This window comes from Myotis nattereri (genome assembly GCF_964212035.1).
Source record: "Myotis nattereri genome assembly, chromosome: 9".
NCBI lineage: Eukaryota > Metazoa > Chordata > Mammalia > Chiroptera > Vespertilionidae > Myotis > Myotis nattereri.
The window spans coordinates 68681823-68801145 of record NC_138084.1 but is presented as its reverse complement, the minus strand read 5'-3'; the positions used below and the strand labels follow the sequence as shown (position 1 = coordinate 68801145).

Sequence of the window (119323 nt, the reverse complement as noted above, 5' to 3'; positions counted from 1 at the left end):
AACAAGAGGATAACACTTGTAAACATCTAAGCCCCTAATGTAGGGACATCTAATACATAAAGCAAATATTAACTGACGTAAAGGGAGGAATAATATTACAACAATAGTAAGAAACTTTAACACCCCACTTACAACTATGGATAGATCATCCAGATGAAATTTCAACAAGGAAACAGTAACCTTAACACATTAGATAAGATGAACTTAATAGATATTTACAGAACATTCCACCCCAAAATAGCAGAATATACTTTCTTTTCAAGTGCACATGGAACATTTTCCAGGATAGACCACACGTTAGGACACAAAACAAGTCTCTAAATTTAAGAACACTGAAACAATATAAAATATTTTCTGTGATCACAATTGTATAGAACTAGATATCAATTACAAGAAAACTTGGGGGAAAAAAACACATAGTGACTAAACACATGCTACTAAATAATCAGTGGGTTAATGAAGAAATCAAGGAGGAAATTTAGAAATATCTTGAGACAAATGAAAATGGAAACTCAATACCAAATCACTGAAACACAGCAAAAGCAGTTCTAAGAGAGAAATTTATAGTGATAAATGCCTACATCAAGAAATAAGAAAAATCTCAAACAAATAATTAACTTTACGCCTAAAGGAACTAGAAAAAAGAAACAGGCCAAAGCAAGTAGAAGGAAGGAAATAATAAAGGTCAGAGCAGAAACAATTGAAATACAAATGAAAAAAAAAAACATAGAAAAGATGAACAAAACTAAGAGCTGTTTTTTTGAAAAGAAAAGCAAAATAGATAAACCTATAGCTAGATTCATCAAGAAAAAAAGAGCGAAGATCCTAGATGGCAGCAGAGTAGGTGGATGTTATACTCACCTCCTCCCAGGACCAAAACGGAATCACAACTAAAATATAAAATATAAAACAATCACCCTGAATAACCACCTGAAGATTGGCTGAAGAGAAGTCTTATAACTAAGGATTTATAGGAAAACACACACACACACACACTGAGACCAGTAGGAAGAGCAGAGATGTGAAAAGGGCTGACCCAATGCCACAGTCAGTGGTTGAGATTCCAGAGGGATATCTTAGCTTCAAAGGTTCCTCCTGAGAAGCATGAGGTCTCAACCCCAAACCAGTCTCCCCAGCCAAAATACCAGAGCTGAGAAGAGGCACCCACATAACACTGGGCTGTGAAAATAAGAAGAGACCCTGTCTGCCAGGGAGAGACTTGATCAGTGATGGCGAACCTATGACACGCGTGTCAGAGGTGACACATGAACTTATTTTTTTGGTTGATTTTTCTTTGTTAAATGGCATTTAAATATATAAAATAAATATCAAAAATATAAGTCTTTGTTTTACTATGGTTGCAAATATCAAAAAATTTCTATATGTGACACGGCACCAGAGTTAAGTTAGGGTTTTTCAAAATGCTGACACGCCGAGCTCAAAAGGTTCGCCATCACTGGACTAGAGTCTACTTGAGATGCAAGTGCCCTCTTAAACGACCAACACAAAATCCCATTCACAGCCGCTCACCCTGGGCTCCAGCAAAGGGAGGGTAAAGTGGACTAGAATCCCATGAAGAGACTGGGGTTTGTGGCTCAGCTGAAGGGACAGCCACCATGATACCTGTGCTAAGTCACTTTCCCACATGGCAGATGCCAACTCTCTTGGGTGGAACACTCCCCTCCCCTCCATGCAGCATCAGCCTGGGGGAATGCAATAGCCCCACCCTGCAAAGCTTGTGCCCTGCTGAGGAGTCAGCAGCCTGGCCTGTCATGTAAAGGTCTGGGCAGACTCAGGGGGTATCAGTGAGTAAATTGTGTGGCTTTGGGGTGGGGGCCATTCTTCTCACTTTGCATGAAACTGACTAGTGCCTCCCCATCAGGAGAGATCTGCTAGCCTTACTTTTCAGACTCCCAGCAGCCCCACCTTCCCAACTCCTGGTGGCTCCACATTACCAAGGCCTGGGCAGAATCTGGGATAGACTGAGTGGTGTGACGATAGGGCAGTGGCTATTTTTCCCACGCACACCTGAGCAGTTTAGAGCCCTCCCTTCACAGCCAAATCTTGGCCTTTGCACTGATAAACTCTTTAGGCCTCACCCTGATGACTCCCTGAGACTCCCCCACCCCACCACATAGGTGTACAAGAACCCAGAGGGTGGCAGCTAGACTTGATATACCCTGGGACATTTGCTCAGTGGCTTCAGCAACTAGCCCCAAGTTTGAACCTGTATCAATCTGGTGAACAACATTTGCCCCTACCTGGTGACTCTCTGAGAACCTACCACATGCAACTCAAATACTGCCAGAGGCTCTTTCAGTGACTGAGCCTAACAGGCAACTGGCAAGCACAGGCAGGCAGAGTTGGATCTCGGAGTGCCTTGGAACTATTACTGATCTGCCCCCAGGCCCAGTGCTGGTAAAGCAAGCCTTGGTGAGCAGCTTAATCCTTTCTCCACACATCCAGGTCCAGCAGAGGAAGCCAGAAGCTGTTGATCTTTTTTTAGCTCCAAACAGGTTGCCACAGACAACTCCAACATTGGCCTACAGCAGAGTCCTGCCCAAACCAACATAACCAGTGGCCAGCTTCAGACATCAGAGCAGGATCCAATCAGTGTCACAAGTGGCATATCCAAAGGGACATCTTGGCAGCCACCAGACTGTGCTTAGGCAAATTTGAGCCTCACAGTAAATCAGCCTAAAGATTGACTCCACACACAAATGGGCAATAGCAGTGAAGACGCAATTACAAAAGGAGAATCCACATAACCTACACAAAGGACATTCCTGGAGCACCCAGCTCAAGTGATCAAGAAGACTGTGCCACTTGGTCCCACACAACACCTACTACGTAAGGCCACCCTACCAATACCGGGAGTCATAGCAGTCTTGATACATAGACACAAACACAAAGGGGCAGCCCAAATGGGAAGACGAAGCCACATGCCTCAAATGAAAGAACAAGAGAAATCTCCAAAAAAGAACTAAAGAAATAGAGGCAAGCAATTTATCAAATACAGAGTTAAAAAAATCATTATCAGGATGCTCAAGGAACTTAGTGAGAACTACAAAAGCATTAAAAAAAAAAAGACGTAGAAATCATTAAAAAAAAAAACAGCCAGAAATGAAAATCTGAAATGAAGAATACATTGGAAGGAATAAACAGTAGGTGGCATGAAGAATCAAATCAGTGATTTGGAAGACAAGGTAACAGAAAACACCCAAGAAGAGCAGAAAAAGGAATATTTAAAAATAAGGATAGTTTAAGGGCATTGGAACAACATGAAGCATAACAACATCTATATCATCAGGATACTTGAAGAAGAAAACAGAAGAAAGAGAGCAAGGAATAAAAAAACTTAGTTGAAGAAACAATGACTGAAAACTTCCCTAACCAGGTTAAAAAAAAAAAAAAAAAAAGATACATAAGTCTAGGAAGTGCAAAGAGTTCCAAACAAGATGAAGCCAAAGAGGCCTATACCAAGACTCATCATAATTAAATTGCCAAAGGTTAATATTAGTTACCAACAAGGGAGCTCTTATAAGACTGTCAGCTGATTTCTCAACAAAAACATTTTCAGCCAAAATGAATTGGCATGAAATATTAAAAATGATGAAAACCAAGGATCTACAACCAAGACTATTTTACCCAGAAAGGCTACCATTTAAAATTAAGGAGAGATAAAGAGCTTCCCAGACAAAAAAAAAAGTGAAAGGAGTTTGTTATCATCAAACCAGTATTACAATAAATGTTAAAGGGTCATCTTGAAGACAAAGACGAAGAAGAAAGAAGAGGAGGAGGAGGAGGAGGAGGAGGAGGAGGAGGAGGAGGAGGAGGAGGAGGAGGAGGAGGGAGGAGGAGAAAAAAAATCAGAGAAACATAGCTAAAAGATTAAAATAGCGAGAGTGAATAATGGGGAGAACCAAGATGGCAGCATAGGTTAACGACGGAGTTTGCTGCCTTGAACAACTACTTCAAAAGTGAAACTAAAAAACGGAAGGGACATCACCCAGAACCACAGGAACACTGGCTGAGTGGAAGTCCTACAACTAGGAGGAAAGAGAAACGCATACGGACACTCAGAGGAGGCGCAGTGCTGAAGTCAAATTCTGAGGTGCGGAGTGCGCGGAACGGGCTGGCGGCGGAGGGCGCAGTTGGCGTTTTCAATCGGGAGGGAGTCGCAGACTCTGAGCTCCAGATACAGGCGAGTCTTTAGGGACCCAGACTCAAACGGGAGAAGCGGGACTGTCTGGCTTCCGTCAGAGCGAGTGCAGCTTTCCAAGGTTTGCAGCGGGTGCTGGGACTCAGAGAGGCAGAGCCCCTGGGGACAGGACTGAGAGCCGCCATGACTGCTCTCTCCGGCCCACCCTGTTGATCCTGTGCGACCCGCCCCGCCCAAGCCCTGCACAGGGGCATTTGCCGGATAGCCTCAGGCAAACGCCAGATTAGCACCTCCCTAGAGGACAGAAGTTCTCTCACTGCTGACACAGCTGATTCTCATAGCCACTTGGCCTGGAGGTCAAACCCTCCCTGGTATTAGCTACAACAATCAAGGTTTAACTATAAGACTGCACACAAAGACCACTAGGGGGTGCACCAAGGAAGCATAACAAAAAGCGGAGACAAAGAAACAGGACAAAATTGTCAATGGAAGATATAGAGTTCAGAACCACACTTTTAAGGTCTCTCAAGAACTGTTTAGAAGCCGCCGATAAACTTAATGAGATCTACAAGAAAACTAATGAGACCCTCGGTGTTATATTGGGGAACCAACTAGAAATTAAGCATACACGGACTGAAATAACGAATATTATACAGACTCCCGACAGCAGACCAGAGGAGCGCAAGAATCAAGTCAATGATTTGAAATGCGAGGAAGCAAATAACACCCAACCGGAAAAGCAAAATGAAAAAAGAATCCAAAAATGCGAGCATAGTGTAAGGAGCCTCTGGGACAGCTTCAAGCGTACCAACATCAGAATTATAGGGGTGCCAGAAGATGAGAGAGAGCAAGATATTGAAAACCTATTTGAAGAAATAATGATAGAAAACTTCCCCCACCTGGTGAAAGAAATGGACTTACAGGTCCAAGAAGCGCGGAGAACCCCAAACAAAAGGAATCCAAAGAGGACCACACCAAGACACATCATCATTAAAATGCCAAGAGCAAAAGATAAAGAGAGAATCTTAAAAACAGCAAGAGAAAGAAACTCAGTTACCTACAAGGGACTACCCATACGACTGTCAGCTGATTTCTCAACAGAAACTTTGCAGGCCAGAAGGGAGTGGCAAGAAATATTCAAAGTGATGAATACCAAGAACCTACAACCAAGTTTACTTTATCCAGCAAAACTATCATTCAGAATTGAAGGTCAGATAAAGAGCTTCACAGATAAGGAAAAGCTAAAGGAGTTCATCACCACCAAACCAGGATTATATGAAATGCTGAAAGGTATCCTTTAAGAAGAGGAAGAGGAAGAAAAAGGTAAAGATACAAATTATGAATAACAAATATGCATCTATCAACAAGTGAATCTAAGAATCAAGTGAATAAATAATCTGATGAACAGAAAAAAAAGATTAAAATAGCAATAAATATGTATTACCTATCAATAATTACTTTAAATGTAAATGACTTAAATGCCCAATCAAAAGTTACAGGATAAGTGAATGGATAAGAAAACAAGACCCATACATATGCTGACTATAAGAGACCCACCTCAAAACAAAAGACACATACAGACTAAAAGTAAAGGGCTGGAAAAATATATTTCATGCCAATGGAAAGGGGAAAAAATTGAGGTAGCAATGCTAATATCAGATGAAATAGACCTTTAAAACAAAGGCTATAAAAAAAGACAATGAAGGACACTACATAATGATAAAGGGAGCAACCCAACAAGAGGGTATAACCCTTCTAAACATTTTTGCACCCAACATAGGAGTATCTAACTATGTAAAGCAAATCTTGATGAACATAAAGGTAGAGATTGACAGTAACACATTCATAGTAGGTGATTTTTAATGCCCCGTTGACATCAACGGTAGATTTTCCAGACAGGACACCAACAAGGAAACAGCAGCCTAAATGTCACACTAGAACAGATGGATTTAATTGATATCTTCAGAGCATTTTACACCAAAGCAGCAGAATATACATTCTCTCAAGTGCCCATGGGACATTTCTAGGATAGACTACATGTTAGGACATAAAACACATCTTAGTAAACTTAAGAAGGAAATCATATCATGCATCTTCTTTGACCACAAAGATATGAAACTATAAATGAATCATAAGGAAAAAACTGAACAACACACAAAGACACAGAGGCTAAATAACATGTCACTAAACAATGAATGTGTTAACAATGAGATCAAGGAAGAAATCACAAGATACATTGAAACAAATAAAAATGAGAACATAGCAACCCCCAAATCAATGGGACACAGTGAAAGCAGACCTAAGAGAAATTCATAGCATTACAGGACTACTTCAAGAAACAAAAGAAAAACTCAAGTAAATAATCTAACTTTATAATAAATGAACTAGAAAAAGAACAACAAAGAAAGCCCAAAATTGGCCCTTCCTGGTTTGGCTCAGTGGATAGAGTGTCTGCCTGTGGACTGAAGGTCCTGAGTTGAATTCCAATCAAGGGCACATGCCCAGGTTGTGGGCTTGATCCCCAGTGTGGGGCATGCAGAAGGCATGTGCCATTGATTGGAATTGAACCCAGGACCCTATATACCATAGTAAGATTAAAAACACTTTCAGAGTGCTTGACTAATTTCCCTTGTGATGAAGTATTTACAACTTTAATGTCACACGCTCTTCAAACTGAGAGAAAGCAACATATAACTGACCATGTCCGAAAATAGGTTCAGGTCAGAATATTCCTACTCTGTCTAGAGCAGTGGTTCTCAACCTTCTGACCCTTTAAATACAGTTCCTCATGTTGTAACCCAACCATAAAATTATTTTCGTTGCTACTTCATAACTGTAATGTTGCTACTGTTATGAATCATAAGGTAAATATCTGATATGCAGGATGGTCTTAGGCGACCCCTGTGAAAGGGTCGTTCTACCGCCAAAGGGGTCGCGACCCACAGGTTGAGAACCGCTGGTCTAGAGTTTGTCCTTGTGATTTATTAATAGTCATCGCAAATGCTGGCATCACAGGAAACTTTCTTTGAATTAATTTAAATGAGAGGCCAGTGCCAGATGGGGACAGGTGTGCCAATTGTTGGTCTTCAGATATATTCTGTCAAGAACACCGCTTTCTTTCAGCTTCAGAATGTCAACAAAAACAACCAAATTCACAATCAACAATGACAGATCAAAACATGCATGTGATTGGCGCCAGTGAGAGCTTTATATGTATTGTGCATGAGCGAGTCAACATTTATTTTTAAATTGCCAGTGCGCGTCATATGTACTGGCCAGTCGATTGGTCAGTTGAATGGTTGGGATAGTCAGACGGACGGGCAGTTGGTCACTTAGCCTTTTATATAGAGAGACAGAAACGGAAACCCTAGCCACAGCAATGAGACAAGGAGAATAAATAAAAGGCATCCAAATTGGAAATAAGTAAAACTGTCATTATTTGAATATGACATGATATTGTATATAGAGAACCCTAAAGACTCCACCAAAAAAATTACTAAGACTGATAAGTGAATTCAGTAAAGTAGCAGGATACAAAATAAATGTCCATAAATCAATTGCATTTTTATACACCAATAATGAACTATCAGAAATGGAAACCAATGGACGCAGACACTAGGGGGCTGAGGGCATGTGCTGGGGGATGGGAATGGCTGGGGAGAGTCTAATGGGGGAAAAAGGAAACATATGTAATACTTTAAACAATAAAGAATTTTTAAAAAAAGAAAATGGAAACTAAGAAAACAATCCAATTTACAAGTGAATATATATATATATATATATATATATATATATATATATATAACACTTAGAAATAAATATAATCAAAAATGTAAAAAATCGACCCAAGTCATTATGCTCAATTAATATTTGACAAAGGAGGCAAAAGCATACAATGGCGTCAAGACACTCTCTTCAATAAGTGGTGTTGGGAAAATTGGTCAGATACATGCCAAAAAATTAAACTAGACCACCAACTTACACCATTCACAAAAATAAACTTAAAATGGATAAAGGACTTAAACATAAGATGGGAAACCATAAAAATCTTGGAAGAATCCACAGGCAGCAAAATATCAGACATATGTTATAGCAATATCTTTACCGATACAGCTCTTAGGAGATTGGAAACCAAGGCGAAAATAAACAAATGGGACTACATCAAAATAAAAAGCTTCTGCACAGCAAAAGAAACCATCAACAAAAGAAGAAAGCCCACTGCATAAGAGAACATATTTGCCAATGTTATCTCCGGTAAGGATTTAATCTCCAAAATTTATAGGGAACTCATACAACTTAACAAAAGGAAGTTAAATAATCCAATCAAAAAATGGGCAAAGGACTAAAAAGACACTTTTCGAAAGAGGACATACAGAAAGCTGAGAGACATAAGAAAACATGCTCAAAGTCACTAATCATCCGAGAGATGCAAATCAAAACAGCAATGAGGTACCATCTCACACCTGTCAGAATGGCTATCATCAACAAAGGACAAGTGCTGGTGAGGATGCGGAGAAAAAGGAACCCTCATGCATTGCTGCTGGGTGCAGACTGGTGCAGCCACTGTTGAGAACAGTATGGAGTTTCCTCAAAAAGTTAAAAATGGAACTCCCATTCAATCCAGTAATCCCACTTCTAGGAATATATCCCAAGAAACCAGAAACACCAATCAGAAAGGACATGTGCACCCCTACGTTCATAGCAGCACAATTCACCATAGCTAAGATTTGGAAACAGCCTAAGTGCCCAGCAGCAGATGAGTGGATTAAAAAACCATGGTACATCTATGGAATACTACCTATAATAATAAAAGCATAATATGCTAATTAGACCAGACGTTTTTCCTGACGACCTTCTGGACTAAGCCAGAGCTGCGAGGGCCGAGGCGGCAGCAGGGGTTCGAGCCCCTTGCACGAATTTCATGCATTGGGCCTCTAGTGCTGCTATAAAAAAAGAAGGAACTTTTACCATTTGCAACAGCATGAATGGACCTGGGGAGCATTATGTTAAGCGAAATAAGCCAGTAGGAGAAAGATAAATATCACATGATCTCACTCATTTGTGGAATGTAATGAACAACATAAACTGATGAACAAAAATAGATCCAGAGACAGAGAAACACCAAATGGACCATCAAACCTCAGAGGGAAGGCAGGGCGGGGGGGGGGGGGGGGAGTGGAAGAGGGGGGTGAGGGGGCAGGGGGGGCATAAGAGGTCAACCAAAGGGCTTATATTCATGCATATAAGCATAACCAATGGACACAGACACTGGGGCAGTGGGGGCTTGATCTGGGGGATGGGAGTGGCCAGGGAGGGTTCGATGGGGGGGAAAGGAGACATACGTAATACTTTAAACAATAAAAGAAAGAATTTGTTTAAAAAAAAGCTAAATACAAAAAAAGAAATATTTCTAATTAAAAGAGAGAAAAAAAAGTAAAGACCTGTACTTGGCTCTAACCGGTTTGGCTCAGTGGATAGTGTGTCAGCCTGAGGACCAAAGGGTCCCAGGTTCAGGGTTCAATTCCGGTCAAGGGTACTTGTCTTAAGCCCAGCTGGCATGGCTCAGTGGTTGAGCACTGACCTATGAACTAGGCAGTCAAGGTTCAATTCCCGGTCAGGGCACATGCCTGGGTTGCAGGCTCAATCCCCAGTGCAGGAGGCAGCCGATCAATGATTCCCTCTCATCACTGATATTTCTCTCTCTCTTTCTCTCTCCTTCTCCTTTCAATAAAATATATTTAAGAAAAAAATACCTGTACTTGGAAAATTATAAGATACTGAAGAAAGAAATTAAAGAAGATACAAATAAGTCGAAGCATATCCTGTGTGTTCATGGATAGGAATAATTAACATCATTAAAATGTCCATACTACCCAAAGCAATCTATAGATTGAATGCAATTCCTATCAAGATAACAATGGTGTATTTCACAAAACTAGAACAAATACTCCAAAAATTTATGTGAAACCACAAAAGACCCTGAATAGCCACAGCAATCTTGAGAAAGAAGAACAAAGTTAGAGGAATCAACTACCTGATATCAAACTATCCTACAAGGCCACTGTAATCAAAACAGCAGGGTACTGCATAAAAACAGGCATATGAATCAACGGAACAGAATAGAGAGCCCAGAAATAAACCTATGCCTCTATGGTCAATTAATATTTGACAAAGTAGGCAAAAATATGTAATGAGGCAAATATAGTTTATTCAACAAATGGTGTTGGGAAAATTGGACAGATAGGTACAAAAATGAAATTAAACCACCTTCTTATACCATACACAAGAATAAACTCAAAATAAATTAAAGACTTAAATGTCAGACTCTAAACCATAAGAATTCTAGAAGAAAACATAGGCAGTAAGATCTCAAACATTTCTCATAGCAATACTTTTTCTGGTATATATTCTCAGGCAAGGGAAACAAAAGAAAAAATTAACAAATGGGACTACATCAATCTAAAACCTTTTGCACAGCAAAGGAAGCCATCAACAAAATGAAAAGACAACTCACTGAATGGGAAAACATATTCACCAATGATGTATCTAATAAGAGGTCAAAATCCAGAATTTATAAAGAACTTGTGCAACACAACATAAAAACAAACAATCCAATTGAAAACGGCAAAGGATCTGAACAAACACTTCTCCGAAGATAATGCCACCTCTGCCTCAGCAGCAGAAATGCCACCTGGGCCTCCCGCCTTCCCCAGGCCTCTGACAGGAGTTGGACCCCCTCTCCTTCTGCAGGCCTCTGCTGGGTCCTGATGCTGTATTTAGGTTAGTTGCTTGCTTACCCGCCGTCTTTCTCCCTTTGCCCACATCAGCGATGTCTGACACGAGAGTAGTGGCTGTGTTGGGTTCCATTTTTTCTGTGATTGATTTATTCATTCATTCATTCACGTAGCAACTGCTGAATGAGCAGCTGCAAAACCAGGTGCTGGAGGAAAAGAAAATGGGGAAAGTACTAGCACCACCTACTTCATGCTCAGGGCTATACTTTAGCTGTCATTCTCTTGGCTTCTGCCCTTGAGGAGATCACAGTCCAAGGGCAGCAAGGGAAGCGGTCCAGCATACCTGCCACCAAGAATAATGCTGTGACCTTGGACCTGGGCCCCGGAGGTTGGTTGCTGTTGGGGAGCAGAACATATAAAAGTTCTAAGAAACCGTGCACGAGGCAAGGAGGCGGGACGGAGCGCCTCCTAAGGACAGAGAGGTGTCGACAGTGACTGGTTCCTGGGGAGGAAGCTGGGAGGCACGCTGAGGCCAGATTGTGGACACTCAGGATTGGGTCTTACACCAAGGGAGCCTGACAGGATGACGGAGACAGCCACTTGGCCAGCACGACTTCCTCCTTTCACTCTCCACAGGGGTGCACTCTCCACTGGGGCCCCCACCCCGGCCCCTGGTTTCATCATGCCTGATTCCTGAAGACCTTTGGGTTTGGAGTCCCTGAAAACAGGCAATACTAGGGCCACTAGAAATGCTGAAGGTTTTTAAACAGGAAGTAAATAACGGATCACAGTTTTGAAAAGGACAATAACAACAATATTTATTTTTTTAAAATACCCCCCAAAAAGAAAGAAAAGGACAATAAAACTAGAGGAGGGTCAGCAGTGAGGGGGTCCCCTGGAGAGGGAACAAAACCAACACAGCGGGCAAGTGAGCAAACGGAAAAGAAGCGGGGAGGGGAGGGGGTGGGAGGGGGTGGGGGGAGGGGAGGGGGTGGGGGGCCAGACCTCTAAGCCCAATCACAACGCATTGTTACTGGGTGAATATTGGACCAGGGTTTTGCCACATAGCCACAGTGCCATTTAGTAAAATCAACACTAATACAGTGGGGCCTTGACTTACGGATGTCCCGACTAACGAGTTTTTTGAGATACCAGCTGTCTCTCAGCCAATTTTTTGCATTGAGTTGATAGAGTAATTTGAGTTAACAAGCTCCTTAATGAACTCCTTAACGAGCTCGGTCTCCGAACGAATTAAACTCGTAAGTCAAGGCCCCACTGTACCTCACTCTAATCACTGCACTGGCCCAGAGCAGCTGCCCAGCAAATGGCCTTTCCCGCCGCCGCCCTGGCCTATGCATTCTCTCTAGAACACTGAGAACTCATCTTTCCAATTCCACTCCCCCCCCCCCCCCCCCCCCCGCCCACATAGCAACCAGCATATTGTAAAGAAGGCCAGTCAGTCACCTCCTGCAAACCCTCCGGGGGTTGCAGACTCGCGGGAGATGCGTCCTCCTTTAGGCCGCTCTGCCTGCCCTGCATGAAAGCTGCCCGTTGCCAAGTCTGTGGCCAAGTGTGCAGGTTCACCCTGTCCTTCAGCTCATCATGCCATGAGCCCGCCAGCGGGGCCCACATCCTCTTCCCTCAACACCCCAGGCTTTCCCTGTTAGCGGGCGCTGGGCCTGGCCTTGCTCCTCCTTGGCCCCACCTTTCAGAGCTTCCCCACCTCTCCGGTCAGACCTGAAGGAAGCATCCCCTGCCAACGTGCTCTCCTGCCCCCTCCCTCACAGCAGGTGTCACCTACCTGTCACCCTGGCCTCTGCAGCTCTGCACTCCCAGGCTCTGTCTGTGAGCCTTCCCAGCACCAGTTATCAGCTCGCCCCCAGCATCGCCCTGCCAGGCGCCACTTCCTGTCTGCTCACCGCCAACACACCTGTGGCTCCTCCGTCGCTCATCTCCTTCAGCTGGAAGGGTGAAGGCCACGAAGGCAGGGACTTGAATTATTTGTCTGCTCTGAACACATATGAAGAGCAAATCAACAAAGCTCCATTGGAATGTGTCTGGGTCTGCCTGACCGAGCACCGCTGGGGTGGCTGGGACCCAGGCCTCCTGGGTCCTGAGCCACCTGAGGCTGGCCCCTCCCTAGAATCTCCCAGGACCTCTGTCTTGGATGGGCAGGTACTGAGGCTGGCCCCTCCCTAGAATCTCCCAGGACCTCTGTCTTGGATGGGCAGGTACTGAGGCTGGCCCCTCCCCAGAATCTCCCAGGACCTCTGTCTTGGATGGGCAGGTACTGAGGCTGGCCCCTCCCTAGAATCTCCCATGACCCCTGTCTTGGATGGGCAGGTACTGAGGCTGGCCCCTCCCTAGAATCTCCCACGGCCCATCTTGGGTGGGCAGGAGGGGGAGGTGAGCCTCAGGGCTTGGCCAGAAATGGGGCCTTGGCCCTGGGCCCTGTGACGTGGGTTTGAAGGCTATTCCTGGGGAGGGGAATGGATAGTCAGGCCCTCGGTTGTACCGTCCAGAGCTGAGCCAGCACCTCCCAGCAGAGCAAGGAAAGGGAGCAGCTGCACCAGTTACCGCCACACAGGTGAGAGGTGCTAGGGCAGAGTCGCTTCTAATCAGCTCCCCACGCCCCGCAACCTCCACCCAGCGGCCTGGAGAAAGGGCTGCGTTTACTCCCCAACGTTGTTATCACCTTCCACTTGGGCCCAGGAAACACCCAGGAGTCAACGCTTGATGATTTGGACATAAGCCTCGGTCACAGGGCCCCACAGAGGGGTCACTGTTGACCCCTCCAGTCCCTCTCACAGCCGCCTGGCCCTCCCCGGCTGGTCTCAGGACCAGGGCCAAGCTCAGAGAAGGTGGACACAGCAGCTGGGCTCAGCGCCCGAGCAGCACTCTCAGAGCAAAGTGCTGCCACGTCTAAGACTACATGGACTGCCAGCTCACACTCTGCCTGGAGCCGCCAGCGAGTGAGGACGAAGGAACACCACCAGTCTGCCCAGCGCCACCGGAAGAGAGAGGCAGGAACTCCAGGACAGGGGTCCTTTCCCACTACTGACCGGACAGCCTCGCCCAGGGACACAGGGGCACAGCCGAGGGTCCTAAGCCGTCCTCAGATGAATGGATCCATGCATGGCATTCTCCGGTGACCCTGTGCTTCCGAACCTGTACCAAAGTCCCTGCGCTTGTCCGAGGGCCCTCCTGGCACGGGTCCCGCAGGGCCAACCCCACACCTGAGCCGCAGTGCTGCGTCAAATGAACACGAAGGGAACCCAAAGTAGGTTCTGAGCACCTACAGCCTTTCTCAAGTCGAAGAGAAAAATGCATGTTATAGAAATCTATGATTTTACCGGCAGAAATAACCTCCAGAGAGGTTAACAACTTGCTGAAAGTCACAGCAGAAAGTGACAACTTGGCATTAGAATGGCGTCTCCTCTTCCGGCCACAGCGGCCTGTTCGCCCGTTGGCTGTGAGGACAGGGAAGAGGATGACTCACTGGCTCTAACTTGAGTTGCCTTCGCCTTCGTTCAAACATCAACAAACCAGAAAAGGGGGAGTGGGGGTGGGGAAGAGTGCCGTGGAGAGGTTAGGTTCAGGGTGCGAGAGGCCTGGGGCACAGGCTTCCGCTGCGGTGCCTCCCGGGTGCCCGGGGCCTGCCGGCCTGTGCGCAGCGAGGGGGCGGCCGGAGCGGGCCCTGGGCATGCTGCCCGCTGAACTGTTGAGGCTGGAGGAGGCGGGCTTCCTTCCCAAAGGGCGAAGGGAATCATGCTCCGGTTTTAGGAAAGTGGGTGGCAGAGACCGGGAAGCTCAGCAGCACCCCCTGCCGGCCGGGCCCCCGCGCCCAGCGTGGCCGCACTGCTTCTGGGAATAGCTGGGAAGAGGCGGGAGCTCCGGGCCGGCGGCGGGAAGGCCCCCCTGTGGGCAGCGCCCGCTCTGCGCCCCACGCGGGGCCAGAAACGCGGTCCCCAGGCCTGGGAGAAGCAAGGCCTCCCCAGCGCCCGGATCCCGGGCTGAGCCTCCGAGCCGCGGGCGCCGTGCGGACCGTGGCCTTGACCTTTGTGAGGAGTGGAACCTGACGCAGGGGAAGCTTGGCGAAAGGCCGGGGTGGGAGGCCCAGTGTTGACAGTCAAGGGGCAGCCGGGCTCTGGAACAGCCGCTCTGCGGAGGGAAGCGGAGGAGGGAGCAGCAGGCGGCGCAGCCCCCGCACCCCACCCCACCCCACCCCACCCGGGGCGGGGCCTGCGAGCAGCTCTGCGCGGTGCGCGGTGGGCGGTGGGCGGCAGTGAGTGTGGGGAGCTCGGGCGCGGCTGAGTGAAGGGAACCAGGCCCCGAGAGCAGGCGCCGAGCGGGGCATTGGCAGGAGGTGCCCATGGGGGCGGGGAGCGGGGCATTGGCAGGAGGTGCCCATGGGGGCGGGGAGCGGGGCATTGGCAGGAGTGCCCATGGGGGCGGGGAGCGGGGCATTGGCAGGAGTGCCCATGGGGGCGGGGAGCGGGGCATTGGCAGGAGGTGCCCATGGGGGCGGGGAGCGGGGCATTGGCAGGAGGTGCCCATGGGGGCGGGGAGCGGGGCATTGGCAGGAGGTGCCCATGGGGGCGGGGAGCGGGGCATTGGCAGGAGGTGCCCATGGGGGCGGGGAGCGGGGCGCGCGGCTGCGGGGACAAGGCTCTCCGTCCCGTCCGGCGCTGATCCCGCGCGGGCTCAGTCCGGGGAGACCTGTCCACTCACCCGCACGTGTTTGTGTTTTGTGTTTCAATTAAAGGCGTTTTCGGGGCACGAGCGCCATCGCGGTGGCACAGCCCCGCCCGGGCCTCCGTCTGCGCGCGAGGTTTTCCGGCAGGAGAGCGGCCCGCGCCCGAGGGAGTCTTTCTATCTGGCCTTTCGGGCGGAAGGCTGGCTGGCCTTGGCTCCGCCGCTGTTCTCCTTAGAACAGAAGTGCGTTTGCTCCATAACCATTCGTCTCTCCCCAAGGCCGCGGGCGCGGGGAGGATATTGATTTGCAGGTTACTCATGCGGCCCGAGAACGCTGCCCGCCTTCCCACGGACGCCGCTGACTCAGCCGCGGACAGGACACTCCGTTCCGCCCGGCGCCCCCTCCCCCCCCCCTCACCCCCCGACTGTGAGTGTGGTCCGGTCCAGCAGCCGGGCCCAGGGTGCTTAACACAAGTGAGAACCATGTGCTCATGAATGGGGAATTACAGCAAAATAAAAGCAGGTGGAGGCCATGGGCCTTGGTGGCTGATGGAGCTAGGACTGGAGAGCGCGGGCTCCCCCCTGGCAACTAGCTTCCTGATGCTGAACCCCAAGGAGGACAGCGTCCCCTGTGTGGAGGGCCCGGGCCTGCCTCTGTGAAACTACGCCCTGGGGGAGCTGCCTGCAGACCTCGGCTCCACCAGGAGAGAGGAGGGAGGGCTGGCCCACGCCTCCCCACACTCGCCTGTCAAGCACCGCACCCCACCTGCTGGGAGGGGGCTGAGGGCGGCTGGAGGGCGGCATCGCGGTGCTGACCCGCCTCGTGTCCACCCTGAAGGAGGGAAACGTCCCACCCCTGTGCTCCCTCGGGTGGGTGCGGTTGTCCCTGATGGGGAGGGTGCGTTTCCCCCTCTCGGTGGCCACCCTCCCTCAGCTCTGCCTGTTGACCTGCACTGAAGTCCACTCTTTCCAAGGGCCTGTGGGGGCGCTGGGCGGCTCAGGAAGAGAAGTGGACTCTTATTTTGAGGTTTCAGTGTCCACCGGTTTGTCCTGGCGACAAGTGCGCACGGCAGTCCTGCTGCCTGCCCTCGGCGGAAGGCACCCCAAGAAGAAATCCAGGGGATGGATGTGCACAGGGAAAGCCCAATAGATTGTCTCCCAGAGGGGGCTGGCCTGGTGCTGCTCTGACGTGTCCTCCTCTTCATGCATCTTGGTACCTGAAGATCAGTGGCCTTCACACCGGTGTCCTGCCTCTCCGTTGCCCATGTTGGCCATCCCGTGACCTTCCTTTTTAGCGTTAAAAAGTATGCCTCTCCCTCCCCTTTCCCACAGGAGGACTTAAGGAACAAGAACCTTAGAAATCATTGAGTCCAAACACTTCGTGTTCCAGCCAACGAATCAGAGGCCCAGAGAGCGGGAGTGACGTGTCCCGGTTTAACCTCTAATTAGTGGCAGAACCACAGCCCACATCCAGGTTTAACGCCACAGGCTGCACACCCTCAGCTCCGCAGACAAGCTCATGAACCGTTGCTGATACAGTGGGGCCTTGACTTAAGAGTGTCCTGAGATACCAGCTGTCTCTGGCCGATTTTTTGCTTTGAGTTGACAGAGTAATTTGAGTTAACGAGCTCCTTAACGAGCTCGGTCTCTGAACAAATTAAACTCGTAAGTCAAGGCCCCACTGTACAGCACTACCCACAGTGGGCTCATCTCGTATCACACTATCACCAGAAGCAACTGGTTCTTTGTCATGTATCTTCTTTTATTTTTTATTTTTTATTTTAAATATATTTTTATTGATTTCAGAGAGGAAGGGAGAGGGAGAGAGAGAAACATCAATGATGAGAGAGAATCATTGATCCACTGCCTTCTGCACACCCCCCACCGGGGATCGAGCCCGCAACCCAGGCATGTGCCCTTGACTGGAATCGAACCTGGGACCCTTTGGTCCTCAGGCCGAGGCTCTATCCACTGAGCCAAACCAGCCAGGGCTGTCATGTATCTTTAAAATGATTTCTCCCTGTGGCACCAGTCCTGCCAGAAATGTTCGTGTGGAGGAGGGTGTGTCCAATGGTGTCCCACGGGCATTTGCTGTGGAAGGCAGCAGCCCACACTGTGCCACTTTATCTTTGGACCCTGAGCCTCGGGTCTATTAAAAGGTGAAAGTGAGACTAGACCTGGCATGATGCATCCTGCAGATAGTTATCTGATCAGTGGCTCGAAGGGCTCAACCAGGTGACTTCGTCCAGTGCTTCCGGTCTGTATGTTTTAATACATAAAAGGTAGTGTTGCAAGTGCTGCCTCCGAGCCCTGCCCGAGCACACGCCTCTGGCTCCAGGGTGCTCCCAGGCCTTTGGCAGGAGGAGGAGGGACCTGAGAGACAGCACTTTGGTAAGAGACCACAACAAAGGGTTTTTAAAGTGATAGCAGTGCCTGCTAACCAAAGACTTCAAATAAATTATGAGACTACGTTGGGAACCAACAGTCTTTAATATTAGACAGACAACATTAGTTCTGCCAAACGAAAGGTTATTGGCGTATGCGTCCCCTGTAGGAGGACACTGTTTCTAAAACAGCCAGACAAAGTATTCTTGGAAAACATCAGGTCCAGATGGAAAATTCAGTATCGCATTGTGGCATGAGTCAGCTATTTTTGTAATCACTCTTACATCCTCCAAGAACGCATTGCGTGGCCATTATGTGGCCAGTGCTTACCTGCTGGGCACAAGGATACCCCTTAAAGACTTTCAGAGAAACTACAGAGATGGAAAATTCAACATCACATTGGCAGATTTTGTGTAGTTTCTCTGAAAGGCTCTAATGGGTATCTTTGTGCCCAGCAGGTAAGCACCTGCCACATAATGGCCCCACAATGCGTTCTTGAAGGATGTAAGAGTGATTACAAAAATAGCTGACTCATGTCTCAAACGGTCACCCAATCCTCTGAGCTTCAGTCCCGGACATTCAAGCCACCTCGGAGTGCCAGGAATAGTGCCACCTAGTGAATTAATCATGCTGCTTCGTGTCCCAGTTCTGCCACCAGACTCCCCAACCCTCTTTCTCCACACCCGGGCCAACTCAAACTAACACTTTGTGAAATCAGAGAAGGTGAGAACCTGAGATGGGGCAATAGGGCAGTCCCTTGAGAACGCGATATGCACGCATGCCATCACCATGCAGAATCGAGTGGAAAGTAGTGCCCGGCTGATGTTAGAATAGATTTATTGCTACATTTATATACAATTATACAAACAGCCCAGACAGGAAGAAGAATGTTGCATCAGTGTCTCCAGATTTCACAGATGGGAGCAAGTAATCAGAGCTGTTGAAAAAGTGGAAAATTCTTGGAAATTCTCTCTCTCTCTCTCTCTCTCTCTCTCTCTCTCTCTCTCTCTCTCTCTCTCTTTCCTTACAAGCTAGTCATGCAGAGAAAAAGTGGGCTCTCAGAAGCTGGTGCCTTCCGGCGCGCCTGGGGCACGGTGCTTTGGAGATGGGATGCAGTAGACGCTGGCTCAGGGCTGCTGGGAGGAATGCAGAGTCCTCCAGTCCCAGCCCATCTTTCCAAGATTGTCCCTAGGAAAGGCAGCTGAGAGGGGTGTGGAGAGAGAGAGGATAACAAGAAAGGGAAACCAACAGTAAACAGATGTGGAGAGAACCCTCTGTAAGAGCCCTGGTTTCAGGACACGTGCCCATCCAGCTGAGATTCTGGCTTTGGGTGGGGGGTATTCACATTCAGAACATCAGGCATGTCTTGGTAAGTCTGTATCCCAAAGCTCGCCATATGTCAGCTGCCAGGGACCTGCAGGAAGACATAGAAAGGGAACAGGAAAGTTAAGTAAGAAAGAAGACAATGAGACAAATATTACCATAATAGGGCTGAAATGGGCACGAGACCCTGAAAACCTCTCCACAGGTCATAAGTAGCTGTTAGTGTTCACTGTTGAATTACGAAGGTGAACGGATGCAACACCATGACTTACAGATTGCTCCCAAACCAGGGTGGGCCACAGGCTCTGCCCTCTGAGCTCAGCCAGGCTAGAATGATGTTTGGGAACCTAACATACATCTTGCAACATGCAGGTCCAGAATCTGGATGTGGATATGAGATCCCGGTATAAACACCCTTCCTTTCACGTCAGTCATATAAACCTTTATGACGTAAATCACAAGAGACGTCACAGAGCAGCCCTCACAGAGCAGCCCGGGGGGTATGTGTGCCCAGGGGGTGAGCTCACTGAATTTACACCAGCTCCGTCTTACCCTCATCAGGCCACTCCCCAACCCCGGGGTCCAGGATAGAGTGTCTTCAGATCTAACAGCCTCCTGAGCTGAAATCAGCCTCACGCTCAGAGAAAGGGCAAGGCCTGCAGGTTGCGAGCAAGAAGCCTGTGCGTCTGAATACACCAGGCTGCAGAGCCTGGTACCCGAGGCTACAGGGCATCCTAACGCTGGAGAGACCACCAGCTCTAGCTTGTCTGTGCCTTTAGATGGCCCCCTGATTTCTCACCACCACAATCCCACAGGCCACAAAAAGGCAGGATGAGTTTGATGGAGAAAGCCCAAAATCTGGAGAAGGACCAGAAAATCACTGAGAAGTCCCTGTCCTTTTCTTGGGTCAGTAACATTATGATCACTTTGGAGGGAGGGGCCCAGCACTTCTGAGGCTGCCCACTCTGTGCCAATTCTGTGATCCTTTGATAAATTCATCTCTGGATAACTCCAAATCTCTGTCATTTGACCTTGACTTTTCCGGTGAGTCATTCAGAAAATTTATTTTCCTACTTCTGACAGCAACAGGATGGGGTCAAACTCACTTGAAGTCTTTGCTCTAGAAAGCAAAACCATTATCGGATAAAAGTCAGTGAGGAAAAACTGCAAGACATCAGGCAAATTTTAATTTGGGGGATTTTACCAATCACAGACCATGGGGAGGCTGAATCAGCAAGCTGAAGGAACTCAAAAGAACCATTCAAGATCTACAAGATAAACTGCATCGCTGTGGTTTTATTTAGACACTGTGAGCCAACACAGTATCTGCCAAAGAAATGAGTGAATTGTAAAACAAGCTGCTGTCATGGTAATCACGTTGATCAATGATCTTTAAACATTTCCAAATTGAGATCAATGCGTAATAGTAACCTGGCTTATGAACCAGTTCTGGAATTCGTCTACTCAATATGTATGTGTGGCCCTTCATTTTTAAGTATATCTAAATATTTTCTTAAAATAAGAGAAAAACCAACAGCAGCACACAAGTGGCCTATGTGTGAGCTCGCACCATAATACTTCCCATCAAGGGTGTTCCTTCACACCGGTTAGAGAACAGTCTAAAGCCGCCGGTGCAATCAGGCAGCACTTCACCAGGATTATAAGTAAAATCTCAGTTGAATAAACTATCTGGCCCTAGCCTGTGTTCTCAGTGGTTAGAGCACTGGCCTGCACACAGAAGGGTCATACGTAGGTTTGATTCCTGGCCCTGGTTGGGGCATGTGTGGGAGGCAACCAATCGATATGTCTCTAACATTGAAGTTTCTCTCTCCTCTCTCTCTCTCTCCTCTCTCTCTCTCTCTCTCTCTCTCTCTCTCTCTCTCTCTCTCTCTTCTCTCTCTCTCTCTCTCTCTCTCTCTCTCTCTCTCTCTCTCTCTCTCTCTCTCTCTCTCCTCTTCCTCCCTCCTTCCCTTACATTCTCTAAAAATCACTGGGAAAAATATCCTCAGGTGAGGATTAACAACAACAAAAATATAATAAACTATCTGACCTCAAAATTATTAAATTGGAAGAAGATGTTTTTGACTGGAAAAGAGCCCAAGAGATGGAAATAGCTGAGAAAGATCTGGAAGGGGTGGAAGTAGATGCTATAATGGTAGCGTTGCTCTGAGTCAGGTCCTTTGACTGAGAATTCCGATACTGTGGAGTCCTAGCTTCTTGGCAGTAAACAGATGTAGCAGGTCTAATGGGAAGGTGGGCTGGCCCTGGCCGCAGCTGCTACTCGCACTTACCTAGTGAAGGAGGGAGCCTTCTTCCTGTTACATTTGCTTTATGCTGTTTTGGCAAGAACGGATCTGGAAGAATGCATACAGTTTGGGTCCCCACCTTTCAAAAGAGACATCAAGAGGTTAGAAAGCATTTAGCAAAAGAACACAGAAGGAAGCCAAGTAGTACAGAATGCCAGGAGGACTGGTCACCCTGGATTGGGGAGGGCCTCTGGGTAACCAAATTGCCCGTGTAATCTCCTTCTTAATCTTTTTTCCAATCCACTTTTGAATCTCCCATTATTACAATATAAAAATAAAAGTAACATTAAACCTTCCTTTTAAATAGACGTTAAAATTCTAACAGTTGTAGCAACTCTACACAAACTATTCCATTTCACAAGAATAATGGATCTCAAAGCCATACACATCAAAGCTTTGTAAGTATTAGAATACTGCTCGAGAGTGAGTGTATATGTTATCTGCAGTTCTCTTGGTTAGCGGGCACTTTTAAAATGTCTTTTAAGCACCAATCAGACTTACGGACCCAAGATACTCTGTGGGGCCTACTTTGAGGTCAACCGTTGCTATCCTGGAATAAGCAAATGCTCACTATCCTCTACCTGCCAACTAAAAGCCTGGTGTGGCGGAAGACAAACAAACAATAAAAGCAACCTCTCCTGCGGCCATGTCGGCTCAGGAGACCAGGGTCAGCCCTCCTTTCTCTGGTCTGTCTTCTCCAGCTGACTCACCAGCCATTCTCAGATACAGCCCCGAGACACCAGGACAGTCACAGTTAACTCCACAAAGCAACTGCTACCCCAGCCACGGGGAGCCAAGGCCAGCCCTCTGAGAGGGAAGAGCATTGCTCACAGTATTTTTAAGCTTAGGGTTCAACAAGTAGAAAGTCAGCGACTGGCGATTTCTATCTTATAAATCAGTTATGTGCCACAAGAGCACCTGCGGTGGGCTGTTGCCCATGGAAACCATGCTATAGAGGGCAGTTTGGTTTCCAGGCAGTGTAACGGTAACCCATAATGAAAAACTGAGTCTTTGCAGTAAAATGCAAATTTGTCCGGGCCAGTAATAAAGGAAGATAGAAACAATGAAACATATTAACACTATTATCATTTTTCTTTGATACTTTGGCATAATGTTAAACTGGGCAAAATTAATTAGATGACTAAGTAGTGCTGGAAATTTAAGAACATTTTAAAGGGATTTTGAAGTATTTTGAGGACTTGGAAGGTTAGCAGAGCTGGCACTTTATCTTATCAAATGTCATTGTATTACTGTATTTTTCCTTAGTCACCATGATTAACCGTAACTGAGGTTGATTTATGCTCGTAACTGAGGAATGAAGGGAGAAAGAGCAAAGGAAGGACATGTGAATGATTTACATGGACATCAAGAGAAAGGAGAGTGAAGTGGATAAACGTAAGGTACCAGAAAGAAAATAGAATACAGTGATAACCCAGGAAACTCCATTTCCTTGAGAAGAAAGGAGGTGACTATCAAGTCAGAAATTTCCAAAGTTTGCCACCAGATGGCGCCATGAGACTAAAACTACTTGGTTGAAGACAGCCCTTGAAGGGGAGGGGGAGATACACACAAATCAGAGGAGCAGAATATTCTCAGCACAGGGGCTCAGGATTGGAGGAGCGCCAAGCCTTAGGTTAGATCCTATATCAGGTTAGCCCAGGCCCGCAAACTTGGTTTAATAGTAGAAAATCTACTTATCTGATCCAATAAGTTACAAACAAAAGGCGCATACACATTATCTCACTATACACAAGACGTTACATTTGACAAAGTTTAAACCTTTTTATTTAAAAAAAAAAAAAAAACACAACTCACAAACGAAACAAAACAAAAAGCCTCTAGCAGAACAGGCAAATGTATATAACATGACGTTTCTTTAACCCGATAAAGGGCATGTACCGACACCCACAGCAAACGTAGTGGCTAATGTTGGAAATGTTAGAAGCATTCCTCTTAAATCAGAAATGAGAGGCCACTATGTCGAACATGGTACTGAATGTTTCCGTCAATTTGAAAAGATAAGGAAAAGAAGTCAATGTTCTATGAATTGCAAAAGACTGACAACTGCCATTATTTGCAGGAGATGACTATTCTTGTAGAAAGCCCAAAAGACTTCACAAATGCTTAGAAACAATAAGAGTTTAGCAAGGTTCCTGAATATAAGCAAACAAAAATCTATTTCATTTTTACACACCAGCCACCAGGAGTTTTAAAATGTAACTCTTAAAAGATAGTAAAGAATGAGATGCTTAATAATAAACCTAACAAAAAATATATTATCTTAATGGAAAATGTTAAACTTTAGTGAAAGGCATTAAGGAAGACATCAATAAGTAGAGAAAATTAACATATTCGTGACCAGGAATATTTAATATTAAACAGATGTAACTTCCTCCCAAATTAGTCTATTAACACATCTCAAACCAAAAGTCTTTTTTTCTCATACAATTTAGGAATTCTAAAATTTATGTAGAAGAAGAAAGAGCCCAAACTAACGAGGAGTTATCAAAACAAGCTGGAGAGACTTTTAAAGAAAGCTCTATCGGTCCTTAGGGCTCATAGAAAGCTAAGGATACAGGAACTAAGACAGAAGGGTATGGACACAGAGGTAGACAAGTTGGCCATGGAACATGTGCTCCCTTGACACAGGTAAGAAATGGCAATGCCATCGGTGGGGGAGGGATGGACTGCCAAAGTATTAAGACACTAGTCATCCAGATAGAAAACCATGGATTCACACTTCACACCATAAACAAAAGTTATTTCTAGCTGAACTAAAGACTCAAGAGTAAGAACAATGAAACTTTTAGAAGATATTTTTTTAAACTCTATACTTTTAGAAGAAAATATAGGAGACATCTTCATAACCTCAAAGAAGAGAATTTTCTAAACAAGATACCCATCAAAAAAATCTCCCAAATCACAAGGGCAACATTTTCTAAATTAAGCTACAATAAAATTTAAAACTTTTATCCATAATAAAAATGTGAAGAGAAGGCACAGCAAGAAAGAAAATAGCTGTAAAAATTCAAATGTCAAAATATTAAATCAGCCAGGCCAGTGTGGCTCAGTGATTCAGTGTAGAGTCATGAACAAGAAGTCATAGGTTCAAGGTTCGATTTCTGGTTAGGGCATGTGCCCAGGTTTCAGGGTCCATTCCCAGAAGGGAGTGTGCAGGAGGCAGCCGATCAATGATTCTCTCATAATTGATGTTTCTAACCCTCTCTCCCTCTCCCTCTCTCTGAAACCAATAAAAACATATTAAAAAATAAAAACTGATACAAGGTATCTATTACATATATAATTACATGTTTTCATAATATATACTATACATAATAATATATATCCCTTTATTTATAATTCTCCTAGGTACATATCTTTCCCCAATACTGTTGTAAAACAATCTCTAGTTCTTAGGTGTTTAAAACAGAAATTGATGGCAGAAAAATATTACAATAGATGGGGAAGTTATACATTTGGTTCAAATTACCTTTGGCCGCGAACTATTAGAATTTTGGATTCTCACAGAAATCATCGAGGCAGCAAAGCCAATAGTTACTGTAGGGCCACTGAGTAAAGGTCACCTGTTGTTCCCACAGTGCTGGGCACCCTCAGCTCTAAACCAGCAGTTCGCAAAGTGCTGGCCCAGAACAGCAGCTGCCTCACCTGCTTAAAATGCAAGTGCTTGGGCCCCATGTGGATGTACTGAACCAGAAACTCGGGGTGCGGGCCCTCAGCCTGCATTTTAGCAAACTCTCAGGTGATCCTGATGCAAGCCAGTTTGAGAATCACTCCTGGAAGTTTTTTGTGTGTTTTATAAAATATATATTTTTTTTACTTCTGAGAGGGAGAGATAGAGACATCAATAATGAGAGAGAAACATTGATCAGCTGCCTCTTGCACGCCCCCTACTGGGGATCGAACCTGCAACCTGGGGATGTGCCCTGACTGGGAATCGAACTGTGATTTCCTCAACCACTGAGCCACTGAGGCTGGGCTGCTTTGTTTTTTATTTCTTTCTCCATCACCATTCATTCATCCCCTCTATGCCCTCTTCCACCTCCACCCGGGAAGTTTTTCTAATGTGTAAGGGAACCTCTTCATTCCAACAAAACAAGACACCCCTCCCCTCCCCCCTGATCAGAACTATGGACAGCTGAGAAAAGCAGACCATGGCCTTGGGAAAAACATGACTGTTTTATAACACCTCCAATGCAGGGTCAGCAACTGTAGCCCATGGACCAAATTTGCTCCCCACCTGTTTTTGTAGAGACTGTATTTTTTTTTTTTCTGATTTCAGAGAGGAAGGGAGAGATAGAAATATCAATGATGAGAGAGAATCATTGATCAGCTGCCTCCTGCACACCTCACACTGGGGATCAAGCCCGCAACCCAGGCATGTGCCCTGACCAGGAATTGAAACGTGACCTCCTGGTTCATAGGTTGATGCTCAATCACTGAGCCACGCTGGCTGGGTGAGACCATAATTTTTTAAATTTAATCCAAAGATAAATATTTTATAACCGGTGAAAATTAATTACAATGCAGATTTCAGTGTCTGTAAATAGTCTCATTGGCAGGCAGCCTGCGGCATTCATTACATATGCCCATAGCTGCTTTTGTACTAAAACAGACAATTTCGCCTACAATGTTGAAAACATTTAATATCTGCACCTTTACCGAAAAGGTTTGCCAACTTCTGCTTTAATTTGATTATGACTCTTATCAATCTAAAAGCAAAATGTAGGCATATTGATTTTTATTTTTAAAATGCAATTTTCATTTTAATTCTACAGATAAAAATATCTATCCGCTTAAAAATAATAAAAATAATTAAATCAGATCCATTTTTATCTACAAAGTAAATTAAATAACCCTACATAGAGCATCGGGGAAATGTCATTAATTATGCTTTCTCTCTTCAAATATTCTAATACTTGAACTGGCGGTGGGTCTTCATGAAGAGCTCTACACATTTAGTGCTGAAAGCTAACTCAGCCTCCTCCCACCCCCACCCTCGGGTGCTTCATTTAAACTGCAAGCTCTCTCCGTGCTGCACGCGGACTTCTTTCCCGGGCCTCACACTGCGGCCACCGCCCTCCTTCCCCTGATGCCCCAAAGCAGTGATGGCGAACCTTTTGAGCTCGGCGTGTCAGCATTTTGAAAAACCCTAACTTAACTCTGGTGCCGTGTCACATATAGAAATTTTTTGATATTTGCAACCATAGTAAAACAAAGACTTATATTTTTGATATTTATTTTATATATTTAAATGCTATTTAACAAAGAAAAATCAACCAAAAAAATGAGTTCTCATGTCACCTCTGAAACGCGTGTCGTAGGTTCGCCATCACTGCCCTAAAGCCTTGCTCTCTCTGATCCTCGGCCTCTTGAACATTTCCAGGCCAAGTTCATATCACATCACTGAAGACTTGCTCACTGAATTCCTGAAATGTTTTATTCAACACCTATTGGGCGGCCAAAAAATCCCATTTTTATCCATATCCACCTTTACTTCTTGAATTTCATCTTCCTCTAGGTTTCTAAGATCCCTGAGCAGAGACCCTTTTGATTTTGAGGGCTTTCGCACCCATAAGAAGGAAAGGATGCTGTCTCACAGGAGTAATTCATATATTTCAACTGTACATCTTTAAGCTACACTCACCTTTCCTTGAAAATGAGGCACTAACCCTTAACAGGTTGGTGTCACTAGCCCCACTCAACGTAGTTGAAGGAGCCTGGGCTTCAGTGTGCTGGGGTTGAGTCTCCAGCTGTTACTCTATGTGCAACTTAATATTTAAAGTCCTTTTTTGGGCTCTAAATTAATGGATGCAATCCCTTTGAGTGACGCAGATGAGCACCCTCCAAAGGGCACTGTCATGGACTCAGATTTTAATTGGAAAGGTAGTTAGTGTTTCGTGGTCAAAGGATATGGGCCTCCAATTCCAAGAAAACCAAAGCCAGATGCAGGCCCGGCCACTACGGTTGCCTTTGGGGCGCTTACTGAACTGTAAAATGGGAAAATGCAGGGAGAACTGCAGCATTCATGGCATCTTTGCGTGGCTTAGGAAAAGGTACCCCTTCCTCCAGGCAGACGCAGCTCTGTCGTCCTGGGTACACGCTGGTCGAGTGGAGCACCCACTACACTTGTACTTCTATCCTGCACTTCTGCCCCTGTACTGCGGTGAGCTCCTGGGGTCTGGCTCCTTTCCAACCTCACCCACACACCCTCTCCTATGGGTTCACTCAGCTCTGGACATACTGCCCTCTTTTCTGTACCCTGAACAAGTCAAGCCCTCTCTTGCCTACAGTCTTTGCACATGCTGTTCCCTCTACCTGGAATGCTTTCAAGTGAAAATTGCAAATTGATGTCGAGTGGGCCGTTCCTGGCAAGCAGCTACATTGTTTGGCTAGCAAAACATTTTTTAAATAAATGAATCTTATATAATAAAAGGGTAATATGCAAATTGACCCTAACGGCAGAATGACCAGGAACAACTGGTCGCTATGATGCACACTGACCACCAGGGGGCAGATGCTCAACATAGGAGCTGTCCCTTGGCGGGAGCTCCGCTCAGCCACAAGCCGGGCTGACAGCTGTGAGTGCAGCCGCAGTGGCGGGAGCCTCTCCCGCCTCCTCGATAGCGCTAAGGATATCCAACTGCAGCTTAGGCCCACTTCCTGTGGGGAGTGGGCCTAAGCCATCAGTCACACATCCCCCAAGGGATCCCAGGCTGCCAGAGGGATGTCTGACTGCCAGCTTAGGCCCGATCCCCAGGGGAGCGGGCCTAAGCCAGCAGGTGGACAACCTCTGAGGGGTCTCGGACTGTGAGAGGGTGCAAGCCAGGCTGAGGGACCCCCTCCTCCGAGTGCACAAATTTTCGTACCCTGAGCCTCTAGTAAATAAATAAAAGCTAACATAAAATTTGGGAGATTTCAGATAAAACTACATTTCAACTTAAATATCTAAAGCATTATTCTTTAAATGCTTTTTTTAAAACCCATGTTTGACTTATCTTGGGAAATCAAAAGGTGCAGCCACTGCGCCTGAGGAGCTGGGCCGTCCAGACAGGCGTGAGGCCCAGCTGCAGGCCCACAGGCCCAGGGCAGCCGTGGCCCCTGGCACTGCATCACCATTGTGATTTAAATAAAAGAGGAGGCCCTAGCTGGTTTTCTCAGTGGATAGAGCATCGGCCTGTGGACTTCAGGGTCTCAGGTTCAATTCTGGTCAAGAGCACATGCCCAGATTGTGGACTCGATCCCCAGTGTGGGGCGTGGAGGAGGCAGCCGATCAATCATTCTCTCATCATTGATGTTTCTATTTCTCTCTCCCTCTCCCTTCCTCTCTGAATTCCATAAAAATATATATATATATTTTTTTTAATATATATTTTATTGATTTTTTACAGAGAGGAAGGGAGAGAGATAGAGAGTTAGAAACATCGATGAGAGAGAATCACCGATCAGCTGCCTCCTGCACATCTCCTACTGGGGATATGCCCGCAACCCAGGTACATGCCCTTGACCGGAATCGAACCTGGGACCTCTCAGTCCGCAGGCCGACGCTCTATCCACTGAGCCAAACCGGTTTCGGCAAAAATATATTTTAAAAATAAAGAGGAAGACCTAGCCTTCTCTTCTTCCACTTATATGCCACCTTCTCACAGACTTTTTGTGATCTTCCCACCCCAAACTACCATTCCTGTATTTTCCCCAACTCAGTCCCTTGTTTCTTTCATATCAACTCGATGTGAATTTGCTGTTTTACAGGTCAAAGATGGTTCAATATTGGCAATTTCACGATTTGATCTAATACAATTTTAAACTTTTATTTTGCTTTCCTATAGGTAACTAAGCCCATTGGGATAAGGATGAAATCTTAGTTGCTGTTATATTCTCAATGACTAGGACTTACTGAGCACCTGGCAGATCTGAGGCACTGAAATATTTGGATGAATAAGTGAAAGGACTCCCTCCCACCAGAAGCTTTTCAGCAGCCCCAGAACATTCATGACATGCATTTTCCTGGCTTGAGATCTCTAGAATTAGCCCACGTTAACTGTGGGCTTTCCCGACCACAGCCCAGGGCAGTCCTACCACTCCTCGCCTGCCCACTCGGCGCTGGAGCTGACTCTAGTCCGACTCCGTCAGCCTCGGCTCACAGAGCTGATGCCCTGGGCCCTGGTGTTGGAAATTACTCCCGAAGTGTGATGTTTCCTGGAGCGCCTGTGCAAACCAGCAGAGGTCAGTGCTGCACAGACACGTACATGGCCCTCAGCCCTGCAACAAGCTGGGGAAATGACACTTGTTCCTGAGGTGAATGCTGACAGTTACAATAGCCTCAGAGATGTCAGCAAGAGGTCGGTGGCTCCCCTGACCTTCATGTGCAGGCTCTTGTTTGCTTGCCTGGTCACACTTAACTCTCCTGTTTCCTCCTCTACACTATGACTGCTTTCAAAAATTACCTATGAATCCTCAGGACCTAACTTTAGACACCTGTTTAATGAATGGGTAAAACTATTTGAATGAATTAAATCATGCAAGTGCCACACAGCGCATCCCTAGAAGGCAAATACGGGGGCATTTTTATTTAGTAGGTATAATCCCAGGGACTTGAGCAGGGGTGAGGGGTGGGGTTCATGCCGGAGTGCCAGCTTCAGACAGAGGACACCCCTAGAAAGAGCATTTTCCTGTTCTTTGCATAGGTTTGTGGGAAACACTTGCAGAAAACACTGCAGTTAAGCTAAGTAAAAACTATTCTAATACCAAGAAAGTGCTCTTTTCAATGTTGCTAAAACCTGGGCACATTTTAAATACTGTATTAGACCCCTGTTTCCTGGCACGGGGGAGGGGGTGTCACACAGGCTAGCCACCTCTGTCCGGTAATTCTGTGCAGTCCTCCCCCCTGTGGTCCTCGCCATCCTCTCCTGGCGGGACACACATGGTGGTGCGCACCAAGGTTCTGTATCCAGCCATTTCCTCACATGGTCCCGGGGCGGGGATTTCATCGGACACCATCAGCATTCCAAACTGAAAGTGTCCAAGGAAAGGTCAGCCCATCCACACCTGCTTCCCCGCATGATTTCCTGGCGTTTCACTGTACCCTCTCTGAATCTCAAACTTTATTTCTTCAGTATAGACTGGCAGGTCCACTGCGCTAGGTCTTTGCGTGCCTTGATGTGTTTACATATATAGTTCCTTCCGTCTGGAGAGTCTTCCTATCTTTGCCCCCTGACAAGAACAACTCGTCCTGAAAGAGTTGGTCTAGGGATCACCTCCTCCAGGAAGTCTCCCTGGAGCCCTCCAGCAAGACTAGGTGCCTTCCTTCTGAGATCCCGGAACCCACCCATCCCATTCATTTAACAATACTATCTACCATGTGCCAGGCATTGGTGGCTCTAGCACTGAGCATACTGCACAAGACAGCAAAATTCCTACCCTCATGGAGCTTGCCTTCGAGTGTGAGGAGACAGGTAATAAACCACATAAATAGGTAAAATATGTTAATGATCAGCTATAGAGAAAAATAATGAAAGCAACTGGGCAGAGGATACTGGGCAAGGTGCACTTTTAAATACGGGAAGTAAGGGAAGGCCACATGGAAGCAGAATCCTGCAGTTGGCATGAAAGTATCTGGGGGAAAAGGCATCCCAGCTGAGGGAACAGGAGCCCTGGCTAACGGACGAACCAGGAAGCCGCCGGCTTCAAGGAGAGAAGGGGAAACGGCAGATGAGGCCCCAGCGACAGGCCAGACTGTTCGGCTCTGCATGGCCATCGAGAAGGATGAGGCTATTGCTCTTGCAGGGAAACCTGGAGGGATTTGTGAAGTGATAGAATCAGGTGGATCTTCTTAAGGCACTTAGACTGTAGAAAGCAAATCAGAAATCAAGAAAACCCAGCAGAAGGCTCTTATGGGAGGGTGATCGCTATGGAGGAGGTTGAAATAAGTGGCCATATTCTGGATATACTGTATATTTTGAATGTTGGGCCAACAGTTTAGGGTTGGGTTGGATGTGGGTTAGAAGAGGAAAATGAGAGTAAACAGTCAAATTTTAGGCCTGATTCACTGAAAAAAATGGACTTGCCATTCATTGGCTGGTGGATGAGCAAGCTGTGAGGGGTAGAATTCTTGAGTTTGGATTGACATAGTAAGTATGAGAAGCTTATTAGGTATCAAAGTGGAAATTTCAGGTAGATACAAGCCCAAAGTTCAGGGGCCAAGTCTGACCGGAGACTCACGGGTGGAAGAAACACCGAACAGGTCACTAAGAGAGCCAAGTGTAGGCCTGGGCCTTGGAGCACCCCCAGAGTAACAGGTTGAGAAGGGAACCCCATTTACCCATAAAATGCAAACACAAATTATGTCTACAGGGCATAAACTGTGAACTGTTTACTGCTCTGGACAGACCCCACACTTAACACAAGGCCTGGCACACATTCTAATAACATATGCAGAGCAAGACCTTCCACGAGTCACAAGTAAAATCTCTAAAAGGCAAACAGAAGACATTAAAAATGGAATCCAAAGGACTTGGGTACAAACATGAGTGTCCATTATACTGACAGACGTACAAAAATACTATGAAAAACAAATGACAGAAGTTACTATTTATTAAAACCTTTAATATGCCAAAAGTATTTCATGTATTTTATTACAATCAGTGCTCACAAGATCACAATTGTTACTCTCATTTAAGAGACAAGGAAATTTAGGTTCCAAATGGCTGAGTGGCTTCCCCAGGTCACACGGAGAGTGAGTGGCTGGGCCTTTTGAACCCAAATGTGGGACTCCAAACCCACGCGATTACCTGTACATTATGCTACCTCACTTCTACCCCAAACGCTCTCTGAATGCCAATCAGACAGGCTATGCATCGAATGTGCTCTGAACTGATAAAACCTAGAGCTCAGGATCTTTGATAAAACAACAAGAACTTGTGCTGCAGCAGCAGGAGAATGTGGGCAAGATCCTTGTGCCCTCGCTGGGGAGAGCCAGGGTACATAGCTTGACTACTGACAGTATCTGAGCTTTTCCAGAAAAACTGCAGAAACAGAGGGGCACTGGGCGGCTGAAAGGGCACCAGAGGATGGTGAGTTCTGAGCCTCTCATGTATCAGCTTCGGGTTCAGTGTGAATCTTGAGAGAGGGAGAGGGAAACTGTACACCACTGAAATGGATGTTTCTTCCGATTAACATGAGATAGCATTAGAACTTTTGAAACAAATCTAGGCTATTTGTGGCCCAAGAAAATCATTTGAGAACTTAGTCAAAGTTAAATACGAGAGCTAGTTTACAGACACAACAGAAAGCCCTGAAATCAAAGGACACTTTAACTTCAGGAAGAAGAATTACAGTACTACATTGAATTAAAAGATGATGCATATATTCAGCCCGTGTGGCTCAGTGGTGGAGCATCAACCCATAAACCAGGAGGTCACAGTTCGATTCCCGGTCAGGGTACATGCCTGGATTGCAGGATTGATCCCCAGTAGGGAGAGTGCAGGAGGCAGCCGATCTATGATTCTCATCATTGATGTTTCTCTCCCTCTCCCTTCCTGTCTGAAATCAATAAAAACATATTTTAAAAAGGGATGATGTATATTCATTGTAACTTAAAAGATGTTATGTTAAAAAAAACTAAAATTGATCTACTTCCTTAAAAATCATCAAAAACAGGCAGAATCATTTTTTTTCTAAATATTTCTGCTGTTGTTTGGTGGCATGGTGGTGTCTTACATTATGTATTAGCATGTTGAGTAATGGTCTGAGTTTGTCTTTTGCCATTTTAACAAAAACAGGCAAACGAAAACTCTAATCACTGAGGAAATGGTGGTAAAGTAAATTGAAAACTAAAAAGCTACCAAAGTTAGAGAGGATAAATGGTGATGGAAGGAAATTTGACTTGGGGTGGTGAGCACACAATATAGTGTACAGATGACGTGTCATAGAATTGTGTACCTGAAACCTGTATGATTTTGTTAACCAGTGTCACCTTAATAAATTCAAGAAAAAGAAAAAAAAGAATGTAAGCAATAGTGCTTAATAAATTTAAGCCAAAATAAATAGGTATCCGATCCCAAACATAAAAAATAAAGCTACCACAGTACACTTAGAAAATCCTACCATATTGATTTGCTTCTTTTTAAAAATAATGTTTTCTGTTATAAAATTTGCAGAAATCAGAATATTAGTTACTGGCAGAACTTTTTCACTTGGGCTCTCAAAAATGAAACATTATGAACGCTATAGCTGTGTCAGCTTTTAAGCAAGCTTGACGTACACAGAAATCCAACTTATGACAAGAATTGTACAATAAGCATACTACTATGAAACTTTTAAATGAAAAAGTACACCTACATCATTTATGTAAAAAAGTCCTACATTTTAGAAATGTGTAAGATGTAGAAAATCTTACATAAATGTAACCTATTCACTGACTATAAAGCAATTTCTTAAGAGGATAAAACGCAAGCAGTGTTTGTATAAGAATATATCACAGTCTTCCTTGTAACAGAAAAGGCTTGGTCAAAACATAAATGTTCAGGGGGAAAAAGGAGACATATGTAACACTTTACACATAAATGCTCATCAGAAGTTAAGGTGCACATATTTTTGTACTGATATGTAATGATTGCTAAAATACACAGTATTCCCTGAAAGAAGTGTGAAATCGTGTTTATAGAATGCCATAACTTATATATGAATAACAAAAACTACATAGTACATGGATGCTTGTGCGTGTCTAGGTGATCTCCAGAAAGAGGCACAAGCTGAAAACAGCAGCCTCTGGGGGGAACCGGAGGCTTAGAGGACAGAGAAAGGCTTGTTTTTAAATGTTGTCCTCTTGCACCTACTGGATTTTGTTTATGTATCACTTTTTTTGTAGGCACACTTTTATTAATTGTATTTTTAAAGAATTTTAATGATTTCACCAAGCTCTTTGAACTGAGGCTTTAGCCATAAAATATATGACTTAAAGCACCTTCACTATTGGGCAGCTTTGTAATATAATACCAGAAGCCAATGAAAAATATATGCTCCTAAAAATATCTGTCATTTAATACTTTTCTAAGTAAAAAACAACAACACAATTTTCTTTAGGTGGAGCTGGAAAATAATTTTAATGAGAAAGGAGAAAATTTGGTAATAACTTAATGATTTAAGCTTTAAAAAATCTCCAATTAAACATAGACTAAAAAAAAAAATCCTTAGCTCCTGGGAGCAGTCCTGTCTTTCCCTTCTCCCTCCCTCCACCCCAGAAAAAAAAAAAAAACTTAAATATCCCAGTTTTCTGATACTTTGCTATGATACAAGCTATTACTACATAAACTTGCAAAAATCCACACAATTAACAATTGCTAGAAGGAAATTCTACCTGTACTGCTTGAGATAATGGATATCCTGCTATGTAAAGTAGAAAAATAATTTGTAGTAAAAAACTGTAAACTTATTGGCAAGTTAAATGCAGTAAACAAGAAAGGCCACTGAGAAAACTTTATGTTTCAATGTTAGCTATCCTATATAAAAAAGAGCTAATATGCTAATTAGACCGAACAGCCGGACGACCTTCCAGATGAAGCCGGGGCTGCGAGGGCTGGCTGAGGCAGCCGAAGCTGAGGGCCGAGCCCCTTGCACAAATTTTGTGCATCGGGCCTCTAGTTCTAATATAAACCATTATCAATGAAGTTGCTCATATTCAAAAGACTTCATTATAAGAAAACCACATTTATATTTGATATGAAAGGATATGCAATTTCTTAGTGGCAGACAACTAAGTCAACAAATCTAAAATATTAGCTGGCCTACGTAGTGATGGATTTATACCTTGTGATGCTCCCCAGCAGCTGTAATTTACAAATGAACAAAACTTTTTCCAGCCTTATTCGTTAATATCATGCTTATTTGCTAATTATAGCACCTACCAAGTGACTTCTCATTTCTCTAATTCCTGAACATTTTATCTCATTTTTTCTTCCAGTGTTTTACTATTTTATTTTCTGTATCTTAACTTGAGTCCGTGTCTCAACTCCCTGACTTAACAACTATTTCCACACTATAGCCACAGGGTCTCATCTATCTCCCATAACTCTAACAGTGCTTTGCATAAATAGCCACCACCTGTGTCTGGAAGAATGAATGACTGCATGGACTTACGTATTACTCTTGTTACTTTATGAGCGGAAATGCCATGCCTCCTTGTGGTCTCCCATTCGGCATTCCTTTCAGAACACTATTAAACTGAAAACTTTTTAAATTTCTAATATCTAAGAACTAAAGCATAATGGTTCAAAAATAAGAGGTGGGAGAGAACATGTTCTTACCTGTAGACATACCAGTAATCTGGATGACATACTTGCTTCCAGTCTTCCTAACGCTAGGGAACATCCCAAAAACATTAATGCCAATAGTCTCCTCCGAAGATGCAAACCTCCTCTTCTAACGGATACAGTGTCTACACTTGATGCAAAGCCTTTGACACAGCTTCTATCCCCCAAGCTCATCATAAATATCATTAAAACATCAGCTTGCCTTAGAATGTGATGTGTCCTAGTACATGAAACTATATTATAAACTTTCAGATGATTAGGTTTGGGTTCTAATTCTAGGTTTTATACTGCTTGGCACTCTATTTTTACAAAATGGAGGTATTTTCTAGGATATTTTAAGAATATATCCTAGAATATATAGGATAGAATATATAAACTACCAAATAATGATTTTAGTTTGTACCTACCAACAAAAACATTTTCCATATTTATGATCAACTACTTTGAAAAGATATTAATATTTCGGGGCGGGGGAGGGGGAGGGGGGATGATAGTTTAATCAACTTAAAAGTTCTGGAAAACTAAAATGAGCTACTGTCAAGTACTACCTATATACCTGCAGTAAGTTATCATATTTTTTAAATCTAGTGGAGGAAAACCATCCATTTGTAACTTAGATTACCAAAATATTCTATTTACCTATATTCAAACACTTTTATAGCCTAAAAATTGAGAAATATATTGTATTAGGAATTATAGGGGGGAAATAACAAGAGGAAAAACCATGTCATTTGAGCATAAGCAGATGCATCGGATCATACCTCTAGAAAAGCTAAGTTGATGAAGCATGATCAAATATGATCCCCAACTTGAAAACCCCTAGAGAAATATCCTGTTGCTCAAAGCTGTCAAAGCAAGTGAATAATTGATCATACATTCTGAGATAATCTTCACTAAGCTGTTTTGGTGAATGTAACTTCTTCATAATGATCTTTTAAGAACCATTTTTCTAACTCCTTAAAAACCTGTTTTTAAAAACCCTTCAAGTGTCTTCCAGTCACAACACTATTAGGACCACCTGGGAGCAGAAAGAACACTGACAGAACTGTTGTAAGCATGCTCTGTGTCAACTATAAGCCAGCACTAAAACTTTAAGTACACGGACACTGACCTTTGGGGTCAGGCATTACATTTTGGGGAAGACAATGCATCTGGAATAGAGGTGTCTGAATCTGACTCCAGAGAAATGTTCTGAAATAATCTAATTCAGAATTATGACCCTGCTTATAAAAGTCAGACAAGAGGGAATAACATCTGGAATTAGAACTCAGAATCCAATCTATTTTTTCTCGGGTGTCTCTCCAGTTCTTTTGTGCCACTGAAGAACCCATCCCCAAAAGGCTGGATGAAGAATAAAAATGGAGGTCTTAACTGTCCCAAATGAGGTCACTTGAAAAATAAGCAAAAGAAAAAACATTACTACACATTGCAAACATGAAAGCAAGTTACATCCAGATATTTCCTTTAGGTTCTCAGAAGGTAGTGCTTTAATTGTTGTGACCACAGGCTTTCTTCCGGCTAATCACGGTGCACGCAGTTCTACTAGGCTTTCTTTATTCCCTGAACTTCTTAGTAGACCTTACACAGCAGCATGCATGTTCCTTTGGACCTAAGTTTGGAAATTGTTCCCTTCTGTCAGTCCCAAAGTCACCAGATGTTTGTAAATCAGACCCAAACCACCTCAGCACAGGATTCATAAATCTGACCCAACCCACACCAGCTACACCAGCCATGGGAGTGCACAGTGACGCCCTGTCCACTCCAGTCAAGACGGTCTTCTCTTCATCCCTCGACTCTAACCAGTGTACACCATATCCACCCCGGTCTGCCTCTCTTTAGTAATACATATGCTTCATCAAAATTATTCTTCCTCCTTTAAAACACATGAAGACTAAAAGCGCAGGCAACAGAAGAAAAAATAAATTTGGCTTCATCAAAAGTTAAAATTTTTGTGCATCAGAGGATATTATCAACAGAGTGAAAAGGCAACCCCCCCGAATGAGAGGATATTTGCAACTCATATATCTGATAAGGGGTTATGATCCAGAAAACATAAAGAACTACAACTCAATAGCAGCAAAAGACAAACTCAATTTTAAAAAATGGACAAAATGTGAATAAAAATTTCAGCAAAGATATAAATATGGTGAATAAGCACATGAAAAGATTGGTTCAACATCATAGAGAAATGCATCCATGGGAAATGCAATTCAAAACCACAATGACATACCACTTAACCCAGTAAAATAGTTATTATCAACAAACAAACAAACATAACAACTGTTGGTGAGGATGTGGAGAAACTGGAACCCTTATGCGCTGGTGGTAGGAATGTAAAATGGCACTGCTGTTATGAAAGACGGTATGGCAGCTCCTAAAAAAATTATACGTAGCAATTTCATTTGTGGGTATATACCCAAAAGAATCGAAAGCAAGGACTTGAACAGATATTTATACACCAATGTACACAGTAGCATTGTTGGCAAGTGTTAAAATGTGAAAGCAATCCAAATGTCCATTGACTGATGAAAGGATAAACAAAATGCGGTACATAAATACGATAGAATATACTTAGCCTTAAAAAACAAAACTCTGGTACATGCAATAACAGGGATGTACCCTGAAAACATTATGTTAAGTGGGAAGAAGTCAGACACAAAAGGACAAATATTATGAGTCCACTTACAAGGGGTACCTAGAATAGTCAAATTCAGAGACAGAAAGTAGAACAGTGGTTACCAGGGACTAAGACGAAGGAGGAATGGCAAGTTAGTTAATGGTTAATGAACAGAGATTCTGTTTGGAATGATGGGAAAGTTCTGGAGAGGAGAGTGGTGATGGTTGCAAAACAATGTGCATGTATTAGTATTACTGAACAGTACGCTTGAAAAATGGTTAAAATTTTATGTGTATTTTAAACACAATAAAAAAAGATTCAAACCCAAACTTCTAACGCCATTTAACTTCTCAAATATTTATACAGATTATTATTGATTATGGTACTTGAATGGTTTATCAATTGGATATAGAACGAATCTTCCTATAGAGCTGGAAAAACTTAAAGTTAGGCACTGTTTAAAAGATATCTTTAAATACGGACCAGTGTTTAATATTTGAGCTGTAAAATGAAAAGTAATTTATCAAAGGAAAAGCATACTTGAGAAACTATACTGTGTATTCTTATTCTCTCTCCGTCACTAATTTTCCTCTATTGATCTTCTTTAATTGTAGTTTCCTTCATCACAAAACTTCATCTTTTATCCAAAATAGCTAAAATTTTAAAGTAACTAATAATATAAATGGAATGATGGCATAGAGATTCAAATGCTAGATGTGAATTATAGACTTTTCAGTATAAACAACAGAAAAGGGAGGAGGATGTATTGCCTTGCGAGTCTAAGGCATTCATGCATTTCCAGGTCTAAAACAGAAGATAAAACATCGTAACGTGTAAAAAACTAAAAGGGATATTATGGCATACATTATAAAAATGCAAAATTTCATATAATAAATCCACGCTTCATCAAAAGGAATTCTTCCAAGGATTGTCACATAAATCTCAGAAACTCTGATCCCATATTACCACTTGGAAGATAGACTGTTGGCTTATATTGACTAAGTAAAAATAAACTAAAACCAGTATCACTATTTTTAAGAGCAAACTAAATGACATGCATAAATATCAAAGTACATCTAAATTTTACATGAACATTAAATAAACATAACATACAAATAATAAATTACATGATGGAAGCAACTGACTAGATACAAGCGCGGAGGAATCTGGGCATACAAATAATATGAATCAACAAAATGGTACTGCTATTTTAAAAACAATCTAGTATTTGTAACAGATTAAGGCAAATGGTCTAGGAGCTAAGGTAAGCTAAAATTTGAAGTTCCACATTTTGAGCTGGGCCATAGCAAAGGGTCGTAGCCATTTTAATCTGGCTTCTATATCCCAGAACAGAGCTGGTACTTAATGAAAGCATATTGGCTACATGACGATCATTAAATAAAAACCTGGAGCCATGTAGCAGCTAGGCAAGTCCAGAGCCAAACATAAACCTGAATTTAAAAGGTGTGTCACAGGGTAATTATCTCAGTAATGATCTTTGACCTTAAAATTCTGTGGAAAATAGTGATGGATACTTTAACTCCTACAGCAGTGTATGTAACCTGAAATCAGAAAAGTCTCCTATCACAGAGTTTAAGAGAGATCAAAATATTGGGGCAACCAAGCAAGAAGTTATTATTTCCAGAGGGAAAATGGCAGCTCTTAAAATCTTGAGAGATGGACATATTAAGAAGTAGGTCCACTAGGAAAAAATGAGAGTTTATTTAAGTTAAAAAGTCAAGGATGGGAAAGTGATAAGCTTTGATAAAGGAAACGCTTTGAGCCAATTTTTCCTGGTTACCAGTGTAGAATGGGAGGAGTCAGATTGCCTTGACATTTTATGAAGTTATCAAAACATCTGCAGAATCCACTGAGCTTTTGAAATGTACTAGAATACTGTCATTCTACATGATAAACTGCATAATCTTCTAGTTAAAAAAAAGTACAGAATAAGAAAATGCTAAAGATCTGTTCACTTAGAACATAAGAAACTTGTCTACTAGTGTAGCTCCATATTTAAATGTTTTCTCTTATCCTTATTAAAGATATCTAATCAGTTCAGAAAATTAATGCTAAAGGTGGTAATTCGTTATACTTCAACTTTAAGCTTTAGATTTTTAATAAAAATTGGCCCTACCCAGTTTGGCTCAGTGGATAGAGCATTGGTCTGCAGACTAGGGGGTCCCAAGTTTGATTCTGGTCAGGGGCATGTACCTTGGTTGCAGGCACATCCCCAGTAGGGGGTGTGCAGGAGGCAGCTGATCGATGTTTCTCTCTCATGGATGTTTCTAACTCGCTATCCCCCTCCCTTCCTCTCTGTAAAAAATCGATAAAATATATTTTTTTAAGGCCCCCCCCCCCGAAAATAAACTAATTGTTTTTATCATACATACAAAGAATGGGAGGCTTTTGAATCTAAAATGTTTTTATCTTCATTTCTAACAAGATCATGATAATCAAAACTGAGAAAGTGGTAAGCATATTTTATTTTTAATCAGAATACTCATATTGAAACTCTTTTCTAATAATAATTGGGAGAGTTCCAATTCGTTCGAAGATACTTTGTAAGTGAAAATTCTAAATAAGAAAAATTCTGATTAGATACAAAGCAAAATCTTGTAAAATTCCCCCTTCTGACAAGATCAGAAGAAATCACTACCTGCCTTTGAGAATAGCAATAAAAAAGTAAGTTAAATATTACCTTAGCCTGGCCTGCATGCTCAGTGGTTGAGCATTAACCTGTGAATGAGGAGGTCACAGTTCGATTCCCGGTCAGGGCACACGCCTGGGTTGCGGTCTTGATCCCCAGTGTGGGGTGTGCAGAAGGCAGCTGATCAATGACTCTCTCTCATCACTGATGTTTCTCTCTCTCTCTCTCTCCTCCCTTCCTCTCTGAAATCAATAAAAATATTTTTTTTAAATATTACTATAAACTGAGAAGACATTTGGCTTTTCCTATTTTTATATTTAGCTCTTATTTATTTAAAAATAATCTTTACGTTAAGAATTAGTAAGAAGCTTTTAAAAAGTTAACTTCTAGATTTATGGTAACTGCTCTGTAATACGACAAAATAAGAGTATGTATTTAAATAGATGTACTTTGTGTTCAGTTCTTTACAGAGTATTAGCATTTTAAGTGAGATCAATTAATGACAATGAAACTTTATCTTCCTTAGGAAGAAGGAAACTAAACACTATACAATAAAAGCAATGACTAAAAATCCTAATTTGTGTTATCAAATTATTTATCAATTTAATTTTTCCACAGAATTAATAAGCACTATTATTTCCATATTAGAATAGGTATAATTTAGGGGAAAGAGTAACTCCATGAGGATTTTGACATTTTTCCTAACCACTTTTCATTTTTAAGATGAGATTATAATTTTCAGGAAATATACCAAAAAAAATCCATGTTAAATAACAACAGTGGACCTTAAAGGCATGAGCTTTTGTCACTTTATTGTTAACCAATGAATGTTATCCAAAATTATAGATGTAACTGTAACTTAATTGTACAACACAAAATTATGCTATTGGTAAAAGCCTGCTGGAATTTACCGAATACTCATTAATATATTTTTACATTGCTATATGAACATGTGCTCTCAATTGCTAATAATAAAAGTTATAATTGGTTAATCACTATGAAAATCCATATCGCAAATAGTTTTTCCTGTTTAGAAAAATTCACACAGCTTTAAAAATGGATTAACTCCATTTTAATCCTAATCTACAAATAGATTATAAACAGCCAATATAACTGGTAATTTTCAACACTGATATCAAACTCATGTAGCAATGGTAGTGCACAATATTCAAAAAGGAAAAAATTAATAAAAATTCACGTTTTCCTGTCATGGCAATTGCTTTAATGTTGTGGAGAAGCATGGCCAGAAGGTTCACCTCTATGTGCTGAAAGTAGAAACCCTTTCCTCCACAGCGTTTTGAAGCATGTGCACAACCACTGTACAATAGTCACTTCAACGTTAACCAGTTATATTTTGTCCTACAGAGTCCAAAAAATATATTAAATGCAACCTTTCCTTTTCATAATGTCTGCCCAGATTAATCCTTTTAAAGTCAGCAAAATCAAAAAAGCACAAGAGATATTTTCAGACACAACTTGAATCTACTGTGCATGAAAATGTCTTAATAAAATGGCAATTCTAATAGATAAATGTCAATTTGAATGCATAATACCAAAAAAAAGTAGCTGAACCACACAGAGAAAAAAAGGCTTTTCTTATTTCCAAATCCAGATGTTTACACAATAAAGAAAATGTTAGAACATGTGAATATTAGAACATCTTTCAAACTGGAAAGATTTCTTCTTAAGACATAACTGAACTTAGTACTGCCTAAAATTATAATTTCTAAAACAGGATTAACAAACCAAATTTAAGTACTCTTAATTAGAAACTGAAAAAAAAAAGCATAATGATTTAGGAACCAAATATGCTAAAATGATCATGTAACAATTATATCAAGAAATGAAGGTACAGACACTCTTCAGATGGTACAAGGAAACATCTCTCTTACATACACACACACACACACACACACACACACACATTTTTCAGACATACAACACCTCTCCAGGAAGATTGTATACCAGTGAGAGCTTACAATTTTAATACAATTCAGAGTCCCACAATTCAGCTCAACAAAAAGGCAGCTAAAAATTTAGCACTCTAAGATATTCTGAAGGAAAAAGAAATCTGAAACAGTTGTTCATGATTGGAAGTATTCTATGCTTATAAAACATTAGCTTGAACAACCAGTCATTGCGGGTGCAGTAGTGAGGTAGTGTCACTGTCGCCACAGGGGACTGATGTTTGCATATGCTGCCCTTTCAGGAAGGCCCAAGGTTTTTAATGATTATAATCAATTACCAACAAATGCGTATTTTCTTTTAGTAAATGTCTGTTTGCCTAAACTAATCTATGAGAGCAAAACTTTTTAAATCAGACAACTGATTTATTTGCAGGGAGTATTTCACCAATACACTCTCCTAGGGCACTATTACCTTGCTATCTATACCTTTGTGAATTGGTAGGCAAAGAAAACCAAAGGATGACAGAAGATGAAACACCGATCAGTTCAGCTGTCAAAAATGACTCTAAGTATCAAATACCCAATCACATAATAAAATTGGATTTTAAAAAATTAACCACCAGGTGCACACTACAGCTAAACTTTCTTATCCTTTCATAATTCACAGCCATCTTCTACACAATGATCAAAAACTGTGTAGCTGTGACCTACCCTCATTTTAAACACTGCCAATGATCGGTACGGTGGCAGAATTATGGCTATGGGCATGGCAAGACATGAGAAGGGCACACTGAGAAAACATAATGAGAAAGAATGGGGAACTACATGTAGGTAAAATTTGAAAGGGGCAAGGGAAAAACCTAATCATTAAATAAATCACCATCGGCCTTTGAAATGTACAAAGTGCTTAAATCACACCTACACATTTGTCAGACATGATAATTAGTGTTAATTTTCAACAGAAAAAAAAAATGGAAAATGCAAAATATGAAAGGAGATGATGAACACTGTTCTCCAGTCCCTGGCTCAAAAGGAAAAAGAAAACCAAGCATGATGTCACACTGCCTTAATGCTGAAGAGCTCCCCTCAAATGTGTCTTTTAGCCACCACAGTCAAACTGGTATAAGTGCTTTGGCAAGGTGGGATGCATTCCATCACATCTGCAAAGGCCTGCTTTTCTCTGTTGGTGGTTCAGCTTATGAAGAACATGTATGCAAAATAACAGCTCTCACATTGCTTCAAACTCATCAATACGTTGCTTTGTATTGCCTTGTCGAATCTGTCGCAGAGTCTTGTACTTATCACGGCCTGCTTTAACATTCTCAGCATGAAGAACATCATTCTGTGTTTTCTTAGTTTCATCTCTGGCTTGGGCTAATTCTGAACTTAATGCCTACGTTTAAAAAATTAAAAAGTATGAAGATTATTTTTTTTAGACTTTAAAAACAAGAAAAAGGCTTAAAGACAAAAATATACATATAAGAAACCTGCTTTTTAGTACATTTAGCATTCAATTGTGAAATCTTTAAAGTCTATAAGTTTGTTTTACTTTTAGTAATCATGGGGACCGTGGTTAGGGAAGAATACACATGGCCTTTCATTTCTACACCCATTAACCATTATGATTTTGTGTATTAACCTAAATTTCCTTAACGTTCCCACAATACTTGAAATGACTACCAAAAGATTTAATGTAGCCATTACAAAATAATGTTACTGTAAGATCTAAAATCTATACCAGTGGTGGCAAACCTTTTGAGCTCGGCGTGTCACCATTTTCAAAAACCCTAACTTAACTCTGGTGCCGTGTCACATATAGAAATTTTTTGATATTTGCAACCATAGTAAAACAAAGACTTATATTTTTTATATTTATTTTATATATTTAAATGCAATTTAACAAAGAAAAATCAACCAAAAATATGAGTTCGCGTGTCACCTCTGACACGCGTGTCATAGGTTTGCCATCACTGATCTATACCATGAGAGAAGCTTTCTCCAAAAATCTTAATATATTTATTATAATAATCACCCTATTCTCTTTTAATATCTGAAGATGTCACCAATTAAAAAATTAGAAAACTTAATGACAAAAAAGTCTAGAAATATTAAAAATCCTATTTTGATCTAATTATAATTAGATCAATAAGTAAATAATTCAGATTATGTAATGCCATACAGGTAATCTATTACATTACTGATTTTTAATATATACTTTGTTTAAAAACTAAATTCATTTGTTTTTTAAACACAGCATTAAATATATTTTTTTATCTTTAAACATGGGTAAACCTATAATCTTCTATACTAATAAAAGGGTGATATGCTAATAGATCAGATAGACTGGATATCCTTCTGGTGGCAGGGGTCAAGGCAGAGGTGGTTAGGGGTGATCAGGCAGGCAGGCAGGCAGGCAGAGCGGTTAGGGGCGATCAGGCTGGCAGGGGAGAGCAGTTAGGAGTGATCAGGCCGGCAGGGGAAAGCAGTTAGGGGTGATAAGGCTGGCAGGGGAAAGCAGTTAGGGGCATCAGACAGGCAGTCAGAGGCAGTTAGGGGTGATCAGAGAGGCAGGCAGAGGCGGTTAGGGGCGATCAGGCAGGCAGGCAGGTGAGCGCTTAGGAGCCAGTGGTCCCAGATTGGAGAGGGTGCAGGCCGGGCTGAGGGACACCCCCCCACCTCAACGTGCACAAATTTCGTGCACCAGGCCTCTAGTTAAAGAATAACTGCCTGGCTGGCATGGCTCAGTGGATGAGCATCAACCTATGAACCAGAAAGTCACGATTCCCAGTCAGGGCACATGCCTGGTTTACAGGCTTGATTCCGTGTGGGCATGCAGGAGGCAGCCAATCAATGCTTCTCTCTCATCACTGATGTTTCTCTCTCTCTCTCCCTCTTCCTTCCTCTCTGAAATCAATAAAAAATATATTTAAAAAAAAGAAAAAAGAATAACTTATTAGCTAAAGGCTGATCACACAAGGTAACAAACATTTGCTAATGGAGTCATATAACCAAAGAAATGATTGATGTGCCTGTAGGCCAAGCACCCACAAACCAATCACAAGGCCAGCTAGTGTTAAAGCTTCCAAAAATCAAATATTCCTTTTTAATAAGTTTGCCTTGATAAATGAGGAAAATGAAAACTTTATTTTAAATATGCGTACAACTGCAAATTTTAAATACCTGCAGTTGCTTCTTAACACGCTCATTTTTCTGTGTTTCTGTTACACGTTCCTCCTCACTTCTATGGTTCATTACCCCATCACTTGATAATTCAGCACTAGCTTCAGCATTATTCTCATCATGTTCATCATGTTCATTTTCTGTTGGAGGAATGACTGGTGGAGGTGGAGGTGGAGGGGGGCCGGACATCACACTTTTTAACTCTTCTTTGGTCTTTTCCAAGTCTTCCTGTGCTGCATATGCCTGAATAAAAATAAAAACAAGTATATAGGCAATTTTAAAAATCAGTAACTTAAAAAAAATCAAGTACATCTTCCTAATAGAAACGATTATTCAGATAATGAAAATAGGCCCTATTGATGAAAATTCTATTTCTGGTGAAGAATGCCATCAGGTAGGAATGACAGAATTTTTTTAAAAACATTACTTTGGAAACCCTAATAAAATTATTGGTTCTGGCAAGGATTATTGCTGCTAAAATTGTTTTGTAAATGGTTGATGAAAACTGGATATTAGTATAATGCCAAAGAATGCCACACTTAATAGATTACATTTTTTTTTAGCCACAAGGGGGAAATTGTAACCAATGAAAGAATCAAACTGCTATTACTCTAATCCAAATAATCAATTAAAATTCTTAATGGTGACTTAACTAGATATTGTCATCTGATATGCTGCAACAGAAGTATCCACTATTACCAATTACCTGAGTGATCATAATGTGCTGGTCTGCTTAAAAAGTTCTGCTTTACACTACTGTCCTGGAGTAATTATTATTATTTTTTAAAATATATTTTATTGATTTTTTTACAGAGAGGAAGGGAGAGGGATAGAGAGTTAGAAACATTGATGAGAGAGAAACATCGATCAGCTGCCTCCTGCACACCTCCCACTGGGGATGTGCCTGCAACCAAAGTACAATCAAGGCCCTTGACCAGAATCAAACCCGGGACCCCTCAGTCCGAAGGCCAACACTCTATCTATCCACTGAGCCAAACTGGTTAGGGCCTGGAGTAATTATTAATAACACCCCCTGCCTTTCACTTTCAAAAATATTCTAATTTGGATGATAAATTATATGGAAATCTCACCTATGAGACATTATAGCCAAAAACTTTTAACTTGAGTCCTTTAAGCTTTTAGGTCTATCTTCCACTTTACAGGAAATATTGATGATAAAAGGACAAACTGAATGACACCATGAAAAAGCAACTGGTTAAATACAAAAGGAGGGAAAATCTGGGTGCTTGCAACAATTCGATATAAAAAGAACTGTCCTACTTAAATATAGCCTCAGAGCAAACAGATGCAATGCAAAGTCCTACTTTGGACAAATTAAATTAATTATAAAATACCTTTTGGGTCAATTTTGAATATAGCCTGCCCAGAAATAAATCCACACATATGTGTTCAATTAATTGGTGATAAAGCAGACAAGAATATGCAATGAAGAAAGGACAAGTCAGGCTGGTGTGGCTCAGTGGCTGAGTGTCAACCTATGAACCAGGAGCTCAGGGTTCAGTTCCCAGTCAGGGCACATGCTCAGGTTGCAGGCTTTATTTATTCCCAGTGGGGTCTGTGTAGGAGGCAGCCAATCGAAGGTTTTCTCTTATCATTGATGTTTCTCTCTCTCTCCCGCTCTCTTCCTCCCTGAAATCAATAAAAATATAGGTATTTTTAAAAAGGACAATTCTTCAATAAATGGTGTTGGAAAAACTGGACAGCCACATGCAAAAGAAGGAAACTGGACCACTATGTTACACCATACACAAAAGTCAACTCAAAGATTTAAATTGAAGACATAAAACTTCTAGAAGAAATCACAGGCAACAAGCTTCCTTGACAGTGGTTTTGGTGATGATTTTTTTGGATTTGATACCAAAAGAAAAGACAAGAAAAATAAAAATAAACAAGTGAAACTCTATCAAACTAAAAAGCTTCTACACAACAGAGGAAACCATCAACAAAACAATAGGACAACCTACCAAATGGGAGATAGTATTTAAAAATTATGTAACTGATAAGGGGTTAATTCCCAACATATATTAAAAATTCATGCAACTCAACAGTTTAAAAGAGCAAACAATTCAATTAAAAAATAGGCAGAGAATTGAAAAGACATTTTTCCAAAGACAGAGAGATGACTAATAGGTTGATGAAAAGGTGCTCAACATCACTAATCAGAAAGGAGATGAACATGGAACCACAGTGAGATAGTACCTCACACCAATCAGAATGGCTATTATAAAAAATAGTAAGTGTTGGCGAAGATGTGGGGGGAAAGGTAACCCTTGTGTATGTACTGTTGATGGGACTTGTAAATTGGTGCCGCCACTATGGAAAACAGTATGGAGATTGTTCAAAAAATTAAAAATAAAATGACCATATGACCCAGCAATTCTACTTCTGGGTATTTCTCCAAAGGAAACAAAAACATTAACCTGAAAAGAGATATGCATCCTCATATGCACTGCAGCATTATTAACAGTAGCCAAGATAAGAAAGCAACTTGAGTGTCCATTGATGAATAAATGATGTGGGGTGTGTGTGTGTGTGTGTGTGTGTGTGTGTGTGTGTGTGTGTGTATACTAATATATATAAAACTAATATATATATATATACACACCTACACATACACACACAGAATGGAATATTCTTCAGTCATAAAAAAGAAGGAAATCTTGCCACTTGTAACATGATGGGTGGACCTTGAGGGCATGATGCCAAGTGAAATAAGTCAGAGAAAGACAAATATCATACTAGTATGATCTCACATATTTGTGGAAGATTCAGGGGGAGATAGATGGTGATGGAACATAATAACATAAAGAAAAAATAAATAAACAAGAAAACAAGACAAAACACTGAGCTTATGAATACAGAGAACAGACTAGCAGTTACCAGAGGCAGGGTTGGGCAAAATACGACAAAGAGTACAAACTCCCAGCTTTAAAATAAGTCACCGGATGTAATGTACAGCATGACAACTGTAGTTAGTAATACTGTACTGCATATCTGAAAGTCGCTAAGAGAGTTAACTTAAAGTTTTTATTACAAAGGAAAAAATTTGTAGCTATGTATGGTGGCTTATTGTGGTGATCATTTCACAACGTATACAAATATGAATTTTATGTTGTATATCTAAAACTAATATAATGTAAATTACATCTAAATTAAAAAATTTTTTTGAATAGTCTAAGACAGCGGTTCTCAACCTGTGGGTCGCGACCCCTTTGGGGGTCGAAAGGCCCTTTCACAGGAGTCGCCTAAGACCATCAGAAAACATATATAATTACATATTGTTTTTGTGATTAATCACTATGCTTTAATTATGTTCAATTTGTAACAATGAAATTGGGGGTCACCACAACATGAGGAACTGTATTAAAGGGTCGCGGCATTAGGAAGGTTGAGAACCAATGGTCTAAGATGAGATGAAAACTGACTGAAATGAAGTAGTCTATATAGGATGATCTCACTCTACATGTGTGACATACACGTGTGACACACCTATGCAAACAGAAAGAGACCCTGAAGGGACATGCACTGAGGCATCACAAAGTGATGACAGTGTGTGCAAATGTGACTCCTTGTGTGAATTTTCTCATCTCCACAATTCACAGGATTTGACCCAGGATGTTATTTTTTAAGTTTATGTGTTTCTACCAAATTCTAATAAAAAAGTGTAACAGGTAGCTTAAGAGAGTTTTATTCCTTTTGTATAATTATACATACGTAATTTTTAATATATAAAAAACTTTCCTATGAAATTTAAACTGCTACAAAGAAAATATAAGAATGAAGAAAACCATATTCACTTTATTGTAGAAAAGTCACGTACGTATACATTTAAGAATTGATGTTCTCTGAAGTTTGCATTAAGCTCTCATTATCTTATATTTTCACTCCTCCAACTACAGCCTTGGTTTTCACTTTTGTGCAATTACAGGCAATAGTGGCTTCAAACACATTTTTTTTTCAAAACAAAAAAAAAAATCTCAGTATCATCTTCACTGCATCCCTCTAATTCCACTTTATAACCAATCATCTGGTTGCCATGCCCTTTTGAATCCACCACACAACGTCTCAAAATTCCTCTTCCTCTTTATTCCTGTTCTCATGGCCGCATCCTTAGTTTGGGTCTTTAGTTCTATAGTAATCCTACTCACTATCCCAATCCATCCTTCACACTGACTGCCAACTTAGTTTTATAAAACTACACCTGATCATGTTACAATCCTGTTTTAAAATCTACGGAACCCAACGTCTACAGTTATTCCCCACCATCTTGCCTGAGCAGGGCATTTATATAAAGCCTTTCACAACTCCTACCTCTCCCAAATTTTCTGAGTTGCTTGTTCACTGGCTATCCTCAACTCTGTCGTGTACTTTCATGCTTCTTACACTCATTCATTCCCCTCTGTCTGGAATGACTTCCTCTTCAGTGCTCTAACCATTCCATTGAGTTTATTATTCCAGACCCAGCTTAAACTTATGTTTCCCAACACCTGCCGCATTCACCTCTCCTGTGTGTCCAAAGTACTTAGCTTACAACAATAGATTAATATTTACTACAATGCACACAAGTATCTTTCCCCCCTAAATTGTAACAGATCCTATTATTCATCTCTATAAAATCAGTAGACTGCTAGGGACAAAATATGTATTCAATAAATGATAGTAATGAACAAATAAATGATTACTTTTTGTTGCCACTCATTAGCTTCCTCTTCCTTTTTCTTCTTGGCTACTTCTAGAAGTGTAATCCTGGCAGTGAATTCAGCAAGTTCTGCTGCCTAAAATAAACAATATAATTATCCAAACTAAAAAACAATATATTTTCAATAATTTATATTACATCAACAAAGCTTGTATGAACATGATTGGGCTGTTTTATGTTTTCTTAGTCTACCATTTTTAAAAAGGTAATACTTCTTTAGGATGATAAATATCTTATTCACGGATCTAATAAGGAGAAAAAGTGAAAGAATTTTTACAGACAAGAACTCATTCATGTTTCAGTACCAGGAATTCAAAATGTGCAACATAGGAGCTATTTTTTAACTTTTATCAATAAAGTATTTGCTAAAGCCTACAAAAGAAAAAATTGTTTTTATTCAAATCCAGGATCTTCTAAGTGTCATGCCTATTCCTTATGATTTGCAAGTCCACTAAATAAAACCTAATCAATTATGACCTACAGTTATCTTATAGGAGCTACACTGTATTGTCAATTTATCTAAAGCAAAACATGCCAGTGGCTTGTGTGAAGTTTAAGGTGAATCAGAATCTTTTGTTAGCAATAGGCTTCATTTGTATTTTATTCTGTTTCATTTGTAGGTTTATTTCCATACTCTGTTATTAAGTTACTTGTATCTTTAGTTTGATTTCCAGAAGCCATAATAACATACTTAGTTTTACAAGGTTCACGCCCCGCTTTTGTCTACACTGTTCTTTTTCTCTAAGACGGAGCTGAGGCTCCTTACCAGCTGCTCTTGATTCTTCATCTGGTCCGCAGCTTGTTTAGCTATAGCTGACTTGGCCTCTTCGGCAGCTCGACGCTCCTTTTCCAGCCTTTCTGCCTCTTCTTTTGCTCGTTTTCGTTCCTGTTCTAATTCCAGAGCTTTTCGAGTCTGTTCTTCTAGTTCTGTAAATATATGCAAGCGCCACCCCCAACAACAGTTAATTCCAATTATACTCATTATCAAAAGAAGCCAAAATAGTAGCAAGGAATCTAATCTGTATAGTTTTTTTTTAAAAATTAGCACATCTGCAAACGAACATATACTTCATTTTTAACTTACCAAGAATCCTAGTAATTTTTTAAAAATCTATGTTACAATTTAAAAATTTTAACAAAGAAATGAAAATCCGCACAACTGTTTTTTAAAAAATAGTCTTTCCAACCCTAGCTGGTTTGGCTCAGTGGATAGAGCGTTGGCCTGTGGACTGAAGGGTCCCAGGTCAGGGGCATGTACCTCCGTTGCAGGTTACCCAACCCTGGTCGGGGTGCGTGCAGGAGGCAACCAATTGATGTCTCTCTCTCACATCAATGTTTCTTTCTGTCTCTCCCTCTCCCTTCCATTCTCTCTAAAAAATCAATGGAAAAATATCTTCAGGTGAGAATCAACCCAAATAATAATAATCTTTCCAAAGCTTTTCTTGTAATTTTTAATTTATTGGGGTGGCACTAATTAATACATAATACAAATTAATACATAATAAAACCATACAGGTGTCAAGTGTACAATTCTATATACTGTATAGCGTGTCAAGTCTCCTTCCATCACCCTCCCTCTGCCCTCTTCCTAGCAGAGTGGAATAGAGACAGAGGTGGAGCAGAACCCAGAGGAGGCCAGCAAGGATCTACCAGGCAGAGAAGACAGATTTTATTTAGACTTTGGGGCTGCCAAGGCAGCCAAGCTTGAGATGCCAAGATCCTGAAGAGGAGTGAATAGAAAAGTCCTCAAATCTATTTGCTACTTCCCTTCAAGATGTTTGTTCCCTTCAACTCCTAAAATATACACATATGGCTAAGACACTGCTAAACAAGGAAAAGGCAGCTGTAAGGCTAAACAGCTGAGCAAAGAGATCATCACTCTCTTGCAGCTGCAGAATCCAAGGTTGGAGTTCAGATACAAAGACCCTCACAAATATGCAGTGTTTCAGATGGCACCCAAAGGACTACAGACCAGAGAGACCAACCGAACAAAGCCTGAGACCCAGTTCAACTCCATCAAGATAACCTGCACATATTCTGCCAAGCAAAGGAAAATTAAAGTCTCTCTAAAGGAAAATATCATCACCCAGTCTCATACACAATGGCAGGCATTCAACCAAAATTACCAAGCATACCAGGACATGGGACCAAAAAAACAGACTATAGACTAGGCCCATAGATTATCCAGTATTATAATGGACTAGAGGCCCGGTGCACGGATTCGTGCACTGGTGGGTCCCTTCGCCTGGCCTGTGCCCTCTCGCAATCCGGGACCCCTCGGGGAATGTCAGAGACTGGGTGCACGGATTCAGCCTGATCCCTGCAGGCCAGGCCAAGAGACCCCACCGGTGCACGAATCCCCTTCTCCCTCCCCCCTTCCCTGAGATTCATGAGTCTGTTCCATGTTTCCATGCCTGTACGTTGAGTGTCTACCCCCTGATGGTCTCTTCCTAGTAGAGTGGAATAGAGATAGAGGTGGAGCAGAACCCCCTGGTGGTCAGTGCACATCATAGCTACTGGTAGAACAAGCGAACAGTCACTTAGGCTTTTATATGTATAGATTGTAATGGAGTTAGCAAATAAGGACGTTATAATAATTCTGATGACTATCTAGGAGAGCCGGGAAACGAGCAAAGCGTGAAGAAAGGATCCAAGTCCAGAGGAACACTTACAATAATGTAGAAAATGATCTTCACACATCTTACAAACCCCCTTAAAAGATGCCAAGGGCCAGAGCGCCCTTTATAACAATAAAGCTCAATGTACCAATCTTTACCTTATGGTTTGAACATATTCTCCTTCCCTATCTTCTAGAAACTTCATTTTACCTCTAACATTTAGGTTCATAATCCAAAGCCCATCCACAGAGAAACATCTACTAAAAATTCATGAGTTCTTTGACACAGACCCAGATACACTACCAAATGTATTTTAGCGAAACACTGAGCCACTAGAATCATGCATTGAAACTCCACCCCCCAAAAAAGATAAAATATTTATAACCACCAAATAATCAGCAAAAATGCAAGTGTAAAATAAAGAGCATGGGAAGCTCCTCCTGTGGCCAAGGAGGAAAGGATAAGGAAAGAACATCTTTAAAAGCCAGACTTGAGAGGTGGGAAATCCCCCCAAAAAAGCTGCATTCAGAAACTGTGATGACATCTTCAGCTCACAGAAGTTTGCAGCAAAGGCATCCGAACAACTGATCTTCCTCTCGGACTCCCCACCTCCAGAACTTCCTCTTCAGAAGCTCTCTATTCAGAAAAGGATTACAAATAAATAGAATGGGGGGCTGTGGAAGATGAGAGGGAAAGGATACCTAACACAGTAAACAGAGAGAAAACTCCCAACGAGGAATGGCCCAGGGAATACATCCCCTAGCAATACAACAGGAGGAGAGGGAACATGCTGCAACATAAGCAGAAGGTCTGAACTGCTGACTTCCACCAAGAAGCCCAGTCTTGGCAGACATTAAACTCTTCCGGAGGTTTAACTTGTCCTCTCATAAACTCAATGACTCCCTATAAAACACTTGTCAAGCAATTATTTTCCTTTTCTCAACTTTAGGATTATAATTTATAAACGTGTGCAATGTGCAACAATAATCTTACCTAATAATAGACAAACATGCAAACTGATGTCACTACGCTACACCCACCAGCCAATCAGAGTGACTATGCAAATTAAACCAAAAAAAAGGGATGGCAGTTAATTTGCATACGTAGGTGCCCAGCAGCCTGGGTCCCTGGAACATCATCAGCACCCAGGTCACTCTGAGGTAGGCCCTGAGCAGCTTAGGAAGGGCATGAGCCAGGGGGCTCCTGGGCAGGGCCAGGCCTGTGATCAGAGCTGAGGGGGCAGTGACAAGGCCAGCGATCAGAGGGAGCTGGGGGGCCGCTGCCCAGGCCCCGAGGCTTTAGGTCTGGGCAGTGACAAGGCCAGCGATCAGAGGGAGCTGGGGGGCCGCTGCCCAGGCCCCGAGGCTTTTGGCCTGGGCAGGGGCGGAGCCAGAGATCGGAGTGTTTGGGGGGGGGGGGGGTGTCACAGAGGCTTTAGGCCTGGGCAGGGGCAGAGCCAGCGATCGGTGTGAACTACAGAGAAAACACCTTTCTGACCACTCATTGGCTAAGCTCCCAGTATGCCACTGGTAATATTCTTAGTAACTTGGGTAATAAGAATCCAAAAAGGTGATCTAGGGTTTTTCCACCTCACTCCTGGAGAAAAAAAGAAGGTCCTCTGCTGGAGGGCTAAGAAATGTCATATCCTGCCCTAGCCAGTTTGGCTCAGTGGATAACGCCTCAGCCTGCCGACCGCAGGGTCTGGGTTCAATTCTGACCAAGGGCATGTACCTAGGTTGCAGGCTCCTCCCTGGCCGGGGCCCAGGTCAGGGCTCATGCAGGAGGCAACCAATCAAAGTGTTCCTCTCACTTTGATGTTTCGCTCTGTCTTTCCTTTTCTCTTCCACATTCTCTAAAAATCAATGGAAACATATCCTCAGGTGAGGATAAAAAAAAATAAAGAAAGAAAGAAATGTCATATCCTATGAAAGACACATCTTAAAAATGCCTAAAGGAAGTTGTCATTTTTTCGTGGTGAAGGGACTGGAGTCCGTGTTGATGAAAACACCTTGGTGGCTGCGGTGACTGGCAGTGGCTGCAGCAGCAGGGTGATGGGGCTGGTGCCTTCCCCTGATCAGCCTGGTCACCTCCCACAAAGGGAGGCCAGACTGCGGCTTAGGCCCGCTCCCCAAGGGAGCAGGGAGCAGGCCTAAGCCGTCAGTAGGACATCCCCTGAGGGCTCCCAGTATGTGAGAGAGGGCAGGCTGGGCTGATGGACCCCGCCCTCCCCCCCCCCCCCGCAGTGCACGAATTTCATGCACAGGGCCCCTAGTTAATGCCATAAAAGGTAATGTAAAATCTAAGTAATAGAGTTGTCTAGTCTTTGACAATCACTGTACATTTATTGCATGTGTTTTGTTAGACACCTATTATTCCTTTACAAGATGTCAGGTGAAAATCTTTGTAAATACAACTGGTAGTTGAACAGTGTGGTACTGGCAATAGGGTAGACATATAAGTAAGTGGAACAGAACTGAGTCTAGAAACAGACCCACACACATACATTCTTTTGAATTTATGACAAAGGTGATACTGTAGTGCATTAGGGAAAGGACAGTCTTTGCAAAAAGTGGGTCTGGGTGAACTGGAACTATGCCTGGGAAAACCCTAACCCTTACAAAAATCAGTTACATATAGATTGTGGACCTAAATGTAAAAGGCAAAACAAAGCATTTAGAAGGTAGTACAGAATAACATATAACTATAAAGAGTTTGGTAAATGCAACTTAAAATTAAACAGTCTTCATGAAAAGACACCCTTAAGAAAGTAAAAATGTAAACCACACAAAGAATATGTTTTACACTACATGTAAAGAACTCCTACATCAATCTGAAAAAGAAGAATCAAAATTTTTTTAATGGACAAAGATGTGAAAGGGCACATCACAGATAGTTACAAGCATTTGCAAAAGTGCTCAAAATAATCAAGAAAATGTACTGTATTCACTAGAATGACTAAGCAAACAAAACAAAACAAAAACCCTGACAATAACAAGTAGTGGAAGTAATGGTGAAGATACAGTGCAAATGAACTTTCATTCACTACTGGTAGGAAAGAAAACTGATACAACACTGGAAAAATGGTGGCAGTGTCTTCTATAGCTGAGTAGAGCTGTTATCTAGCAACTCCACTCCTAGGGTATACCTCCCGAAAATTAATACATATGTGTTATGCGCTCATGGCAGCCCTATCTATCTATCTATCTATCTATCTATCTATCAAAGGCTAAGTGACTGACTGTCCGTCCATCTGACCAGCCAGTACATATGATGTGCACTGGCAATTTAAAAATAAACGCTGACTCACGCATGTGCGATACAAATAAAGCTCTTGACAATGTGCACAAATCCGTGCACCGGGCCTCTAGTTTTATAATAAGCCCAAACAGAAAATATCCCAAAGGTCCATCACCAGTAGAATGTGCAATAGAATATTTCACAACAATGTAAAAGAGCAAAGTACAGCTACATAAACAAGTTTAAGCAAAAAAAAAAAAAAAAAAAAAATGCCAAACATAAGAGTGCATGAATTCACCATAGTACAAAAACAGACAAGGCATGACACCAAAATCACAAGCAACAAGGACAAAAAAAATAAATAAATTGGACTCCAAACAAATTTAAAACCACTGAGCTTCAAAGAATACTATCAACAAAGTAAAAAGATAACACATTCATTGAATGGGAGAAAATATTTGCAAATCATATATTTGATATCTGATAAAGGATTTTTATCCACATACATAAAACATTCTTACATCTCAACAATAAAAACACAAAAAATGCAACTGAAAACTGCGCCATGAGCCCTGCCTGGACCCTGTGGCTCAGTTATTTGGCGCATTGCCCTACATCCACAAAGATCTTGGGTTTGATTCTCAGTCAGGGCACATACCCAGTCTCGGGTTCCATCCCCAGTCTAGGTGCACGTGGGAGGCAACCAAGCAATGTGTCTCTCTTACATAGATGTTTCTCTCTTCTCTTTCCCCCTCCCCGTCCCTCTCACCCACTCTCTCTAAAAATCAATGAACAAAATATCCTTGGGTGAGGACTAACAAAAAATACATAAAATATAACAAATTTTTAAAAAATAAAATGACAATAATAAAGTATAGACAAGTTTCTTCTCAAAAATATTTTTATGGGCTCTAGCCGGTTTGGCTCACTGGATAGAGCGTCGGCCTGGGGACTAAAGGGTCCCAGGTTCGATTCCGGTTAGGGGCATGTACCTTGGTTGCAGGCACATCCCCAGTAGGGGGTGTGCAGGAGGCAGCTGATCGATGTTTCTCTCTCATCGAAGTTTCTAACTCTCTATCCCTCTCCCTTCCTCTCTAAAAAATCAATAAAATATATTTTTAAAAAATATTTTTTTTATGGGTTTATCTACTAAACATCAGGACTTAGGTATGGCCAGAATTACTGCATTTGAATGAGACTTTAGCATAATTTACAAGACAATCATACAGATTTTAGTACAGCCTGGAAAATCTTCATTATTAGGGGGAAAAAAATGAATGCCCTTTGCCTTAAGATGACTGACTTAAAATTATCTTAATAGGGATGCTCTATATTCTTGTTCTATTTTCCTTATATTCCTTAGTGTTTGAGTAGTTTTCTGTGTGAAAATTATTATGTTTATTATACATCCTAAATAAATGAGATTAAAGGATTTAGTAAGTAGCTATTCTCTCAGAGAAGGTATTATATAAATAAAAGTGCTATCATTCAATTTTTTCTTTAAAATCAGACCAATATCATAAATTTCTTTAAATGTTTTTTTAAAAACACACTTGGTATATTCCAGGATTTTTTTGTAGTTTTTTAAAATATATTTTTATTGATTTCAGAGAGGAAAGGAAAGGGAGAGATAGGAACATCAATGAGAGAGAATCACTGATCAGCTGCCTCCTCCACACCCCACATTGGAAATTGAGCCCGAAACCCAGGCATGCGCCCTGACCAGGAATTGAACCGTAACCTTCTGGTTCATAGGTCGATGCTCAACCACTGAGCCACACCCACATAGGCTATTCCAGGGTTTTTATAGCATTCTTCCTCAAAAAGTATTGTTTATACAATTCACATGGCACTTAGCACTCATACCTCTATGTGTTAATATTTTTATATCTGCCAACCACAGACTTCACTGTCATGCACACTATTTGTATTCCTAAAATGCAGAATAAAATTCACTTCATAAATGTCCACTTTAAATTAATGAAAAGGCATCTGACATGGCAGAAACAACATGGAGCTGGAATTCAGGAAACAAGTTCTGTCCTTGGGCTGTGGCCTGTGAACAAGTCTCTGCTTTCTCTGGAGTTTGAACTAAATAGTTTCTAGGTCTTTTAGCTCTAAGAAGTGAGGCTTCTAATGAGCCAGAAAAAAGGCCAAGTTTTTTACCCTTAGAAATCGTTTATAATCTCCTTAGAAATTGGAATGATCAACCAGTTTGTGGATTTATAGCAATCTCTGTGACTTCCTTCTCTAGATCCCCATTTGCAAATTACTAACGGACTGCTCAAGAGAACTCCTCACTATGGGAGGCTGGTGTAAGGAATGAAAATAAAATTTATTCAAGGTTATTATTTAATAAACCTTAAATAGAATAATATCCTTATTCTATTTCAAACAGAACTAATGGCTGATTCTATGAGTTGTCAGGAAAGCAGGTATTAATTCTAGTTTTATAAAGCGTAGATTTCATGTTAGCCCTGAGATACTACTCCTTAGTAAGGAGGAAAACATCTTACTTTGCTCAACACCCTTTTTCTTTTGTCCTCCCCACTATTTGTTGTTTTGAATGTAGTAAATCCTAGAGGTATTTAATATAAACCACTCTCTCCAAATCCAATCTAACCTTTCTATACACTGTAGTATTTTCTTAATGTTTACTTATTGATTTGGAAAGACAACTGATTTGTTGTTCTGCTTATTTATGCATTCATTGGTTGACTCTTGTATGTGCCTTAACCGGGACTAAAAACCCACAACCTTGACATATCGGGACAACTCTCTAATAAACTGAGTTACTCAGCCAGAGTCTAAACTGCAGAATTTTGTTGGGCTGTGTATTTTTTAAATATACTGAAATGAAATTTAGAGACTGAGTTCCAAAAGAGTTTACAGTCAGAATAGCTTAAAAATGCCTTAAAATACTTAGGTGTCTTAAGGTATTTAAGCTTCCATAAAGCACTGCATAAATTCTTTTGTTTAAATGCTAGGAAGTATTGAAAAGTGTTCTTGTTTAAGGAACCCTGAACAAGAGAAATAAATTAATATGCATAGTCATTTACAATATAGAGTAATAGTACACTTGAAAATACTTATTTAAGTAATACCACACCTAACAAAAGAACAACAATTTTGAATCCAATGTCAAAAAGCGACTTTTACCTTTCTGGGCTTTCAATGTCTGTTCTTCAATTTGCCTTAGACGTTCCATTAGCTCTTCCTTTTCACGTTCTATTTTTTCCTTTTCCTTTTCTGCTATTTCTCTTTTCTTCTTTTCATTCTCTAATTGTGCCCTTAAAAGGAATTGCAATTGCTTTGTTACAAATTAATAACTAGAAATATTCACATGAAGCCTAAGTACTGGGAATCAACTAAGAAGAAACTACAGGATCTAAGAATCAAGATGGCAAGGTAGGTAAATGAGGTACTCGTCTCCTCCCACAACCACAGCAAAATCACAACAAAATACAGGGCAACCATCATTCAAAACAACCTGATAGCTGGTTGAACAGAAGTCCTACAACTAGAGAAGTGAAGAAAATACATCGAGACTAGTAAGAGGGGCACAGGCGTGGAAGAGGCTGGTCTGACACCCACGTTTGGAATTTTTTTAAATTGGGAGGAATATCTTGGCTGCAGAGGCCTCCTATGGGGAGTAAAGGGTCCCAGCCCCACACCAGACTCCCAGCTCAGGATTCCAGAGCTGGGAAGAGAAGTTCATGTAACTTCAGGCTGTAAAAACCAGTGAGGTTTGTGGTTGAGTAACACAGGCTAATGGAGTCCCTGGCAGTTACTCTTAAAGGGCAAGTGCACAGAATTACTTGGACTTGCTCTCTCTGAGCTCCTGCACTGCGGTAACGACTTGGGGGGATCCAGGGACATATAGGAAGAAACTGGATTGTCTGGCATCAGAGCAAGAGCTCAGAGGCAGCTTTCTCTCAGACAGAAGTGTTCATAGGCATAATTGTTCTTATGCTGAGATCTCTCTCGTCGGAAAGGTGACTGGCAGGAGCCATATCTGAGTCCCCATCTACCTGGCTCACACTGTTCCCTCTGCCCTGGTGATTCCCTGAGGCCCCACCCCACCCAATTTACAGCCCCACCACAGCTGTTTGTAGCAGTTTTTCCATATGAATGGTCTGAACTAGCTCAGGCTTCAAAGTTTGCTCAAATCTCTCAAATAAGCAAGAGCTGGCATCAGTGTGTCCCATACCTCTCAATATGAGGCCCAGGCCCAGCACTAGCAGCAGCCTGCCTTGCTTCACAGCTTGGTCTCTCTTGGGCACTTCTAAGCCCAACACAAGCAATCAGCAGATTGCTCTGTAGCTCCTGACGGATGGCCTGAGACGGGGCACCGGCAGTAGCTGACTATGCACCTGCAAGGAAGCCCCAGAGCCAGTGCACCCGGTGGACAGCTTCAGACCATGCCAGATTACAACTCTACACATTCACAAGCGACACACTCAACGAGCAGACTTAGTGAGCATAAGCTCCATAAGGGTGTCTCCTGCACAGCAGCTCTTCCGCTAGAGTCGCCGTTGGTCCTCACAGCCAATTGGTCTGGAGGTCAATCCCTCCAAATGATGCCAACAGCAATCAAGGCTCAACTACAAGACAGGGCATACAGCCCACAGAGGGGCTCACATAGAGTGACCAGCTCAGATGACTGTGGAGGCTGAGCCACTGGGCAACACAGAGCACCTACTACACAAGGTCTCTCTACCAATTCCAGGAGACATGGCAGCTCTCCCTAATACACAGAAACAAACACAGGGAAGCAGCCAAAATGAGGAGACAAAAAACATGTCACAAATGAAAGAACAGAAGAAATCTCCAGAAAAAGAACTAAATGAAACAGAAGCAAGCAAACTACTAAAAACAGAGTTCAAAATAATGGTTGTAATGATGCTCAAGGATCTTAAAGAGAGCTTCAAGGGACTTAGTGAGAATTTTAAGGATCTTAGAATTAAAAGGAAATTGGTAGTAACATAAAAAACATTTAAAAAGACAGTAAAAAATGAAGGATACACTAACTAAAATAAAGAATAATTTACAGGAAATCAGCAGTACAGGTTACTGAGAATTAAGTGATTTGGAATATGATGAAGCAAAAATCACCTGATCAGAAGAGCAAAAAGAATCCAAAAATACAAAGATAATGTAAGGAGCTTTGGGGACAACTTCAAGTGTACCAACATTCACATCATGGGGATGCCAGATGGAGAAGAGAGGAAGCAAGATATTGAAAACTATTTAAAGAAATAATAATAGAAAACTTCCCCTACCTAGTGAAAGAAATAGACTTACAAGCCCAGGAAGCACACAGAGTCCCAAACAAGAGAAACACAAAGAGGGCCACACCAAGACACATCATAATTAAAATACCAAAAGTTAAAGACAAAGACAGAATCTTAAAAGCAGCAAGAGAAAAGCAGTTAGTTACCCTATAAGGGTGCACTGATATGACTGTCAGCTGATTTCTCAACAGAAACTTTGCAGGCCAGAAGGGAGTGGCAAGAAATATTCAAAGAGATGAAAAGCAAAGACCTACAACCAAGATTACTCTACCCAGCAAAGCTATCATTTAGAATTGAAGGTCAGATTACGAGCTTCATGGACACACAAAAAAAAACACCAAACAAAAAAACCCACAAACACCTAAGAGAAGAAAGGGGGGAAAAAAAGATAAAAAACATAAATAATAAAATGCCAATAAATACATATCTATCAACAATTGAATCAAAAAATCAAAATAAAGGAACAAGGAATCTAATAAACAAAATAAACTGATGAATGAATAGAACCAGAGACATGGGGGGTGGGGGACCGGGGAGGGGATGGGCGGGAAGAGATTAACCAAAGAACTTATATACATATATGGATTATGCATTACCTAGGACTCAAACAATGAGGTGGTAAAGGCCTGGGGAGGGGCAGGAACCAGGTGAAGGGGGTTAATAGGGGGAAATTGGGGGACATCTGTAATAGTCAATGATGAAGACTTTTAAAAAAGAAACTACAGCATGAATATTATGTCTTCATTATATTCAGCTGTGTTCAAAAAAGCATATTGTTAAAAATACATGCCCTGCCAGCGTGGCTCAGTGGTTGAGTGTCTACCTATGAACCAGGAGATCAGGGTTCAATTCTCGGTCAGGGCACATCCCCAGGGTGAGTGTGCAGGAGGCAGCTAATCAATGATTCTTTTTTTTTTTTTTTAATATATTTTAATGATTTTTTACAGAGAGGAAGGGAGAGGAATAGAGAGTTAGAAACATTGATGAGCGAGAAACATTGATCAGCTGCCTTCTGCATGCCCGCTACTGGGGATGTGCCCGCAGCCAAGGTATATGCCCTTGACCAGAATTGAACCTGGGACCCTTCAGTCCGCAGGCAGATGCTCTATCCACTGAGCCAAACCGGTTAGGGCTAATCAATGATTCTTTCTCATCATTGATGTTTCTATCTCTCTCTCCCTCTATGAAACCAATAAAAATATAAATAAATAAATCTACATTAATAAAATACAAACATGCAAATTGACCGCACCTTCGCTACACCTTAAGCCACGCCCACCAGCCAATCAGAGCGACTATATGCAAATTAACCCAACCAAGATGGCGGTTGGCAGCCACGGAGCTGAAGCGAGCAGGAAGCTTGGTTGCTCCAGTGATGGAGGAAGCCAAGCTTCCCGGCCGCCCTGGCCGGCTCTGAGCTCCACTGAAGGCAACAAAGTTTCAATTATAGAAGGTAAATTAATCCCAGAATAAAATTAAAAAAAAGGAAAAAAGGAGAGGCTGGGAGCTTCCGTCACGGGGGGGCTTGGCCAGCCTGAAAACAGCCCTCAGCCCCTCACTCAGACTGGCCAGGCACCCCAGTGGGGACCCCCACCCTGAAGGGGGTGTGACCAGCTGCAAACAGCCATCAGCCCCTCACCCAGGCTGGCAAGGCACCCCAGCGGGACCCCCACCCTGATCCGGGACACCCTTCAGGGCAAACCAGCCGGCCCCCACCCATGCACCAGGCCTCTATCCTATATAATAAAAGGGTAATATGCAAACTGACCCTAACAGCAGAAAGACTGGAAATGACTGGTCACTATGACACACACTGACCACCAGGGGGCAGATGCTCAATGCAGGAGCTGCCCCCTAGTGATCAGTGTGCTGCCACAGGGGGAGCTCTGCTCAGCCACAAGCCAGGCTGACGGCTGCCAGTACAGCGGTGGTGGTAGGAGCCTCTCCCGCCTCCTCAGCAGTGCTAAGGATGTCCGACTGCAGCTTAGGTCTGCTCCCCGCTGGCAAGTGGACATCCCCCGAGGGCTCCCGGGCTGCCAGAGTGATGTCTGACTGCCAGTTTAGGCCCAATTCCCCAGGGAGCAGGCCTAAACCAGCAGGTGGTCATCCCCCAAGGGGTCCCAGACTGCGAGATGGCACAGGCTAGGCTGAGGGACCCCCCCCCCCCCGCCCCCCGAGTGCACAAATTTTTGTGTACTGGGCCTCTAGTAATAAATAAAAAAGGAGCTCTCACCCTAAAAAAAAAAAAAAAAAAATCTACTAGTCAGTTTGGCTCAGTGGACAGAATATTGGACCACAGACTGAAGGGTCCCAGGTTTGATTCCGGTCAAGGACATGTACCTTGGTTGCAGGCCACTGCCCTCATTGGGAGCATGCAGGAAGCAACTCATCGATGTGTCTCTCTCACATAGGTGTTTCTCTCTGTCTCTCCCTTCCACTCTCTCTAAAAATCAATGGAAAAAATATCCTTGGATAAGGATTTAAAAAAAAATATAGGAGTACCCTCTTACATACACATATACTGGATTATAATGTGTTTCTTAATGTGGGGTCACATTAAATATAGTCAATCACTATTTTTAAAATATTAAAAACAGCCATTTTCGAGACTCAAAGGACAAATTTTCAAAACTTCTACGCAAGTAAAACTGTCAACTACATCCCTTGTATGCACAGAATTTTTTTAATGCAAACTTGTATGGAGAAAAAGGAAGTAGACTTATCACTTGCATACCCCATGAACTTTGACAATAAATTAGAGGTCAGCACAAAAGGAGTTAGCTACACAGTTGACATACTAAAAATATTACTTCTTTAGCTTATTAGCAGGAACTTCAAGGGAACACACAAGGCTGTTTTATTTTAAACAGTAAAATACTGGGAGAGCATCAATTTTCAATCATTAATAAATTAATGTAAGTTTAATTTCTACAGTAGATTCAATTCATGTTTAGATACAAGATGACAAATCAGTTATGTCTACTTTGACAATTCCATTAGAATGAGGTAGCTATCTACTGCTATTTTTCAAAGGTCATGAAAGCTAGGTGGAAAAGACAGCCTCCCTCATTTAGCTGCATCTGCCATGGGCCTAATGAGACAGCTTCTTTTAAATACAGTCAGATTTACTCCCTGAACATCTACCAAGAACCTACAATGGGTCTGCCTGCATGTTGAGGGCCAGAAATATAAAGATAAATAAGAGTTAGGTAAGATGTTATATTAATCATCAGAAATATTACCATTTAATAAGTTTAATCAGTATTCAATATCACAACTACTTTAATCAAAATAATTTTCTTTAGTTAAAAATGGATATTTTCATTTCTCAAACTTATCTGAACATGTCTAAGTACTCCCCAAAAAAGACATCACTGCCATCTGATGTCATTCTGAATGCCAGGCACAAAGCCATGTAGTTTCTCAACTTTCAGGCTCTGATAATGTTATCAGCAAAGTTTCATCATTTTCCTTTACCCTGTAAAACCCAAGTTTAAAAATTCCTGCAACTCCTACATACCTATCTGCCTCCAATAAAGAGGATCCAGCTTTGGGGTAAACAGCTAGAATTGTGACAAGTCTGCAAGAGTAAGACAGATAACTAATGGTGATCTCCTACGCACCAAACCAAACATTAGGAGTCACCACATCTCCCCACTAGTTGAATGAAACCTCACAGCATTTAAGATTCTAGGTACTCTTTTATCATGCCAAGCTGCCTTTTGCCCTTGATGTTGATTAGCCTCCCCAGCCTCTGTCACAGTCCTCCCTCCCTCCCCGAGGCCCACACCACAAACCAGATCTCAAGACCTAAAGGCTACAATAATATCCATTAATTCTTGGGTGCTGGTTTCATTTAGTTTTTCCCTACTGACATTTAATTCATTCTTCTTCAAGGATGGAGGTAAGGAAATATGGAAACAGAAAAAAAAGAATGAAGGTAACTTGGCCACAAACAAGTTAGGGAGTGGGAAGATTAGTCTTTGTACCAAAAATGGAATAAATGTGCAGCAGATATTTTACTGATTATAATATTTATAATAACATACACAGTTTACTCTGTTGCACTTTTATGAAGCTTATGTCTCACATCTTACAAGAATTCTCCCCTGACTACAGCCATCAATAACTAACACTGTATTCAATTAAAACAAATGCCTTTGGCTCTCCACATCTCTTAGTTAAACCTAGTTTTACAGGTCTGTCTTACCTCCCTCATGAAACTGAAGAGCTTGCTTCTCCCCTAAACAATGTTCAATTAGGAGGACCAAGCAGGTATATTCTCTGGCCCCTAGGCAAGCCATGCGTATTCTCATCTCTACATGTTTGCTTATGCTGGCTTCCTCTTCTGAAAGTATCTTCCCCCTCTCTAACTCTCAAGCCTATTTCTAAGTTTAAAGCCTTAGTGAAGTCCCACTTTCCCCATGAAGCCTCTTGTGTAATGATGTAAATCTAAATCATAGATATAAATATTTTTGTTTAGAGTTTATGTTTGGAAACCAAGTTTCTCTATTTCAAGAGTGTAAATAACCTGTTAATAAACTATAAATTCTCTGTACTAACATGCAAAAAATATTTTAGAATACCTTACTATTTAAAGACTATCAGATGGATCCAATTACAGTTTTAAGTGAAGATTAAAAACTAACATAAAACTTCTATTCAGACTACCTATACTAATAAAAGGGTAATATGCTAATTAGACCGGACATCTTCCTACTGTCCGACTTCCTTCCGGACAAAGCCACGGTGGTGGGGGCCGAGGCACAGGCAGTTAGGGGCGATCAGGCCAGCAGGGAAGGGCAGTTGGGGGACATGAGGCCAGCAGGGGAGCAGTTAGGCAGCAATCAGGCTGCTAGGCAGCCAGGAGCCAGCGGTCCCAGATTGCAAGAGGGATGTCTGACTGCCAGTTTAAACCGGCAGTTGGGCATCCCCCGAGGGGTCACGGATTGGAGAGGGTGCCGGCCGGGCTGAGGGACCCTTTCTCCCCCCCCGCCCCCCACGCCCCTGTGCATGAATTTCGTGCACCGGGCCTCTAGTGTATTAATAATATTAAGAATTAGCCCTGGCCAGTTTGACTCAGTGGCTACAGGGTCAGCTTTCAGACCAAAGGGCCAAGAGCAGACATCGCAGCTGCAGGTTCAATCCCTGGCCCTGAGCCAGCAGAAAGCAACCAATTGATGTGTCACTCTTATGTCAATGTTGCTCCCCCCCCCACCCCCATCCATTCTAAAAATCAATGGCAAAATATCCTCACTCCTTGGGTGAGGAATAAAATTAAAAAAAAAAAAATTACCCTAATAGCTACTACTTATTAAATGTTTATATAACACTGTCATTATTTCTCATAAAAAAAAACCTTGAAAGTAGGACTATTATTTTCAGTAAAAGAATAGTGGCTTACGAGTTTTTCTCAGCAAGTGTAGATGAGGATTGAAACCCAGATTTATCTAGTTCCAAAGCCTATATTCTCTGTATGACACCAGCTGGGTCCTAGTGATATAGGCAGCCAGCCATGACACAAAACATCCCAATTGGCGCGTAAGTACCTGAATCTAAATTGTAAACTCGCGGCGCTTTGTTTTTAAATTTGGTAACAATTTTAGCCATACAAAAAACGTCCAGAATTACAGAATGAATTATCACCTATCTGGATGTAAATAACTTCAGAGCACAGACTACAGAGATCAGTAACCCATGGTATGTAACACCAAACACCATTTTCATTGTGGAAAACCCAAAGTGAGGAGAGTCATGGGGAAAGAGCAGGACCTCATACACCAACGTATGGCAGGGAAAGCAGCTTCCTTGCTGCCTGCCCCTTCCCAGCTACTGTTCCTGCCCAGGAGAGTCCAGCAGCACAGGCAGCATACCTCCGAGCATTCCCCCAAGTATGTCTGCTGGCTACTTTGCCAATGGGCTTGACCAAAATTGTTTCCACATACACAGCTGTCATTTCTGTCTCTCTGACCTGTAAAGCAGGGAATAAATGAAGACTTGGAATGCTATGTCCGACACCTGCCAAATCCCTATGTTGCTAATATACAACATCCTCTAGGCATTCAAGTGAATTAAACAGTTACTGAATTCCTACTGTGTACAATGCTCGCTAATGAAAGGCTATACAAGTTATCTAAGAGAAACCATAGGATTCTTATTGTGGCAAAAAAGAAACTTAAAGTCTTCCACTTTCATCTAGACCTTAGACCAGTGATGGCGAACCTGTGACATGCGTGTCAGAGGTGACATGCAAACTCATTTTTTTGGTTGATTTTTGTTAAATGGCATTTAAATATATAAAATAAGTATCAAAAATTTAAGTGTTTGTTTTACTATGGTTGCAAATATCAAAAAATTTCTGTATGTGACACGGCACCAGAGTTAAGTTAGGGTTTTTGAAAATGCTGACACACCGAGCTCAAAAGGTTCGCCATCACTGATCTAGACCTTAGAGTAAACGACCTCCAAATGGTACTTATTACCCATACTACATATATTAAAACCATATAGCACTCTTCTCTACATGTAAGAAATAAAGAACAAGTAGACAAATATTAAGAATATAAATAACATATGTACATTACAGATAAGCAGAGCAGTCAGGACACTGAGTGATGAGTATGCAATAACACAGTCTGCTCTCTGTATCTGCGGGTCCCTCATCCACTGATATGTACTATGTAGTTAGGCCTACAATGGTTGTGTCCGTACTGAACATGTACAGACTTTTTTCCTTGTCATTGTTCCCTAAACAATACAGTATTACATTAACACATTGTATGCGGGAAACGTATTTATACGTTTTATGCTGACTGGTAGTAGAGCGCGGGACACGTATTTTATAGATGCGGGATACGTTTTTTATAGACTAGCGGTAGAATGCGGGTAACGTATAAATACGTAAACTAAAGTTATCGTAATCTTACTGAACGTTGCCATTTGCACAAAAAATTAGCAAAAATGGCCCACGCCACCTGTTAGCGCGCGATAAAAACTACCTGCAAACAATGTGTTAACACAGCATTTACATTGTATTAGATATCATAAGTAATCTAGAGATGATGTAAAGCATACATAGGTCATATGCAAATACTACACCATCCTATCTAATAAAAGGCTAATTTGCAAATCAACTGATCACTATGATGCACACTGACCTCCAGGGGGCAGACGCTCAATGAGGAGCTGCCCCCTGGTGGTCAGTGCGCTCAGCCAGAGGCCAGGCTCACGGTTGGCCAGCACAGTGGCAGTGGCAGGAGCCTCTCCCGTCTCCACAGCAGCACTAAGCAGTCAGTAGGACATCCCCTGAGGGCTCCTGAACTGCGAGAGGGACTCTCCCCCCCCCCACCAAGTGCACAATTCTTGTACACTGGGCCTCTAGTTTTATATAAGGGAATGGATATCTATGAGGGTCCTAGAACCAATCCCCATGAAGGATGACTGTAATTTCTAAATATATACAAAGTAATGCCCAAAAAAGAACTATTTCAAAAGATACGTATTACTAGAGCCACATGTGATCCTAAACCACCTGAGAACAGTAAAAAAGAGAGCCCAGTCAAAGTAAAAATCCAACGAAGTATCTTTAACAGTATGAAAGTTAAATTACTAGAAAGTTTCATGCCTATATGAAGTATATTTTAAATACAGTAAACTTCTCTAAGGCATGTAAGCTGAGGAGAGTAATCTGAATTAATAAAAGGTCTGAACTACACAGAACATTTAAGAAAAAAATACATCATTAAATACAAACACTGAAAGAATAGAAAGCAAAATTATATTTAGTAGAGAGCCTATTAGATTCAAATCATGTAATTTTAGTATGTTTGAAATATGTAAATCTACACATATTTAGGTCTCCTCAATTCTGTTTTCTTTTGAACCTACTCTATTTCACAGATTATCATGCTATTCTGCAAAGATTTCTTTAATGAAGGTTAACTTTAGTTTGGTGTCTAAATTTTTTCAAATAAAGCATAAAGTTTCAATCAGTCTAGAATCAGATTTGGGAATTTTGTTTCAGACCCAGTAATCTGGTTCTAGGCTCAACAAGAATTATACTCAATCTTTCCATTTCAAAAATTCTCAATTTAATATAGTTAACTAGAGGTCCGATGCACGAAATTCATGCAAGGGGCTTGGCCCTTGCAGTGGCAGTGGCTTGCCTCGGCCCTAGCAGCCTCGCCTTCGTCTGGACTGTCTGGTCTAATTAGCATATTATGCTTTTATTATCATAGATAGTATCTTCTTTTGAAGTCTAAATGAACCATGGTTAAAAAGATAGTGTTATTGACAGTGAGAACTGGTATTACTATACTCTGTACAATGACTTTTTGAGTTCTACAATGTCCACGACATTGTTGCAAAAAAAACAAAAAACAAAACAAAAAAAAAACACAAACATTCAGCATAGTCTTATCCTGAAAAATTAAAAAATGTAAGTCACAAAAAAAACAACTTGAAAATGTCATACTACATCCAAGCCAATATCTGTCAGTGAGAAGCAAGCATGATAAAGGAAAGGCACATTTGTGAAATCATGAAAAGCTACTTACTCAGATCTCTAACCTGAAAATTATAACTGTCATTCAATTTTAATACAATGAAAACATCGTTAAAATGTAAATTTTGAGTATGAAAGACTATAAATTCCATACCTTTCCAACTGCTTCTGGTGTTTCTCCTCCCTAGCCTGAGCCTTCATCTGTTGCACTTCAATCGTATCAGGCTTCCTTCTCCGCATGTACAGTTCGTGGTTTCCCATACATAAGGCCAAAATCCGCTTATTGATCCTCAGACGAGGCGCATAAAAAACAAAATCCTAAACATAAAGTACTCCGAGTTTAAAATCTTCCTAAAGGACAGTCTCTCACACAATAATCTGTAGATAAATCTCAATATGTGGCATGAATTCTTACGTCACATTACATCAGGCTTAGATATCATAAAGTTTCTGATCTCTCATGAATATGCCATACTTTCATATAACTGGTTCCCAACCTTTCCATTCCCCACCAGTTTTGTGAAGAGGATAATAATCTTATAGTCTCAATACATTAACTGTCATTTATTACTGTTTCTTCTCCAACGTAACTATTAGTATCTGTGCCTCCACCCCAGGGTTTGTTTGTTTTCATTTTTATCACATTTATCTCAAAACCGTCCTTTGTTCAAGGCTGTCAAGTTTTTTAACCTAGAATTGTTCTCATCTTTTGCCTTTTCAGTAACTGACAGAATACAAACTACGTTTGACACTACAGGAGTCAAAGAATCTATTTAAATATAAAGATTTAAGTTTAGCCGAAACCGGTTTGGCTCAGTGGATAGAGCGTCGGCCTGTGGACTGAAAGGTCCCAGGTTCGATTCCGGTCAAGGGCATGTACCTGGGTTGCGGCACATCCCCAGTAGGAGATGTGCAGGAGGCAGCTGATCGATGTTTCTAACTATCTCTCTCCCTTCCTCTCTGTAAAAAATCAATAAAATATATTTAAAAAAAAAAAAAGATTTAAGTTTAAGGCTTCCAATTACAAAAATACAACATTCATGATGCAAATCCCTTTTAACAGAATAGGGCTACCTCTGTTACATTCCAAACACCAACACCAACATTCCTAAATTGCTTCTTAGAAATGGTGATTATTTTTAACCACCTCCTAATAGCTAATAGTTAAATTTCAGCTAAAATAAAACTCTAATAGTTGTATGGTATAATAAAATTGGAACATTGAATTTTTAATAACATTTATTATACAATACAAGGTGAAAAAGAGTATTCCTCAGGAGCAATTCAATAAATGAACAATGTCATTCTTCAAGTAATACCATAGCAAAGTCACAGAAGTTTACAATACATAAAACATATTTTAAAAATTTACTTACAGGTGCCTTTTTGTCGATTGGCTTTATAACAAACTTTTTGTCATTAAATGAAATATTTCTGATTTCACTCCAGGGAAAACCAATTTTAGGTGTTAACCTTAAAAAATGAGAGCATCCCTTTAGTTAGAAGCAGGAAACAATGGACAAAATCCCTATCAATTTTTGGGGGCCAATTTATCCAAATGACCAATCTTAAGAGTTCCAGATTTTCAAAATGTATTAACTTACTCATAGCACACTGTTGACATTTACTTTGAAGGGGAAAATTTGATCAGTTAAAATCACATAAAACAAAGAATAACTATCCCAAAAAAATTCATAATGTGTCATGAACCTTGATTTTCCTAAAATTACCTAGAGGAAACTATCTAGTTCTAGAGTGTTAAACTGAGCTCTGAGAGTTTGCACTGGTTTTATTTAGAGTCAAGATACTACAACTATTAAGCTTAAATATGTTTAAGAAGAGAGGGGGGAAAAAGATAGCTTGTATAACTTTTCGTGTGAATTATGGACATAAGTTACTAAATATTAAAAAATGTTTTCCTTCCTGTTTAATTTGAAAATGTTTGCATTATTTATAAATATACTAAAAACTGAATTTTCAGTACACAGACAGACAACAGTGCAGTGAAGGCCTGGGGGGAGGGGGCAGGAATAGGGGTGGGAGGGGAGTCAATGGGGGAAAAATGGGGACATCTATAATACTTTCACCAATAAATACATTTTTTTAAAAAAATATATTTTATTGATTTTTTACAGAGAGGAAGGGAGAGAGATAGAGAGTTAGAAACATCGATGAGAGAGAAACATCGATCAGCTGCCTCCTGCACATCTCCTACTGGGGATGTGCCCACAACCCAGGTACATGCCCTTGACCGGAATCGAACCTGGGACCTTTCAGTCCGCAGGCCGACGCTCTATCCACTGAGCCAAACCGGTTTCGGCAATACATTTTTTTTTTTAAAGGCTTAATTTTAGCCAGGCTGGAGTGGCTCAGTTGGTTGAGCGTCGGTCGTCCTATGCACCGAAGGTTGCCAGTTCTAGTCCCGGTCAGGGCACATACCTGGGCTTGATCCCTGGTCGGGTGCATTTAGAAGGCAACTAATTGATCTATATCTCTCGCTCTCTCTCTTTCTCTCTCTCTCTCTCTCAGCATGTCCTCGGGAAAGGATTAATAATAATGAAAAATAAATAAAAGACTTAGTTTTATCGTATATGACATATCTCCCACAAAAAATTTTAAATACTTATATATACAAATGTTTGGATGAATAGAACTAAATTCTAACTCTATGACGATAAAACAGATGTCCCTGTTTACCTCTCTACATACAAAGATTTAGGAAATCAGACTGGAACAAGTAATTTTGTTTCTGCTTTTCATATATTTTACTGTTTCAGACTGCCCATCAAATGCATCACTGCTTCCAATAACAAGAACACAAAACGACTGTAACACCTTGTTGGCCAAAAGGCATATTCAGTCAGTGTTCTGATAACAAAGTATGAATTTCTATCTATTTATAGTCCTTTCAATTCTTAACCTGACTGACTGCAGTACAGCAAATAATTTTTTCTACAAAAAAAACCACTTCATTCAATATCCATGCTTTATACTGTCCCCTAGTGGCCACCAAAGTAAGTCAAAAATACCTACTTAAAAGGGAGGCTGTTAGAATACTACCTTTAAGGTAACATTATACACTACATTTACATGTTACTTTTACAAATTCTAAAGCAACTTTCTCGTATAATTCTCACAACAATCCTGTAAGGTGACCCTAGCAGTTATACAAATTTCAGTTAATAATTTGACCAGGGTCACAAAGATAACCAGTAACAGAGACGGTAAAAGAACCTAACTAACCTTTAAAGTTGAACCCTATTTTTTAAAAAAAATTTGGGCCTGACTGGCATGGTTCAGTGGATGAGTATCAACCTATAAACCACGAGGTCACAGTTCGATTTCCAATTAGGGCACATGCCAGTGTTGCACACTCAATTCCTGGTAGGGAGGCGTGCAGGAGGCAGCCGATCAATGATTCTCTCTCATCACTGATGTTTCTCTCTCTCTCTTTTACCCTTCCTCTCTGAAATCAATAAAAATATATATTTATAAAAAGGAAATATAAATAATAAATACATTCTCATCATAAAAAGAAAGTAGCCCGGCTGGTGTGGTTCAGTGGTTGAGCATCGACCCATGGACCAGGAGGTCACGGTTTGATTCCAGATTAGGGCACATGCCTGGGTTGCAGGCTCGATCCCCAGTAGGGGGAATAGAGGTGGCAGCCAATAGATGATGATTCTCTCTCATCTATGTTTCTCTCTCTCCCTCTCTCTGAAATCATTAAAACATATTTTTAAAGAAGAAATTAAACCATTACATAAAAGACCAAAGAACCCTTTGTCCACAATCCCCAATCCCTCCCTCCTGCCCCGAGCTAACCCTGCCTCTTTCATATTCCCCATCTTTATCTGTATCTATATATACAATGAGTACTCTGATGAAAACTAATTTAATAACTTTTAAAAGAAAAAAAAAAAAGACTAGGCCTTAATAGTCTTAAAGTTATTTTTGCTTTTCAAAACTTTCCCTTCTGAATACCATTTTAACTTGCTTTGTAACATAAATGAAAAAATATACCAATCATCATGTATATGCTTAGAAATGTGTGTTTTATTAGATATGTGTAATAATAAAACTAAAATTTTGGAGCCAACCCAGAATAGAGAAATGCCTTTGTAAAAGGTGCTACTGGCAGACTTGAATGCTTATATGGTTTGGTAAATAAATCAAAGAAAGTTATGAAGCAACTGCAGCTATCATTCCTGAAAAGGGCTGAAAGAGCTTGATGGATTTTATATTAATATAAAAATACCTGGTCAATTTCAAAATAAAATTACGTATTTTTAACACAGGGATATTCTACTTTAATAATGTCAAAAATATTCAAAACAATTCCTATAAATGTTCAACAAAAAGGTGTCACAAAACAATAAATCACATATCTTTTAATTCCATTGTCTCATTGCTCCTGATTTCTTATAGATGCTAATTTCAATTTCAACTTGTATGCCAGGCATGACATTAAAGAATTATTCTTCAACTATTGAGGGGACAAATTTTAAGAGTTATTAGACATAACTTATAAGGGATTAAGAAGCATACTTAAAATAAAAATAAATCCTCTCATTTTAATAAATACACTAAGTAAAATCTAAAAGTGCAAGATGTTGAGTGCCTGGCCAAGGTGGCTCACTGGTTGAGCGTCGTCAGCGGTTGAGAGTCAACCTGTGCACCAGGTTTGATTCATGGTCAGGGCACATGCTCAAGGTGTGGGCTACATCCCGTGTGGGGTGTGCAGGAGGCATCTGATCAATGATTCTCTCATCATTGATGTTGCTCTCTCTCTCTCTCCCTCTGTGAAATCAATACATTTTTCTTTTCAAATTAAAAAATAAAACTGCAAAATGTTGAGACAATGAAAATATGATATATGAAAGCCTACCAGTATGAGGCATTAACTAATCTTTAAATTTAGAAAAAAGCAGTAAGGGTAATCAAGCCAACTGATTAATGACTAGTTCACTACTTACTTACTTGTCATCATGCTCATAAATATTGAGACCCAAAGCATCAACACCTAGCCACAATTCAGTTCCTTTTTTATTTTTTATTTCAAAATAGTTGACTCCATACATTTCTAGATCTTGTGCAATCTTCAGGTATTCCATCATAGAATCTTCCCTGTTGAAATAAAGCTTATTACAATATGTTTAAGTAAGAGTAATAGCAACTTACAAAAATACTGTGAATTAAAATTCAGTGCTTTATTCATGTCAACTGATCTTTTGAGGATAATCTGATGTAATAATTAATGTTACAGAATAAAAATACTTTAATTAGAGAAAAACACTAAGAAAACAACCATCCAAATACCTTAGCATTCCTCTATGTTCTTCATGCCAGTTCTGTATTCTTTCTTCCCACTGCTCTTTTGTCAATTTGTGTTGCTCCAAAACACTACAATGAAAAAAAGAAAAAAAACACACCAATGAAAATGCCCCTATAACTGAAAAGTCAATACTCTTTAAAAAAAGTTTAGAATCAGACCCTCACTGTGGTGGTTGTCAAACAAATCTATACACAATAAAACTGCCTAGAATAAACACACACAAATGACTCCATGTAAAAGTGGTGAAATCTGAGTAAGTTAGGTGGATTGTATCAATGTCAGTATTATGACTGTGATACTGTACTGAAGTTATGCAAGGGAGAGCTGGAAGGATACACAGGATCTTTCCACAATTTTAAAAACGCACACGAATCTACAATTATCTAAAAACAAAAAGTTTCTAGGATCCTGAAATTATTTTAAATAACTTGCTTTAGAAGTTATTATACAGATAGTTTATAAGAATTCAAATGTTTCAAATGAATAAAATATTGGACAGAAAAGAAAAATAACTCAATATTAACGGAAAAATTAGAGAACAGATTGAAAATCAGAATTCTTAGGCCTTAATTCTTTTACTGTATATATTTTTTGTGCTGCTAAATTTAATTTTCTATAGGCAATACTTTGAAAAGTGAAAAGTTATACTTTTTCTCACCACCATAACCTCCAAATAACTTTTCATTAGGTTGTTTTATCCTTCCAGTGTTTATTATGCAAATATAAAAACACACAAACTGATTTTTAATACCAAATCAGCAGATTCAACATGCATATAACTTACCTATTATGCAAGCTATAGAGTATGTACTTCTATTCTCTTTGGGTCATATAATAATTATTTATCTTTCTTTATTGGTGAATCCCCAAATCCTACTTTATTGATGCAAAAGCTGTGGTGTTAAAATATTGTTTTGTGCCCTAACCGGTTTGGCTCAGTGGATAGAGCATTGGCATGTGGACTCAAGGGTCCCAGGTTCGATTCCGGTCAAGTGCATGTACCTTGGTTGCAGGCACATACCCAGTAGGGAGTGTACAGGAGGCAGCTGATCTATGTTTCTCTCTCATCGATGTTTCTAACTCTCTATCCCTCTCCTTCCTCTCTGTAAAAATCAATAAAATATAAAAAAAATTTTTTTTAAATAAAATAGTTTTGCTATATTAAAAGTTTACATAAAACCTAGGAACTTCTTGGCAATACAAAGAAATCTTCGTGTGAATATTCCCTTGGACAAGTGAGTATTGAGAGTAGATTCCTTAATGGATGGGGTCTCAGACCATTATTTTCTTATTACAAACTGCTCCTTTCTCTATGTATTCTTTTTTGAAACCCTTGCTTTTTGGGGAAAGAGTTTTGACTTCTTCCTCAGAGCACTTAAGTTTCCACATTTTTTTTGTCTATCCTTTCTCTTGTTATCTGACCCCTGCTCACCAACAGGAGTGCAAACAGCCTTGAAGGCATAATCAATTCAGCGAATTGCTGGTATCCAGATGTTAACTAAATCTGAAGATATGGGTTAAATTGGATGCCATTAAGATTTCTGCTATAGGTTTTTATAGCCTGTATTTCAGATATCATTTTTTTGTATTTTGCATAATGCTCTTTTATTATTAAACATGCATGGCTGATTTGCAAGTACCCAAAACTTCCTTCCCCCCTTTTTCTTCTGTCCAGAAAGAGCCCTTCTTCACGCCTAAGGCCAATCTATCCAACTTGACTGTTACTCTATGTGGGCCTTTAAATGACTTCTCTCCACTTCTTCAGCATCTTCACTCCACTCTTTATGGCAGGAGACGTATTTATTGTTCCCTGCCTATATTATTAGCAGCTATACTTATGTGTTACAGAGGGCAAAGACCACAGCGATATTGCTCACCATTATATGCCCTTGTCAGCACTTAAGAGTACTCAAGAATTTGTACAGGATATTAAAAATCAATTCTTTCCCATCTTTTACAGAACATGTCTACAAACCCATGCTTTGCTACTCCTACTTTTCTTCTTTTAAATAGCAAATTTCATTTGAGAACTGTCTATATTCACTACCCTTCAATTCCATACCTCATGGCCACTGCCCCTGGTCTACCACAATCTGGCTTCACTCCCCAACACTGTACTGAAACTGCTCTTTCTAAGGTCACTACCCATCACCTTGCCGTTATTCCCAACAGACACATTCGTTGCTTTCATACTCAACCTCTTTGTATTATTTGACACTGCTGACCTTAAAGCATTCTTTTACCTTGGCTTCCATGATGTAACACTCCCCTGGTATTAATCTCAATATACTTTACAGGAGCCTCTTTCTCTGTACTTAAAAGTAAAGTTCCAACAAGGTCTATCCCATGCCTTTCTCTTATTCTGTGTGTCCAAGAGGACTTTAAGGTCCATCTCTTTCATTCCCATTTTTGTGCTAATTACTCCCAAAACTATCATAGCTCAAACTGCTCTCCAAGATCTGAACACACATTGACAAATGAATGCTAGCTCTCTCTTGATTAAACTATAGATATTTCAAACTCAATAGGTTCAAAACTGAAATCTCCCTCCTGTGAAATGTATTCCTCCCTCCCCCCTACCCCTTGCCCACCCGCCACCTTGTCAAAAGGGTATTACTAGCCATCCAGATGCCCAAGTCAGAAACCTGGGATATAAAAATCTATGTATAGCAAGCTCCTTTTAAAGGAAAAAGGTACTATCTAGTGGTGCTAAGTATTCATATCACCAGGAAACTAAATTCTACTGTGGGAGAACAGATGGCTTATCTGGGTTTTTTAATCGAATAATTAAAGGCATCCATCAAAATCATCAAATTACTATGATTTATGATTGCCAAATAACCTTCTGATTACTAATTCCTCATACTTAGATAATGAGTAAAAGTGTGCTATATACCAAACATGAAATTAGCAATCACTGTGAAAATATTTTCTCCATTCTGAACTGAAAAATTAGTAGTATTCTAACATTAGAGTGAGTCACTTTTAATCTTAGATAGCTGGAATTAGTTCTCCACAGACTATTAACTTGAAGACCAACTGACTGTACTTTCAATAGCAAAGATCAAATTTTAAAGAGCATGTGCTATCTTCTTTTTAAATAGAGTGGTTACAGCACATATGCATTTAAAGTAAGAAATTGGCCCTAGCCAGTTTTCTCAGAAGTTAGAGCGTCAGCCTGCAGACTAAAGGATCCCAGGTTCAATTCCGGTCAAGGGCATATGCCCAGGTTGTGGGCTTGATCCCCAGTTGGGGGCATGCAGGAGGCAGTCAATCAATGATTCTTTCTCATCACTAATGTTTCTATCTCTCTCTCTCCTTCTCCCTTCCTCTTGGAGATCAATAAAAATATTTAAAAATTGTTTTTTAAAAAATAAATAAGAAATTGTGCTTACGTGTGATTCCAGTGTTTATAATTTTTTAAAATCACATGACTATGAACTGTAAACCAATTAATTCATCTGGTGCTCAACAAATATGAATCTGATTAACACTGAAATAACAACTATGTTATATATACTTGTTGAGATAAAATTATTTTTGATGAACAATTAAGTTGTTCAGGATAATTTTGATTATATATAATATTTGCCTTATGTACTGGCTTAAAACTTAATCTGCTGTACATTTTATTATATATAAGTTATACATCAATTAAAAATAAAAACTAAACCTTATCAGAAATGAAATTCTACTGTGCCAATACTCAATTTCTTAATTCAGTGCTTAAAAAAATCTGAGAAGCCCAGCCAGCGTAGTTCAGTGGATGAACATCGACCCATGAACCAAGAGGCCCCTGGTTTGATTCCCAGTCAGGGCACATTCCTGGGTTGTGGGCTCAATCTCCAGTGGTGGGCTGCAGGCCGCCGCCAACTAATGATGTTTCTCTCATGGATGTTTCTATCTCTCTATCCCTCACCCTTCCTCTCTCTAAAAAAAAATAAAATCAATGAAAACATATTTTTAAAAATCTGAGAAAAAGAATTTTGGGTTAGAATAGTAATAAAAAGCAGACAAACACATAGACTATAAGTATCTCATATTCCTGATTCTTTTGGTAAACAACATGCATTGTTTTACCTTCAAAGATAACTATTGCTGCAATATTAATATTTAACAATCAAATATTAAAGCTACTGCACTTAATGATAACTTATTAAGCTTATATCAACAGAGTACACTTTGTTAGATGAAAATAAACATTGATGCCTAAAATCAAAGGAAATTAATAAAAGTAGACATAACGTAGGTTAATCTTTCTTCATATTTAGTACCTGAAAAAGAAACTACATCTAAGAGCTTAACTACTATGAGACGTGGTACAGAACTGAATTTTTAGATTAAAAGATATACAGTTTTGAATTTAAATGGAAATTTTAAAACTTGAGAATTTGAACTAAGAACAGTAACAACTTCTCTCCAGTTCTAAAAGATCTCCACACATATTCTAATATCAGAGACATGTGTGCTACAATTAAGCACTGAGATCGTTAAAAGTAATATCTGATGCTATACTTCCTAAATTTCTTAAGTAATGCTATCAACTAACACTTGTATCACACTTCACAGTTAAAACTGTACACCGTACAGTTCATGTACAGTCGTCATAAACTAAAAGGTAGGCAGAGCAGAACTGTGATCCCCATTATGCAGATTCAGATTTCAAGACTCAGGGATGTTGGGTTTTTGCACCAAAGATCACACAACTAGCAAAGAGCAGAATCAGTACTCAAAATCTAGGTCTCCTGCCAATGATTTTTTTTCTCATGCCATGCCACTTTACACTTACAGAGGCAGCAGTGTACGCGGATAAAAACACAGCACAGGACTGTCAGTCTGAAGACTAGGCTTCAAATGCCTTTTTAAGTTAGAAATGGAATTTTTATTCTATGGAGGACACACAGGCTGTTACTTATTATTCTCAGAAGCATTTATTAGACATGTATCTGCCTGTGTTGTTACCAAGCAGTGACAGCGGCATCCTCCAAGCTCAAATCTCTATTTATTGCTTATCTTGTGGAAACGAGGAGAGAAGAGGCAGAAGGTTTAGTAGTTGCAGACTATATAAACCTACGTAGCTACGAAGTCATGATTTTTAAAACTATACTCCAATTCACCTGACAACTTGAAACCTAAAATAAATAAATAAATAAATAATTCGCTTTACAAACTTCTGGAATGTAATTTTTCAGGGAATATGACATAGGAACATGTTTCACTCACCGCTGGGGGAGGAGTCTGTCATTGGCCAGGTAGCCTGGCTTGTGAACCTCTTTGTTATGGTCTCCATACTTGGCTTGGACAGCATAGGACGCCAGGAGGACTGCGGTCTCTGGTGGGCAATAGATCTCATCATTTAAGATAGCTTCTTTAACTTGCAAGAAGAAGAGTCTCTGGGTTATTTCTTGAATTAATTCCTCAGAAACATCTTCAGGAAAGAATTTAGCTCTAAATTTGAACTGTAAAGGATTCTCTTTTTTAACATCTTGCTGTGTCACCTGGAACAGTAATTTAAGTATAATCAACAAAAATCTTAAGTTCAAAATAACTGAATCTAGTCACATCAAATTCTTTCTAGAAGTAGGATGTAAAACAGCAATAAGATTCTAAATCTGTTAGATTCTAAACCTGTAAAAAATATATGAGAAAAGATTCTATGCTCACAAAGATGACCTATAACTCACAGATCCTATCTGGTAACCAAACTGAAACTTCTCCTGAGAAGCTTATGCTACAAATGTTTAAATCAAAATCAGTACTGTTATACAGTACATGTTAATAATATTTCCTATATTGTCAATTTTCAAATAGAAAAAGTGGATGTTTCTTTTTCTAAGATAAGCTGATGGTACCTTATTCAATTAAAAAGCATGACAACTTTAATGATCCAGAGATAACTACAAAAGGAGGCCTGATCAGTACCTAAGCTTTTCTGACACAAATTCAAGATAATTAACCTCAGAGTAGCCTAACTATTAGTTAACTAAAGGCCCAGCGTGCGATTGAAATTGCGCAAGGAGGTGCCCCGTGGGGGGCCAGGACCCGGGTCTGATTCGCACTCCGAGAGGGGCTGGAACCCATGCCTGACTCGCAGCGTCCCCCAGCCACCCTGCCTGTGTCCGCTCCAGGGCCGCCCGAGCCGCTGCACCAGCTCGGGCTGCACCAGCTCGGGCAGGGCCGTATCCCCTCCCGGCTTTCAAGCAGCTGCGGCTGCTGCTGATCAGGCCCTCCCCTCCTCCAGAGCAGGCGCGTGGAGGCCCCTGCCGCTCCATCCCCAACGCTGCGCATGCAACCTCCTCCTATCCGGTGGACCCATTATGGCGTCCTGGTTAGTTAGCATATTTCTCTACCATCCAATCTAATAAAAGAGAAACATGGTAAGTAGCGTACAACCACTACCCTTCCCATTGGCTAATCAGGGCAATATGCAAATTAACTGCCAGCCAAGATGGCGGCCGGCAGCCAGGCAGCTTGACACTAACATGAGGCTTGCTTGCTTCAGTGATGGAGGACTCCAATGTTCCCCGCTTGCAGCTGCTGGCCTCTGAGCTGCAACTCTAAGCAACTATGTAACAAAATATAGAAGCTAAACAAAACCCCAGAAACCTGCTTTAGTCTACTGTGCTTCAGCAGGATCGCAACGTTGTAAGCAAAGGCCAGAAACCTACTTTCAGCAGTGGAGGCCTAAGAGCTGGAGCCAAGCCTCAAAGCTAAAGCTGGCCCAGAATAAAAAAAGAAAAAAGAAAAAAAGGAGCAGTTGGAAGCTTCAGTCACCCCCAGCCTGAAAACAGCCCTCAGCCCCTCACCCAGACAGGCCAGGCACCCCAGTGGGGACCCCCACCCTGAAGGGTGTGTGACCAGCTGCAAACAGCTATCATCCCCTCACCCAGGCTGGCCAGGCACCCCAGTGGGGACACCCCCCCTGAAGGATGTGTGACCAGCTGCAAACAGCCATCATCCCCTCACCTAGGCTGGCCAGGCACCCCAGTGGGGACCCCCACCCTGATCCAGGACACCCTTCAGGGCAAACCAGCCGGCCCCCACCCGTGCACCGGACCTCTACCCTATATAGTAAAAGGGTAATATGCTTCCCAGCACCGGGATCAGCGGAGTCGAGAGGCCTCCCGGCACCAGGATCAGCGTGACAGGGGGCAGCACCCAAACTCCCTGATCGCCCTGCGGCTCTGTGTGTGACAGGGGGCGGGGCCACAACCTCCCTATCCGTCCTGCTCTGTTTGTGACAGGGGAAGGCGCCCCAACCCCCTGATCAGCCCTGCTTTGTGCCTGATAGGGGGGAGCTCCCCAACCCCCTGATCGCCCTGCGGCTGTGTGACAGGGCGCGGCGCCCCAATCCCCTGATCGGCCCTGCTCTGTGTGTGACAGGGTGCAGCGCCCCAACCCCCCCTCGCCCCCCAAGGGCCCTGCTCTGTGTGTGATGGGGTAGAGCCATAACCTCCCATCTGCCCTGCCCTGAGTGTGAGAGTGGCGGCGCCCCAACTCCCTGATGGGCCCTGCTCTGTGCGTGACAGAGGGTGGCACCGCAACCTCCCCATTGACCCTGCCTTGAGTGTGACAGGGGACGGTGCCCCAACCCCCCAATCGGCCCTACCCTGAGCGTTACTGAGGGTGGCATCACAACCTCCCGATCGCCCTGCTCTGTGCATGACAGGGGGCGGCGCCCCAACTCCCCAATCAGCCCTGCTCTGAGCCCGACCAGGGGCTGCACCTAGGGATTGGGCCTGCCCTCTGCCACCCGGGAGCAGGCCTAAGCCAGCAGGTCGTTATCTCCCGAGGGGTCCCAGACTGCGAGAGGGCACAGCCCGGGCTGAGGGACCACCCCCTCCCCCACTGAGTGCACAAATTTTTGTGCACCGGGCCTCTAGTATATATATATTTATTCATTCCCATTATACATACTTTACCTTTTTATTTAGTTTAAGCCATGTAGAATAACCTTTGCTGTCCACATACTGCAGCCCAAAAAACCAGACCTCACGCAAACCAACTGTTTTCACCACCTTAAAAAAAAAAAAAAAGTCAATTTCAGTTCTACATTCATACTTTAACTATGGCACTATATTTCAAAAGAAAAACAGAACCACATAGGTATTACAGGTATACACCTTTGCTATAGAGAAGCTCTTTCCTAAATTTAACATATTAATTAGAGGAACATTTCCTAAAAGTTAAATTCAGGTTTGTATATTAAATTTGATAGTGTCAATTCAATCCTATTTGATCCATTTTTTAATACCTCCTTTTTCCTGCTCACTCCCATCATGATCCCAACAGATAACAAGAGTCTAGGGAAACAGGTACAGAACTGCCGTAATCCCATTTTCCTATTTCAATTTACCCCCATAAGAAATGCAGGCTGGTGCAGTCACTGTGGAAAAGAGCATGAGGTTCCTCAAAAAAACTAAAAAAATGGAACTGCCTTATGACCCAGCAACCTCACTTCTGAATATTTATCCAAAGAAACCCAAAACACTAATTTGAAAAAGAATTTATGCACCCCTCGGCTCAATCTACCCTCACAACTACACGACTGGTTAAGGCAAGGCAAAAACAGTACCACTTTGGTGACAGGAGTCACTGCAAACATTTAAATGCCACGCTCCCGGTATTCCAGCGGGTGCTTTCACCGCCCCATTCTTCCCTTCACTCACCACTGTATGCTCTTCCCTCACTGAGCAAGAAACCATTACTGGAACATGCCGTGTAGTTTACCCTTCTACGGCTTTGCTCATGCTTTTTCTTCTGCCTAGAATGTTCCTTCTGTACTTTTACCACCTGTTGAATAATTTATTCCTCAAGGTTCAGCTCAACTGACATACCTTCTGTGAATTAAGCTCTCCTATTATCCAGAGAAAATGAATCACTTGTCCCTTGACGTTTCCATGGTACTCACCTATCCTAGAACATTTACTGTATCGTATCATAATTAACTGAATTAGCAGTATATCTATTTATTTTCCTTGACTGTTTAAAATTACGGACAGAGATTATTTGCCTTATTTATCTTAATATACATGTCATCTCAAAGAATGATTAGCCTGAGGTAGGCACTCAAAAGTATTAAGAGTAAATAAAGTGGTGAGCTAGGTCCCACAGGATTGTCCCAACACTTAGCATAGCATATTTTTTAAAATCTATATTTAAAATAAAATGAGGGAATAGAGTTGGAGGAGCTGAGAGTTTGTTAACATTTTAAAAGCTTTACAGAAAGAGTCAACAATAGTTCTTAAGTGATAAATATTCTTGTTTTTTTATTATTAAATCTAAAAGCATGCCAGGCTTGTGGTTTCGATATAGCAAACTGAACCCTTTAGTTCACTTTCCCTCTCTTGAAAAATTTCACTGAAATGATACACACAAAATTAAAAATAGGAAAATCACTTAACTGTGTTAAGGAAGGTTACCATAAAAAAAACACACACACACACAGAGAAATTTCTGGATGATGTGGCATATAAAAACTCATACTGATGCAAAAGTTAATCAATGCCAAACAACAAAACTTTAACGCGGACAAAGAAGACCAGATAATCTAACTTTGGCAAAATAAAGTTTGTCCCAACAGAGCCATAGCAAACATTCCAGCTCGGAGTGGCAGAGGTAGGGAATTTACCCAGGTCAAGAGCAACAGACAGCTGTGCATTCAGGTAGCTGGCCTATGCTGTTGCCCCAGGCTTTGTGTGATTCTAAATAAAGGGTATTTGCCACAGCAGGCAGCAGGGACAGTACCTTAACTTTAGACTATGACAACAAACACCAGGAAGAGCAAGAGAGCTCAGCTGTGCAGTTCCTGAGGAGGCCTTGTATTTTCAGCAGCTCTTTGCCTACTTCTGGAAATGTTCTCAGAAACTTTCGATTACACACCTTTCAAGGTGGGGCAAAAGTAGGTTTCCAGTTGTGAGCACACAAAACAGTGTTTTTTTCTTGTGTTGTAAGTATTATATTATTTTCCATATGAATTATAAACCTACTTTTGCCCCACCTTGTGTAAGTAAAAAAATGCTTGGGCACATAACTACAATACATGAATATTCATAAATTATACACATGCTGTCACACATGTACTAGTCCAGTGATGGCGAACCTTTTGAGCTCGGGGTGTCAGCATTTTGAAAAACCCTAACTTAACTCTGATGCCATGTCACATATAGAAATTTTTTGATATTTGCAACCATAGTAAAACAAAGACTTATATTTTTGATATTTATTTTATATATTTAAATGCCATTTAACAAAGAAAAATCAACCAAAAAAATGAGTTCGCGTGTCACCTCTGACACGCGTGTCATAGGTTCGACATCACTGTACTAGTCTATATAATAAAAGCCTAAGTGACCGTTACAACAGAACAACTGAAACAACCAGTCTATGATGCGCACTGACCACCAGGGGGCAGATGCTCAATGCAGGAGCTGCCCCCTGGTGGTATGTTCCCACAGGGGGAGCGCTGCTCAGCCAGAAGCTAGGCTCATGGCTGGCAAGCACGGTGGCCACAGCAGGAGCCTCTCCTGACTCCATAGCAGCAGGCACAGTGGGCCGGGATGAGCGAGAGTGGCGCGGCATCTGGCCCCAATTCAGGCTCCTCCCTGGCCGCCTGCCAACTGGCACACTGCTACATCCCAAGGAATCCCAGACTTCGAGAGGGATCCAGACTGCGAGAGGGTGCAGGCCGGGCTGAGAGCTCCCCCCTCCCCATGCACGCATTTCATGCACCGGGCCTCTACTATATTATAAAGCACATATTTTTAAAATAATTTGAAAGAGGAAAGACAAAAATATAATTTTTTTTTTGCATCCTAACAAATCATATTGGACACTCCTTGGGGTATGAACACACTACTTTAATCCCACAGGTAGAGGCTGGAAGAGGAGGCTAGTGAAGGAAGAGTCAGCAGGGAGCAAAGAACCATAAGCACTCAACTAGAGTCCCTCCACACAACAGCTGGCCTCAAACCAATGTCATCAGAAGAGAGACTGCTAAGGTGGACTCATGTAGCTCTGTACTCTTACTTGAGAGGACCCCTAACTCTAGATTTGCTCCAGGAGGGACCCTGAGTGCACCTACCTGCCAGCTCACCCCATTACTCACTATACCCAAGTAAAGCCTGCTTTTAAATCCGTGTATTCTTGGATCAAGAGAATTTGTCAGGAAATAGAACAGCAGTTATAAGAATTAACTGTCGAGCCCGGCCGATGTTCGCTCAGTGGTTGAATGGTCAACCCATGAACCAGGAGGTCAGGGTTTGATTCCCGGTCAGGGCACATGCCCAGGTTGTGGGCTCGATCCCCATTGGGGTGGGGAGGGCGCATGCTAGACGCAGATCGAGGATTCTCTCTCATCACTGATCTATCTCTCTCTCCCTCTCCCTTCCTCTCTGAAATCAATAAAAACATATTTTAAAAAATTTTTTAAAGAATTGTTGAGAGAGCCCAAACAGATAACAATACTCCTTAATCTAGACCTCCATTTACAACATGTACATATGTGTGTGCTGTATGTATGTATGTAAAATACTGTTCTGTGTACTTTACATGAAGTCCCAATTAATTCTCACAACCTTCAAAGGGAGTGAGGCTATCACCATCCTAACTGACAAAGGAGAAAAATGAGGCAAAGACGGGAATCTGTCCGAAGTCGAACGGCTGTAGTCAGGACTCCAAAGCAGGCAGATGTGGCTCCAGAGCCCATGTTTCAAACTGCTACACGCTCTTGCACCAAATAAATGGGGTTTCCTTTTCCCTGGTATCCAAACTAAAACAATTCTGCTTAATAAAACACAAATATTTTATTTTTCAGTATCAATACCAAAAAGGCCCACTAGCTGGCTAGTGTTTGGCTACCACAAGCATTTCATTAATTACGTAAATAACATTTCAACTTGCTATGAAGTACAATAAATGCTAACTCTATTTACATTTTTATTTCAAATAAAGGTAGGCTGTATGTGTACAAACAGAAGGCCTACAAGAATCAACAAAGTGGGTATTAGTTCACAAGATATTAGTTCATTATGTATGGTGAATGCAGCTGCTTATCATTTTGTTATAAAATTTGGGCACTCACACACAAAAAGAGCCTTTCACCTTCCAAAAAGACTTTCTCGGGGCTATCAAGATCTTAATCACCTAACCAGGAGATTAAGTATACCACTTTGTCAAGGAAAGGAACAACTTTCCAGGAATTTTAAATTTTTATTTCATTGTATTTATTTCATTGATATTTGTATATGATAAAATGACACCTAGTAAAACCAAGGTATGTGATTGGTTATTTATTGCTGTAATGCAAAAAACTCACCCCCATTCTCTCAAGCAGCGATTTTCAACCTTTATCATGGTACACATAAACTAATTATTAAAATTCTGTGGCACACAAAAAAATATATTTTTTGCCAACCTGACATAAATATAGGTATACTTATTTTACTTATTGATTTGAGAGAGGAAGGAAAGAGTGAGAAACTTTGATTTGCCGTTCCACTTATTTATGCATTTTTTGATTGATTCTTTTATGTACCCTGACAGCGGATGAAACCCACAACCTTGGCATATGGACACGACACTCTAAGCAACTGAGCTACCTCACCAGGACAAAATAGATGTAATTTTGGCTCATTCACACTGGATAGCTCTTGTTGTGTTGGCTGTTGTCATTTTTTATTTGACAACCTAAGGAGAAAGAGGTCAGTGCCCCTGACCAAATAGTCCGGTATTGCATGTCTTTAAAAATCGCTGCTCTAAGGTCACATTAGTCTGACCACAGACTGTTGCTCTTGCACATACTAAAAGTTTATGCGAAAGTTAGAAATCTCAGGCCATGGAAAATATATCACTTTCCTCCTCTTTGCAATCATCCATTCACCTTTATCACTTGACCCCAGGGCACCAATCCCGTTTCTCCTTTCCTCAATAAAATTTGATTACTTGAACATTACATACAGCATCACCTAGGGAGCTTAAATTAAAAAACAAAACAAAAAACTAATGGTTTAAAGTAGGCACCACATAATTAAATCAGGATCTCTGGAGGCAGTTTCCAAGTATTGACTTTTCTTTTTTTAAGGCCAGAAGGGACTCAAATGTGCACTCAGGAGAGAAAGAAGACAAGATCGTAATCCAAGTTCCTTAACATGACATCCATGCGCTAACTCCAGGCTAACAAATAAGCCACTAATCTCCTGTTAGGTGCCTTACAGCCTCTAATTCCCGTCTTTGCTACTGCCATCCCCGCTATCTAGTGCGCCCATCCCACTTTGTAAATGTCTGAATTCCTTTTAGTCTTCATTACAATGATTTGCATAGCAGATATTAAATAAATACCTGCTAACAGTTATTTTTAAAAAATCCGACTCCTCAAATCTAGGAATGAGAAGAGGATCTCTACAGCTATTCAACATACCTGAATAGGTACTGTGAAAAGTTCCAGTGCTACAATGTGCTTATCAGTAAAGGTATAGAAAAACACAGAAGTGCAATAGCATACACACTATGGTGTCAAAAGTTGCATATTTCATGTGGTTAATGATACCTGGTCAAAAAGTTGTTTGCCAGTTGTATTGGGCTGGATGGCAAATTCCAGCTCAGCGTCCATCGTGGTTACTCTCACGTTGATCTGTAATAAGGAAAAAGAATAGTCAGTAGGAAAGAAAATACACTTATTAAGTATTAGGCAGGAGAAAATACTTTTATCTGATTTCTAAAATAAAGTGATATAAAATGCAGACAGTAAAGAACAATTCCATAATTGCACCTCATCGTTTCTTTGATAAAGTAATAAGGTTTGATTTTAATCACAGGAAATCTTAAATCTACTTGCAAAACAAAGACCTTATGAAGTCTTCTTTTAAGAACATTTACTGAATACCTAACGTATACTAGTCACTAGGCCATGAGCTTCCCATATTCCCATTTAGCCCCAGCAATACTAGGAGGTATGTTCATTTCCACAGAAACTGAAAGAGTTCCAATATTTGGCCATCGACACATGGATATCAAAGGCAGAGCAGGCATTTAAACTGAGGTATAACTCGAAATTCTTTGAATGTCATTCATTATCTCATATTTCTTTAAACACAAAAATCAGTTTTATTTATACTGAAAATGTATTCTTCACTTTATAAAAAGCATTCATCGAATGCCCTTTGCTAGATTCTATTTTATACTCTAATTTGTTTTGTGTAAACACCTTTCTAGCTGGATTATCTCACCAAGAATGTAACATGCCTTCTTAGCCAAAATAATTTTAACTCCAGAGTGGCATCTTTACTGAGAATTCACCATGATGTGGTACAAATATATCTTTTAAACTTTAACTCCACTATTAGAACTCTAAATCAGACTTATTTTCTTACATGTTTTACTCATTCTAACAACCACGATCTCTATACATATAGACCCTCTACCTTCTCCAATCAAATAAATCTTATAGATCGTTTCTTCTTTAAAGTAATATCTATTAGGAACTATTGTTACACATAAAACAATACATGTAAGATATGTAAACAATGAACCATAATAAAATCAAACCAATTGTGACATAATACATATTTGGTCTTCATCTTGGGTCTTGACAAAGCTCCTAAAACCCCTGGAAGTTCCTGAGTGACAGATGTGAGGAACATCTTTTGTTATTCATAATAAGCCCCTTTCATCCAACCAGAGTTTATGCTAATGACTTGACTCCAGAAGGCTGGCTCCTAGACAGCTTCAGGGTGGGGAGTGGTAGCCAGAGAAACCATCCATGTGATTAGAGGAACCAACCATGTGATTAGAGCCACTCACCCCAACCTCCAGGGAGAAGAGACAATGGGATCTGAGCTTATCATCAATGGCCCGTGATTTAATCAATCATGCCTACATAATGAAACTTTCATAAAAATCCTCAAGGAAGGGGGGTTCAGCGAGTTCTGAGTTGGTGAGTGCAACCACATACAAAGAAGAGGGTGCATCCAAATTTGACAAGTACAGAAGCTCCTGAGCTCAGGACTGTTCTGGACCACACCCTACCTTCTTCCTCTTCATCTGTATCTTTCATTTGTATCCTTTACAATATCCTCTATATTAACCAGTAACAATAACTTAAGTGTTTCCCTGAATTCCGTGAGTTATTATAACAAATTATAGGAACTGATGAGGGGATCATGGAAATCCCCAATTTGTAACCAAATTAGACAGGGCTACTGCTTATTTTTCTAATTGGGTTGTCTTTTCTTACTCCTGTGTCGGAAATCTTTATGTATCCTAGATACTTTGTCAGTTATTTTTGTTGCAAAAATTTTTTTCTCCAAGTTTGTCATTCTACTTTATAAATTGCCCTTCTTTCTGGTAAACACATCCTTAATTTTAATATTGAATTTATCAATGTTTTTGTGCACATTTAAGAAATATTTCTCTACTCTGGAATTATGAAAATATTAACTAATCAGCATACAATTAATATATTTCCTACTAAAGTTTTATCATAAGCTGTCTTCAATAATTTTTGCTTACGATTTGAAGTAGAGGTACAATTTCATTTTTTAATCCCCATAAGGATAAAGACTACTCTTTCACAAATCAAATGTCTATAGGTATGCATCTGATTTTGTGCTAATTCTGTTGCATTTAACTATTCTGCCAATATCGTACTGTCTTGATTACTATATCTTTAAATAAGTCTTTATATCTGGTAGAGCAAGTCTCCCCTCATTATCTTCAGAACTGTCTTAGCTATTCTTGGCACTTTGTTTTTGCTCTTGACTTCATATGAAATTGTAAACTTTTCATTATAAATAATAATCATTACTCTATCATGCTTTAAACTGAAACTACACTAAGTTCATTTTTACAACAGATTCTCTTGGAGGAGAAATGACATCTTTTAAAAACTGACTCTTCTATTCATGACTATGGTTCTCTCTATGCATTAATTTAAGTCTTCTTCAATATCTTTCCAAAAGAGTATTAAAAATCACATTAATCATTTGCTAGATATCTTTCCCCTAGTTCATTATAATTTTGTAGCTATTATAAATACAGGTCCACCGTTTCTTGATATCCTAAAAACACTGAAAACTGAAGTTTATTAGCTAATTTCTAGCAAAAATTTGACATGGAGCAATGTGACTAATTAGTGAATTAATTCATCCTATTTCAAATGAATATTCGTGCACTGACCTACAGAAGTATTAACGTTTTTGAGGTAATGCAAAGACGTCAATGGAAGTTTCATGATATAATGGCATTTACACATAAATACAGCATATTCACCTTTCTAAAATCTAAAATATCGCAAACAGTGAAACTCATCTAGCATAAGGGATTCAAATTCAGGACTGTGAAAATGAAAAATATCTTTCCAATTTTTTTTCTGGTTTTGCTTCTGTAGAAATGCAATTTATTTTTATAACGATCCTTTTGTGAGTTCCCTTGCCAACTGTTATAATGAGCCTGTAAATCTGTTTATATAAACCAGGGGCCAAAAAACTTTTTCTGTAAAGGACCAAAGAGTAAATATTTTAAGCTTTGCAGACTATACAGTCTGCTGCATCTACTCAACTATGCTGCTATAGCAACAAAGCAGTTATCCTATATAACTGCTGCCGTCACCGCTGCTGTGCTTGCCAGCCCTGAGCCGGGCTTCTGGCTGTGCGGCGCTCCCCCTGTGGGAGCGCACTGATCACCAGGGGGAAGCTCCTGCATTGAGCGTCTGCCCCCTGGTGGTCAGTGTGTGCCATAGTGACCAGTCGTTCCACCACTGGGTCGATTTGCATATTAGCCTTTTGTTATATAGGACTAGAGGTCCGGTGTATGAAAATTTGTGCACTAGGTGGGGATTCCCTCAGCCCGGCCAGCCCCTCTAACAGTCCAGGAGCCCTCAGGGGATGTCCTACTGATGGTTTAGGCCCGCTCCCCAAAGGAGGCGACTGGGCCAATCATGAGGTCAGGGGAAGGCACCGCCCCCATCACCCCGCCACTGCTGCTGCCTCTGGCCTCCCTCTGTGGGAGGTGACGGAGCCGATCAGAGGAAGGCGCTGCCCCCATCACCCCGCTGCTGCTGTCACTGCCAGTCGCCGTGGGGTGACTCGTGGACTTAAATCTGTATACTATAGTTGAAAATATTAATATCTATTTATGTTGGTGGAATTACTACAGAGCTTTTTCCAACATGTTATTCACTAAAATTTGTTAAAAATAAGTTATTAATAACAAAAAATAACCTTTTAATTATAAGCAAATCTTGCTTAAAAGCATTTTAAAATTAACAGTGTTAATTTTCACATATTATATACGGACCAGAAATTTGTCTGTTAAATCCAAAATCTGTAAAATTGAGTCAGTTCAATCCCAGCGGTTACAGTCAGTTAAATCACATTAGGTCCAAAAAATACAGGGTTTTTCAAAGAGCAAAAGTTTTTAATTTTGATGAAATCCAGTATTTTTAAATGATTCAAACATTCTGTGTTCTATAAGAAACTCTGCCTACTCCAAGGTTGCAAAAACGTTTTCTTATGTCTTCTAGCAGTTTTATAATATGGGCTTTTGAATTTTGGTCCATGATCCACTTAGAGCTAACTTTTTGTGTATAATATGGGATAAAGGTTAATGTTTGTTTTATTGTATGGATAACTTTTTGTTCCAACACTATTTGTTGGAAATAATTTCCCCATTGAATTGTGTGATAATCTTGTTGAAAGCATAATAATATCTTCATCATAATATATATTGTTTCACTGATCCTATTTCAACAATATCACACTTTCTTATTTTCATAGCTTGTGAATAAGCATTAAAATTCAGGAGTGTTAAATTTTCCAACTTGATTCTTTTTCAAAATTGCTTTAGCTATTGCGTCCCCATTTTCCTCTCCTTTGCCCACTTTGCCCACCTCCACCTAGCCCCTATCCCCCTTTCCCTCTGGCTATCACCACACTGTTGCTTGCTTGGGGCAGTGGGCACACGATGCAGTGTGCAGATGATATTTTGTTGAGTTTGTACACTTGAGACTTGTATGGTTTTGGGAGCCAATGTCACATCAATAAATTCAATTAATAATAATAAAAGAAACATAAAAACTTGCTTTAGCTATTCCATATAAATTTTGGTTTGGCACTTCCATAAACATTTCACAACCAGCTAGTCAATTTTAGTTAAAGAAGCCTACTGGGATTTAAATGACTGAAAGTGTACTCAATCTACCATTGCATTTAAGGAGAACTGACATCTTAATGTTTTCCAGACATACCTGGACAATATATACTTTTTTGTGCATTTTAAGTCTTTAATTTCTCAGTTTTCAGTATAGAGATCTTGCACCCTTTCTATAAATTTATTTTTAAGTATTTTATATCTTTGATGCTACTGCAAATGATTTTTCAAATTTTACTGCTAGTATATAACAAAGACAACTGATTTTTAGTAATATAACCTCTGTCCAACAATCTTAAATTCAGTTATTAGTTCTAGTAGCTGTTCTTTCTGAAGATTTTCTACATAAACAATCATTCATCATCTGAAAATAGAAAAATTTACTTCTTCCTTTTTCATGGCTATGACTTTTATTTCTTTATATTCTTCTTTCCCTCAAACAGTAAATGAACATACCTGCTGAGTCTTTAAAGTAATTCCAAAGCGATATCCATGCCAGAAAATTCCGATAATTATAACCAATAATTTTTTTGAAAGGTAATTGGCCAAAAGAAAATTACAAAAATACAACAACAACCCAATTTTCTTTAAGAACATTTATCCTTAAATAAAATATCTAAGACTATCTAATGCCAGCATAGGTATCATGAGTATCAAAATCAGAATTATGAACTCTGGCCGGTTCTCAGTGGTTAGAGCATCAGTCCTCGGACCGAAGGGTCTCGGGTTCAATTCTGGTAAAGAGCACGTACCTCGGTTGCAGGAGCACACAGGGAGGCAACTGATCAATGTGTCTCTCTCACGCTGATCTCTCTCTCTCTCTCTCTCTCTCTCTCCCCCCCCCCCCTTCTACTCTCTCTAGAAAGCAATAAAAAAGATATCCTCAGGTGAGGATTTTTAAAAAAAAAAAACAGAATTATGAGAAAAATAATAATGAATGAACCTCTCATTCCTCCTATTATTTACTGACCACTGAACAACTTCTTCTAAATCCTCACCATATGTATCACCATTTCAAATATAAGGAAATTAAGAATGGAGAGACTGAACTAATCTAACAAAACACTCAAATTAAGTAACAGAGTCTAAACAAGAACTAGGACAGTTTGATGCAGAACCCACGAATTTTAATCTTAACTACAACGTCACCATACCTCTTCTTCACCGGCCCACATAATACTGCACTTTAGCCACATTAATCTAAACCAGTTAATAATAATATCAATGCTTTCTTCTTCCCAACAATTCTACCACAATACCTTGCCTTGTTCCAAAAGGAACGTACTGCCGGGCTGGCATGGCTCAGTGGTTGAATGTCGACCTATGAACCAGGAGGTCATAGTTTGATTCCTGGTCAGAGCACATGCCCAGGTTGCTGGCCTGATCTCCAGTATGGGGCATGCAAGAGGCAGCCGATCAGTGATTCTGTCTCATCATTGATGTTTCTCTCTCCCCCTCGCCCTTCCTCTCTAAAGCAATAAAAAAAAAATATTTAAAACAAAACAAAACAAGGAACTTAGTGCTATTTATTAAGTAGTGGCAAAAGTAAAATAAAATATACTTACTGGTTTCGGCATTTTCCTTCTCTTTTTGTCACCTTCTTTAAAAATTCTTCACTTCTATAAATCCTATTGTCACCTTCTGTTAAAAAAAAAAAGCATAATTGATCTATTATATTTTTAATATAATGCTTTTATTTAAACATGTGTATAAAATAAAATTCAAATATTTTTTTTTGGAATGTTTATTGAATTTATTGGGGTTACTGGTTAATAAAATTATGTTTCAGGTACAATTCTAAAAACTTAAAACATTTTAAAATGTTAAAGTAACATAGTAGTCCCTTGTTTTATTGCCATTTTCAATGTTTTCTATTATCATTTCACATTCTCTAAAAATATTTATAGTTATGACTTAAAATAGCATGCATCTCAAATAGCATAAGGTAAAGCATACTGATCACCAACTAAAACTTTAGTTAGAGACAACATACAGCAAGGAAACAAGATTGCTCTGGGGCCAAATGCTGTCTCTGAGTCAGGTTCACCCCCAGATCCCGCCTGCTAGACACAGGGAGTAAAGATGAGGAGAGATGGATTCAGAAGTTAAAAAAATGAATCAAAAAATACTTTCCAACCTTTTCTCTGTATTGCCAAAAACCAAAGGAAATTCGGATTAATGTCAACTATAAAAGGTAACTTTTTAATGAAAATATTTTTTTTTCTTTTTGAAAGTTTAAAAATCCAACAGAGAAAATACACGAGTAAGCTTATTCACCTAAGGTTTATAAAACAGTCATGGTCTGCACAATTGCAATTTGTATGCTACTCACCAACAAATTAGTGGCCTTCACTGAAATGTAGATAAAACTAAAATTGTATCTTTTCAGCCCTATGGCTACAGAAGTGAATCCTAATCCAGGAAAACCATAATGCTACTGCGACTTAAGATAAATGTTCTTACAAACATCTAAAAAATTGGTTTTCACCCTTACAAATCTACCAAAAGATCAAACATTCTTAATCATAATTCACTGTCCATAAAAAAAAGATTGCCATTCCAATTTGAAAATCTATAGTAAGAAGTATATCAGATAAATTATTACTTGAAATTAGCTTATATTGGTAGTATCTTTGCCAAGAAACTTTATTCATTATACTAGCTTCAACTAAACTAATATACAATTAATTTTGTGTTTCAAAATTATATTACCAGTTGCTTTTTAAGATGCTATAATTATGCCGAAGCCGGTTTGGCTCAGTGGATAGAGCGTCGGCCTGCGGACTGAAAGGTCCCGGGTTCGATTCCGGTCAAGGGCATGTACCTGGGTTGCGGGCACATCCCCAGTAGGGGATGTGCAGGAGGCAGCTGATCGATGTTTCTCTCTCATCGATGTTTCTAACTCTCTATCTCTCTCCCTTCCTCTCTGTAAAAAATCAATAAAATATATTTAAAAAAAAAAAAAGATGCTATAATTAATAAAACTGAAAATTCTCCAACCTGAAATAAAGGTAAAGCACTGAAGTAAGGTAATTTCCCTAAACTGTACTCAATCAATCACATGCCAATAAACCTCCCTACAGAGGGAACTTCCTTCCAAATTATTTTTTATCTATTAAACTCCTTATTTCCTAACTCACCTACTTTCACAGACCTAAACGTACTTCAGTTCTATCTTCTAATTCTATACCCTCTTCGTCCCACTACCATTGTCTTAGTTCAGATTCTTATCATCTCAGGTCTTAAAATAGCCTCTATGCATCTGCTCTTAACATCCTATCTAATAAAAGAGAAACATGGTAACTAGCCGTACATCCGCTACCCTTCCCATTGGCTAATCAGGGCGATTTGCAAATTAACTGCCAGCCAAGATGGCGGCCGGCAGCCAGGCTACTGACAGGAACAGGAGGCTTGCTTGCTTCAGTGACAGAGGACTCCAACGTTCCCCGCCTGCCGCTGCTGGGCTCTGAGCTGCTAAGAAACATTGTTACAAATATAGAAGCTAAACAAAACCCCAGAAACCTGTTTTCAGTCAGCCGGGATCTCAGACTGGAGTCGCAACAAAGTTTCAAATACAGAAAGTAAACAAAGCCAGAAACCTGCTTTCAGCAGCGAGGTCTCACAGCCAAAGCGGGCTCTCAGCTCCAGTGACAGCCATAAATCCAAGAATTAAAAAAAAAAAGGAAAAAAGAGCGGTTGGGGGCTTCAGTCACCCGCCAGCCTGAAAACGGCCCTCAGCCCCTCACCCAGACTGGCCAGGCACCCCAGTGGGGACCCCCACCCTGAAGGGGGTGTGACCAGATGCAAACAGCCATCATCCCCTCATCCAGGCTGGCCAGGCACCCAAGCGGGACCCCCACCCTGAAGGGTGTGTGACCAGCTGCAAACAGCCATCATCCCCTCATCCAGGCTGGCCAGGCACCCCAGTGGGGACCCCCACCCTGATCCAGGACACCCTTCAGGGCAAACCAGCCGGCCCCCACCCATGCACCAGGCCTCTATCCTATATAGTAAAAGGGTAATATGCCTCCCAGCACCGGGATCAGCGGAGCCGCGAGGCCTCCTGGCCCCTGGAGCAGCGTGACAGGGGGCAGTGCCCAAACCACGATCGTCCTGCGGCTCTGTGTGTGACAGGGAGTGGGGCCACAACCTCCCTATCCGTCCTGCTGTTTGTGACAGGGGAAGGCACCCCAACCCCCTGATCGGCCCTGCTCTGTGCCTGAGAGGGGGGTGCTCCCCAACCCCCTGATCGGCCCTGCCCTGAGTGTGACAGTGGCGGCGCCCCAACCCCCCTGATGGGCCCTGCTGTGTGTGTGACAGGGTACGGAGCCCCAACCCCCCTGATGGGCCCTGCTCTGTGTGTGTGACAGGGTACGGAGCCCCAACCCCCCTGACGGGCCCTGCTCTGTGGGTGATAGAGGGCAGCGCCCCCACCGCCCCCCCACGGGCCCTGCTCTGTGGGTGATAGAGGGCAGCGCCCCCACCGCCCCCCCACGGGCCCTGCTCTGTGTGTGACGGGGTAGAGCCATAACCTCCCCATCAGCCCTGCCCTGAGGGTGACAGGGTGCGGTGCCCCAACCCCCTGATCCGCCCTGCTCTGTGTGTGACAGGGTACGGAGCCCCAACCCCCCTGATGGGCCCTGCTCTGTGAGTGACCCGGGGCAGCGCCCCAACCCCAATTGGCCCTGCTCTGTGCGTGACGGGGTGGCGCCGCAACCTCCCCACTGACCCTGCCTTGAGTGTGACAGGGGACGGTGCCCCAACCCCCCAATCGGCCCTACCCTGAGCATGACTGAGGGTGGCATCGCAACCTCCCAATCCGCCCTGCTCTGTGCATGAGAGGGGGCGGTGCCCCAACTCCCCAATCAGCCCTGCTCTGAGCCCTACCAGGGGCTGCACGTAGGGATTGGGCCTGCCCTCTGCCACCGGGGAGCAGGCAGGCCTAAGCCAGCAGGGCGTTATCTCCCGAGGGGTCCCAGACTGCGAGAGGGCACAGGCTGGGCTGAGGGACCCCCCTCCCGCACCGAGTGCACAAATTTTTGTGCACCGGGCCTCTAGTCATCTATAAGCTAATAACCCCCAAATCTGTACATTTCTCCAACACTTGCTTGGCTAACTTGGCCTGCTCAACATCTAAACATTATCTCAAATATAAAGTAGCCAAAACACTTCAACCCCTACCCTATAGCTGAGTCTGCTTTCCCATAAAAGTCTTGATGATATCCTATATAATAAGAGCCTAATATGCTAAGTGTCCAGTTGTCCATTCAATCAATCAAAACATAATATGCTAATGATACGCTAAGGCCACTCAACCACTCGCTGATGTGCACTGACCACCAGGGGGCAGACGCTGACCAGTAGGTTAGCTTGTGGATGGGGTCTGGCTAATCGGGACTAAGTGAGATGGGCTGGACATGCCCTGGAGCCCTCCCTCGGTTACTCCCCTGCCCCGATTGTGCACCAGTGGGGTCCCTTGGCCTGGCCTGTGCCCTCTCGCAATCCAGGACCCCTTGGAGGATGTCAGAGAGCCGATTTCAGCCCAGTCCCACAGGCCAGGCTGAGGGACTCCACTAGTGCACAAATTCATGCACTGGGCCTCTAGTATTTCTAGAAAATTACTCATTGTATTCGCTCATGTTTTTTCATAGCTCTACTACATCTGCAGGTATAATCCTCTTTTCATTTCACTTTTGCCTTCCACTTTGTTTTATTAATTTTGCCAGAAGTTTGCTTAGTTTACTGGTCTAAAGGCCAGCTTTCAGTTTTGATATTGTTTCTTATATGATTTTCTCCTTTGTTAATTTGTGTCCTTTTCCTCATTTTTTTTTTCTTCTCATTAGTTAGCTTTACTCTGTGGCTCATTTTCTAATCCCTAAAATTGAAAGGTTACCTAAGTAATTTCCAATCTTTTTTCTTTTCTAATATGTGCATTAAGGTCATAAACTAAGCATGTCCAAGTATAAGGCAGCTCTAAATATAAAGTGATTCTATTTCTCCAGTTAGAATATTTTAAAATAATTTTTATCTGAATATGTAAAATAAGCAAATATATATTTATTAGTATACTTAGCACATTGCGAACAAGTAGTTTTATTGCTAGCTTTACCCAGTGACCAGATAAATTTCTATTGAATGAGTACAAAAAACATTTTACATATATGTTAAAGGCATGCTTTAAAATTAAATACCCATTGCATGTTGAAGTGAGAATTCTTGTGATCCGTCCTCAATGTGTTAAATATTAAAATACGTAAACTGTAAACTATTGATTTTGTCAGAATATTGTTTGCTTTATCTCGTATTTCATAGAAAATTTTTGACACATGAGTGCATCAAAACTTTCTGAATCACAGTAAATTTTCCAAATTACATAAGCATTTTTTGAATCACTGTATTATACTATCACTAAAATTTTTATCCCAAGCCACAACTACCCATTTATATAAAATATTAGGACTGTCTTGCTTATTTATACCCTTTAGATATATTTTACTATCTACAGTGTAGCCAGAGTGTATTATTTTTTAGTGATTTTTTTTTAGCACCAGATCTGTGCTAGATTTCTTTGCCTCTTATCAGATGAGTTCTGAGCTTTCCAAACTCACAGGTACTAAAAGGGCACTTCAGGTCAACGTGCCAGTCTTGAACTTTCATGTTCAAAACAAAGAGAACGGACGTGAGGATTTCTTATGCTCAAGAGAAAGAGAACATGAGAATTACAATGAGAGTTTCTAAGAACACATAAATAAATTTGTCTGAGGAATATTTTTTTTGAGAAAATATCTTACCTGCTATTTGAATCCATAATATTTTGCTAAGTCATTATAGTGGTTTTCCACATGTTTTTATATGTACTTTTTCATGGTTGTTTAACTCTAAATGTTTCATTTTTCCAATTATAATTTCTAATCACTACTAAGAACTTTAAGTTTTCAAATGAAATGGTTAGAGTCCTGGGGGCAGAATGCTATCTTTTTATTACTTATTCTAAGTTTACTATACTATAGTCAAATAGTTCATTCAGATATCCTTTATGTTTAGAACTTGGTCAGTTTAGTTTCTTTTTTTTAACCAAAAAAAGTTCCTTTCACATAAATAAAAACGTATTTGCTGCATCTGATAAGCTAGATCAAGCTAGACCAAGTAGTCAATGTTTTATGTATAGTCTTTCTACTATTATTCATGTTAGGGTACTTAATCAATTTGAGAAAAAAATGGATTAAATTTTCCCAAGTCTGATTGTGGATATTAATTTCTTCTTGTAAAATGTATACGCTTTAGGCTATGTTACTAGGTGCGCATAGGTTTACAAGTGTTACATCTTCCCAGTGGATACTTTCCTTTTCCACTAAGTAGTAACTTAATTGCATACAGAATTTTACACGGACGGTTACTCCCTCAGCATTTGGAAGATATTCTTTTTCTGGGATCTGTTACTGCTGATGAGAAGTCCGCTGTCAATCTAACTCATTCCTTTGAGGTAATACATGCCTTTCATCTCTGCTTCCCTTTTAAGATATTTTTTGGGGGAATGGAAGTGTTCTTCAGAATTACTTTTATTTTCCTTGTTCAAAATTAGGTAAGCTTTCTGACAACTGTGGCTTTTCTAAACTCTGGAAAAGTATTAGCCATTATTTCTTTCCCATTTTATATTTTCATTCAGCAGTTCTTCTTATATACATAATGGGTATCTAATATCTCTAATCAGGTAAATAAATAACAAGTGTGTGGGTATGCAGAATTTCTGAAGCTACGTTATCACTCAAATATTAATGGTAGGATTGTGTTCTTTTCCTTTAAGAAATAATTTAACCATGTTTTCAATATCAGAATTACTTCAAGTTATATTCTATTGCAGCGATTCTCAACCTGTGGGTTGCGACCCCTTTGGCGGTCGAACGACCCTTTCACAGGGGTCGCCTAAGACCATCCTGCATATCAGATATTTACATTACAATTCATAACAGTAGCAACATTACAGTTATGAAGAAGCAACGAAAATAATTTTATGATTGGGTCACAACATGAGGAACTGTATTTAAAGGGCCAGAAAGTTGAGAACAACTACTCTATTGGAAAAGACCTTTGAAGCAAAATAATACATTATTAAAGTTTTAGATTTAAAAAGAACTCTGATGACATAAAAGTATATGATACATCAATACACATGAACCAGGTTTTTACACAAGTTAATTACATTTTTTAAATCTCCAACAAGCCTAACTGATCTAAATAAACTGTGGGAAGTGAAGGAACTAACCAAAGCTTTTGCAAATACAGATTCAGTTAACTTCTAAAAGACGCTTCTAAAAATGTGTATTTTCAGGCTAGTGTTCTCTCTTAAAGTTCTAGTTAGCCTTCACCCTATTTTACTGCAGTTAATTGTAAGTTATATGAGAAAAATGTGGTTCTACCTCCTTATTTAACAGTTGAATATAGAGTGATTATTCAACAATGCCTTATATTTATAGAATACTTCATAGTTGTATGTTCTTATACATCAATTTTCTACTAACAAAAATTAGGAGACAGTAAGACAGGTCACATCATGGATACTTTATAGAAACGTGCATAAAAGTGATTTTTCCTAAATCACATGGGTAATAAGTGAACACGTCTTTTTGACACGCAGAATCCAGAGTTCTATCATATACTAACCTGTCTTCCTCATTTTAAAAATCAGATGAGAATTTATTTCACTAAATTGCTTACATATCAGTTACTAGCTTATCTATGTATATAAAAGCCTAAGCAACGGGTCGACCAGATGACTGGATGATCAGATGACCAGCTGGTAGCTATGATGTGCATGGACCACCAGGGGGCAGATGCTTACTGCAGGAGCTGCCCCCTGATGGGCAGTGTGTTTCCACAGTGGGAGCACCACTCAGCTGACCGACGGGCGCCAGATGGCGGGCTCATGGCTGACGAATGCAGCTGTGGTGGCATGAGTGGTTCCCCCCTCCCACCTCCGCAGCAGTGCTACTGAGCAGTGGAAGCAGCAGGTGCAGCAGGGCCTGGATGAGCGGAAGCGGCGCCCCTGCCACCTGCCACCTGCCACCTGTTGCTTCACGCACTACTACATCCCCCAGGGGATGTCAGACTGCCAGTTTCCAACATCCCCTGAGGGGTTCCGGATTGCTAGAGGGCACAGGCCAGGCTGAGAGACCCCACCAGTGCATGAATCCATGCACTGGGCCTCTAATCCTATATAATAAAAGCCTAATATGCTAAGTGTCCGACCGTTCATTCCACCGTTCCACCAGTTGCATGATGCACACTGACCACCAGGGGCAGACGCTCTGACTGGTAGGTTAGCTTGCTGTTGGGGTCTGACCAAACGGGACTGGGTGAGATGGGCCAGACATGCCCTAGATCAGTGGTCGGCAAACTGCAGCCCCTTGAGTGTGGCTCTTCCACAAAATACCACGTGCAGGCGCACACATACAGTGCGATTGAAACTTCGTGGCCACACTCAAGGGGCCAAAGAGCCGCATGTGGCTGGCGAGCCGCAGTTTGCCGACCACTGCCCTAGAAAAATCCATGCACTGGGCGGTTTGGGCCCGATCCCTGCAGGCCAAGCCAAGGGACCCCACCAGTGGACGAATCCAAGCACTGGGCCTCTAGTATACTATGATACAGATAAGAATTCTGCCTTGTATTTTTTAGGATGAGGCTGTGTATATATGTAATTAAAACCTACGTTTTTAGCCAATTAAGTGATTATTGAAAAATATATCACAAAATTATTTAACCTTAACTGAACATTTCTAGAACTTCTGATTGTATTAGTATATTGTTCTTGAAACTGGCATCATTTGTTAGTAGAACAGACAAATGTCACATGAAAAGACATGATACCTAGATACATGTCACAGGGGTTCCACCACCAATTGAGTCATCTTGAATACTGTCAGTGTCTTCCTTTCTTTCCTTTCTAAAAAATGGCAATATATAATCACCTAAGCCACTGTATATCGAAGATATATAATAAATATCAACTATTCTTCCCTCCTCCCACTCTTCATAAATTTCTTAGAGTGGGCTTACCCTACCTTTTGTCCTTACTGACTCCCCATAAGCAACGAAACACAATCATGGCAGCAAAATAACCAAAAATTAAGAGATGCTGCCAGAAGACATGTCCCACTTCCAGAAAAGTTCATGTATGAATATGTCCTCAACACTAAATGTGTCACATTTTATAAATAAAACATTCTCTTCTTTGTCCTTTAACTCTAACGGGGACCCTAAAACAGCCTCCTCTCTACCTCACACAATAGAAAAACAGCCTTGTACTCAACACCTTGAGCTCTAGTAAGTCAGCAGCAAAACAGACTCCTTCCCACCTGTCAGGAGGTAAAACAGGTGTTAAGTCTAGTCCATACTAGGCCTACATTAAAGCTTCAATAATTTTTACCAGGCTGCCTAATTTTACTCTTGATATTCTTTTCCCCAAGCCTAAAGTAATTTTTCCTGTCTTTTACCCAAACCTACTTGTAAATTTTTTTGTTTTTTTTTCTCGACACAAAAGAAATCTCTGAACACAATTTTGGTCTCTCCACAGACTAAAAAAATGACAAAAGAATCCCTCTGCCAATAAACTGAATTAATAAAGTGACTCTGGCAGTCAAATCAACACAATAACAGCATCTACAAAAAAAAAGTTCTTAATCTTCTGCCACCACAGGCCCCTCTGGAGAAGCCTGCGAAGCTCTTCCTAAGAAAAGTATTTTTATCCATTTTTTTTTAATATATTTTATTGAATTTTTTACAGAGAGGAAGGGAGAGAGTCAGAAACATCGATGAGAGAGAAACATCGATCAGCTGCCTCCTGCACATCTCCAGATGTGCTCGCAACCAAGGTACATGCCCCCGACCGGAATCGAACCTGAGACCCTTCAGTCCGCAGGCCGACGCTCTATCCACTGAGCCAAACCGGTTTCAGCAGAAAAGTATTTTTAAATGCACACAGTAGGCCTGGCCTGGTAGGTCAGTTGGTTAGCATTGTCCCACCAAGGTTGTGGGCTCAATCCCTGGTCAGGACGCATACAAGAATCAACCAATGAACACACAAACACGTGGAATAACAAATCAGTTTCTCTCTCCTTTCCTCTCTCTCAAAAATTAATCAATAAATGACACTTAAAATGCACACACTAAAATAACACCAAAAATAATTACATTGAAATTATCAAAATATAAAAAGCACAAATTTATAAAATAGTAATATATGTGCTTCTTTATTAATCTTTAGACAATATCTATTAGTGGGCCTAATAATTAAACTTCTAAGTAATGATGAGTATGAATGTCATTTTAAGATATCTGCAACAGTAATGGATCTGCAATTTCTATTGGAAACAGTCTCTGCTACTGCTCATTGCTACCGCTGCCCACTTTCATAATGAAAGGAAATATGTAAAGATGTAACCTTTTTCCCTATCCAACTTCACAGACCCATAGGCTTAAAACCTCTAACATACACAGAAATATGTTTATTATGTTTAGCTCAGTGTTAAGACTGTATTTAATAGCAATGATAATGCACTTTTACCTATATAATGCCATGTGATTCCTTAAGTGAAACAAAAAGGACAAGAATTTTAAGCTCCATTTTGCAAATAAAGAAATAGGCCAAAGGCAAGGACAAGGGTAGTGAATGGAGGGAGTAGTTGTAGAATGCTCACTATTCAACCACTGATCTACATTATATAATTTTCATAACAGCTCTTCCTCCCCCTGCCCAACAAGAATGAATCCCTCATTCTTCTAATAAGGAAATGCAGGTTCAGGTAAGTGACTTGCACAAAGTACTAAGGCTAGTTAACAAAGTCAGAGGTCCATGGAAATCCTAGTCCTGGGCTCTTGACATTCTGCCCCTTTCTAACATCATTCTAGACAAGTTCATCCCAAGCAATGACTAGAACACATTAATACTGGTATAATCACCTCTGTATATGAATTTCGTGTAAGGCTGATATGCAGTTCTAAATAAGAAATTAAGTACTTTTTTTGTAGGAAATTATTTTTGTTCAAGAATATTTTCAAGGGCCCTAACCGGCGTGGCTCAGAGGATAGAGCGTCAGCCTGCGGACTGAGGGTCGCAGGCTCGATTCCGGTCAAGGGCATATGCCTGGGTTGCAGGCTCGATCCCCAGTAGGGGGCGTACGAGAGGCAGCCAATCAATGATTCTCTCTCTTCATTGATGTATCTATCTCTCTCTCTCCCTTCCTCTCTGAAATCAATAAAAATATTTTTAAAAACGAATATTTTCAAGGAAATGAAATATTCAACATTTTTAGCAAAATATACATGTTACTGAAAATGCAATGTCTAGAACTTAAATATAAAGGAAAACTGCAATATTTTTAAAATTTTTATATTGAACTTACATTCTCTTCTAAATTAATTTTATAAATTTAAAAGAAACACCATATCTGTATTATTCCCAAGGCAGGTAGAAAAATAACATTATCATTCACAATGATTAATTTTAAACACCAAAAGATAAGAAAGTTAAATCCAGTCCAATTTCCTCATTTTACCTTTATGGAAACATAAAAAATTTATCTAATAAATGTTTAAAATAGAAAAACAAAGATAGGTTCAAATCTGTTGCACTGAAATATTTACTCGTTTATACACACAAAAGTGCGTAACACACTATGATGTACAATATGGCACAACTATATTCCATCAGAGTGTGACCTTCTCTGTCGTGTACACCTCAAATGTAAAGAGTATTTGGCACATGATTATAAATATCTGAATGTATGAAAGATATCTTAAAGCAGGGGTGGGCAAACTTTTTCAGTAAAGGACCAAAGAAGTAAACTTTTTAAGTTTTGTGGATCTTAAGGTCTATGTTGCAACACCTCTATTGTTGTAGCCTGAAAGCAGACACAGGTAATATGTAAACAAATGAGTTATAATGTATTCAAATAAAACTTTATTTACAAAAACAGGCAGCAGGCTGGATTTGGCTCATAGGCCAATGTGTCAACCCCTGCCTTAAAGTATTTTAGCAGGAAATCAATGCTTTTATTACATAATTTAAGTAAATGTGGTACCCATAAAGATAGGAACTCACATATTCATGCTAGATTATGTATGACAGATCAATCTTGGATCTGATTTGGAATGGGCGTAAGAAAGAACCCAAGACATTTGGTATATGACTAAGGAAAATAATCTAATGGGAACAGTTAGAAGAAGGGCAATTCCATTACCATCGCCAGTGACTGGTTAGGTATATAAAGTACCCAATCCTGACCGAGGAGACTAGGTATCTGCTGGGGGGGGGGGGGGGGGGGGGCTTCTGGGAGAGAGACAGCTGGATACTGAACGGAATGGGATGCCAGCCCTGCTGCAGCCACATTGGAAGCAAGCGAAAGCAGTTTTAACTATGAAGCTGAAGGGAAGACCACAGGGCAGAGAACTGGTACAAGAATGAGTCCTTGATGTCATTACTGTTATTCTTGAGCCTCTAGACTTTATTATGTTAAGATGGTAAATTTCCTCATTATTGAAGCATGTTTGAGACTTTTCTGTTATAACAGCCAAAGCATCTTAAATGATATAAGGACTTGAAAGTGAAGACTGCTCACTTCACAATTTCACCTGCAGCCGTCCTTATTAATTACAACTTTTCACAAAGACATATTTAAGGTCCTGAAAGCCCAGAGACTACCTACAACTCAGAAAAATATACATATCAATTACTGATACTGAAATTCATAACTTTATAGTTTCTGTAATTGTGGAGAAACTAAAACAATGCAGTCCCTCCTTCTTTGATACTGTATCTAAGACATCCTTTCATTAAGATGTTTTTTTCTCTCTAAAGCAGGGGTTAGCAAACTTTTTCTATGAAGGGCCACATAGTATTTACTCTAGGTTTTGCAAAAACTGCAAACTCTGCTGTTATAGCTCAAGAGCAACCAATATGTAAACAAATGGCATTTCTGTGTTCCAATAAAACTTTATTTACATCCGTGGCTCGGTTGGTTGGAGCATCCTGCCATACAGGGCAAGGTCATGGGTTTGATTCCCATCAGGGCACAGACCTAGGTTGCAGTTCTGTCTCCAGGTGGGGCACCTACACCCAGGAGAGGCAACCTATCAATGTTTCTCTCTCATATGGATGCTACTTTCTCGCCTTCTAAAATCAATGAAAACATATCCTTGGGTGAGAATTAAGATTTTTTTAAAATTTTATTTACAAAAGCAGGCTGGATTTGGCCTTGCAAACCAGTTTGCTGACCTGATCTCTAAATGGTTAACAGTAAAGAGATTATCTCTCTTAAACAAATCAACTTTACTAGAACTTAAAAATAGTTTATTTAAAATGTGTACAAATTATGTAGAAACGTAAAGTAACAAACTTTTCTTGCGCATTCTACTCATACCCATTAGATCATTTGATGTAGTCTAGTTACCTTATTTCTATATAACATACTGTTAAAATGTAACAATATTTTGTTACCAGACAGATATTACAGTAGGAAAAAAATATAAAACTTAATTCATATGCAAATTTGCATCTACTCACAAAATAAAAATAAGTAAATTAGTGAATTTGAAAAATTTCTCTACATACATAGTAATTATTCAAAGAAAAAAATCACCCTCTATATCTAACCTGAATGAACAGCTCTCTTCCAGGAGGCTGATATTAGAGTTAAAAATAGAATACGGAAGTGAATCAAATGGACCATATTTTCCTTCCAAACAGATCCCTGGTACAAAGATACACATTATATGAACATTTCAGCACCCAAAACCATAAACCCATTTTCAAAGGACACCATTTTCCACTGGCATTTATATACCTTACTCTAAGAAAACAAAAGGTGAATTTCACCTTTAATCATTAGTCAAGAAAATATGCACATATACGTAAGCACATTTAAGAATTATTATAGGACAGCCATTTTAACCTTTTTCATCTCATGGTACACATAATTACTAAAATTCTGTGGCACACCAAAAAACATATGTTTTTGTCCATCTGACAAAAAAAATTGGTATAATTTTGATTCATTCACACTGGACAGCTATTGTTGTACTGGCTGTTGTCATTTTTTTATTTGACAAGCTAAGGGAAAAGAGGTCAGTGGCCCTGACTAAATAGTCAGGTATTGCATGTTTTAAAAATTCTTGCGGCACCCAGCTGAAAATAGCTGTGGTAGGAAATTCCATTGTGTTATTCCATTCAAATGATAGAATTCTGAGAAACATTAATTAATGTTTAACAATAATAAACACCCTTTCAACATCTGTTACAAAATAACCTTATTTTTACAGAGTTTAAAGTAAAAAATAAGATCTATAAAGTATATATATAAGTACTGGCATTTTCTATATACAAGGAATTGCTAGTAGCAATTACCAATGAGAAATATGACTGGGAAAGAGGTTGGAGGGTTCTAGGGAGTGAGGACTTTTGCTTTTCCCTTTACATCTTTTTCGGTCTTTAAACTTTCTCCTAAAATGTATTACTTTTTTAGCCTTTTAAAATGGTTTAAAATATATGTTCAATATAAGTTAATATTGAGACATATTCCAGGAACTAAAATGAAAAGGAAAGGCAGAAGTTCTCTGAAGGAAGCTAGACATCGAGGAACTCTCCAGGGTCAGACTGGCCACTTCCACCACTGGTGAGAGGTGAGCAGACACTGACTGCAGAAGCTAGGGGAGTTCCCCCAGAGTATCAGCCTGAGGCTTAAAACCACCTGGGAAGGGTGGAGTCCACAGCAATTCAATCCAGTTCCACTGATCCAGTACCCAAGAGTAGTATCTGTGTAGGTAAGAAGTGCACCCTTGCCCTAGCTGGTTTGGTTCAGTGGACAGAGCATCGACCGGCCTGCAGACTGAAGGATCTCGGGTTCAATTCCTGCCAGGGGCACAAGCCCCCGTTGGGGTTTGATCCTTAGTAGGGGGCATGCAGGAGACAGCCAATCAGTGATTCTCTCTCATCATTGATGTTTCAATGTCTCTCTCCCTCTCCCATCCTCTCTGAAATCAATAAAAATATTTAAAAAAAAAAAAGTACACCCTAGCTCAGTGATGGCGAACCTTTTGAGCTCGGCATGTCAGCATTTTGAAAAACCCTAACTTAACTCTGGTGCCATGTCACATATAGAAATTTTTTGATATTTGCAACCATAGTAAAACAAAGACTTATATTTTTGAGATTTATTTTATATATTTAAATGCCATTTAACAAAGAAAAATCAACCAAAAAAATGAGTTCGCGTGTCACCTCTGACACGTGTGTCATAGGTTTGCCATCACTGCCCTAGCTTTTGGTCTGCAGGGGGGCCACACCATCCAAGAATCTACTTCCTAGATTCACAAAAGTAGCATAAAATTCCATTATAGCTAATGGAATTTATTACCTATCAGGTATGCTCTACCAGCATAGCTCAGTCTTCACAATCTTAACACTTTTTTTTTTTTTTTAAGGCTTTGGTCTTTGGGAAGTACTAGTTAAAATTTGCCATTTTTAAATGGCGTAAGTTAAAATGCAGTAAGTTAGAAATGAATGAAAAGCAAGGCTCCCACCATCATCCAACATTTCGGACTCTACTATAGCAGACTATGCATAGACTAAAGATTGAGAACTGAAATTAAAATGAAATATGTACACTTTCAACAGCCTGCAAAGGATAAAAATAGTAAAATCCAATTCTGCTCTTGGGAACAGTGAAGCAATAAACAAGAAACAAGCCTTGCTCCCTCTCCCTGAGACTACTGAGAGTTAGCAAGAGGGAGAGAGAATAGTAAAACCTGTCATTTCTTACACCAGGAAAAAGAATGAATTTCCCGTTAAGAAGTAATGCATAAAACGAAGGACAGATGCAATATACTCTCCATACACCAAAATTACACTATTCTACAAGTATTTCTGAGCTCTCGTACCTGCTCTTCCATGTGTGAGGATACGGGAGTAAACAAAACAATGTATCATCCACAAGGGCAATAATTTACTATTTCTAAATGCCATAGTCAAATTTTGTCTCATTTAAATGAAACTGTAAAGCATTCCAATGTATAGATATAAGATATCCATTCCTTACGAATAATGTACTGTTTATTAAATCCCATCCTATATAAAGTGATTAAACAAAAGTCAGTGCAATCCTTTTTACAGCATGCTATTGACTTCAAAATGAGTGTTCTAAATGCCGTCCTCCTGGAGGTAAACTATTATTGTTAGTCTCTCTGGAAGACAAGGCACACCGGTGAAAGCAATGGAATTCTGAAAATAAAGAAGTCTGAGTATTAATCCCTTCTCGAATCTAAGCATGCTGTTTTGGCAAATGGATTAAACCATGATTTATCCAGCAAAATGAACGGGGCAATTGTTCCTTCAGAGCTCCGTCAGCAATATAACAGGGTATTTAGTGTTCGTGTTCTAAAAAAAAATGCAGCGTAAACAATAGATCGCAATGTCTATGTCCAAGTACTCATTTATCGAATAAACCCTAACCATCTCGGGCTTTTAGGTTCACATCATGCCCGTCTTGGTGCCACCGGACTCGTTAAAATGTCTTCTTGAGAATCTCAACTGTTATTTCAACGTAAGTATCTTTGATGAAGTTGACTTCACACTTCCAACCTCATGAAGAACCACCACTAAAGGGGAAAATAAAACACCAAATAGTGGGAGTGGCTAAAGAGCCACGGTATCTGCATAGGAAGCGGGGTGCTTTTTTTAAACTGAAATCATGCCGTGCCCCCCTTTCCCAGGTGGCCCGGGAACTCCGTTCAGAGCCCTTTGCAGGAAGGGGGGCCGGGAGGTTCTCAACCCGCCCGCTGGGGTCTAAGACACCAAAGCGGCCGCCCCGGCCCCGAAAGCGGAGGCTCCGAGGCCGCCGCCGCACGTAGCGGGGCGGCGGGAGCGCGGCCCCGGCTCGGGGTGCGGGCGGCCGGGAGCGGTGCGCGCCCCAAGCCCGGGACGCGCCATCCCCGGGCCACGAGGGCGGCCGCACGCTCTCTAGTAACTCAACACCCTCCCCTGCACCCGAGGCCGGAGGCTCCTGGATGCCTCCCCGCCCGGCGCCGGCCCTCCTCGCGGCTGCATTTCCAAACTGCCCGCCGGACGCGCGGGCGGCCGGGCCGCGCCCAGGCGATGGAACCCGCCCGCCCCGAGCTCCGGGTCCCGGCCGACGCCCGAGGCGGACCCCGCGCCCGCCGCGGGGAGAATCGCGCGGCGGCAGGTCCGGGCGGCGGCCGGTCACGACTCGGGCCGGCCTCGCGGGTCCCCCCGCCCCGGGAGCGGCCGGGCGATAGGGCGGCGCCGCGGGGCGCGAACGGAGGCGCGCGAGGCCCTAGCAGCGCGGCCGACGGGCAGCGCGGGCCCCGCAACTTCTCGCCACCCCCGCGGCTGCGGCGGCGCGGGAGCGGGGCGCGGGGAGGCGCCGGCGGCTTACCCCACGGCGAGCGGTCCTCCACCCGAGCGCGGCGGGGCGCAGAGCGCGGGCCGGGCGTCGCGGCTGCGGCAGGAGGGAGGGAGACGCGCAGTAGGAGCCCGGGCCCCGGAGAGCAGAGGCGCCGCCGCAGACAGCTCCGCAATATGGCCGCCCGGCGGCTCCGGGCGGGGCGGGGGTGGGGGGGAAGGCGGGGCTGCCCCGGGCCCCCCGCCTCCCCCTGCCGGCGGCCGCCTCGCGCCGCGGCCAGAGCGCCAACGCCGCCGCCCGGCCGCCCCGCCCCGCCCCGCCCTGCGGCTCCCAGCGGCCCCCGTCGCGGGGCGTCGGCGGGGTTCTCCGGCCGGGGCTGGGCCGCCGAGCCCGGGGGGAAGTGGGGCGCGCACCGAGGAAGGGGGACCCCATCCGGGGGCCGGGCTAGAGCGAAGCGGGCTGCGCGGAGCCGCCCCACCCAGAGCGCAGAGCGCGCCCGCCGCTCCCCGCGAGTGGAAACTTGAAACTCCCGCTGGTGCCAGGAGACGCGCCGCGGGCGTCTGCGCGGCCCCCGAGGAGGGGCTCTTCCCGCAGGGAATCCGGGGCCGAATCGAGCGTGGTCGTTGGCTGTTGGGCTTGAAAAGCCTGGGTCAGGGGAGAAAAAATGGGCCTTTCAGGGGAATTTGTATTTGCAACAAAGAACGTTTAAGTTATTTTGGCAGGTTTTACCCAACTAGACAAACGTGCTTTCTCAGGGGCAGTGTTTACTTTAAACTCTTAACCAAAACCTCGATGGATATGGCCTCAAACGAGAGTGCACATTTTTATCCAGGCAAGGATATTGGGTGATTTTGTATCACCACCCACATTCTTTGGCAGTTGGGGAGCCCATGAAAAAGTTGCAAGTGGGGGATCCAAAGAGCCACCAAGCCTAAATTATTCTAAATTTAGAGAAAGGCATTTGATGATAGTATAACACTAGCCTAGGCATGTTAGTGGCTGGGAATAGATGGACTTCTGGTCAGTGTTGTGTCACTTGCTCCCTCTCCCCGCTGTTTTCTGCTGGGATGCAAAGACCTAAACATGCTTTGCGTATTAAAAAAAAAAAACAACGAAAAAAAAAAAAAACAGCAATTGCACCAAATCAGATTAGCCTAGTTTGCCCTGTTTGCAGCACTTCATATAGTTTACCTTTTATGAACAAACTTTAGATTCAAATAAAACCTCACGAGTATACTTAACTTTTATAGAACAATAACTCATATCCTTCCTTCCTTACCGTTTGCCTTCCCTGAGACGGTAGCTTTTCCCGGAACTCTCTCCACAGGTCACTTTGACTATGCTTACTCTTCAGTGACTTTCCGCCATTGCCCTGCAAACAATGAAAAGCCCCGGGAGTTTAACTCAAAAGCCTTTAGATTTCATATTTCTCAAGGATGGAAATCAGGTGTGTGTGTTTTAACTCAAAGATTGCTCCCTGGCCTTCCTGGATGGGAAGAATTATCCACATCAAGTGGCATGCATAATAGTCAAAGTAATATGTACATTCCTCAGTGGTACATGAATTAAAAGTATATAAAATACTTTTGCAATGGAAAATGGATTCACTGTTGCTCATGATGTGCCACCCACGGGTGTGAAATGCTTTTATATGACTTTCTTTTAATAATGGCAACAGCCCTGTGTTTGGGGATAGAGGGGGAAGGGCAATGACTAAAGAAAAACCTCAAAGTAGTTAAGTAATTTGCTCAATGTAACAGCTGGAAAGTGGCAAAGCCATGACCAAACCAGTTACATTTGACTCCAAAACCTTCATTTTACTCCATCCCAGGCCACAGTACCCAGACCAGAAATTGTAACATTTCCCTTGGCTATCATATTAGTAAATGTTTAAGTAAAAGATAATATCCAAGACTAATGAGATAAATAGGATACTCCCAGACATTGAGTGGGAGTATAAACAGAAACAACCTGTTTAAAAAGCAATTTGGCACTGTGATTCAACTTACAAAAATGTACGTGGAAACCTCATCCCATGTCTGGGATTCTTTCTGAATGCAAAAATCTGAAACTGAGCAAAAGCTTTATTCATAAACTCTACATCGCAGTATTATTTATAAGGTGCAAAAATAAAAACTTTGTCTACTCTAGCATTTCAGTAACAATTTTAAATGTTTATATGTTATAGTATTACATCATTGGCAAGTGGGATTTTATAGTATTAAGTGGGGAAAAAGTTATAACACTATCCATGCAGTATTATCGCATCCACGTTTAAACACACACACACACACACACACAAACACACACACACCAAAAAAACAACAACAAACAAACAAAAAAACCAAAACACTGCCCTAGCCGGTTTTCTTCAATCGATAGAACATTGACCTGCCGACCGAAAAGTCCTGGGTTTGATTCCAGTCAAGGGCACAGGCCTGGGTTTCAGACTCCATCTCCAGTAGGGGGCATGTAGGAGGCAGCTGATCAATGGTTCTCATCCTTGATGTTTCTATCTCCCTCTCCCTTCCTCTCTGAAATCAATAAAAATACGTTTTTTAAAAAGCAATAGAAAAATATCCACGGGTGAGGATTAAAGCAAACAAACAAAAAAACAACTATGAGTTGTTAGGAAAAAAAGAAAGATTGAAACCAGAGTTGTCATTAGATAGTGTTTCTATGGGCGTATTTTTCCTTTATTCTGTTCTTCAGTATTTTCGACGTTACTTTCGCAGTGTAAAGAAATCTAAGTGTCACTACAATGTGGGTTGTCAGTTACACAAAAATAGCAAAGCTGAGGCAGGATAGTAGGAAGCTTGGAAAAGTCCTTGGCAAGTGGAATAGGGAAATGCAGACAGGTGGCTGATTCAGACGTGCCTCATCCAGCACCCTGACTCACCTGCCTCCTTTCCTCTTGCATGACCACTCCCGTAAGCATTAAGCCCTCAAGACAATGAGGTCCTGATCAGCATCAAATAATCTTGGGAAGGAAGCCTCAAGCCTCGGGTCTGTTGACCATGGAGACAGAGTTTTGGTCAAACTAGAGATAACATCTAGGTTTCAGCTCCAGGCCCAGAAAAGCAGCAAAACCAGAGGAAACTGCATGACAGCTGACATGAGGACCAGATGCAATGATTACTGACCCCCCCCCCCCACCCTAGTGCCCACCAATAGGTAGAAACCAGAACCCTGACTCCATAAGCTCATTTTGATGAATCAGCACATTAAAGGACAAGTCTGGAAAGCTGATGAATATTCTAGTGAGATCCTTTCTTGAGATCTCCTCTAGAATTCCTGCCTTTAGAAAACAGATTTTAAAACCCCTTCAGAGGACCCAGGTGCATTGCTCTCTCTCTTTAGACTAGAGCAGTGGTTCTCAACCTTGGCTGCACGTTAGAATCACCTGGGAATCTTTTTAAAATCCTGATTTCTGGGCCTCATCCTCCGAAAATTCTGTTTCTTTGTTACTAATGTTGTGGACCCACCCCATAACAAAGAAACAGAATTTCCGGAGAATGAGGCCCAGAAATCAGGATTTTAAAAAGATTCCCAGGTGATTCTAATGTGCGGCCAAGGTTGAGAACCACTGGACTAGAGCAAGCCGATACCTTCTTTCTTCAGGCATTTATCTTTGCTTTCTTTCTCCTAAGCCAGTGATGACGAACCTTTTGAACTCGGTGTGTCAGCATTTTGAAAAACCCTAACTTAACTCTGGTGCCGTGTCACATATAGAAATTTTTTGATATTTGTAACCATAGTAAAATAAAGACTTATATTTTTGATATTTATTTTATATATGTAAATGCCATTTAACAAAGAAAAATCAACCAATGAGTTCGCATGTCACCTCTGACACACGTGTCATAGGTTTGCCATCACTGTCCTAAGCTCTAAGAGGCCCCCTGAGCCTTGCAGCCAGGGGAGCAGCAGGCCGAGGCAGCTAACCCCCTGAACCTGTCTCCAAGGGCCCCCCCCCCTTTTTTTTCCCTCTGTAATTTGTTTTCTGAATCCATGCAGCCCAGCTGGCTCACTTCTGCTCTGGGACTCTTTCTAAAGGACCAATGCAGTTCTCTGAGCAGCCCACTCGAATCTTCCCTTGGAGTGTACCTTTGCTTTGCGTAATAGATAAACTTCCTTTTGCACTCTGAATTTTTTCTTTGCCAAACTCAAGAACCGGGAGCCAACATCACTGGTAACAAAGCCACTGTTTCCTAAGTGTGAGGTTCTTCTGTGAAGAACTAGGAACTGAGTGGACAGGATTTTATAGTCAGGAGTCAAGTTTACTATTGATTATAACTTAATCTACACGCCACCATTGTTTTCTTGTTACTTACATCAAATATATGCACCTTTAATGTGGTTTGGTTTTAATTTATCTTAAAGTGAAAGGGAGAGGGAGAGAGAGAGAAACATCATTGTGAGAGAGAAACATTAATTGTTGCCTCCTGCTTGCCCCTTACTGGGGATGGAGCCCACAACCCAGGCATGTGCCCTGACTGGGAATCGAACCAGCAAGCTCTTGGTACACAGGACCACACACAAACAACTGAGCCACACCAGCCAGGGCTATATGCACTTTTAAATGAAATATTAGAGACAATTGAAAATTGTCTTTCTCAGTTTAATTCCAACACTTCAGATTTCAAAGGGGCAATATATATTTGCTGAAACTTTTTTCAGGAAAAAAAAATCTGATGCTATTATCAGCAGTTACAAAAAAATTTTTTTATATATAGCACAAAGATGTTTATAACCAGAGGTTTCAGAAAGGTGAATTGAGGTCAGGTTGGGAAGTTCAGAATTTGCCCTTCATCTTTGAGGAACTAGCACAAAATATGTATAAAAAGGAAAGGCCAAAACCAAACCAACCTATTACTAAGTCTTTTTGTTACAATCCTATGGTGCTCCACCACAATATGTTGTCTAATTCTGAATTCTGGAATAGTTACAAAGCATTTGTCTCACTAACACATATAAAAGTACTTCTTGAAAATGAAGAAAATTCCTTTTTGCAAGTATGGCTTATAAATGGAAGTTTTTTTATATAGAACAAACTCAACTCTTTCCTACTGTAAATAAGACTTGGTCCCTACCCCCTAGATTCAGAAATGAGAAAATCAAACAAACTGCAACATGAGCTATTATAAAGATAGACAAAGTGTGTCAAGGGAGACAGAAGAGAAGGCAGTTGAGAGCCACAGAGGAGGGGAGATTAAAGGGAGAGGTGTGTGTGTGTGTGGGGGGGGGGGGGGGCAATAAGCTTTGGAGACTGGGTAGCAAGATGGGGTTGATGTTTATAGAGACAAAGATGTTTATAACCAGAGGTTTCAGAAAGGTGAATTGAGATCAGGTTGGGAAGTTCAGAAATTGCTCTTCGTCTTTGAGGAACTAGGAATCCAAAAGAGGAATAATGTGACCTGAGTTGTGGTAGTCAGTAATGCAGCCATGCGGGTTGCTTGGGAAAGAGTGTGAGAGCGAGAGAGGATGGTGAGGTCATCAGAGACAGCTTAGGTAGACTTTTGCTATAAAGGTCAAGGACCGAAAAGGACACCTTGGGAGGTTGTGAAGATGAAGTAGAATCTTTTATAAGATTTGAGGAGTAAGAGAGAGAGATTAAAATGATTTCAGGGTTTCTAATAGGTACCATTATGATAAGTAGGGAGTATAAAAGAAGTGGAACTGAATCAAGATAATTAGGCAGTTTAGGAAGATGCTGACTTTTAAGTGTCTATAGGCAACCTACGAACAAATGTATATCGAGTAACTGGAAATATAGGAACTATAAGAACAATGGCAAGTGAGACATCCAATAAATGCTTGTTAAATAAATGAACTTACAGAGATAACATGATAAAGTACACCTTTCATTTCCTATTTCTTTGAAAAATATAGTTTCATCCAATGATTTTACTAGAGTTAGATATTGAATTAAACTAAAGCATAGTAATGTAATAAAATTGTCCATCAAAAAATTTTATTTACCATTTTATAAAAGCCATAACCATGTAAAATGACACCTATTTTTAAAACCTTTGAATAGAAAGAAATGCAAAAGAAAATTTTTTATTATAAACCATGATATTTTACCCTATTCACACTATCTTGTATATTTAAGTACATATTCAAAATTTGTTTGCCAATATAATAGCCCTCGAGAAAAAAAGTAGACAAGGTAAATAAAACTATCTTATCATTTGCTTTGTATGCCTATAAAGCCATACAAATTTAATTGCTGATATAAGCTATAAAATTTCAGTACAGTCAATAGAGGTTTCATGGCTAATGTACCTGAACTAAGAGTCAAAAAAACCACAGACCTATTTCTAGCTTTATTCTCTCCCTATCTAAAATCAAATTATATATGTACATAGTTCATAATGTGTTCACAGATATGGGCATTTTAATCTTCAACTAAGACAAAGTAAAAGTTTTTACTCAATCATCTTTGCTTATATAATGAAGCCAATTTAGTCTGTGATAACAGCCATAAAATCTCAGAGGTAAGTAATAAATGAGTGAAGAAAGTCTAAATGAGGCAATCTATACCTTTGGCTTGATTCCAAATTTCTATAAACAAGTTGCTAAGTAACCTGGAAAGAGCCAATGGACTAGTCTGTAACTTACTTGCAAATAACATTAAAAGAGGGAGAATGTTACACCTATTGTGCCTTTCCTAGAGATTGTTTTCAGACATGCAGATTTGCACAACTGAAAGAGCATTGAATTCCTTCTCCATCATTATTGTGAAATGGCCATCTCATTAACAGTGTTTTTCT

General features: G+C 41.1%; 1 protein-coding gene across 2 annotated transcripts; it reads right to left on the bottom strand.

The window, feature by feature from the left end:
• Nucleotides 1-18796: 18796 nt before the first annotated feature.
• On the bottom strand, nucleotides 18797-112742 carry RDX (radixin). 2 transcript variants are annotated; one of them, XM_081098777.1, is made up of 17 exons: nucleotides 112581-112742; nucleotides 95703-95778; nucleotides 89540-89623; nucleotides 83916-84011; nucleotides 81217-81491; nucleotides 75978-76061; nucleotides 75639-75785; nucleotides 72035-72131; nucleotides 70813-70976; nucleotides 60021-60151; nucleotides 51773-51933; nucleotides 50990-51082; nucleotides 46287-46529; nucleotides 44339-44499; nucleotides 35927-35979; nucleotides 21591-21684; nucleotides 18797-19390 (listed from the first exon to the last, which is right to left on the bottom strand). In XM_081098777.1, exons 2-16 carry the CDS (start codon nucleotides 95712-95714, stop codon nucleotides 21629-21631), a joined length of 1857 nt encoding a protein of 618 aa, XP_080954903.1. In that variant the 5' UTR covers nucleotides 95715-95778; nucleotides 112581-112742; the 3' UTR covers nucleotides 18797-19390; nucleotides 21591-21628. The 2 variants fall into 2 exon arrangements, with proteins under 2 accessions (XP_080954903.1, XP_080954902.1); XM_081098776.1 differs by lacking the exon at nucleotides 35927-35979.
• Between the last annotated feature and the right edge of the window lie 6581 nt (nucleotides 112743-119323).

Coding starts and splice junctions, on each gene's coding strand:
- RDX (XM_081098777.1), bottom strand. Junction 72,132..75,638: donor ATTTATGAGCATGATGACAA/GTAAGTAAGTAG, acceptor TCATTTTTTAAG/GTTAACACCTAAAATTGGTT. Junction 51,083..51,772: donor TGAAGAATCAAGAGCAGCTG/GTAAGGAGCCTC, acceptor TGTTTATTTTAG/GCAGCAGAACTTGCTGAATT.